The sequence below is a fragment of the Schistocerca gregaria genome, chromosome 1 (genome assembly GCF_023897955.1).
Source record: "Schistocerca gregaria isolate iqSchGreg1 chromosome 1, iqSchGreg1.2, whole genome shotgun sequence".
Classification (NCBI taxonomy): Eukaryota; Metazoa; Arthropoda; class Insecta; order Orthoptera; family Acrididae; genus Schistocerca; species Schistocerca gregaria.
In genome coordinates, this window is record NC_064920.1 from 13,492,564 (window position 1) to 13,636,742 (window position 144,179).

Below are 144,179 nucleotides of genomic sequence, written 5' to 3' on the forward strand. Positions count from 1 at the left end.
CAACACTCTGAACGGCCACAGATTACAGAATGCCTATAGATGTGCTTCGGAAACTACTACTGGTCTCCAAGGAATCGATCATATCGTAGAAAATTTGAGACATTACTCACATGGTGAAAAGCCCGTATGTTGACTGTTGTATTCAATCCCGAAGCAATTTGAGTGTTTCATCAATACTCTGAAGGTCCACAGATTACAGAATGCCTCCAGATGTGCTTCGGAAACTACTACCGGTCTCCCAGGATTCGATCAAAGCGTAGAGTGTTTGAGCCATTACTCCCATGGAGAGAAGTCCGCATGGATCCTGTTGTATTCAATCCCGAAGCAATTTCTGTTTTTCATCAATACTGTGAACGTCCACAGATTACAGGAAGCCTTCAGATGTGCATCGGAAACTTCTACTGGTCTCGCAGAAATCGATCAAAGCGTATACAGTTTGAGACATTACTCCCATGGAGGGAAGTCCGCATGGTGTCTGTTGTATTCAATCCCGATGAAATTTCTGTGTTTCATCAACACTCTGAAGGTCCACGGATTACATAATGCCTATAGATGTGCTTCGGAAACTACTACTGGTCTTCCAGGAATCGATCAAACCGTAGACAGTTTAAGACATTACTCCCATGGAGAAAAGTCCGCATGTTGCCTGTTGTATACAATCCCGATGTTATTTGAGTGTTTCATCAACCCTCTGCAGGTCCACAGATAACAGAATGCCTCCAGATGTGCTTCGGAAACTACTACTGGTCTCCCAGGAATCGATAAAGGCGTAGACAATTTGAGACACCTCCCATATAGACAACTTAGCATTGTGCCAGTTGTATTCAATCTCATGCAATTTGAGTGTTTCATCAACACTCTGAAGGTCCACAAATTACAGGAATCCTCCAGATGTGCTTCGGAAACTACTACTGGTCTCCCAGGAATCGATCAAAGCGTAGATAGTTTCAGACATTACTCCCATGGAGAAAAGTCCACATGGTGCCTGTTGTATTCAAACCTGATGCAATTCCTGTGTTTCATCAACACTCCGAAGGTCCACAGATCACACAATGGCTCCAGATGTGCTTTTTGAAAATACTACTGGTCTCCCAGGAATCGATCAAAGCGTAGACAGTTTGAGACATTACTCCCATGGAAAAAAGTCCGCATCGAGCCTGTTCTATTCAATCCCGGTGCAATTTCTGTGTTTGATCAACACTCTGAATGTCCACAGATTACAGAATGACTCCAGATATGCTTCGGAAACTACTACTGGCCTCCCAGGAATCGATGAAATCGTAGACAATTTGAGATATTACTCCCATGGAGAAAAGTCCAAATGGTGCCTGTTCTATTAAATCCCGATGCAATTTCTGTGTTTCATCAACACTCTGAACGTCCACAGATTACAGAATGACTCCAGATATGCTTCGGAAACTACTACTGGCCTCCCAGGATTCGATCAAATCGTAGACAATTTGAGACATTGCTCCCATGAAGAAAAGTCCAAATGGTGCCTGTTGTATTCAATACCGATGCAATTCGAGTGTTCCATCAACACTCTGAAGGTTAGCAGATTACAGAATGCCTCCAGATGTGCTTCTGAAACTACTACTGGTCTCACAGGAATCGATCAAAAGCGTAGACAATTTGAGACATCACTCCCATGGGGATAACTAAGCATGGTGCCAGTGGTATTCAATCTCGGTGCAATTTCTGTGTTTCATCAACACTCTAAACGTCCACAAATTACAGGAAGCCTTCAGATGTTCTTCGGAAACTACTACTGGTTTCCCAGGAATCGATCAAAGCGTAGATAGTTTCAGACATTACTCCCATGGAGAAAAGTCGGCATGGGGCCTGTTGTATTCAATCCCGATGTAACTTCAGTGTTTCATCAACGCTCCGAAGGTCCGCAGATTACATAATGCCTATAGATGTGCTTCGGAAACTACTACTGGTCTCCCAGGAATCGATCAAAGCTTAGTTAGTTTGAGACATTGCTCCCATGGAGGAAAGTTAACATGGTGACTGTTGTATTCAATCCCGATGCAATTTCTGTGTTTCATCAACACTCTAAATGTCCACAGATTACAGATTGCCTCCAGATGAGCTTCGGAAACTACTACTGGTCTCAAAGGAATCGATAAAAAACGTAGACACTTTGAGGCACTACTCCCATGGAGAAAAGTAAGTATGGTGAATGTTGGACTCAATCAAGACGCAATTTCTGTGTTTCATCAACACTCAAAAGGACCACAGATACCAGAATGCCTCCAGATGTGCTTCGGAAACTACTGCTGGTGTCCCAGGAATCGATCAAAGCGTAAACAGTTTGAGACGTTACTCCCATGGTGAAAAGTCCAAATGGTGCCTGTTGTATTCAATCCCGATGCAATTTATGTGTTTCATTAACACTCTGAACGTCCACAGATTACAGGAAGTCTCCAGATGGGTTCGGAAACTATTACTAGTCTCCCAGGAATCGTTCAAAGCGTAGACACTTTGAGACATTATACCCATGGAGAAAAGTCCAAATGATGCTTGTTGTATTAAATCCCGACGCAATTTCTGTGTTTCATCAACACTCTAAAGGTCCAGAGATTACAGAACGCCTCCAGATATGCTTCGGAATCTACTACTGGTCTTCTAGGAATCGAGCAAAAACGTAGACAGTTTGGGAACTTACTCCCATGGAAAAAACTAAGCATGGTGAAAGTTGTGTTCGTATCGATGCAATTTCTGTGTTTCATCAACACTCTGAACGTGCACAGATTACAGTAAGCCTCCAGATGTGCTTCGGATACTACTACTGGTCTCACAGGAATCGATCGAAGCGTTGACTGCTTGAGACATTACTCCCATGAAGAAAAGTCGGCATGGTGCCTGTTGTATTCAATCCTGATGCAATTTCTGTGTTTCATCAAAACTCTGAAGGTCCACAGATCACACAATGGCTCCAGATGTGCTTCTTGAAACTACTACTTGATTCCCAGGAATCGATCAAAGCGTGAACAGTTAGAGACATTACTCCCATGGAGAAAAGTCCGCATGGTGCCTGTTGTATTCAATCCCGATGCAATTTCTGTGTTCCATCAACACTTCGAAAGTATACAGATTACAAAATGGCTATAGATGTGCTTCGCAAATTACTACATGTTTCCCAGGAATCGATCTAACCGTAGAGAGTTTGAGACATTACTCCCATGGAGAAAAGTCCACATGGTGACTGTTGTATTAAATCCCGATGCAATTTCTGTGTTTCATCAACACTCTGTACGTCCACAGATTACAGAATGCCTCCAGATGTGCTTGGAAAACTACTACTGGTCTCCCAGGAATCGATCAAAGCGTAGAAACTTTGAGACATTACTCCCATGCAGAAAAGTCCATGGTGACTGTTGTATTCAATCCCGATGCAATTTATGTGTTTTATTAACACTCTGAACGTCCACAGATTACAGGAAGTCTCCAGATGTGCCTCGGAAACTACTACTGGTCTCCCAGGAATCGATCAAACCGTATAAAGTTTGAGAAATTACTCTCATGGAGAAAAGTCCGCATGATGCCTGTTGCATTCAAACTCGATGCAATTTCTGTGTTTCAACAACACTCTGAACGTCCACGGATTACAGGAAGCCTCCAGATGTGCTTCGGAAACTACTACAGGTCTCCCAGGAATCGATCAAAGCAGAGACAGTTTGAGACATTATTCCCTAGGAGAAAAGTCGAAATGATGCCTGTTGTATTCAATCCCGATGCAATTTCTGTGTTTCATCAACACCCTAATGGTCCACAGACTACAAAATGCCTCCAGATGTGCTTCGGAATCTACTACTAGTCTCCTAGGAATCGCGCAAAAAAGTAGGCAGTTTGAGACATTATTCCCTAGGAGAAAAGTCCAAATGATACCTGTTGTATTCAATCCCGATGCAATTTCTGTGTTTCATCAACACTCTGAACGTCCACAGATTACACAATGGCTCCAGATGCGCACTTTGAAACTACTACTGGTCTCCCGGTATCGATCAAAGTGTAGACAGTCTGAGACATTACTCAGATGGGGAAAAGTACTCATGGTGCCTGTTGCATTCAAACTCGATGCAATTTCTGTGTTTCATCAACACTCTAATGGTCCACAGACTACACAATGCCTCCAGATGTGCTTCGGAATCTACTACTAGTCTCCTAGGAATCGCGCAAAAAAGTAGCCAGTTTGAGACATTATTCCCTAAGAGAAAAGTCCAAATCATACCTGTTGTATTCAATCCCGATGCAATTTCTGTGTTTCATCAACTCTCTGAACGTCCACAGAATACAGAATGCCTCTAGATGTGCTTCGGAAACTACTACTGGTCTACCCAGGAATCGGCCAAAAACATATACAGTTTGAGACATTACTCCCATGGAGAAAAGTCCGCATGGTGAATGTTGAATTCAATCAAGATGCAATTTCTGTATTTCATCAACACTCGAAAGGACCACAAATTACAGAATGAATCCAGATGAGCTTCCTAAACTACTACTGGTCTTCCAAGAATCGATCAAAGACGTAGAAAGTTTGAGAAATTATTCCCACGGAGAAAAGTCTGCATCGTGCCGGTTGTATCCAATCCGGATGCAATTTCTGTGTTTCATCAACTCTCTGAAAGTCCACAGATTACCTAATGCCTTTAGATGTGCTTCGGAAACTACTACTAGTCTCCTAGGAATCGCGCAAAAACGTAGACAGTTTGAGACATTATTGCATAGGAGAAAAGTCCAAATGATGCCTGTTGTATTCAATCCCGATGCAATTTCTGTGTGTCATCAACACTCTAAAGGTCCACAGATAACAGAATGCCTCCAGATGTGCCTCGGAATCTACTACTACTCTCCTAGGAATCGCGCAAAGACGTAGACAGTTTGAGACATTACTCCCATGGAGAAAAGTCCACATGGTGACTGTTGTATTAAATCCCGATGCAATTTCTGTGTTTCATCAACACTCTGTACCTCCACAGATTACAGAATGCCTCTAGATGTGCTTCGAAAACTACTATTGGTCTCCCAGGAATCGATCAAAGCGTAGAAACTTTGAGACATTACTCCCATGCAGAAAAGTCCATGGTGACTGTTGTATTCAATCCCGATGCAATTTATGTGTTTTATTAACACTCTGAACGTCCACAGATTACAGGAAGTCTCCAGATGTGCCTCGGAAACTACTACTGGTCTCCCAGGAATCGATCAAACCGTAGAAAGTTTGAGAAATTACTCTCATGGAGAAAAGTCCGCATGATGCCTGTTGCATTCAAACTCGATGCAATTTCTGTGTTTCAACAACACTCTGAACGTCCACGGATTACAGGAAGCCTCCAGATGTGCTTCGGAAACTACTACAGGTCTCCCAGGAATCGATCAAAGCAGAGACAGTTTGAGACATTATTCCCTAGGAGAAAAGTCGAAATGATGCCTGTTGTATTCAATCCCGATGCAATTTCTGTGTTTCATCAACACCCTAATGGTCCACAGACTGCAAAATGCCTCCAGATGTGCTTCGGAATCTACTACTAGTCTCCTAGGAATCGCGCAAAAAAGTAGGCAGTTTGAGACATTATTCCCTAGGAGAAAAGTCCAAATGATACCTGTTGTATTCAATCCCGATGCAATTTCTGTGTTTCATCAACACTCTGAACGTCCACAGATTACACAATGGCTCCAGATGCGCATTTTGAAACTACTACTGGTCTCCCGGTATCGATCAAAGTGTAGACAGTCTGAGACATTACTCAGATGGGGAAAAGTACTCATGGTGCCTGTTGCATTCAAACTCGATGCAATTTCTGTGTTTCATCAACACTCTAATGGTCCACAGACTACACAATGCCTCCAGATGTGCTTCGGAATCTACTACTAGTCTCCTAGGAATCGCGCAAAAAAGTAGCCAGTTTGAGACATTATTCCCTAAGAGAAAAGTCCAAATCATACCTGTTGTATTCAATCCCGATGCAATTTCTGTGTTTCATCAACTCTCTGAACGTCCACAGAATACAGAATGCCTCTAGATGTGCTTCGGAAACTACTACTGGTCTACCCAGGAATCGGCCAAAAACATATACAGTTTGAGACATTACTCCCATGGAGAAAAGTCCGCATGGTGAATGTTGAATTCAATCAAGATGCAATTTCTGTATTTCATCAACACTCGAAAGGACCACAAATTACAGAATGAATCCAGATGAGCTTCCTAAACTACTACTGGTCTTCCAAGAATCGATCAAAGACGTAGAAAGTTTGAGAAATTATTCCCACGGAGAAAAGTCTGCATCGTGCCGGTTGTATCCAATCCCGATGCAATTTCTGTGTTTCATCAACTCTCTGAAAGTCCACAGATTACCTAATGCCTTTAGATGTGCTTCGGAAACTACTACTAGTCTCCTAGGAATCGCGCAAAAACATAGACAGTTTGAGACATTATTGCATAGGAGAAAAGTCCAAATGATGCCTGTTGTATTCAATCCCGATGCAATTTCTGTGTGTCATCAACACTCTAAAGGTCCACAGATAACAGAATGCCTCCAGATGTGCCTCGGAATCTACTACTACTCTCCTAGGAATCGCGCAAATACGTAGACACTTTGAGACATTACTCCCATGGAGAAAAGTCCACATGGTGACTGTTGTATTAAATCCCGATGCAATTTCTGTGTTTCATCAACACTCTGTACCTCCACAGATTACAGAATGCCTCTAGATGTGCTTCGAAAACTACTATTGGTCTCCCAGGAATCGATCAAAGCGTAGAAACTTTGAGACATTACTCCCATGCAGAAAAGTCCATGGTGACTGTTGTATTCAATCCCGATGCAATTTATGTGTTTTATTAACACTCTGAACGTCCACAGATTACAGGAAGTCTCCAGATGTGCCTCGGAAACTACTACTGGTCTCCCAGGAATCGATCAAACCGTAGAAAGTTTGAGAAATTACTCCCATGGAGAAAAGTCCGCATGATGCCTGTTGCATTCAAACTCGATGCAATTTCTGTGTTTCAACAACACTCTGAACGTCCACGGATTACAGGAAGCCTCCAGATGTGCTTCGGAAACTACTACAGGTCTCCCAGGAATCGATCAAAGCATAGACAGTTTGAGACATTATTCCCTAGGAGAAAAGTCGAAATGATGCCTGTTGTATTCAATCCCGATGCAATTTCTGTGTTTCATCAACACTCTAATGGTCCACAGACTACAAAATGCCTCCAGATGTGCTTCGGAATCTACTACTAGTCTCCTAGGAATCGCGCAAAAAAGTAGGCAGTTTGAGACATTATTCCCTAGGAGAAAAGTCCAAATGATACCTGTTGTATTCAAGCCCGATGCAATTTCTGTGTTTCATCAACACTCTGAACGTCCACAGATTACACAATGGCTCCAGATGCGCATTTTGAAACTACTACTGGTCTCCCGGTATCGATCAAAGTGTAGACAGTCTGAGACATTACTCAGATGGGGAAAAGTACTCATGGTGCCTGTTGTATTCAATCCCGATGCAATTTCTGTGTTTCATCAACACTCTAATGGTCCACAGACTACAAAATGCCTCCAGATGTGCTTCGGAATCTACTACTAGTCTCCTAGGAATCGCGAAAAAAAGTAGGCAGTTTGAGACATTATTCCCTAGGAGAAAAGTCCAAATGATACCTGTTGTATTCAATCCCGATGCAATTTCTGTGTTTCATCAACTCTCTGAACGTCCACAGAATACAGAATGCCTCTAGATGTGCTTCGGAAACTACTACTGGTCTACCCAGGAATCGGCCAAAAACATATACAGTTTGAGACATTACTCCCATGGAGAAAAGTCCGCATGGTGAATGTTGAATTCAATCAAGATGCAATTTCTGTATTTCATCAACACTCGAAAGGACCACAAATTACAGAATGAATCCAGATGAGCTTCCTAAACTACTACTGGTCTTCCAAGAATCGATCAAAGACGTAGAAAGTTTGAGAAATTACTCCCACGGAGAAAAGTCTGCATCGTTCCGGTTGTATCCAATCCCGATGCAATTTCTGTGTTTCATCAACTCTCTGAAAGTCCACAGATTACCTAATGCCTTTAGATGTGCTTCGGAAACTACTACTAGTCTCCTAGGAATCGCGCAAAAACGTAGACAGTTTGAGACATTATTGCATAGGAGAAAAGTCCAAATGATGCCTGTTGTATTCAATCCCGATGCAATTTCTGTGTGTCATCAACACTCCAAAGGTCCACAGATAACAGAATGCCTCCAGATGTGCCTCGGAATCTACTACTACTCTCCTAGGAATCGCGCAAAGACGTAGACAGTTTGAGACATTACTCCCATGGAGAAAAGTCCACATGGTGACTGTTGTATTAAATCCCGATGCAATTTCTGTGTTTCATCAACACTCTGTACCTCCACAGATTACAGAATGCCTCTAGATGTGCTTCGAAAACTACTATTGGTCTCCCAGGAATCGATCAAAGCGTAGAAACTTTGAGACATTACTCCCATGCAGAAAAGTCCATGGTGATTGTTGTATTCAATCCCGATGCAATTTATGTGTTTTATTAACACTCTGAACGTCCACAGATTACAGGAAGTCTCCAGATGTGCCTCGGAAACTACTACTGGTCTCCCAGGAATCGATCAAACCGTAGAAAGTTTGAGAAATTACTCCCATGGAGAAAAGTCCGCATGATGCCTGTTGCATTCAAACTCGATGCACTTTCTGTGTTTCAACAACACTCTGAACGTCCACGGATTACAGGAAGCCTCCAGATGTGCTTCGGAAACTACTACAGGTCTCCCAGGAATCGATCAAAGCATAGACAGTTTGAGACATTATTCCCTAGGAGAAAAGTCGAAATGATGCCTGTTGTATTCAATCCCGATGCAATTTCTGTGTTTCATCAACACTCTAATGGTCCACAGACTACAAAATGCCTCCAGATGTGCTTCGGAATCTACTACTAGTCTCCTAGGAATCGCGCAAAAAAGTAGGCAGTTTGAGACATTATTCCCTAGGAGAAAAGTCCAAATGATACCTGTTGTATTCAATCCCGATGCAATTTCTGTGTTTCATCAACACTCTGAACGTCCACAGATTACGCAATGGCTCCAGATGCGCATTTTGAAACTACTACTGGTCTCCCGGTATCGATCAAAGTGTAGACAGTCTGAGACATTACTCAGATGGGGAAAAGTACTCATGGTGCCTCTTGTATTCAATCCCGATGCAATTTCTGTGTTTCATCAACACTCTAATGGTCCACAGACTACAAAATGTTTCCAGATGTGCTTCGGAATCTACTACTAGTCTCCTAGGAATCGCGCAAAAAAGTAGGCAGTTTGAGACATTATTCCCTAGGAGAAAAGTCCAAATGATACCTGTTGTATTCAATCCTGATGCAATTTCTGTGTTTCATCAACTCTCTGAAAGTCCACAGATTACAGAATGCCTCTAGATGTGCTTCGGAAACTACTACTGGTCTACCCAGGAATCGGCCAAATACATATACAGTTTGAGACATTACTCCCATGGAGAAAAGTCCGCATGGTGAATGTTGAATTCAATCAAGATGCAATTTCTGTATTTCATCAACACTCGAAAGGTCCACAAATTACACAATGAATCCAGATGTGCTTCCTAAACTACTACTGGTCTGTGCCTGTTGTATTTAATTCCGATGCAATTTCTGTGTTTCATCAACACTCTGAAGTTCCAAAGATTTCAGAATGAATATAGATGTGCTTCGGAAACTACTATTGGTCTCCCAGGAACCGATCAAAAACGTAGACAATTTGAGACATTACTCCCATCGAGAAAAGTAAACATGGTGCCAGTTGTATTCAATCTCGGTGCAATTTCTGTGTTGCATCAACTCTCTGAACGTCCACAGATTACAGAATGCCTCCAGATGTGCTCCGGAAACTACTACTGGTGTCCCAGGAGTCGATCAAGACGTAGACAGTTTGAGACATTACTCCCATAAAGAAAAGTCCACATGGTGACTGTTGTATTCAATCCCGATGCAATTTCTGTGTTTCATTAACACTCTGAAGGTCCACAGATTATACAATGCACCCGATTGTCCATCGGAAAATACTTTTGGTCTAACAGGAATCGATAAAAAAATAGACAGTTTGAGACATAACTCCCATGGAGAAAAGTCCGAATGGTGCCTGTTGTATTCAATCCCGATGCAATTTCTGCGTTTCATCAGCACTCTGAAAGTCCACAGATTACAGAATGCCTCCATATTTGCTTTGGGAACTACTACTGGTCTCCCAGAAATCGATCAAAAGCGTAGACAGTTTGAGACATCACTCCCAAGGAGAAAATTCTGCGTTGTGTATGTTGTATTGTATCGCGATGCAATTTTTGTGTTTCATCAACACTCGTAAAGACCACAGATTACAGGAAGCCTGCGTATGTGCTTTAGAAACTAGTACTGTTCTCCCAGGAATCGATCAAAGCATAGACAGTTTCAAATAATACTCCCATGGAGAAAAGTCCGCATGGTGCCTGTTCTATTCAATCCCGATGCAATTTCTGTGTTTTATCAACACTCTGAATTTCCACAGATTACAGAATCCCTATATATGTGCTTCGGAAACTACTACTAGTCTCCCAGAAATCGATCAAAGCGTAGAAAGTTTGAGACATTTCTCCCATGGAGAAAAGTCCGCATGGTGCCTGTTGTATTCAATCCCGATGCAATTTCTGTGTTTCATCAACGCTCTGTAGGTCCACAGATTACAGAATGCCTATATATGTGCTTCGGAAACTACTACTAGTCTCCCAGGAATCGATCCAATCGTAGAAAGTTTGAGACATAACTCCCATGGAGAAAAGTCCGCCTGGTGCCTGTTGTATTCAATCCCGATGCAATTTCTGTGTTTCATAAACACTCTGAACGTCCACAGCTTACAGAATGACTCCATATTTGCTTTGGAAACAACTACTGGTCTCCCAGAAATCGATCAAAAGCGTAGACAGTTTGAGACATCACTCCCAAGAAAAAAATTCTGCATTGTGCCTGTTGTATTGTATCAAGATGCAATTTCTGTGTTTCATCAACACTCTGTCAGTCCACAGATTACAGAATGCCTCCGTATGTGCTTTAGAAACGAGTACTGTTCTCCCAGGAATCGATCAAAGCATAGACAGTTTAAGATATTACTCCTATGGAGTAAAGTCAACATGGTGCCTGTTCTATTCAATCCCGATGCAATTTCTGTGTTTCATGAACACTCTGAAGGTCCACAGAGAACAGAATGCCTGTATATGTGCTTCGGAAAGTACTACTGGTCTCCCAGGAATTATTCGAAGTGTGAACAATTTGAGACATTACTCCCACGGAGGTAAGTCGGCATGGTGCCTGTTGCAATCAATCCCGATGCAATTTCTGTGTTTCATCAACACTCTGAAGATCCACAGATTACAGAATGACTCCAGATATGCTTCGGAAAATTCTACTGGTCTCCCAGGAATCGATCAAAGCGTACAAAAGTTTGAGACATTACTCCCATGGAGAAACGTCCAAATGGTGTGATGTTGTACCCAATCCCGAAGCAATTTCTGTGTTTCATCAACACTCTGAAGGTCCACAGATTACAGAATGCTTCCATATTTGCTTTGGAAACTACTACTGGTCTCCCAGGAATCGATCAAAGTGTGAATAATTTGAGATATTACTCCCACGGAGATAAGTCGGCATGGTGCCTGTTGCAATCAATCCCGATGCAATTACTGTGTTTCATCAACACTCTGATGGTCCACAGATTACAGAATGTCTATATATCTGCTTCGGAAACTACTACTGGTCTCCCAGTAATCGACCAAAGCGTACAAATGTTTGAGACATTACTCCCATGGAGAAAAGTCCAAATGGTGTCTGTTGTACCCAATCCCGATGCAATTTCTGTGTTTCATCAACACTCTGAAGGTCCACAGATTACAGAATGCCTATATATGTGCTTCGGAAACTACTACTGATCTCTCAGGAATCGATCAAATCGTAGAAAAAATTTGAGACATTACTCCCATGGAGAAAAGGCTTCCTGTTGCCTGTTGTATTCAATCCCGATGCAATTTCTATGTTTCATCAACACTCTGAACGTCCACAGCTTGCAGAATGCCTCCATATTTGCTTTGGAAACTACTAATGGTCAGCCAGAAATCGATCAAAAGCGTAGACAGTTTGAGACATCACTAGCAATAAGAAAATTCGGCATTGTGCCTGTTGTATTGTATCCCGATGCAATTTCTGTGTTTCATCAACACTCTGAAAGCCTACACATTACAGGAAGCCTGCGAATGTGCTTTAGAAACTACTACTGTTCTCCCGGAATCGATCAAAGTGTAGACAGTATGAGACATTACTCACATGGGGAAAAGTACTCATGGTGCCTGTCGTATTCAATCCCGACGCAATTTCTGAGTTTCAACAACACTATGAACGTCCACATATTACAGAATGCCTATAGATGTGCTTTGGAAACTACTACTGGTCTCCCAGGAATCGGTCAAAGCGTAGAAAATTTGAGCCATTACTCCCACGGAGAAAAATCTGCATCGTGCCTGTTGTATCCAATCCCGATGCAATTTCTGTGTTTCATCAACTCTCTGAAAGTCCACAGATTACAGAATGCCTCTAGATGTGCTTCGGAAACTACTACTGGTCTACCCTGGAATCGGCCAAAAACGTATACAGTTTGAGACATTACAGCCGTGGATAAAAGTACGCATGGTGAATGTTGTATTCAATCAAGATGCAATTTATGTATTTCATCAACCCTCGAAAGGTCCACAAATTACAGAATGAATCCAGATGAGCTTCGGAAACTACTACTGGTCTCCCAGGAATCGATCAAAAACGTAGAAAGTTTGAGAAATTACTACCACGGAGAAAAGTACGCATAGTGCCTGTTGTATTCACTCTCGATGCAATTTCTGTGTTTCATCAACGCTCTGAAGGTCCACAGATTACCTAATGCCTTTAGATGTGCTTCGGAAACTGCAACTAGTCTCCTAGGAATCGCGCCAAAACGTAGACAGTTTGAGACATTATTGCCTAGGAGAAAAGTCCAAATGATGCCTGTTGTATTCAATCCCGATGCAATTTCTGTGTTTCATCAACTCTCTGAAAGTCCACAGATTTAAGAATGCCTCCAGATGTGATTCAGAAACTAATACTGGTATCCTAGGAATCGATCAAGGCGTAAACAGTTTGATACATTACTCCCAATGAGAAAAGTCCGCATAGTGAATGTTGTATTCAATCAAGATGCAATTTCTGTATTTCATCAACACTCGAAAGGTCCACAAATTACAGAATGCCTCCAGATGAGCTTCGGAAACTACTACTGGTCTCCAAGAGATGGATCAAAGCGTAGATGGTTTGAGACATGACTCTCATTGAGAAAAGTCCGCATGGTGCCTGTTGTATTAAATCCCGATGCAAATTGAGTGTTTCATCAACACTCTGAAGGTCCACAGATTACAGAATGCCTCCAGATGTGCTTCGGAAACTACTCACGGTCTCGCAGGAATCGAGCAAAGTCGTAGACAGTTTGAGACATTACTCCCATGGAGAAATGGTGCCAGTTGCATTCATATCGATGCAATTTGTGTGTTTCATCAACACTCTGAACGTCCACAGATTACAGGAAACCTCCAGATGTGCTTCGGAAACAACAACTGGTTTCCCAGGAATCGATCAAAACTTAGACAGTTTGAGACATTACTCCATGGATAAAAGTCCGCATGGTGCCTGTTGTATCCAATCCCGACGCAATTTCTGCGTTTCATCAACACTCTTAAGTCCACAGATTACAGGAAGCCTGCGTATGTGCTTTAGAAACTACTACTGTTCTCCCAGGAATCGATCAAAGCATAGGCAGTTTCAAATAATACTCCCATGGAGAAAAGTCCGCATGGTGCCTGTTGTATTCAATCCCGAAGCAATTTCTGTGTTTCTTCAACGCTCTGAACGTCCACAGCTTAAAGAATGTCTCCAGATGTGCTTCGGAAACTACTACTGGTCTCCCAGGAGTCGATCAAAGCGTTGGCACTTTGAGACATTACTCCCACGGAGGTAATTCGGCATGGTGCCTGTTGCATTCAATCAGGATGCAATTTCTGTGTTTCATCAACACTCTGAAGGTCCACAGATTACAGAATGCTTCCATATTTGCTTTGGAAACTACTACTGGTCTCCCAGGAATCGATCAAAGTGTGAACAATTTGAGACATTACTCCCACGGATATAAGTCGGCATGGTGCCTGTTGCAATCAATCCCGATGCAATTTCTGTGTTTCATCAGCACTCTGAAGGTCGACAGATTACAGAATGACTCCAGTTGTGCTTCGGAATCTTCTACTGGTCTCCCAGGAATCGATCAAAGAATACAAAAGATTGAGAGATTACACCCATGGAGAAAAGTCCAAATGGTGTCTGTTGTTTTCAATCCCGATGCAATTTCTGTGTTTCATCAACACTCTGAACGTCCACAGCTTCAGAATGCCTGCAGATGTGCTTCGGAAACTACTACTGGTCTCCCAGGAATCGATCAAAGCGTAGAAAGTTTGAGACATTTCTCCCATGGAGAAAAGTCCGCATGGTGCTTGTTGTTTTCAATCCCCATGCAATTTCTGTGTTTCATCAACGCTCTGAACGTCCACAGCTTACAGAATGTCTCCAGATGTGCTTCGGAAACTACTACTGGTCTCCCAGGAATCGATCAAAGTGTGAACAATTTGAGACATTACTCCCACGGAGATAAGTCGGCATGCCTGTTGCAATCAATCCCGATGCAATTTCTGTGTTTCATCAGCATTCTGAAGGTCCACAGATTACAGAATGACTCCAGTTGTGCTTCGGAAACTCATACTGGTCTCCCAGGAATCAATCAAAGCGTACATATGTCTGAGACCTTACTCCCATGGAGAAAACTCCAAATGGTGTCTGTTGTATCCAATCCCGATGCAATTTCTGTGTTTCATCAACACTCTGAGGGTCCACAGATTACAGAATGCCTATATATGTGCTTCGGAAACTACTACTGGTCTCCATGAAATCGATCAAATCGTAGAAACTTTGAGACATTACTCCCATGGAGAAAAGTCCGCCTGGTGCCTGTTGTATTCAATCCCGATGCAATTTCTGTGTTTCATCAACACGCTGAACGTCCACAGCTTACAGAATGCCTCCGTATGTGCTTTAGAAACGACTACTGTTCTCCCAGGAATCGATCAAAGCATAGACAGTTTCAGATATTACTCCTATGGAGTAAAGTCAACATGGTGCCTGTTCTATTCAATCCCGATGCAATTTCTGTGTTTCATCAACACTCTGAAGGTCCACAGAGAACAGAATGCCTATATATGTGCTTTGGAAAGTACTACTGGTCTCCCAGGAATTGATCAAAGTGTGAACGATTTGAGACCTTACTCCCACGGAGGTAAGTCGGCATGGTGCCTGTTGCAATCAATCCCGATGCAATTTCTGTGTTTCATCAACACTCTGAAGGTCCACAGATTACAGAATGACTCCAGATGTGCTTCGGAAACTTCTACTGGTCTCCCAGGAATCGATCAAAGCGTACAAAATTTGAGACATTACTCCCATGGAGAAAAGTCCAAATGGTGTCTGTTGTACCCAATCCCGATGCAATTTCTGTGTTTGATCAACACTCTCAAGGTCCACAGATTACAGAATGCCTATATATGTGCTTCGGAAACTACTACTGGTCTCCCAGGATTCGATCAAATCGTAGAAAAAATTTGAGACATTACTCCCATGGAGAAAAGTCCTCCTGGTGCCTGTTGTATTCAATCCCGTTGCAATTTCTAAGTTTCATCAACACTCTGAACGTCCACAGCTTACAGAATGCGTCCATATTTGCTTTGGAAACTACAACTGGTCGGCCAGAAATCGATCAAAAGCGTAGACAGTTTGAGACATCACTAGCAAGGAGAAAATTCTGCATTGTGCCTGTTGTATTGTATCCCGATGCAATTTCTGTGTTTCATCAACACTCTGAAACCCTACACATTACAGGAAGCCTGCGTATGTGCTTTAGAAACTACTACTGTTCTCCCAGGAATCGATCAAAGCATAGACAAAAGGTGCCTGTTCTATTCAATCCATATGCCATTTCTGTGTTTCATCAACTCTCTGAATATCCACAGATTACAGAATGCCTATATATGTGCTTCGGAAACTACTACTAGTCTCCCAGGAATCGATCAAACCGTAGAAAGTTTGAGACATTTCTCCCATGGAGAAAAGTCGGCATGGTGCTTGTTGTTTTCAATCCCGATGCAATTTCTGTGTTTCATCAACGCTCTGAACGTCCACAGCTTACAGAATGTCTCCAGATGTGCTTCGGAAACTTCTACTGGTCTCCCAGGAGTCGATCAAAGCCTTGGCACTTTGAGACATTACTCCCACGGAGGTAATTCGGCATGGTGCCTGTTGCATTCAATCAGGATGCAATTTCTGTGTTTCATCAACACTCTGAACGTCCACAGATTACAGAATGCTTCCATATTTGCTTTATAAACTACTACTGGTCTCCCAGAAATCGATCAAAAGCGTAGACAGTTTGAGACATCACACCCAAGGAAAAAATTCTACATTGTGCCTGTTGTATTGTATCAAGATGCAATTTCTGTGTTTCATCAACACTCTGAAGGACCACAGATTACAGAATGCCTCCGTATGTGCTTTAGAAACGACTAATGTTCTCCCAGGAATCGATCAAAGCATAGAAAGTTTCAGATATCTCTCCCATGGAGTAAAGTCAACATGGTTCCTGTTCTATTCAATCCCGATCCAATTTCTGTATTTCATCAACACTCTGAAGGTCCACAGAGAACAGAATGCCTATATATGTGCTTTGGAAACTACTACTGTTCTCCCAGGAATCGATCAAAGCATAGACAGTTTCAGACATTACTCCCATGGAGAAAAGTCCGCATGGTGCCTCTCCTATTCAATCCCGATCCAATTTCTCTGTTTCATCACCACTTTGAAGGTCCACAGATAACAGAATACCTCCAGACGTGCTTCGGAAACTTCTACTGGTCTCCCAGGAATCGATCAAAGCGTAGATAGTTTGAGATATTACTCCCATGGAGAAAAGTCCAAATGGTGCATGTTGTATCCAATCCCGATGCAATTTCTGTGTTTCATCAACACTCTGAAAGTCCACAGATTACAGAATGCATCCAGATGTGCTTCGGAAACTACTACTGGTCTCCCAGGAATCAACCAAAACGTAGACAGTTTGAGACAACTCTCCCATGGAGAAAAGTCCGCCTGGCGCCTGTTGTTTTCAATCCCGATGCAATTTCTGTGTTTCATCAACACTCTGAACGTCCACAGCTTCAGAATGCCTGCAGATGTGCTTCGGAAACTACTACTGGTCTCCCGGGAATCGATCAAAGCGTAGAAAGTTTGAGACATTTCTCCCATGGAGAAAAGTCCGCATGGTGCTTGTTGTTTTCAATCCCCATGCAATTTCTGTGTTTCATCAACGCTCTGAACGTCCACAGCTTACAGAATGTCTCCAGATGTGCTTCGGAAACTACTACTGGTCTCCCAGGAATCGATCAAAGTGTGAACTATTTGAGACATTACTCCCACGGAGATAAGTCGGCATGCCTGTTGCAATCAATCCCGATGCAATTTCTGTGTTTCATCAGCACTCTGAAGGTCCACAGATTACAGAATGACTCCAGTTGTGCTTCGGAAACTCATACTGGTCTCCCAGGAATCAATCAAAGCGTACAAATGTCTGAGACCTTACTCCCATGGAGAAAACTCCAAATGGTGTCTGTTGTATCCAATCCCGATACAATTTCTGTGTTTCATCAACACTCTGAGGGTCCACAGATTACAGAATGCCTATATATGTGCTTCGGAAACTACTACTGGTCTCCATGAAATCGATCAAATCGTAGAAACTTTGAGACATTACTCCCATGGAGAAAAGTCCGCCTGGTGCCTGTTGTATTCAATCCCGATGCAATTTCTGTGTTTCATCAACACGCTGAACGTCCACAGCTTACAGAATGCCTCCGTATGTGCTTTAGAAACGACTACTGTTCTCCCAGGAATCGATCAAAGCATAGACAGTTTCAGATATTACTCCTATGGAGTAAAGTCAACATGGTGCCTGTTCTATTCAATCCCGATGCAATTTCTGTGTTTCATCAACACTCTGAAGGTCCACAGAGAACAGAATGCCTATATATGTGCTTTGGAAAGTACTACTGGTCTCCCAGGAATTGATCAAAGTGTGAACAATTTGAGACATTACTCCCACGGAGGTAAGTCGGCATGGTGCCTGTTGCAATCAATCCCGATGCAATTTCTGTGTTTCATCAACACTCTGAAGGTCCACAGATTACAGAATGACTCCAGATGTGCTTCGGAAACTTCTACTGGTCTCCCAGGAATCGATCAAAGCGTACAAAATTTGAGACATTACTCCCATGGAGAAAAGTCCAAATGGTGTCTGTTGTACCCAATCCCGATGCAATTTCTGTGTTTGATCAACACTCTCAAGGTCCACAGATTACAGAATGCCTATATATGTGCTTCGGAAACTACTACTGGTCTCCCAGGTATCGATCCAATCGTAGAAAAACTTTGAGACATTACTCGCATGGAGAAAAGTCTGCCTGGTGCATGTTGTATTCAATCCTGATGCAATTTCTATGTTTCATCAACACGCTGAACGTCCACAGCTTACAGAATGCCTCCATATTTGCTTTGGAAACTACTACTGGTCGCCCAGAAATCGATCAAAATCGTAGACAGTTTGAGACATAACTAGCAAGGAGAAAATTCTGCATTGTGCCTGTTGTATTGTATCCCGATGCAATTTCTGTGCTTCATCAACACTCTGAAAGCCTACACATTACAGGAAGCCTGCGTATGTACTTTAGAAACTACTACTGTTCTCCCAGGAGTCGATCAAAGCATAGACAGTTTCAGACATTACTCCCATTTAGAAAAGACGGCATGGTGCCTCTCCTATTCAATCCCGATACAATTTCTCTGTTTCATCACCACTTTGAAGGTCCACAGATAACAGAATACCTCCAGATGTGCTTCGGAAACTTCTACTGGTCTCCCATGAATCGATCAAAGCGTAGAGAGTTTGAGATATTACTCCCATGGAGAAAAGTCCAAATGGTGCATGTTGTATCCAATCCCGATGCAATTTCTGTGTTTCATCAACACTCTGAAGGTCCACAGATTACAGAATGCATCCAGATGTGCTTCGGAAACTACTACTGGTCTCCCAGGAATCAACCAAAACGTAGACAGTTTGAGACAACTCTCCCATGGAGAAAAGTCCGCCTGGCGCCTGTTGTTTTCAATCTCGATGCAATTTCTGTGTTTCATCAACACTCTGAACGTCCACAGCTTCAGAATGCCTGCAGATGTGCTTCGGAAACTTCTACTGGTCTCCCAGGAATCGATCAATGAGTTAAAAGTTTGAGACATTACTCCTACGGAGAAAAGGCGGCATGGTGCCTGTTGTATTCAATCCCGAAGCAATTTCTGTGTTTCATCAACACTCTGAAGGTCCACAGCTTCAGAAGGCTTGCAGATGTCCTTCGGAAACTAATACTGGTCTCCCAGTAATCGTTCGAAGTGTGAACAATTTGAGACATTACTCCCATGGAGAAAAGTCCAAATGGTGTCTGTTGTATCCAATGCCGATGCAATTTCTGTGTTTCATCAACACTCTGAGGGTCCACAGATTACAGAATGCCTATATATGTGCTTCGGAAACTACTACTGGTCTCCATGGAATCGATCCAATCGTGTTTCTGTGTTTCATCAACACTCTGAAGGTCCACAGATTACAGAATGACTCCAGATGTGCTTCGGAAACTTCTACTGGTCTCCCAGGAATCGACCAAAACGTACAAAAGTTTGAGACATTACTCCCATGGAGAAAAGTCCAAATGGTGTGATGTTGTACGCAATCCCGATGCAATATCTGTGTTTCATCAACTCTTTGAAGGTCCACAGATCACAGAATGCCTATATATGTGCTTCGGAAACTACTACTAGTCTCCCAGGAATCGATCAAAGCGTAGAAAGTTTGAGACATTTCTCCCATGGAGAAAAGTCCGCATGGTGCTTGTTGTTTTCAATCCCGATGCAATTTCTGTGTTCCATCAACACTCTGAACGTCCACAGCTTACAGAATGTCTCCAGATGTGCTTCGGAAACTACTACTGGTCTCCCAGGAGTCGATCAAAGTGTTGGCACTTTGAGACATTACTCCCACGGAGGTAATTCGGCATGGTGCCTGTTGCATTCAATCAGGATGCAATTTCTGTGTTTCATCAACACTCTGAAGGTCCACAGATTACAGAATGCTTCCATATTTGCTATGGAAACTACGACTGGTCTCCCAGAAATCGATCAAAAGCGTTGACAGTTTGAGACATCACTCCCAAAGAAAAAATTCTACATTATGCCTGTTGTATTGTATCAAGATGCAATTTCTGTGTTTTATCAACACTCTGAAGGACCACAGATTACAGAATGCCTCCGTATGTGCTTTAGAAACGACTACTGTTCTCCCACGAATCGATCAAAGCATAGACACTTTCAGATATTACTCCCATGGAGTAAAGTCAACATGGTGCCTGTTCTGTTCAATCCCGATGCAATTTCTGTGTTTCATCAAAACTCTGAAGGTCCACAGGGAACATAATGCCTATATATGTGCTTTGGAAGCTACTACCGTTCTCCCACGAATCGATCAAATCATAGACAGTTTCAGACATTACTCCCATGGAGAGAAGTCCGCACGGTGCCTCTCCTATTCAATCCCGATGCAATTTCTCTGTTTCATCAACTTTTTGAAGGTCCACAGATTACAGAATACCTCCAAATGTGCTTCGGAAACTTCTACTGGTCTCCCAGGAATCGATCAAAGCGTAGATAGCTTGAGATATTACTCCCATGGAGAAAAGTCCAAATGGTGCATGTTGTATCGAATCCCGATGCAATTTCTATGTTTTATCAACACCCTGAAGGTCCACAGATTACAGAATGCATCCAGATGTGCTTCGGAAACTACTACTGGTCTCCCAGGAATCAACCAAAACGTAGACAGTTTGAGACAACTCTCCCATGGAGAAAAGTCCGCCTGGCGCCTGTTGTTTTCAATCCCGATGCAATTTCTGTGTTTCATCAACACTCTGAATGTCCACAGCTTCAGAATGCCTGCAGATGTGCTTCGGAAACTACTACTGGTCTCCCAGGAATCGATCAAAGCGTAGAAAGTTTGAGACATTTCTCCCATGGAGAAAGGTCCGCATGGTGCTTGTTGTTTTCAATCCCGATGCAATTTCTGTGTTTCATCAACGCTCTGAACGTCCACAGCTTACAGAATGTCTCCAGATGTGCTTCGGAAACTACTACTGGTCTCCCAGGAATCGATCAAAGTGTGAACAATTTGAGACATTACTCCCACGGAGATAAGTCGGCATGCCTGTTGCAATTAATCCCGATGCAATATCTGTGTTTCATCAGCACTCTGAAGGTCCACAGATTACAGAATGACTCCAGTTGTGCTTCGGAAACTCATACTGGTCTCCCAGTAATCAATCAAAGCGTACAAATGTCTGAGACATTACTCCCATGGAGAAAACTCCAAATGGTGTCTGTTGTATCCAATCCCGATGCAATTTCTGTGTTTCATCAACACCCTGAAGGTCCACAGATTACAGAATGCATCCAGATGTGCTTCGGAAACTACTACTGGTCTCCCAGGAGTCAACCAAAACGTAGACAGTTTGAGACAACTCTCCCATGGAGAAAAGTCCGCCTGGCGCCTGTTGTTTTCAATCCCAATGCAATTTCTGTGTTTCATCAACGCTCTGAACGTCCACAGCTTACAGAATGTCTCCAGATGTGCTTCGGAAACTACTACTGGTCTCCCAGGAATCGATCAAAGTGTGAACAATTTGAGACATTACTCCCACGGAGATAAGTCGGCATGCCTGTTGCAATCAATCCCGATGCAATTTCTGTGTTTCATCAGCACTCTGAAGGTCCACAGATTACAGAATGACTCCAGTTGTGCTTCGGAAACTCATACTGGTCTCCCAGGAATCAATCAAAGCGTACAAATGTCTGAGACATTACTCCCATGGAGAAAACTCCAAATGGTGTCTGTTGTATCCAATCCCGATGCAATTTCTGTGTTTCATCAACACTCTGAGGGTCCACAGATTACAGAATGCCTATATATGTGCTTTGGAAACTACTACTGGTCTCCATGAAATCGATCAAATCGTAGAAACTTTGAGACATTACTCCCATGGAGAAAAGTCCGCCTGGTGCCTGTTGTATTCAATCCCGATTCAATTTCTGTGTTTCATCAACACGCTGAACGTCCACAGCTTACAGAATGCCTCCGTATGTGCTTTAGAAACGACTACTGTTCTCCCAGGAATCGATCAAAGCATAGACAGTTTCAGACATTACTCCCATGGAGAAAAGTCCAAATGGTGCCTGTTGTATTCAATCCCGATGCAATTTCTATGTTTCACCAACACTCTGAACGTCCACAGCTTAGGGAATGCCTCCATATTTGCTTTGGAAACTACTACTGGTCGGCCAGAAATCGATCAAACCGTAGACAGTTTGAGACATCACTAGTAAGGTGAAAATTCTGCATTGTGCCTGTTGTATTGTATCCCGATGCAATTTCTGTGTTTCACCAACACTCTGAAAGCCTACAGATTACAGGAAGCCTGCGGATGTGCTTTAGAAACTACTACTGTTCAACCCAGGAATCAATCAAAGCATAGACAAAAGTTGCCTGTTCTATTCAATCCCGATGCAATTTCTGTGTTTCATCAACTCTCTGAATTTCCACAGATTACAGAATGCCTATATATGTGCTTCGGAAACTACTATTAGTCTCCCAGGAATCGATCAAAGCGTAGAAAGGTTGAGACATTTCTCCCACGGAGAAAAGTCCGCATGGTGCCTGTTGTTTTCAATCCCGATGCAATTTCTGTGTTTCACCAACACTCTGAAAGCCTACAGATTACAGGAATTCTGCGTATGTGCTTTAGAAACTACTACTGTTCTCCCAGGAATCGATCAAAGCATACACAGTTTCAGATATTACTCCCATGGAGTAAAGTCAACATGGTGCCTGTTCTATTCATTCCCGATGCAATTTCTGTTTCATCAACACTCTGAAGGTCCACAGAGAACAGAATGCCTATATATGACCTTTGGAAACTACTACTGTTCTGCCAGGAGTCGATCAAAGCATAGACAGTTTCAGACATTACTCCCATGGAGAAAAGTCCGCATGGTGCCTCTCCTATTCAATCCCGAAGCAATTTCTCTGTTTCATCAACACTTTGAAGGTCCACAGATTACAAAATACCTCCAGATGTGCTTCGGAAACTTCTACTGCTCTCCCAGGAATCGATCAAAGCGGAGATAATTTCAGATATTACTCCCATGGAGAAAAGTCCAAATGGTGCATGTTGTATCCAATCCCGATGCAATATCTGTGTTTCATCAACACTCTGAAAGTCCTCAGATTACAGAATGCCTCCAGATGTGCTTCGGAAACTACTACTGCTCTCCCAGGAATCGATCAATGCGTTAAAAGTTTGAGACATTACTCCTACGGAGAAAAGGCGGCATGGTGCCTGTTGTATTCAATCCCGATGCAATTTCTGTGTTTCATCAACACTCTGAACGTCCACAGCTTACAGAATGCCTCCATATTTGCTTTGGAAACTACTACTGGTCTCCCAGAAATCGATCAAAAGCGTTGACAGTTTGAGACATCACTCCCAAGGAAAAAATTCTGCATTGTGCCTGTTGTATTGTATCGAGATGCAATTTCTGTGTTTCTTCAACACTCTGAAAGTCCACAGATTACAGAATGCCTCCGTATGTTTTTTAGAAACGAGTACTGTTCTCCCAGGAATCGATCAAAGCATAGACAGTTTCAGATATTACTCCTATGGAGTAAAGTCTACATAATGCCTGTTCTATTCAATCCCGATGCAATTTCTGTGTTTCATCAACACTCTGAAGGTCCACTGAGAACAGAATGCCTATATATGTGCTTCGGAAAGTACTACTGGTCTCCCAGGTATCGATCCAATCGTAGAAAAAATTTGAGACATTACTCCCATGGAGAAAAGTCTGCCTGGTGCCTGTTGTATTCAATCCCGATGGAATTTCTGTGTTTCATCAACACGCTGAACGTCCACAGCTTACAGAATGCCTCCATATTTGCTTTGTAAACTACTACTGGACGCCCAGAAATCGATCAAAAGCGTAGACAGTTTGAGACATCACTAGCAAGGAGAAAATTCTGCATTGTGCCTGTTGTATTGTAACCCGATGCAATTTCTGTGTTTCATCAACACTCTGAAAGTCTACAGATTACAGGAAGCCTGCGTATGTGCTTTAGAGACTACTACTGTTCTCCCAGGAATCGATCAAAGCATAGACACTTTCAGATAATACTCCCATGGAGAAAAGTCCGCATGGTGCCTGTTCTATTCAATCCCGATGCAATTTCTGTATTTCATCAACACTCTGAATTTCCACAGATTACAGAATGCCTATATATGTGCTTCGGAAACTACTACTAGTCTCCCAGGAATCGATCAAAGCGTAGAAAGTTTGAGACATTTCTCCCATAGAGAAAAGTCCGCATAGTGCCTGTTGTTTTCAATCCCGATGCAATTTCTGTGTTTCATCAACGCTCTGAACGTCCACAGCTTACAGAATGTCTCCAGATGTGCTTCGGAAACTACTACTGGTCTCCCAGGAGTCGATCAAAGCGTTGGCACTTTGAGACATTACTCCCACGGAGGTAATTCGGCATGGTGCGTGTTGCATACAATCAGGATGCAATTTCTGTGTTTCATCAACACTCTGAACGTCCACAGATTACAGAATGCTTCCATATTTGCTTTGGAAACTACTACTGGTCTCCCAGAAATCGGTCAAAAGCGTAGACAGATTGAGACATCACTCCCAAGGCAAAAATTCTACATTGTGCCTGTTGTATTGTATCAAGATGCAATTTCTGTGTTTCATCAACACTCTGAAAGTCCACAGATTACAGGAAGCCTCCGTATTAGCTTTAGACACGACTAATGTTCTCCCAGGAATCGATCAAGGCATGGAAAGTTTCAGATATTACTCCCATGGAGTAAAGTCCGCCTGGTGCCTGTTGTATTCAATCCCGATGCAATTTCTGTGTTTCATCAACACTCTGAAGGACCACAGATTATAGAATGCCTCCGTATGTTCTTTAGAAACGACTACTGATCTCCCAGGAATCGATCAAAGCATAGACAGTTTCAGATATTACTCCCACGGAGTAAAGTCAACATGGTGCCTGTTCTATTCAACCCCGATGCAATTTCTGTGTTTCATCAACACTCTGAAGGTCCACAGAGAACAGAATGCCTATATATGTGCTTTGGAAACTACTACTGGTCTCCCAGGAATCGATCAAAGTGTGAACAATTTGAGACATTACCCCACGGAGATAAGTCGGCATGGTGCCTGTTGCAATCAATCCCGATGCAATATCTGTGTTTCAACAACACTCTGAAGGTCCAGAGATTACAGAATGCATCCAGATGTGCTTCGGAAACTACTACTGGTCTCCCAGGAATCGATCAATGCGTTAAAAGTTTGAGACATTACTCCTACGGAGAAAAGGCGGCATGGTGCCTGTTGTATTCAATCCCGATGCAATTTCTGTGTTTCATCAACACTCTGAACGTCCACAGCTTCAGAATGCCTGCAGATGTGCTTCGGAAACTAATACTGGTCTCCCAGGAATCGATCAAAACCGTAGACAGTTTGAGACATCACTAGCAAGGAGAAAATTCTGCATTGTGCCTGTTGTATTGTATCCCGATGCAATTTTTGTGTTTCATCAACACTCTGAAGGTCTACAGATTACAGGAAGCCTGCGTATGTGCTTTAGAAACTACTACTGTTCTCCCAGGAATCGATCAAAGCATAGGCAGTATCAGATAATACTCCCATGGAGAAAAGTCCGCATGGTGCCTGTTCTATTCATTCCCGATGCAATTTCTGTGTTTCATCAACACTCTGAAAGTCCACAGATTACAGGAAGCCTCCGTATTTGCTTTAGACACGACTAATGTTCTCCCAGGAATCGATCACGGCATGGACAGTTTCAGATATTGCTCCCATGGAGTAAAGTCCGCCTGGTGCCTGTTCTATTCAATTCCGATGCATTTTCTGTGTTTCATCAACACTCTGAAGGACCGCAGATTATAGAATGCCTCCGTATGTGCTTTAGAAACTACTACTGTTCTCCCAGGAATCGATCAAAGCATAGACAGTTTCAGATATTACTCAAATGGAGTAAAGGCAACATGGGGCCTGTTCTATTCAATCCCGATGCAATTTCTGTGTTTCATCAACACTCTGAACGTCCACAGATTACAGAATGCTTCCATATTTGCTTTGGAAACTACTAATGGTCTCTCAGGAGTCGATCAAACCCTTGGCACTTTGAGACAATACTCCCACGGAGGTAATTCGCCATGGTGCGTGTTGCATTCAATCAGGATGCAATTTCTGTGTTTCATCAACACTCTGAAGGTCCACAGATTACAGAAAGCTTCCATTTTTGCTTTGGAAACTACTACTGGTCTCCCAGAAATCGATCAAAAGCGTTGACAGTTTGAGACATCACTCCCAAGGAAAAAATTCTACATTGTGCCTGTTGTATTGTATCAAGATGCAATTTCTGTGTTTCATCAACACTCTGAAGGACCACAGATAACAGAATGCCTCCGTATGTGCTTTAGAAACGACTACTGTTCTCCCACGAATCGATCAAAGCATAGACACTTTCAGATATTACTCCCATGGAGTAAAGTCAACATGGTGCCTGTTCTATTCAATCCAACCAATCTCTGTGTTTTATCAAAACTCTGAAGGTCCACAGAGAACAGAATGCCTATATATGTGCTTTGGAAACTACTACCGTTCTCCCAGGAATCGATCAAAGCATAGACAGTTTCAGACATTACTCCCATGGAGAAAAGTCCGCATGGTGCCTCTCCTATTCAATCCCGATGCAATTTCTCTGATTCATCAACACTTTGAAGGTCCACAGACTACAGAATACCTCCAGATGTGCTTCGGAAACTACTACTGGTCTCCCAGGAATCGATCAATTCGTTAAAGGTTTGAGACATTACTCCTACGGAGAAAAGGCGGCATGGTGCCTGTTGTATTCAATCCCGATGCAATTTCGGTGTTTCATCAACACTCTGAACGTCCACAGCTTCAGAATGCCTGCAGATGTGCTTCGGAAACTAATACTGGTCTCCGAGGAATCGATCAAAGTGTGAACAATTTGAGACATTACTCCCACGGAGATAAGTCGGCATGCCTGTTGCAATCAATCCCGATGCAATTTCTGTGTTTCATCAGCACTCTGAAGGTCCACAGATTACAGAATGACTCCAGTTGTGCTTCGGAAACTTCTACTGGTCTCCCAGGAATCGATCAAAGCGTACAAAAGTCTGAGACATTACTCCCATGGCGAAAAGTCCAAATGGTGTCTGTTGTATCCAATCATGATGCACTTTCTGTGTTTCATCAACACTCTGAAGGTCCACAGATTACAGAATGCCTATATATGTGCTTCGGAGACTACTACTGGTCTCCATGAAATCGATCCAATCGTAGAAAGTTTGAGACATTACTCCCATGGAGAAAAGTCCGCCTGGTGCCTGTTGTATTCAATCCCGATGCAATTTCTGTGTTTCATCAACACGCTGAACGTCCACAGCTTACACAATGCCTAGGTATGTGCTTTAGAAACGACTATTTTTCTCCCAGGAATCGATCAAAGCATAGACAGTTTCAGATATTACTCCTATGGAGTAAAGTCAACATGGTGCCTGTTCTATTCAATCCCGATGCAATTTCTGTGTTTCATCAGCACTCTGAAGGTCCACAGATTACAGAATGACTCCAGTTGTGCTTCGGAAACTTCTACTGGTCTCCCAGGAATCGATCAAAGCGTACAAATGTCTGAGACATTACTCCCATGGAGAAAAGTCGAAATGTTGTCTGTTGTACCCAATCCCGATGCAATTTCTGTGTTTCATCAACACTCTCAAGGCCCACAGATTACAGAATGCCTATATATGTGCTTCGGAAACTACTACTGGTCTCCCAGGTATCGATCCAATCGTAGAAAAAATTTGAGACATTACTCCCATGGAGAAAAGTCTGCCTGGTGCCTGTTGTATTCAATCCCGATGGAATTTCTGTGTTTCATCAACACGCTGAACGTCCACAGCTTACAGAATGCCTCCATATTTGCTTTGTAAACTACTACTGGACGCCCAGAAATCGATCAAAAGCGTAGACAGTTTGAGACATCACTAGCAAGGAGAAAATTCTGCATTGTGCCTGTTGTATTGTATCCCGATGCAATTTCTGCGTTTCATCAACACTCTGAAAATCTAAAGATTACAGGAAGCCTGCGTATGTGCTTTAGAAACTACTACTGTTCTCCCAGGAATCGATCAAAGCATAGACAGTTTCAGATAATTCTCCCATGGAGAAAAGTCCGCATGGTGCCTGTTCTATTCAATCCCGATGCAATTTCTGTGTTTCATCAACACTCTGAATTTCCACAGATTACAGGATGCCTATATATGTGCTTCGGAAACTACTACTAGTCTCCCAGGAATCGATCAAAGCGTAGAAAGTTTGAGACATTTCTCCCATAGAGAAAAGTCCGCATAGTGCCTGTTGTTTTCAATCCCGATGCAATTTCTGTGTTTCATCAACGCTCTGAACGTCCACTGCTTACAGAATGTCTCCAGATGTGCTTCGGAAACTACTACTGGTCTCCCAGGAGTCGATCAAAGCGTTGGCACTTTGAGACATTACTCCCACGGAGGTAATTCGGCATGGTGCGTGTTGCATACAATCAGGATGCAATTTCTGTGTTTCATCAACACTCTGAACGTCCACAGATTACAGAATGCTTCCATATTTGCTTTGGAAACTACTACTGGTCTCCCAGAAATCGGTCAAAAGCGTAGACAGTTTGAGACATCACTCCCAAGGAAAAAATTCTACATTGTGCCTGTTGTATTGTATCAAGATGCAATTTCTGTGTTTCATCAACACTCTGAAGGACCACAGATTACAGAATGCCTCCGTATGTGCTTTAGAAACGACTACTGTTCTCCCACGAATCGATCAAAGCATAGACACTTTCAGATATTACTCCCATGGAGTAAAGTCAACATGGTGCCTGTTCTATTCAATCCCGATGCAATCTCTGTGTTTCATCAAAACTCTGAAGGTCCACAGAGAACAGAATGCCTATATATGTGCTTTGGAAACTACTACCGTTCTCCCAGGAATCGATCAAAGCATAGACAGATTCAGACATTACTCCCATGGAGAAAAGTCCGCATGGTGCCTCTCCTATTCAATCCCGATGCAATTTCTCTGTTTCATCAACACTTTGAAGGTCCACAGATTACAGAATACCTCCAGATGTGCTTCGGAAACTTCTACTGGTCTCCCAGGAATCGATCAAAGCGTAGATAGTTTGAGATATTACTCCTATGGAGAAAAGTCCAAATGGTGCATGTTGTATCCAATCCCGATGCAATTTCTGTGTTTCATCAACACTCTGAAGGTCCACAGATTACAGAATGCATCCAGATGTGCTTCGGAAACTACTACTGGTCTCCCAGGAATCAACCAAAACGTAGACAGTTTGAGACATCACTCCCAAGGAAAAAATTCTTCACTGTGCCTGTTGTATTGTATCAAGATGCAATTTCTGTGTTTCATCAACACTCTGAAAGTCCACAGATTACAGGAAGCCTCCGTATTAGCTTTAGACAAGACTAATGTTCTCCCAGGAATCGATCAAGGCATGGACAGTTTCAGATATTACTCCCATGGAGTAAAGTCCGCCTGGTGCCTGTTGTATTCAATCCCGATGCAATTTCTGTGTTTCATCAACACTCTGAAGGACCACAGATTATAGAATGCCTCCGTATGTGCTTTAGAAACGGCTACTGTTCTCCCAGGAATCGATCAAAGCATAGACAGTTTCAGATATTACTCCCATGGAGTAAAGTCAACATGGTGCCTGTTCTATTCAATCCCGATGCAATTTCTGTGTTTCATCAACACTCTGAAGGTCCACAGAGAACAGAATACCTATATATGTGCTTTGGAAACTACAACTGGTCTCCCAGGAATCGATCAAAGTGTGAACAATTTGAGACATTACTCCCACGGAGATAAGTCGGCATGCTGCCTGTTGCAATCAATCCCGATGCAATTTCTGTGTTTCATCAACACTCTGAAGGTCCACAGATTACAGAATGCCTATATATGTGCTTCGGAAACTACTACTGGTCTCCCAGGAATCGATCCAATCGTAGGAAGTTTGAGACATTACTCCCATGGAGAAAAGTCCGCCTGGTGCCTGTTGTATTCACTCCCGATGCAATTTCTATGTTTCATCAACACTCTGAACGTCCACAGCTTACAGAATGCCTCCATATTTGCTTTGGAAACTACTACTGGTCGGCCAGAAATCGATCAAAAGCGTAGACAGTTTGAGACATCACTAGTAAGGAGAAAATTCTGCATTGTGCCTGTTTTATTATATCCCGATGCAATTTCTGTGTTTCATCAACACTCTGAAAGCCTACAGATTACAGGAAGCCAGCGTATGTGCTTTAGAAACTACTACTGTTCTCCCAGGAATCAATCAAAGCATAGACAAAAGTTGCCTGTTCTATTCAATCCCGATGCAATTTTTGTGTTTCATCAACTCTCTGAATTTCCACAGATTACAGTGCCTACATATGTGCTTCGGAAACTACTATTAGTCTCCCAGGAATCGATCAAAGCGTAGAAAGTTTGAGACATTTCTCCCATGGAGAAAAGTCCGCATGGTGCTTGTTGTTTTCAATCCCGATGCAATTTCTGTGTTTCATCAACGCTCTGAACGTCCGCAGCTTACAGAATGTCTCCAGATGTGCTTCGGAAACTACTACTGGTCTCCCAGGAATCAACCGAAACGTAGACAGTTTGAGACAACCCTCCCATGGAGAAAGGTCCGCCTGGTGCGTGTTGTATTCAATCCCGATGCAATTTCTGTGTTTCATGAACATTCAGAAGGTCCACAGCTTACAGAATGCCTCCAGATGTGCTTCGGAAACTACTACAGGTCTCCCAGGAATCGATCAATTCGTTAATAGTTTGAGACATTACTCCTACGGAGAAAAGGCGGCATGGTGCCTGTTGTATTCAATCCCGATACAATTTCTGTGTTTCATCAACACTCTGAACGTCCACAGCTTCAGAATGCCTGCAGATGTGCTTCGGAAACTAATACTGGTGTCCCAGGAATCGATCAAAGTGTGAACAATTTGAGACATTACTCCCACGGAGATAAGTCGGCATGCCTGTTGCAATCAATCCCAATGCAATTTCTGTGTTTCATCAGCACTCTGAAGGTCCACAGATTACAGAATGACTCCAGTTGTGCTTCGGAAACTTCTACTGGTCTCCCAGGAATCGATCAAAGCGTACAAAAGTCTGAGACATTACTCCCATGGAGAAAAGTCCAAATGGTGTCTGTTGTATCCAATCCCGATGCAATTTCTGTGTTTCATCAACACTCTGAAGGTCCACAGATTACAGAATGCCTATATATGTGCTTCGGAGACTACTACTGGTCTCCATGAAATCGATCCAATCGTAGAAAGTTTGAGACATTACTCCCATGGAGAAAAGTCCGCCTGGTGCCTGTTGTATTCAATCCCGATGCAATTTCTGTGTTTCATCAACACGCTGAACGTCCACAGCTTACACAATGCCTAGGTATGTGCTTTAGAAACGACTACTTTTCTCCCAGGAATCGATCAAAGCATAGACAGTTTCAGATATTACTCCTATGGAGTAAAGTCAACATGGTGCCTGTTCTATTCAATCCCGATGCAATTTCTGTGTTTCATCAACACTCTGAAGGTCCACAGAGAACAGAATGCCTATATATGTGCTTCGGAAAGTACTACTGGTCTCCCAGGAATTGATCAAAGTGTGAACAATTTGAGACATTACTCCCACGGAGGTAAGTCGGCATGGTGCCTGTTGCAATCAATCCCGATGCAATTTCAGTGTTTCATCAACACTCTGAAGGTCCACAGATTACAGAATGACTCCAGATGTGCTTCGGAAACTTCTACTGGTCTCCCAGGAATCGATCAAAGCGTACAAAATTAGAGGCATTACTCCCATGGAGAAAAGTCGAAATAGTGTCTGTTGTACCCAATCCCGATGCAATTTCAGTATTTCATCAACACTCTCAAGGCCCACAGATTACAGAATGCCTATATATGTGCTTCGGAAACTACTACTGGTCTCCCAGGTATCGATCCAATCGTAGAAAAAATTTGAGACATTACTCCCATGGAGAAAAGTCTGCCTGGTGCCTGTTGTATTCAATCCCGATGGAATTTCTGTGTTTCATCAACACGCTGAACGTCCACAGCTTACAGAATGCCTCCATATTTGCTTTGTAAACTACTACTGGACGCCCAGAAATCGATCAAAGACGTAGACAGTTTGAGACATCACTAGCAAGGAGAAAATTCTGCATTGTGCCTGTTGTATTGTATCCCGATGCAATTTCTGTGTTTCATCAACACTCTGAAAGTCTACAGATTACAGGAAGCCTGCGTATGTGCTTTAGAAACTACTACTGTTCTCCCAGGAATCGATCAAAGCATAGACAGTTTCAGATAATACTCCCATGGAGAAAAGTCCGCATGGTGCCTGTTCTATTCAATCCCGATGCAATTTCTGTGTTTCATCAACACTCTGAATTTCCACAGATTACAGAATGCCTATATATGTGCTTCGGAAACTACTACTAGTCTCCCAGGAATCGATCAAAGCGTAGAAAGTTTGAGACATTTCTCCCATAGAGAAAAGTCCGCATAGTGCCTGTTGTTTTCAATCCCGATGCAATTTCTGTGTTTCATCAACGCTCTGAACCTCCACAGCTTACAGAATGTCTCCAGATGTGCTTCGGAAACTTTTACTGCTCTCCCAGGAATCGATCAAAGCGTAGATAGTTTGAGATATTACTCCCATGGAGAAAAGTCCAAATGGTGCATGTTGTATCCAATCCCGATGCAATTTCTGTGTTTCAACAACACTCTGAAGGTCCACAGATTACAGAATGCATCCAGATGTGGTTCGGAAACTACTACTGGTCGCCCAGGAATCAACCAAAACGTAGACAGTTTGAGACAACCCTCCCATGGAGAAAGGTCCGCCTGGTGCGTGTTGTATTCAATCCCGATGCAATTTCTGTGTTTCATGAACATTCAGAAGGTCCACAGCTTACAGAATGCCTCCAGATGTGCTTCGGAAACTACTACTGGTCTCCCAGGAATCGATCAATTCGTTAATAGTTTGAGACATTACTCCTACGGAGAAAAGGCGGCATGGTGCCTGTTGTATTCAATCCCGATACAATTTCTGTGTTTCATCAACACTCTGAACGTCCACAGCTTCAGAATGCCTGCAGATGTGCTTCGGAAACTAATACTGGTGTCCCAGGAATCGATCAAAGTGTGAACAATTTGAGACATTACTCCCACGGAGATAAGTCGGCATGCCTGTTGCAATCAATCCCAATGCAATTTCTGTGTTTCATCAGCACTCTGAAGGTCCACAGATTACAGAATGACTCCAGTTGTGCTTCGGAAACTTCTACTGGTCTCCCAGGAATCGATCAAAGCGTACAAAAGTCTGAGACATTACTCCCATGGAGAAAAGTCCAAATGGTGTCTGTTGTATCCAATCCCGATGCAATTTCTGTGTTTCATCAACACTCTGAAGGTCCACAGATTACAGAATGCCTATATATGTGCTTCGGAGACTACTACTGGTCTCCATGAAATCGATCCAATCGTAGAAAGTTTGAGACATTACTCCCATGGAGAAAAGTCCGCCTGGTGCCTGTTGTATTCAATCCCGATGCAATTTCTGTGTTTCATCAACACGCTGAACGTCCACAGCTTACACAATGCCTAGGTATGTGCTTTAGAAACGACTACTTTTCTCCCAGGAATCGATCAAAGCATAGACAGTTTCAGATATTACTCCTATGGAGTAAAGTCAACATGGTGCCTGTTCTATTCAATCCCGATGCAATTTCTGTGTTTCATCAACACTCTGAAGGTCCACAGAGAACAGAATGCCTATATATGTGCTTCGGAAAGTACTACTGGTCTCCCAGGAATTGATCAAAGTGTGAACAATTTGAGACATTACTCCCACGGAGGTAAGTCGGCATGGTGCCTGTTGCAATCAATCCCGATGCAATTTCAGTGTTTCATCAACACTCTGAAGGTCCACAGATTACAGAATGACTCCAGATGTGCTTCGGAAACTTCTACTGGTCTCCCAGGAATCGATCAAAGCGTACAAAATTAGAGGCATTACTCCCATGGAGAAAAGTCGAAATAGTGTCTGTTGTACCCAATCCCGATGCAATTTCAGTATTTCATCAACACTCTCAAGGCCCACAGATTACAGAATGCCTATATATGTGCTTCGGAAACTACTACTGGTCTCCCAGGTATCGATCCAATCGTAGAAAAAATTTGAGACATTACTCCCATGGAGAAAAGTCTGCCTGGTGCCTGTTGTATTCAATCCCGATGGAATTTCTGTGTTTCATCAACACGCTGAACGTCCACAGCTTACAGAATGCCTCCATATTTGCTTTGTAAACTACTACTGGACGCCCAGAAATCGATCAAAGACGTAGACAGTTTGAGACATCACTAGCAAGGAGAAAATTCTGCATTGTGCCTGTTGTATTGTATCCCGATGCAATTTCTGTGTTTCATCAACACTCTGAAAGTCTACAGATTACAGGAAGCCTGCGTATGTGCTTTAGAAACTACTACTGTTCTCCCAGGAATCGATCAAAGCATAGACAGTTTCAGATAATACTCCCATGGAGAAAAGTCCGCATGGTGCCTGTTCTATTCAATCCCGATGCAATTTCTGTGTTTCATCAACACTCTGAATTTCCACAGATTACAGAATGCCTATATATGTGCTTCGGAAACTACTACTAGTCTCCCAGGAATCGATCAAAGCGTAGAAAGTTTGAGACATTTCTCCCATAGAGAAAAGTCCGCATAGTGCCTGTTGTTTTCAATCCCGATGCAATTTCTGTGTTTCATCAACGCTCTGAACCTCCACAGCTTACAGAATGTCTCCAGATGTGCTTCGGAAACTTTTACTGCTCTCCCAGGAATCGATCAAAGCGTAGATAGTTTGAGATATTACTCCCATGGAGAAAAGTCCAAATGGTGCATGTTGTATCCAATCCCGATGCAATTTCTGTGTTTCAACAACACTCTGAAGGTCCACAGATTACAGAATGCATCCAGATGTGGTTCGGAAACTACTACTGGTCGCCCAGGAATCAACCAAAACGTAGACAGTTTGAGACAACCCTCCCATGGAGAAAATTCCGCCTGGTGCCTGTTGTATTCAATCCCGATGCAATTTCTGTGTTTCATGAACATTCAGAAGGTCCACAGCTTACAGTATGCCTCCAGATGTGCTTCGGAAACTACTACTGCTCTCCCAGGAATCGATCAATGCGTTAAAAGTTTGAGACATTACTCCTACGGAGAAAAGGCGGCATGGTGCCTGTTGTATTCAATCCCGATGCAATTTCTGTGTTTCATCAACACTCTGAAGGTCCACAGCTTTCAGATTGCCTCCATATTTGCTTTGGAACCTACTACTGGTCGCCCAGAAGTCGATCAAAAGCGTAGACAGTTTGAGACATCACTCCCAAGGAAAAAATTCTACATTGTGCCTGTTGTATTGTCTGAAGATGAAATTTCTGTGTTTCATCATCACACTGAAAGTCCACAGATTACAGGAAGCCTCCGTATGTGCTTTAGACACGACTAATGTTCTCCCAGGAATCGATCAAGTCATGGACAGTTTCAGATATTACTCCCATGGAGTAAAGTCCGCCTGGTGCCTGTTCTATTCAATCCCGATGCAATGTCTGTGTTTCATCAACACTCTGAACGGCCACAGATTATAGAATGCCTCCGTATGTGCTTTAGAAACTACTACTGTTCTCCCAGGAATCGATCAAAGCATAGACAGTTTCAGATATTACTCCCATGGAGTAAAGTCAACATGAGGCCTGTTCTATTCAATCCCGATGCAATTTCTGTGTTTCATCAACACTCTAAAGGTCCACAGAGAACAGAATGCCTATATATGTGCTTTGGAAACTACTACTGGTCTCCCAGGAATCGATCAAAGTGTGAACGATTTGAGACATTACTCCCACGGAGATAAGTCGGCATGGTGCCTGTTGCAATCAATCCCGATGCAATTTCTGAATTTCATCAACACTCTGAAGGTCCACAGATTACAGAATACCTCCAGATGTGCTTCGGAAACTTCTACTGGTCTCCCAGGAATCGATCAAAGCGTAGATAGTTTGAGATATTACTCCCATGGAGAAAAGTCCAAATGGTGGATGTTGTATACAATCCCGATGCAATTTCTGTGTTTCATCAACACTCTGAAGGTCCACAGATTACAGAATGCATCCAGATGTGCTTCGGAAACTACTACTGGTCTCCCAGGAATCGATCAATGCGTAAATAGTTTGAGACATTACTCCTACGGAGAAAAGTCCGCATAGTGCCTGTTGTTTTCAATCCCGATGCAATTTCTGTGTTTCATCAGCACTCTGAAGGTCCACAGATTACAGAATGACTCCAGTTGTGCTTCGGAAACTTCTACTGGTCTCCATGAAATCGATCCAATCGTAGAAAGTTTGAGACATTACTCCCATGGAGAAAAGTCCACCTGGTGCCTGTTGTATTCAATCCCGATGCAATTTCTGTGTTTCATCAACACGCTGAACGTCCACAGCTTACAGAATGCCTCCGTATGTGCTTTAGAAACGAGAACTGTTCTCCCAGGGATCGATCAAAGCATAGACAGTTTCAGATATTACTCCTATGGAGTAAAGTCAACATGGTGCCTGTTCTGTTCAATCCCGATGCAATTTCTGTGTTTCATCAACACGCTGAAGGTCCACAGAGAACAGAAATCCTATATATGTGCTTCGGAAAGTACTACTGGTCTCCAGAGGATTGATCAAAGTGTGAACAATTTGAGACATTACTCCCACGGAGGTAAGTCAACATGGTGCCTGTTGCAATCAATCCCGATGCAATTTCTGTGTTTCATCAGCACTCTGAAGGTCCACAGATTACAGAATGACTCCAGTTGTGCTTCGGAAACTTCTACTGGTCTCCCAGGAATCGATAAAATCGTAGAAAAAATTTGAGACATTACTCCCATGGAGAAAAGTCGGCCTGGTGCCTGTTGTATTCAATCCCGATGCAATTTCTATGTTTCATCAACACGCTGAACGTGCACATCTTACAGAATGCCTCCATATTTGCTTTGGAACCTACTACTGGTCGCCCAGAAATCGATCAAAAGCGTAGACAGTTTGAGACATCACTAGCAAGGAGAAAATTCTGCATTGTGCCTGTTGTATTCAATCCCGATGCAATGTCTATGTTTCATCAACACGCTGAAAGTCCACAGCTTACAGAATGCCTCCATATTTGCTTTGGAACCTGCTACTGGTCGCCCAGGAATCGATCAAAGCGTAGAAAGTTTGAGACATTTCTCCCATGGAGAAAGGTCCGCATAGTGCCTGTTGTTTTCAATCCCGATGCAATTTCTGTGTTTCATCAACACTCTGAAGGTCCACAGGGAACAGAATGCCTATATATGTGCTTTGAAAACTACTACAGTTCTCCCAGGAATCGATCAAAGCATAGACAGTTTCAGACATTACTCCCATGGAGAAAAGTCCGCATGGAGCCTCTCCTATTCAATCCCGATGCAATTTCTCTGTTTCATCAACACTTTGAAGGTCCACAGATTACAGAATACCTCCAGGTGTGCTTCGGAAACTTCTACTGGTCTCCCAGGAATCGATCAAAGCGTAGATAGTTTGAGATATTACTCCCATGGAGAAAAGTCCAAATGGTGCATGTTGTATCCAATCCCGATGCAATTTCTGTGTTTCATCAACACTCTGAAGGTCCACAGATTACAGAATGCATCCAGATGTGCTTCGGAAACTACTACTGGTCTCCCAGGAATCAACCAAAACGTAGACAGTTTGAGACAACCCTCCCATGGAGATAAGTCCGCCTGGTGCCTATTGTATTCAATCCCGATGCAATTTCTGTGTTTCATGAACATTCAGAACGTCCACAGCTTACAGAATGCCTCCAGATGTGCTTCGGAAACTACTACTGGTCTCCTAGGAATCGATCAATGCGTTAAAAGTTTGAGACATTACTCCTACGGAGAAAAGGCGGCATGGTGCCTCTTGTATTTAATCCCGATGCAATTTTTGTGTTTCATCAACACTCCGAACGTCCACAGCTTCAGAATGCCTGCAGATGTGCTTCGGAAACTAATACTGGTCTCCCAGGAATCGATCAAAGTGTGAACAATTTGAGACATTACTCCCACGGAGATAAGTCGGCATCCCTGTTCTATTCAATCCCGATGCAATTTCTGTGTTTCATCAGCACTCTTGAAGGTCCACAGATTACAGAATGACTCCAGTTGTGCTTTGGAAACTTCTACTGGTCTCCCAGGAATCGATCAAAGCGTACAAAAGTCTGAGACATTACTCCCATGGAGAAAAGTCCAAATGGTGTCTGTTGTATATACTCCCGATGAAATTTCTGTGTTTCATCAACACTCTGAGGGTCCACAGATTACAGAATGCCTATATATGTGTTTCGGAAACTACTTTTCGTCCCCATGGAATCGATCCAATCGTAGGAAGTTTGAGACATTACTCCCATGGAGAAAAGTCCGCCTGGTGCCTGTTGTATTCAATCCCGATGCAATTTCTGTGTTTCATCAACACTCTGAACGTCCACAGCTTACAGAATGCCTCCATATTTGCTTTGGAAACTACTACTGGTCTCCCAGAAATCGATCAAAAGCGTAGACAGTTTTAGACATCACTCCCAAGGAAAAAATTCTGCATTGTGCCTGTTGTATTGTATCAAGATGCAATTTCTGTGTTTCATCAACACTCTGAGAGTCCACAGATTACAGAATGCCTCCGTATGTGCTTTAGAAACGACTACTGTTCTCCCAGGAATCGATCAAAGCATAGACAGTCTCAGATATTACTCCCATGGAGTAAAGTCAACATGGTGCCTGTTCTATTCAATCCCTATGCAATTTCTGTGTTTCATCAACACTCTGAAAGCCCTCAGATTACAGGAAGACTCCGTATGTGCTTTAGAAAAACTACTGTTCTCCCAGGAATCGGTCAAAGCATAGACAGTTTCAGACATTACTCCCATGGTGAAAAGGCAGCATGGTGCCTCTCCTATTCAATCCCGATGCAATTTCTGTGTTTCATCAACACTCTGAAGGTCAACAGATTACAGAATCCCTCCAGATGTGCTTCGAAAACTTCTACTGGTCTCCCAGGAATCGATCAAAGCGTAGATAGTTTGAGATATTACTCCCATGGAGAAAAGTCCAAATGGTGCATGTTGTATCCAATCCCGATGCAATTTCTGTGTTTCATCAACACTCTGATGGCCCACAGATTACAGAATGCCTCCAGATTTGCTTTGGAAACTACTACTGGTCTCCCAGGAATGGATCAAATCGTAGAAAGTTTGAGCCATTTCTCCCATGGAGGAAAGTCCGCATGGTGCCTGTTGTATTCAATCCCGATGCAATTTCTGTTTTTCATAAACACTCTAAATGTCAACAGATTAGTGAATACCTCCAGATGTGATTCGGAAACTTCTACTGGTCTCCCAGGAATCGATCAAAACGTAGACACTTTGAGACATTACTCCCACGGGGAAAAGGCGGCATGGTGCCTGTTGTATTCTATCCCTTTGCAATTTCTGAGTTTCATCAACACTCTGAAGGTCCACAGATTACAGAATGCCTCCAAATGTGTTTCGGAAACTACTACTGGTCTCCCAGGAATCGATGAAAGCGTAGACATTTTGAAACATTACTCCCATGGAGAAAAGTCCGCATGGTGCCTGTTGTATTCAATCCCGATGCAATTTCTGTGTTTCATCAACACTCTGAACGTCCACAGATTACAGGAAGCAGCCAGATGTGCTTCGGATACTGCTACTGGTTTCTCAGGAATCGATCTAAGCATAGACAGTTTGAAACATTACTCGCATGGAGAAAAGTCCACATGGCGCCTTTTGTATTCAATCCGGATGCAATTTCTGTGTTTCATCAACACTCTTAAGGTCCGCAGAATACAGAATGCCTCAAGATATGCTTCGGAAACTACTACTGGTCTCCCAGGAATCGATCAAAGCGTAGACATTTTGAAACATTACTCCCATTTAGAAAAGTCCGCATGGTGCCTGTTGTAAGCTATCCCGATGCAATTTCTGTGTTTCATCAACACTCTGAAGGTCCACAGATAACAGAATGCTTCCAGATGTCCTTCGGCAACTACTACTGGTCTCCCAGGAATCGATCAAAGCGTAGACAGTTTGAGACATTACTCAAATGGAGAAAAGTCGGCATGGTGCCTGTTGTATTCAATCTGGACGCTATTTATGTGTTTCATCAACACTCTGAACGTCCGCAGATTAAAGAATGCCTCCAGATGTCCTTCGGAAACTACTACTGGTCTCCCACGAATCGATAAAAGCGTAGAGAGTTTGCGACATTACTCCCATTGAGAAAAGTCTGCATGGTGCCTGTTGTATTCAATCGGGATGCATTTTCTGTGTTTCATCATCACTCTCATCGTCCACAGATTACAGAATGTATCTAGATGTGCTCCGGAAAGTACTACTGGTCTCCCACGAATAGATCAAAGCGCAGACAGTTTGAGACCTTACTCCCATTGAGAAAAGTCTACATGGTGCCTGTTGTATTCAATCCCGATGCATTTTCTGTGTTTCATCAACAGTCTGAAAGTCCACAGGTAACAGGAAGCATCGAGATGTGCTTCGGATACTGCTACTGGTTTCTCAGGAATCGATCAAAGCGTAGACAGTTTGAAACATTACTTCTATGGAGAAATGTCCGAAGGTGCCTGTTGTATTCAATACCGATGCAATTTCTGTGTTTCATCAACTCTCTGAAAGTCCACAGATAACGGGAAGCCTCCAGATGTGCTTCAAAAACTACTACTGGTCTCCCAGGAATCGATCAAAGCGTAAGCAGTTGGAGACAGTTCTCCCATGTAGAAAAGTCAACTTGGTGCCTGTTGTATTCAATCTGGATGCAATTTATGTGTTTCATCAACACTCTGAACGTCCGCAGATTACAGAATGCCTCCCGATGTGCTTCGGAAAGTACTACTGGTCTCTCATGAATCGATAAAAGCGTAGACAGTTTGAGACGTTACTCAAAGGGAGAAAAGTCCGCATGGTGCCCACTGTATTTAACCCCGATGCAATTTCTGTGATTCATCAACACTCAGAACGTCTACAGATTACAGAATGTATCCAGATGTGTTTTCAGAAACTACTACTGGTCTCCCATGAATCGATCGAATCGTAGACAGTTAGAGACATTACTCCCATGGAGAAATGTCAACATGGTGCCTGTTGTATTCAATGTGGATGCAATTTATGTGATTCATCAACACTCTGAACGTCCGCAGATTAAGGATGTGCTTCGGAAACTACTACTGGTCTCCCACGAAGCGATAAAAGCGTAGACAGTTTGCGACATTCTACCATTGAGGAAAGTCTGCATGGTGCGTATTGTATTCAATCTCGATGCATTTTCTGTGTTTCATCAACACTCTCATCGTCCACAGATTACAGAATGTATCCAGACGTGATTCGAAAACTTCTACTGGTCTCCCATGAATCGATCAAAGCGCAGACAGTTTGAGACATTACTCCCATTGAGAAAAGTCTGCATGGTGCCTGTTGTATTCAATCCCGATGCATTTTCTGTGTTTCATCAACACTCTGAAAGTCCACAGATAACAGGAAGCATTCAGATGTGTTTCGGATACTGCTACTGGTTTCCCAGGAATTGATCAAAGCGTAGACAGTTTGAAACATTACTCCCATGGAGAAAATTCCGCTGGTGAGTGTTGTATTCAATCCTGATGTAATTTCTGTATTTCATCAACACTCTGAACGTCCACAAATTACAGAATGCCTCCAATTGTGCTTCTGAAACTACTACTGGTCTCCCAGGAATCGACCAAACCGTAAACAGTTTGAGACATTACTCCCATGGAGAAAAGTCCGCATGGTGCCTGTTGAATTCAATACCGATGCAATTTTTTGTTTCATCAACACCCTGAATGTTCACATATTACAGATTGCGTCCACATGTGCTTCGTATGTTAATACTGGTCTCCCATGACTCGATCAAAGCGCAGACAGTTTGAGACATTAATCCCATTGAGAAAAGTCTGCATGGTGCCTGTTGTATTCAATCCCGATGCAATTTCTGTCTTTTATTAACACTCTGAACGTCCACAGATTACAGGAAGCATCCAGATGTGTTTCGGATACTGCTACTGGTTTCTCAGGAATCGATCAAAGCGTAGACAGTTTGAAACATTACTCCCATGGCGAAAAGTCCACATGGTGCCTGTTGTATAAAATCCCGATGCAATTTCTTTGTTTTATCAACACTCTGAAAGTCCACAGATTACAGGAAGCCTCCAGATGTGATTCGGAAACTACTACTAGTCTCCCAGGAATCGATCAAAGCGTAGGCAGTTTGAGACAGTTCTCCCATGTAGAAAAGTCTACATGGTGCCTGTTGTATTCAATCTGGATGCAATTTATGTGTTTCATCAACACTCTGGACGTCCGCAGATTACAGAATGCCTCCCGATGTGCTTCGGAAAGTACTACTGGTCTCTCATGAATCGATAAAAGCGTAGACAGTTTGAGACATTACTCAAAGGGAGAAAAGTCCGCATGGTGACCACTGTATTGAACCCCGATGCAATTTCTGTGATTCATCAACACTCTGAACGTCCACAGGTTACAGAATGTATCCAGATGTGTTTTCAGAAACTACTACTGGTCTCTCATGAATCGATCGAAGCGTAGACAGTTAGAGACATTACTCCCATGGAGAAATGTCAACATGGTGCCTGTTGTATTCAGTGTGGATGCAATTTATGTGATTCATCAACACTTTGAACGTCCGCAGATTAAAGAATGCCTCCAGATGTGCTTCAGAAACTACTACTGGTCTCCCACGAAGCGATAAAAGCGTAGACTGTTTGTGACATTACTCCCATTGAGGAAAGTCTGCATGGTGCGTATTGTATTCAATCTCGATGCATTTTCTGTGTTTCATCAACACTCTCATCGTCCACAGATTACAGAATGTATCCAGACGTGATTCGAAAACTTCTACTGGTCTCCCATGAATCGATCAAAGCGCATACAGTTTGAGACATTACTCCCATTGAGAAAAGTCTGCATGGTGCCTGTTGTATTCAATCCCGATGCATTTTCTGTGTTTCATCAACACTCTGAAAGTCCACAGATAACAGGAAGCATTCAGATGTGCTTCGGATACTGCTACTGGTTTCCCAGGAATCGATCAAAGCGTAGACAGTTTGAAACATTACTCCCATGGAGAAAATTCCGCTGGTGAGTGTTGTATTCAATCCTGATGTAATTTCTGTATTTCATCAACACTCTGAACGTCCACAAATTACAGAATGCCTCCAATTGTGCTTCTGAAACTACTACTGGTCTCCCAGGAATCGACCAAACCGTAAACAGTTTGAGACATTACTCCCATGGAGAAAAGTCCGCATGGTGCCTGTTGAATTCAATACCGATGCTATTTTTTGTTTCATCAACACTCTGAAGGTTCACATATTACAGAATGCGTCCAGATGTGCTTCGGAAACTAATACTGGTCTCCCATGACTCGATCAAAGCGCAGACAGTTTGAGACATTAATCCCATTGAGAAAAGTCTGCATGGTGCCTGTTGTATTCAATCACGATGCAATTTCTGTGTTTTATTAACACACTGAACTTCCACAGATTACAGGAAGCATCCAGATGTGTTTCGGATACTGCTACTGGTTTCTCAGGAATCGATCAAAGCGTAGACAGTATGAAACATTACTCCCATGGCGAAAAGTCCACATGGTGCCTGTTGTATTAAATCCCGATGCAATTTCTATGTTTTATCAACACTCTGAATGTCCACAGATTACAGGAAGCCTCCAGATGTGATTCGGAAACTACTACTGGTCTCCCAGGAATCGATCAAGTTGTAGACAGTTTGAGACATTAATCCCAAGGAGAAAAGTCCGCATGGTTCTTTTTGTATTCAATCCCGATGCAATTTCTGTGATTCATCAACACTCTTAAGGTCCACAGGTTACAGAATGCCTCAAGATGTGCTTCGGAAACTACTACTGGTCTCCCAGGCATTGATCAAAAAGGTAAACAATTAGAGGCATTACTCCCAAGGAGAAAAGCAAGCATGGTGACAGTTGTATTCAATTCCGTTGCAATTTCTGGGTTTCATCAACACTCTGACTGTCCACAGACTACAGAATGCCTCCAGATGTGCTTCGGAAACTACTACTGGTCTACCACGAATCGATCAAAGCGTAGACAATTTGAGACATTACTCCCATGGAGAAAAGTCCGCATAGTGCCTTTGTATTCAATCCCGATGCAATTTCCGTGTTTCATCAACACTCTTAAGGCCCGCAGAATACAGAATGCCTCAAGATGTACTTCGGAAACTACTACTGGTTTCCAAGGAATCGATAAAAGCATAGACAGTTTGAGACATAACTCCCTTGGATAAAAGTCGGTATGGTGACTGTTGTATTCAATCCCGATGCAATTTCTGTGTTTCATCAACATTGTGAACGTCCACAGATAACAGAATGCCTTCAGATGTGCTTTGAAAACCACTACTGATCTCCCAGGAAACGATCAAAGCGTAGACTGTTTGAGATATTACTGCCATTTAGAAAAGCCCGCATGGTGCCTGTTGTATTCAATCCCTATGCAATTTCTGTTTTTCATCAACATACACAAGGTCCGCAGATAACAGAATGCTTCCAGATGTGCTTCGAAAACTACTACTGGTCTCTCAGGAATCGATCAAAACGTAGACAGTTTGAGACATTACTCCCATGGAGAAAAGTCCACAGGGTGCCTGTTGTATTCGATCCCGATGCAATTTTTATGTTTCATTAACACTCTGAAAGTCCACAGATTACAGAATGCCTCCATATGTGCTTCGGAAACTACTACTGGTCTCCCAGGAATCGACCAAACCGTAGACAGTTTGAGACATCACTCATATGGAGAAACGTCCGCATGGTGCCTGTAGTATTCAATCCCGTTGCAATTTCTGTGACTTATCAACACTCTGAACGTCCACAGATTACAGAATGCCCAAAGATGTGCTTCGGAAACTACTACTGGTCTCCCATGAATCGATCAAAGCGTAGACAGTTTGAGACATTTCTCCCATGTAGAAAAGTCAACATGGTGCCTGTTGTATTCAATCCCGATGCAATTTCTGTGTTTTATCAGCACTCTCAACGTCCACAGATTACAGGAAGCATCCAGATGAGCTTCGGATACTGCTACTTGTTTCCCAGGAATCGATCAAAGCGTAGACAGTTTGAAACATTACTCCAATGGAGAAAAGTCCACTTGGTGCCTGTTGTATTCAATCCCGATGCAATTTCTGTGTTTTATCAGCACTCTGAACGTCCACAGATTACAGGAAGCATCCAGATGAGCTTCGGATACTGCTACTGGTTTCCCAGGAATCGATCAAAGCGTAGACAGTTTGAAACATTACTCCACTGGAGAAAAGTCCACTTGGTGAGTGTTGTATTCAATCCCGATGTAATTTCTGTATTTCATCAACACTCTGAACGTCCACAGATTACAGAATGCCTCCAGATGTGCTTCTGAAACTACTACTGGTCTCCCAGGAATCGACCAAACCGTAGACAGTTTGAGACATCACTCATATGGAGAAACGTCCGCATGGTGCCTGTAGTATTCAATCCCGTTGCAATTTCTGTGACTTATCAACACTCTGAACGTCCACAGATTACAGAATGCCCAAAGATGTGCTTCGGAAACTACTACTGGTCTCCCATGAATCGATCAAAGCGTAGACAGTTTGAGACATTTCTCCCATGTAGAAAAGTCAACATGGTGCCTGTTGTATTCAATCTGGATGCAATTTGTGTTTCATCAACACTCTGAACGTCCGCAGATTACAGAATGCCTCCAGATGTGCTTCGGAAAGTACTACTGGTCTCTCACGAATCGATAAAAGCGTAGACAGTTTGAGACGTTACTCAAAGGGAGAAAAGTCCGCATGGTGCCCACTGTATTCAACCCCGATGCTATTTCTGTGATTCATCAACACTCTGAACGTCCACAGATTACAGAATGTATCCAGAGGTGTTTCGGAAACTACTACTGGTCTCCCATGAATCGATCAAATCGTAGACAGTTAGAGGCATTACTCCCATGGAGAAACGTCAACATGGTGATTGTTGTATTCAATGTGGATGCAATTTATGTGATTCATCAACACTCTGAACGTCCGCAGATTAAAGAATGCCTCCAGATGTGCTTCGGAAACTACTACTGGTCTCCCACGAAGCGACAAAAGCGTAGACAGTTTGCGACATTGCTCCCATTGAGGAAAGTCTGCATGGTGCCTGTTGTATTCAATCTCGATGCATTTTCTGTGTTTCATCAACACTCTGAAAGTCCACAGATAACAGGAAGCATCCAGATGTGCTTCGGATACTGCTACTGGTTTCCCAGGAATCGATCAATGCGTAGACAGTTTGAGACATTACTCCCATGGAGAAAAGTCCGCTGGTGAGTGTTGTATTCAATCTGGATGTCATTTCTGTATTTCATCAACACCCTGAACGTCCACAGATTACAGAATGCCTCCAATTGTGATTCTGATACTACTACTGTTCTCCCAGGAATCGACCAAACCGTAGACAGTTTGAGACATTACTCCCATTGAGAAAACTCGGCATGGTGCCTGTTGTATTCAATCCCGATGCAATTTCTGTGTTTCATCAACGCTATGAACGTCCACAGATAACAGAATGCCTTCAGATGTGCTTGGGAAACTACTAGTGGTCTCCCTGGAAACGATCAAAGCGTATACTGCTTGAGACATTACTCCCATGAAGACAAGTCCGCATGGTGCATGTTGTATTCAATCCCGATGCAATTTTGTGTTTTGTCAACACTCTGAACGTCCACTGATTACAGGAAGCCTCCAGATGTGCTTCGGAAACTACTATTGGTCTCCCACGAATCGATCAAAGAATAGACAGTTTGAGACATTACTCGCATGGAGAAAATTCCGCATAGTGCCTGTTGTATTTAATCCCGATGCAATTTCTGTGTTTCATCAATTCGCTGAACGTCCACAGATTACAGGAAGAATCCAGATGTGCTTCGGATACTGCTACTGGTTTCCCAGGAATCGATCAATGCGTAGACAGTTTGAGACATTACTCCCATGGAGAAAAGTCCGCTGGTGAGTGTTGTATTCAATCTGGATGTCATTTCTGTATTTCATCAACACCCTGAACGTCCACAGATTACAGAATGCCTCCAATTGTGCTTCTGATACTACTACTGTTCTCCCAGGAATCGACCAAACCGTAGACAGTTTGAGACATTACTCCCATTGAGAAAACTCGGCATGGTGCCTGTTGTATTCAATCCCGATGCAATTTCTGTGTTTCATCAACACTCTGAACGTCCACAGATTACAGAATGCCTCCAGATGTGCTTCCTAAATTATTACTGGTCTGAAAAGAAGCGATCAAAGTGTGGTCAGTTTCAGACATTACTCCCATGGAGAAAAGTCCGCATAGTGCCAGTTGTATTCTATCCCGTTGCAATTTCTGTGTTTCATCAACACGCTGAACGTCCACAGATACAGGAAGCCTCCAGATGTGCTTCGGAAATTACTATGGTTTCCCAGGAATCGATCAAAGCGTAGACAGTTTGAGACATTACTCCCATTTAGAAAAGTCCGCATGGTGCCTGTTATATTAAATCCCGATGCAATTTCTGTATTTCATCAACACTCTGAAAGTCCACAGACAACAGAATGCTTCCAGATGTGCTTCGGAAACTACTACTGGTCTCCCAGGTTTCGATAAAAGCGTAGACAGTTTAAGATATTACTCCCATGGAGAAAAGTCCGCATGGTGAGTGTTGTATTGAATTCCGATGTAATTTCTGTGTTTCATCAACACTCTGAACGTCCACAGATTACAGAATGCCTCCACATGTGCTTCTGTAACTACTACTGGTCTCCCAGGAATCGACCAAACCGTAGACAGTTTGAGACATTACTCCCATGGAGAAAAGTCCGCATGCTGCCTGTAGTATTCAATCCCGTTGCAATTTCTATGATTCATCCACACTCTGAACGTCCACAGATTACAGAATGAATCCAGATGTGCTTCGGAAGCTACTACTGGCCTCCCAGGAATCGATCAAAGCGTACACAGTTTGAGGCATTACTGCCATTTATAAAAGTCCGCATGGTGCATGTTGTATTCAATCCCGATGCAATTTCTGTTTTTCATCAAATCACTCAAGGTCCACAGATTACAGAATGCCTCCAGATGTGCTTCGGAATCTACTACTGGTCTCCCACGAATCGATAAAAGCGTAGACAGTTTAAGACATTACTCCCATGGAGAAAAGTCCGCAAGGTGAGTGTTGTATTCAATTCCGATGTAATTTCTGTGTTTCATCAACACTCTCATCGTACACAGATTACAGAATGTATCCAGATGTGCTTCTGAAACTACTACTGGTCTCCCAGGAATCGACCAAACCGTAGACAGTTTGAGACATTACTCCCATGGAGAAAAGTCCACATGGTGCCTGTGGTATTCAATCCCGTTGCAATTTCTGTGATTCATCAACACTCTGAACGTCCACAGATTACAGAATGCCCCCAGATGTGCTTCGGAATCTACTACTAGTCTCCCAGCAATCGATCAAAGCGTAGACAATTTGAGACATTACTCCCATGGAGAAAAGTCCGCATGGTGCCTTTTGTATTCAATCCCGATGAAATTTCTGTGTTGCATCAACACTCTTAAGGACCGCAGAATACAGAATGTCTCCAGATGTGCTTCGGAAACTGCTACTGGTCTCCCAGGAATCGATCAAAGCGTAGACATTTTGAAACATTACTCCCATGGAGAAAAGTCCGCATGGTGCCTGTTGTACTCAATCCCGATGCAATTTCTGTGTTTCATCAACACTCTGAACGTCCACAGATTACAGGAAGAATCCAGATGTTCTTCGGATACTGTTACTGGTTTCCCAGGAATCGATCAAAGCGTAGACAGTTTGAAACATTACCCCAATGGAGAAAAGTCCGCTCGGTGAGTGTTGTTCAATCCCGATGTAATTTCTGTATTTCATCAACACTCTGAACGTCCACAGATTACAGAATGCCTCCAGACGTGCTTCTGAAACTAGTACTGGTCTCCCAGGAATCGACCAAACCGTAGACAGTTTGAGACATCACTCCCTTGGAGAAAAGTCAGCATGGTGCCTGTAGTATTCAATCCCGTTGCAATTTCTGTGATTCATCAACACTCTGAACGTCCACAGATTACAGAATGCCCCCACATGTGGTTATGAAACTACTACTGGTCTCCCATGAATCGATCAAAGCGCAGACAGTTTGAGACCTTACTCCCATTGAGAAAAGTCTGCATGGTCCCTGTTGTATTCAATCCCGATGCATTTTCTGTGTTTCATCAACACTCTGAAAGTCCACAGATAACAGGAAGCATCCAGATGTGCTTCGGATACTACTAGTGGTTTCTCAGGAATCGATCAAAACGTAGACAGTTTGAGACATTTCTCCCATGGAGAAAAGTCAACATGGTGACAGTTGTATTCAATCTGGATGCAATTTATGTGTTTCATCAACACTTTGAACGTCCGCAGATTTAAGAATGCCTCCAGATGTGCTTCGGAAACTACTACTGGTCTCCCACGAAGCGATAAAAGCGTAGACAGTTTGCGACATTACTCCCATTGAGAAAAGTCTGCATGGTGCCCATTGTATTCAATCTCGATGCATTTTCTGTGTTTCATCAACACTCTCATGGTCCACAGATTACAGAACGTATCCAGATGTGCTTCGAAAACTACTACTGGTCACCCATGAATCGATCAAAGCGCAGACAATTTGAGACATTACTCCCATTGAGAAAAGTCTGCATGGTGCCTGTTGTATTCAATCCCGATGCATTTTCTGTGTTTCATTAACACTCTGAAAGTCCACAGATAACAGGAAGCATCCAGATGTGCTTCGGATACTGCTACTGGTTTCCCAGGAATCGATCAAAGCGTAGACAGTTTGAAACATTACTCCCATGGAGAAAAGTCCGCTTGGTGAGTGTAGTATTCGATCCCGATGTAATTTCTGTATTTCATCAACACTCTGAACGTCCACAGATTACAGAATGTCTCCAGATGTGCTTCTGAAACTAGTACTGGTCTCCCAGGAATTGACCAAACCGTAGACAGTTTGAGAGACCACTCCCATGGAGAAAAGTCCGCATGGTGGCTGTAGTATTCAATCCCGTTGCAATTTCTGTGATTCATCAACACCCTGAACGTCCACATATTACAGAATGCCCCCAGATGTGCTTCGGAAACTACTACTGGTCTACCATGAATCGATCAAAGCGTAGACAATTTGAGGCATTACTCCCATGGAGAAAAGCACGCATGGTGCTTTTTGTATTCGATCAAGATGCAATTTCTGTCTTTCATCAACACTCTTAAGGTCCGCAGAATACAGAATGCCTCCATATGTGCTTCGGAAACTACTACTGGTCTCCCAGGAATCGACCAAACCGTAGACAGTTTGAGACATCACTCATATGGAGAAACGTCCGCATGGTGCCTGTAGTATTCAATCCCGTTGCAATTTCTGTGACTTATCAACACTCTGAACGTCCACAGATTACAGAATGCCCAAAGATGTGCTTCGGAAACTACTACTGGTCTCCCATGAATCGATCAAAGCGTAGACAGTTTGAGACATTTCTCCCATGTAGAAAAGTCAACATGGTGCCTGTTGTATTCAATCCCGATGCAATTTCTGTGTTTTATCAGCACTCTCAACGTCCACAGATTACAGGAAGCATCCAGATGAGCTTCGGATACTGCTACTTGTTTCCCAGGAATCGATCAAAGCGTAGACAGTTTGAAACATTACTCCAATGGAGAAAAGTCCACTTGGTGCCTGTTGTATTCAATCCCGATGCAATTTCTGTGTTTTATCAGCACTCTGAACGTCCACAGATTACAGGAAGCATCCAGATGAGCTTCGGATACTGCTACTGGTTTCCCAGGAATCGATCAAAGCGTAGACAGTTTGAAACATTACTCCACTGGAGAAAAGTCCACTTGGTGAGTGTTGTATTCAATCCCGATGTAATTTCTGTATTTCATCAACACTCTGAACGTCCACAGATTACAGAATGCCTCCAGATGTGCTTCTGAAACTACTACTGGTCTCCCAGGAATCGACCAAACCGTAGACAGTTTGAGACATCACTCATATGGAGAAACGTCCGCATGGTGCCTGTAGTATTCAATCCCGTTGCAATTTCTGTGACTTATCAACACTCTGAACGTCCACAGATTACAGAATGCCCAAAGATGTGCTTCGGAAACTACTACTGGTCTCCCATGAATCGATCAAAGCGTAGACAGTTTGAGACATTTCTCCCATGTAGAAAAGTCAACATGGTGCCTGTTGTATTCAATCTGGATGCAATTTGTGTTTCATCAACACTCTGAACGTCCGCAGATTACAGAATGCCTCCAGATGTGCTTCGGAAAGTACTACTGGTCTCTCACGAATCGATAAAAGCGTAGACAGTTTGAGACGTTACTCAAAGGGAGAAAAGTCCGCATGGTGCCCACTGTATTCAACCCCGATGCTATTTCTGTGATTCATCAACACTCTGAACGTCCACAGATTACAGAATGTATCCAGAGGTGTTTCGGAAACTACTACTGGTCTCCCATGAATCGATCAAATCGTAGACAGTTAGAGGCATTACTCCCATGGAGAAACGTCAACATGGTGATTGTTGTATTCAATGTGGATGCAATTTATGTGATTCATCAACACTCTGAACGTCCGCAGATTAAAGAATGCCTCCAGATGTGCTTCGGAAACTACTACTGGTCTCCCACGAAGCGACAAAAGCGTAGACAGTTTGCGACATTACTCCCATTGAGGAAAGTCTGCATGGTGCCTGTTGTATTCAATCTCGATGCATTTTCTGTGTTTCATCAACACTCTGAAAGTCCACAGATAACAGGAAGCATCCAGATGTGCTTCGGATACTGCTACTGGTTTCCCAGGAATCGATCAATGCGTAGACAGTTTGAGACATTACTCCCATGGAGAAAAGTCCGCTGGTGAGTGTTGTATTCAATCTGGATGTCATTTCTGTATTTCATCAACACCCTGAACGTCCACAGATTACAGAATGCCTCCAATTGTGATTCTGATACTACTACTGTTCTCCCAGGAATCGACCAAACCGTAGACAGTTTGAGACATTACTCCCATTGAGAAAACTCGGCATGGTGCCTGTTGTATTCAATCCCGATGCAATTTCTGTGTTTCATCAACGCTATGAACGTCCACAGATAACAGAATGCCTTCAGATGTGCTTGGGAAACTACTAGTGGTCTCCCTGGAAACGATCAAAGCGTATACTGCTTGAGACATTACTCCCATGAAGACAAGTCCGCATGGTGCATGTTGTATTCAATCCCGATGCAATTTTGTGTTTTGTCAACACTCTGAACGTCCACTGATTACAGGAAGCCTCCAGATGTGCTTCGGAAACTACTATTGGTCTCCCACGAATCGATCAAAGAATAGACAGTTTGAGACATTACTCGCATGGAGAAAATTCCGCATAGTGCCTGTTGTATTTAATCCCGATGCAATTTCTGTGTTTCATCAATTCGCTGAACGTCCACAGATTACAGGAAGAATCCAGATGTGCTTCGGATACTGCTACTGGTTTCCCAGGAATCGATCAATGCGTAGACAGTTTGAGACATTACTCCCATGGAGAAAAGTCCGCTGGTGAGTGTTGTATTCAATCTGGATGTCATTTCTGTATTTCATCAACACCCTGAACGTCCACAGATTACAGAATGCCTCCAATTGTGCTTCTGATACTACTACTGTTCTCCCAGGAATCGACCAAACCGTAGACAGTTTGAGACATTACTCCCATTGAGAAAACTCGGCATGGTGCCTGTTGTATTCAATCCCGATGCAATTTCTGTGTTTCATCAACACTCTGAACGTCCACAGATTACAGAATGCCTCCAGATGTGCTTCCTAAATTATTACTGGTCTGAAAAGAAGCGATCAAAGTGTGGTCAGTTTCAGACATTACTCCCATGGAGAAAAGTCCGCATAGTGCCAGTTGTATTCTATCCCGTTGCAATTTCTGTGTTTCATCAACACGCTGAACGTCCACAGATACAGGAAGCCTCCAGATGTGCTTCGGAAATTACTATGGTTTCCCAGGAATCGATCAAAGCGTAGACAGTTTGAGACATTACTCCCATTTAGAAAAGTCCGCATGGTGCCTGTTATATTAAATCCCGATGCAATTTCTGTATTTCATCAACACTCTGAAAGTCCACAGACAACAGAATGCTTCCAGATGTGCTTCGGAAACTACTACTGGTCTCCCAGGTTTCGATAAAAGCGTAGACAGTTTAAGATATTACTCCCATGGAGAAAAGTCCGCATGGTGAGTGTTGTATTGAATTCCGATGTAATTTCTGTGTTTCATCAACACTCTGAACGTCCACAGATTACAGAATGCCTCCACATGTGCTTCTGTAACTACTACTGGTCTCCCAGGAATCGACCAAACCGTAGACAGTTTGAGACATTACTCCCATGGAGAAAAGTCCGCATGCTGCCTGTAGTATTCAATCCCGTTGCAATTTCTATGATTCATCCACACTCTGAACGTCCACAGATTACAGAATGAATCCAGATGTGCTTCGGAAGCTACTACTGGCCTCCCAGGAATCGATCAAAGCGTACACAGTTTGAGGCATTACTGCCATTTATAAAAGTCCGCATGGTGCATGTTGTATTCAATCCCGATGCAATTTCTGTTTTTCATCAAATCACTCAAGGTCCACAGATTACAGAATGCCTCCAGATGTGCTTCGGAATCTACTACTGGTCTCCCACGAATCGATAAAAGCGTAGACAGTTTAAGACATTACTCCCATGGAGAAAAGTCCGCAAGGTGAGTGTTGTATTCAATTCCGATGTAATTTCTGTGTTTCATCAACACTCTCATCGTACACAGATTACAGAATGTATCCAGATGTGCTTCTGAAACTACTACTGGTCTCCCAGGAATCGACCAAACCGTAGACAGTTTGAGACATTACTCCCATGGAGAAAAGTCCACATGGTGCCTGTGGTATTCAATCCCGTTGCAATTTCTGTGATTCATCAACACTCTGAACGTCCACAGATTACAGAATGCCCCCAGATGTGCTTCGGAATCTACTACTAGTCTCCCAGCAATCGATCAAAGCGTAGACAATTTGAGACATTACTCCCATGGAGAAAAGTCCGCATGGTGCCTTTTGTATTCAATCCCGATGAAATTTCTGTGTTGCATCAACACTCTTAAGGACCGCAGAATACAGAATGTCTCCAGATGTGCTTCGGAAACTGCTACTGGTCTCCCAGGAATCGATCAAAGCGTAGACATTTTGAAACATTACTCCCATGGAGAAAAGTCCGCATGGTGCCTGTTGTACTCAATCCCGATGCAATTTCTGTGTTTCATCAACACTCTGAACGTCCACAGATTACAGGAAGAATCCAGATGTTCTTCGGATACTGTTACTGGTTTCCCAGGAATCGATCAAAGCGTAGACAGTTTGAAACATTACCCCAATGGAGAAAAGTCCGCTCGGTGAGTGTTGTTCAATCCCGATGTAATTTCTGTATTTCATCAACACTCTGAACGTCCACAGATTACAGAATGCCTCCAGACGTGCTTCTGAAACTAGTACTGGTCTCCCAGGAATCGACCAAACCGTAGACAGTTTGAGACATCACTCCCTTGGAGAAAAGTCAGCATGGTGCCTGTAGTATTCAATCCCGTTGCAATTTCTGTGATTCATCAACACTCTGAACGTCCACAGATTACAGAATGCCCCCACATGTGGTTATGAAACTACTACTGGTCTCCCATGAATCGATCAAAGCGCAGACAGTTTGAGACCTTACTCCCATTGAGAAAAGTCTGCATGGTCCCTGTTGTATTCAATCCCGATGCATTTTCTGTGTTTCATCAACACTCTGAAAGTCCACAGATAACAGGAAGCATCCAGATGTGCTTCGGATACTACTAGTGGTTTCTCAGGAATCGATCAAAACGTAGACAGTTTGAGACATTTCTCCCATGGAGAAAAGTCAACATGGTGACAGTTGTATTCAATCTGGATGCAATTTATGTGTTTCATCAACACTTTGAACGTCCGCAGATTTAAGAATGCCTCCAGATGTGCTTCGGAAACTACTACTGGTCTCCCACGAAGCGATAAAAGCGTAGACAGTTTGCGACATTACTCCCATTGAGAAAAGTCTGCATGGTGCCCATTGTATTCAATCTCGATGCATTTTCTGTGTTTCATCAACACTCTCATGGTCCACAGATTACAGAACGTATCCAGATGTGCTTCGAAAACTACTACTGGTCACCCATGAATCGATCAAAGCGCAGACAATTTGAGACATTACTCCCATTGAGAAAAGTCTGCATGGTGCCTGTTGTATTCAATCCCGATGCATTTTCTGTGTTTCATTAACACTCTGAAAGTCCACAGATAACAGGAAGCATCCAGATGTGCTTCGGATACTGCTACTGGTTTCCCAGGAATCGATCAAAGCGTAGACAGTTTGAAACATTACTCCCATGGAGAAAAGTCCGCTTGGTGAGTGTAGTATTCGATCCCGATGTAATTTCTGTATTTCATCAACACTCTGAACGTCCACAGATTACAGAATGTCTCCAGATGTGCTTCTGAAACTAGTACTGGTCTCCCAGGAATTGACCAAACCGTAGACAGTTTGAGAGACCACTCCCATGGAGAAAAGTCCGCATGGTGGCTGTAGTATTCAATCCCGTTGCAATTTCTGTGATTCATCAACACCCTGAACGTCCACATATTACAGAATGCCCCCAGATGTGCTTCGGAAACTACTACTGGTCTACCATGAATCGATCAAAGCGTAGACAATTTGAGGCATTACTCCCATGGAGAAAAGCACGCATGGTGCTTTTTGTATTCGATCAAGATGCAATTTCTGTCTTTCATCAACACTCTTAAGGTCCGCAGAATACAGAATGCCTCAAGATGTGCTTCGGAAACTACTACTGTTCTCCCAGGAATCGATCAAAGCGTAGACATTTTGAAACATTACTCCCGTGGAGAAAAGTCTGCATGGTGCTTTTTGTATTCAATCCCGATGCAATTTCTGTGTTTCATCATCACTCTTAAGATCCACATACTACAGAATGCGTCAACATGTGCTTCTGAAAATACAACTACTCTCCCACGAATCGATCAAAAACGTAGACAATTAGAGACATTACTCCCATGGAGAAAAGTAAGCATGGTGACCGTTGTATTCAATCTCGATGCATTTTCTGTGTTTCATCAACACTCTGAGCGTAAAAAGATTGGAGAATGCATTTAGATGTGCTTCGGAAAGTACTACTGGTCTCCCAGGAACCGATCAAAGCGTAGACAATTTGAAACATTTCTCCCATGGAGAAAAGTCCGCATGGTGCCTGTTGTAATCAATCCCGATGCAATTTCTGTGATTCATCAACACTCTGAACGTCCACAGATTACAGAATGCCCCCAGATTTGCTTCGGAAGCTACTACTGGTCTCCCAGGAATCGATCAAAGCGTAGGCAATCCGAGACATTACTCCCATGGAGAAAACTCCGCATTGTGAATGTTGTATTCAATCCCGATGCAATTTCTGTGTTTCGTCAACACTCTTAAGGTCCACAGAACACAGAATGCCTCACGATGTACTTCGGAAACTACTACTGGTCTCCCAGGAATCGATCAAAGCGTAGGCAATCTGAGACATTTCTCCCATGGAGAAAAGTCCGCATGGTGCCTGTTGTAATCAATCCCGATTCTATATCTGTGTTTCATCAACACTCCGAACGTCCACAGATTACAGGAAGCCTCCAGATGTGCTTTGGAAACTACTATTGGTCTCCACCGAATCGATCAAAGCCTAGGCAGTTTGAGAATTTACTCCCATGTTGAGAAGTCCGCATGGTGCCTGTTGTATTTAATCCCGATGCAACTTCTGTGTTTCATCAACACGCTGAACGTACACAGATTACAGGAAGCCTCCAAATTTGCTTCGGAATCTACTATTGGTCTCCCACGAATCGATCAAAGCCTAGACAGTTTGAGACATTACTCTCAATGGGAAAAGTCCGCATGGTGCCAGTTGTATTTAATCCCGTTGCAATTTCTGTGTTTCATCAACACTCTGAACGTCCACAGATTACAGAATGCCTCCAGTTGTGCTTCTGAAACTACTACTGGTCTTCCAGGAATCGATGAAACCGTAGACTGTTTGAGACATTACTCCCACGGAGAAAAGTCCGCATGCTGCCTGTTGTATTCAATGCCGATGCAATTTCTGTGTTTCATCAACACTCTGAACGTCTACAGATTACAGGACCCCTCCAGATGTGCTTCGAAAACTACTACAGGTCTCCCAGGAATCGATAAAAGCGTAGAATGTTTAAGACATTACTCCCATGGAGAAAAGTCCATATGGTGAGTGTTGTATTCAATTCCGATGTAATTTCTGTGTTTCATCAACACTCTGAACGTCCACAGATTACTGAATGCCTCCACATGTGCTTCTGTAACTACTACTGGTCTCCCAGGAATCGACCAAACCGTAGACAGCTTTAGACATTACTCCCGTGGAGAAAAGTCCGCATGGAGCCTGTAGAATTCAATCCCGTTGCAATTTCTGTGATTCATCCACCCTCTGAACGTCAACCGATTAGAGATTGCTTCCAGATGTGCTTCGGAAGCTACTACTGGCCTCCCAGTAATCGATCAAAGCGTACAGAGTTTGAGGCATTACTCCCATTTAGAAAAGACCGCATGATGCCTGTTGTATTCAATCCCGATACAATTTCTGTTATTCATAAACACTCTGAACGTCCACAGATAACAGAATGCCTTCAGATGTGCTTCGGAAGCTACTACTGGCCTCCCAGTAATCGATCAAAGCGTACACAGTTTGAGGCATTACTCCCATTTAGAAAAGTCCGCATGGTGCCTGTTGTATTCAATACCGATGCAATTTCTGTTTTTCATCAACTCACTCAAGTTCCACAGATTACAGAATGCCTCCAGATGTGCTTCGGAAACTAGTACTGGTCTCCAAGGAAAAGATCGAAGCGTATACAATATGAGACATTACTCCCATGGAGAAAAGAACGCATGGTGCCCGTTGTATTCAATCCCAATGAAATTTCTGTGTTTCATCAACACTCTGACTCTCCACAGACTACAGAATGCCTTCAGATGTGCTTCGAAAACTACTACTGGTCTCCCACGAATCGATAAAAGCGTAGACAGTTTGAGACATTACTCCCATGGAGAGAAGTAGGCATGGTGCCTGTTGTATTCAATCACGATGCAATCTCTGTGTTTCATCAACACTCTGAAAGACCACAGATTACTGAATTCCTTCATATGTGCTTCGAAAACTACACTGGTGTCCGAGAAATCATTCAAATCGTAGACAGTTTGAGACATTACCCCCATGGAGAAAGTCCGAATGATGCCTGTTGTATTCAATCCCGATGCAATTTCTGTGTTTCATCAACATTCAGACTGTCCACAGATTAAAGAATGCCTCCAGATGTGCTTCGGAAACTACTACTGGTCTCCAAGGAAAAGATCAAAGCGTATACAATATGAGACATTACTCCCATGGAGGAAAGAACGCATGGGCCCTGTTGTATTCAATCGCGATGCAAATTCTGTGTTTCATCAACACTCTGAAGGTCCACTGATTACAGAATGCCTTCAGATGTGCTTCGTAAACTACTACTGGTCTCCGAGGAATCGATCAAAGCCTAGACAGTTTGAGACGTTACTCGCGTGGAGAAAAATCCGCATGGTGCCTGTTGTATTTAATCCCGATGCAATTTCTGTGTTTCATCAACACGCTGAACGTCCACAGATTACAGGAAGGCTCCAGATGTGCTGCGGAAACTACTACTGGTTTCCCAGGAATCGATCAAAGCGTAGAGAGTTTGAGAAATTACTCCCATGGAGAAAAGTCGGCATGGGGACTGTTGTATTCAATCCCGATGCAATTTCTGTGTTTCATCAACACTCTGAACGTCTACAGATTACAGGAAGCCTCCAGATGTGCTTCGAAAACTACTACTTTTTTCCCAGGCATTGATCAAAGCGTAGATAGTTTGAGACATTACTCCCATGGTGAAAAATCAGCATGGTGCCTGTTGTATTCAATCTCGATGCAATTTCTGTGTTTCAGCAACACTCTGAAAGTCCACAGATAACAGGAAGCATCCAGATGTGCTTCGGATACTGCTACTGGTTTCTCAGGAATCGATCAAAGCGTAGACAGTTTGAAACATTACTCCCATGGAGAAAAGTCCGCATGGTGCCTGTTGTATTAAATCCCGATGCAATTTCCGTGTTTCATCAACACTCTGAACGTCCACAGATTACAGAATGCCTCCAGATGTGCTTCCTAAATTACTACTGGTCTGAAAAGAATCGATCAAAGTGTGGACAGTTTTAGACTTTACTCCCCATGGAGAAAAGTCCGCATAGTGCCAGTTGTATTCTGTCCCGATGCAATTTCTGTGTTTCATGAACACGCTGAACGTCCACAGATACAGGAAGCCTCCAGATGTGCTTCGGAAACTATTACTGGTGTCCCAGGACTCGATCAAAGCGTAGACAGTTTGAGACATTACTCCCATTTGAGAAAAGTCCGCATGGAGCCTGTTGTATTCGATCCCGATGCAATTTTTATGTTTCATTAACACTCTGAACGTCCATAGATTACAGAATGCCTCCAGATGTGCTTCGGAAACTACTACTGGTCTACCAGGAATCGATGAAAGCGTAGACTGTTTGAAACATTACTCCCATGGAGAAAAGTCCGCATGGTGCCTGTTGTATTCAATCCCGATGCATTTTCTGTGTTTCATCAACATTCAGACTGTCCACATATTACAGAATGCCTCCAGATGTGCTTCGGAAATTACTACTGGTCTCCCAGGAAACGATCAAATAGCTTAGACAGTTTGAGACATTACTGCCATGGAGAAAAGTCCGCATGGTGCCTATTGTTTTCAATCCGGTTGCAATTTCCGTGTTTCATCAACACTCTGAACATCCACAGATGACAGGAATTCTACAGATGTGATTTGGAAAAAACTACTGGTGTCCCAGGATCAATCAAAGCGTAGACAGTTTGAGACATAACTCCCATGGAGAGAAGTCCGCATGGTGCCCGTTGTATTCAATCCCGTTGGAATTTCTGTGTTTCATCAACACTCTGAACGTCCACAGATTACAGAATATCTAAAGATGTGCTTATGAATCTATTACTGGTCTCCGAACAATCGATCAAAGCGTAGACAATTTGAGACATTACTCCCATTTGAGAAAAGTCCGCATGGTGCCAGTTGTATTCAATCCCGATGCAATTTCTGTGCTTAATGAACACTCTGAACGTCCACAGACTTCAGAGTGCCTCCAGTTGTGCTTCGGAAAATACTACTGGTCTCCCAGGAATCGATCAAAGGGTAGAAAATTTGAGACATTACTCCCATGGAGAAAAGCCCGCATGGTGCCTGTTGTATTCAATCCCTATGCAATTACTGTGTTTCATCAACACTCTGAGCGTCTACAGGTTACAGAATGCCTCCAGATGTGCTTCGGAAACTACTATTGGTCTCCCATGAATCGATCAAAGTGTAGGCAGTTAGAGACATTACTCCCAAAGATAGAAGTCCGCATGGGGCGTGTTGTATTCAATCCCGATGCAATTTCTGTGTTTTATCAACACTCTCAAAGTACACAGATTACAGAATGCATCCGGATGTGCTTCGGAAACTACTACTGGTTTCACAGGAAATGATCAAAGCGTACACAGTTTGAGACATTACTCCCTTGAGAGAAGTCCGCATGGTGCCTGTTGTATTAAATACCGATGCAATTTCTGTGTTTCATCAACACTCTGAACGTCCACAGGTTACAGAATGCCTCCAGATGTGATTCGGAAACTACTACTGGTCTCCGAGGAATCGGTGAAAGCGTAAATAGTTTGAGACATTACTCCCATGGAGAAAAGTCCGCATGGTGCCTGTTGTATTCAATCCCGATGCAATTGCTCTGTTTCATCAACACTCTCAAAGTCCATAGATTACATAATGCATCCAGATGTGCTTCGGAAACTACTACCGGTCTCCCAGAAATTGATCAAAGCTTAGACAGATTGAGACATTACTGACATGGAGAAAACTCCGCATGGTGACTGTTGTATTCAAACCCGATACAATTTCTGTGTTTCATCAACACTCTGAACGTCCACAGATTACAGAATGCCTCCAGATATGCTTCGGAAACTATTATTGGTCTCCGAAGAATCGATCAAAGAGTAGATAGTTTGAGACATTACTCCCATGGAGAAAAGTCCGCTTGGAGCCTGTTGTATTCAATCCCGATGCAATATCTGTGATTCATCAACACTCCGAATGTCCACAGATTACAGGAAGCCTCCAGATGTGTTTTGGAAACTACTACTCGTCTCCCAGGAATCGATCAAAGGGTAGAAAATTTGAGACATTACTCCCATGGAGAAAAGCCCGCATGGTGCCTGTTGTATTCAATCCCTATGCAATTACTGTGTTTCATCAACACTCTGAACGTCTACAGGTTACAGAATGCCTCCAGATGTGCTTCGGAAACTACTATTGGTCTCCCATGAATCGATCAAAGCGTAGGCAGTTAGAGACATTACTCCCACGGAGACAAGTCCGCATGGTGCCTGTTGTATTCAATCCCGATGCAATTACTGTGCTTATTGAACACTCTGAACGTCCACAGTCTTCAGAATGCCTCCAGTTGTGCTTCGCAAAATACTACTGGTCTCCCAGGAATCGATCAAAGGGTAGACAGTTTGAGACTTTACTCCCATGGAGAGACGTGTGCATGGTGCCTGTCGTATTCAATCCCGATGCAATTACTGTGCTTAATGAACACTCTGAACGTCCACAGTCTTCAGAATGCCTCCAGTTGTGCTTCGGAAAATAATACTGGTCTCCCAGGAATCGATCAAAGGGTAGAGAATTAGAGACATTACTCCCATGGAGAAAAGTCCGCAAGGTGCCTGTTGAATTCAATCCGGATGCAATTTCCGTGTTTCATCAACACTCTTAAGGTCCACAGATTACAGAATGCCTCAAGATGTGCTTCGGAAACTACTACTGGTCTCTCAGGAATCGATCAAAGCGTAGAAAACTTGAGGCAATACTCCCATGGAGAAAAGTCCGCATGGTCCCTGTTGTATTCAATAGCGATGCAAAATCTGTGTTTCATCAACACTCTGAAGGTCCACACATTACAGAATGCCTCCAGATGTGCTGCGTAAACTACCAGTGGTCTCCGAGGATTCGATCAAAGCGTAGACAATTTGAGACATTACTCCCATAGAGAAAAGTCCGCATGGCGCCTATTGTATTCAATCCCGATACAATGTCTGTGTTTCATCAACACTCTCAACGTCCACAGATTACAGAATGCATCCGGATGTGCTTCGGAAACTACTACTGGTTTCCCAGAACACGATCCAAGAGTACACAGTTTGAGACATTACTCCCTTGAGAGAAGTCGGCATGGTGCCTGTTGTATTAAATACCGATGACATTTCTGTGTTTCATCAACACTCTGAACGTCCACAGATTACAGAATGAGTCCAGATGTGCTTCGCAAACTACAACTGGTCTCCGAGGAATCGATCAAAGCGTAGACAGTTTGAGACATTACTAGCATGGAGAAAAGTCCGCATGGCGCATGTTGTATTCAATTACGATGCAATTTCTGTGTTTCATCAACACTCTGAACGTCCACAGATTACAGAATGCCTCCAGATGTGATTCGGAAACTACTACTGGTCTCCCAGCAAGCGATCAAAGCGTAGACAGGTTGAGACTTTACTCCCATGGAGAAAGATCTGCATGGTGCTTGTTGTATTCAATCCCGATTTAATTTCTGAGTTTCATCAGCACTCTGAACGTCCACGGAATACAGAATGCCTCTAGATGAGCTTCGGAAACTATCACTGGTCTCCCAGGAATCGATAAAAGCGTAGAAAATTTGAGACATTAATCCCATGGAGAAAAGTTCGCTTGGCGCCTGTTGTATTCAATCCCAATGCAATTTCTGTGTTTCATCAAAACCCTGAACGTCCACAGATTACAGTATGCCACAGATGTGCTTCGGAAACTACTACTGGTCCCCCAGGAACCGATCAAAGCGTAAACAGTTTAAGACATTATTCCCGTGCAGAAAAGACAGCATGGTGCTTGTTGTATTCAATCCCGATGCAATTTCTGTGTTTTATCAACACTCTAAAGGTCCATAGATTACAGAATGTCTCCAGATATGCTTCGGAAACTACTACGTGTCTCCTAGAAATCGATAAAAGCGTAGATAGTTTGAGACATTACTCATAGGGAAAAAAGTCCGCATTTTGCCTGTTGTATTCAATCCCGATGCAATTTCTATGTTTCATCAACACTCTAAACGTCCACAGATTTCAGAAAGCATCCTGATGTGCTTCGGAAACTATTACTGGTTTCCAAGGAATCGATCAAAGCGAACACAGTTTGAGACATTACTCAGTTAAGAGAAGTCCGCATGGTGAGTGTTCTATTCAATCCCGATGCAATTTCTGTGTTTCATCTACACTCTGAAGATCCACAAATTACAGAATGCCTACAGATGTGCTTCGGAAACTACTACTAGTCTCCCAGGAATCGATCAACGCGTAGAAGGTTTGAGACATTAGTCCGATGGAGAAAAGTCCGGATGGTGCCTGTTGTATTCAATCCCGATCCAATTTCTGTGTTTCATCAACACTCTGAAGATCCACACATTACAGAATGAATCCAGATCTGCTTCGGAAACTACTACGTGTCTCCTAGGAATCAATCAAAAACGTAGACCGTTTGAGACATCACTCCCACGGAGAAAAGTAAGCATGGTGTCTGTTATATTCAATCTCGATGCAATTTCTGTGTTTCATCAACACTCAGGACATTAACAGATTACAGGAAGGTTCCAGATGTGCTTCGGAAACTGCAACTGGTCTCCCATGATTCCACCAAAGCGTAGACAGTTTGAAACATTACTCCCACGGAGAAAGGTCCGCATGGTGCCTGTTGTATTCAATCACGATGCAATTTCTGTGTTTCATCAACACTCTAAGGGTAAACAGATTACAGAATCTTTATAGATGTGCTTCGGAAACTACTACTGGTCTCCCAGGAATCGATCAAAAACGTAGAAAATTGAGACATTACTCTCATGGAGATAAAATCCCCATGGTTCGTGTTGTATTGAATCCCGATGCAATTTCTGTGTTTCCTCAACACTCTGAAGGTCCACAGATTACAGAATGCCTAAAGATGTGCTTCGGGAACAACTACTAGTCTCCCAGGAATCGTTCAAAGCGTAGACAGTTTGAGACTTCTCTCCCATGGAGAAAAGTCCGCGTGGTAAATGTTGTATTCAATCCCGATGCAATTTCTGTGTTTCAGGAACACCCTGAACGTCCACAGATTACAGAATTCCTCCGGATGTGCTTCGAAAACTACTATTGGTCTCCCAGTAATCGATCAAATCGTAGACAGTTTGAGACATTACTCCCATGGAAAGAATCCCTCATGGTGCCTGTTGTATTCAATCCCGATGCAATTTCTGTGTTTCATCAACACTCTGAAGGTAAACAGATTACAGAATGCAAGTAGATGGGCTTTGGTAACTACTACTGTTCTCCCAGGAATAGATAACAATCGTAGAAAATTTGAGAAATACTCCCATTGAGAGAAGTCCCCATTGTGCTTGTTGTATTCAATCCCGATGGAATTTCTGTGTTTCATCAACACTCTGAACGTACACAGATTACAGGAGGTCTCCAGATGTGCTTCGGAAACAACTACTGGTTTCCCAGGAATAGATCAAAGCGCAGAAAGTTTGAGACATTACTCCCATGGAGAGAAGTCTGCATGGTGCCTGTTGTATTCAATCCCGATGGAATTTCTGTGTTTCATCGACAGTCTGAACGTCCACAGGTTACAGAATGGCTCCATATGTGCATCGGAAACTTCTACTGGTCTCCGAGGAAGCGATCAAAGCGTAGACAGTTTGAGACATTACTCCCATGGAGAAAAGTCCGCTTGGTGCTTGTTGTATTCAATCCCGATGCAATTTCTGTGTTCTATCAACACTCTAAAGGTCCACAGATTACAGAATGTCTAAAGATGTGCTTCGGAAACTACTATTGGTCCCCCAGGAATCGATCAAAGCGTAGGCAGTTTGAGACATTACTCCCAAGGAGAAAAGTCCGCATGGTGCATGTTGTTTTCAATCCGGAAGCAATTTCTGTGCTCCTTCAACACTCTGAACGTAAACAGATTACAGAATGCCTCCAGATGTGCTTCGGAAACTATTGCTGGTCTCCCAGGAATTCATCAAAGCGAAAACAGTTTGAGACATTACTCCCTTAAGAGAAGTTCGCATGCTGAGTGTTGGATTCAATCCCGATGCAATTTCTGTGTTTCATCAACACTCTCAACGTCCACAGATTACAGAATGGATCCGGATGTGCTTCGGAAACCACTACTGGTTTCCAGGAACATGATCAAAGCGTACACACTTTGAGACATTACTCCCTTGAGAGAAGTCCGCATGGTACCTGTTGTATTAAATACCGATGCAATTTCTGTGTTTCATCAACTCTCTTAACGTCCACGGATTACAGAATGTGTCCAGATGTGCTTGGAAAACTACAACTGGTCTCCGAGGAATCGATCAAAGCGTAGACAGTATGAGACATTACTAGCATGGAGAAAAGTCCGCATGGCACATGTTGTATTCAATCCCGATGCAATTTCTGTGTTTCATCAACACTCTGAAGGTAAACAGATTACAGAATGCAAGTAGATGGGCTTTGGTAACTACTACTGTTCTCCCAGGAATAGATAACAATCGTAGAAAATTTGAGAAATACTCCCATTGAGAGAAGTCCCCATTGTGCTTGTTGTATTCAATCCCGATGGAATTTCTGTGTTTCATCAACACTCTGAACGTACACAGATTACAGGAGGTCTCCAGATGTGCTTCGGAAACAACTACTGGTTTCCCAGGAATAGATCAAAGCGCAGAAAGTTTGAGACATTACTCCCATGGAGAGAAGTCTGCATGGTGCCTGTTGTATTCAATCCCGATGGAATTTCTGTGTTTCATCGACAGTCTGAACGTCCACAGGTTACAGAATGGCTCCATATGTGCATCGGAAACTTCTACTGGTCTCCGAGGAAGCGATCAAAGCGTAGACAGTTTGAGACATTACTCCCATGGAGAAAAGTCCGCTTGGTGCTTGTTGTATTCAATCCCGATGCAATTTCTGTGTTCTATCAACACTCTAAAGGTCCACAGATTACAGAATGTCTAAAGATGTGCTTCGGAAACTACTATTGGTCCCCCAGGAATCGATCAAAGCGTAGGCAGTTTGAGACATTACTCCCAAGGAGAAAAGTCCGCATGGTGCATGTTGTTTTCAATCCGGAAGCAATTTCTGTGCTCCTTCAACACTCTGAACGTAAACAGATTACAGAATGCCTCCAGATGTGCTTCGGAAACTATTGCTGGTCTCCCAGGAATTCATCAAAGCGAAAACAGTTTGAGACATTACTCCCTTAAGAGAAGTTCGCATGCTGAGTGTTGGATTCAATCCCGATGCAATTTCTGTGTTTCATCAACACTCTCAACGTCCACAGATTACAGAATGGATCCGGATGTGCTTCGGAAACCACTACTGGTTTCCAGGAACATGATCAAAGCGTACACACTTTGAGACATTACTCCCTTGAGAGAAGTCCGCATGGTACCTGTTGTATTAAATACCGATGCAATTTCTGTGTTTCATCAACTCTCTTAACGTCCACGGATTACAGAATGTGTCCAGATGTGCTTGGAAAACTACAACTGGTCTCCGAGGAATCGATCAAAGCGTAGACAGTATGAGACATTACTAGCATGGAGAAAAGTCCGCATGGCACATGTTGTATTCAATCCCGATGCAATTTCTGTGTTTCATCAACACTCTGAACGTCCACAGATTACAGAATGCTTCCAGATATGATTCGGAAACTACTACTGGTATCCCAGCAATCGATCAAAGCGTAGACAAGTTGAGACTTTACTCCCATGGAGATACATCTGCATGGTGCTTGTTGTATTCAATCCCGATTTAATTTCTGAGTTTCATCAGCACTCTGAACGTCCACGGAATGCATAATGCCTCCAGATGTGCTTCCGAAACTACAACTGGTCTCCCAGGAATCGATAAAAGCGTAGAAAACTTGAGACATTAATCCCCTGGACAAAAGTCCGCTTGGCACCTGTTGTATTCAATCCCGATGCAATTTCTGTGTTTCATCAAAACCCTGAACGTCCACAGATTACAGTATGCCACAGATGTGCTTCGGAAACTACTACTGGTCTCCCAGGAACCGATCAAAGCGTAAACAATTTAAGACATTATTCCCGTGCAGAAAAGACAGCATGGTGCCTGTTGTATTCAATCCGGATGCAATTTCCGTGTTTGATCAACACTCTAAACCTCCACAGATTTTAGAATGCCTCCACTTGTACTTCGGAAACTACTACTGGTCTCCGAGGAAACGATCAAAGCGTAGACAGTTTGAGACATTACTCCCATGGAGAGAAGTCCGCATGGTGCCTGTTGTATTCAATCCCGATGGAGTTTCTGTGTTTGATCAACAGTCTGAAGGTCCACAGATTACAGAATGCCTCCAGATGTGCTTCGGAAACTACTACGGGTCTCATAGGTATCGATCAAAAACGTAGACAGTTTGAGACATTACTCCCATGAAGAGAAGTCTGCATGGTGCCTGTTGTATTCAATCCCGATAGAATTTCTGTGTTTCATCGACAGTCTGAACGTCCACAGGTTACAGAATGGCTCCAGATGTGCATCGGAAACTACTACTGGTCTCCGAGGAAGCGATCAAAGCGTAGACAGTTTGAGACATTACTCCCATGGAGAAAAGTCCGCTTGGTGCTTGTTGTATTCAATCCCGATGCAATTTCTGTGTTTCATCAACACTCTCAACGTCCACAGATTACAGAATGCATCCGGATGTGCTTCGGAATTTACTACTGGCTTCCCAGAACATGATCAAAGCGTACACACTTTGAGACATTACTCCCATGAGAGAAGTCCGCATGGTGTCTGTTGTATTACATACCGATGCAATTTCTGTGTTTCATCAACTCTCTTAACGTCCACAGATTACAGAATGTGTCCAGATGTGCTTCGGAAACTACAACTGGTCTCCGAGGAATCGATCAAAGCGTAGACAGTTTGAGACATTACTAGCATGGAGAAAAGTCCGCATGGCGCATGTTGTATTCAATCCCGATGCAATTTCTGTGTTTCATCAACACTCTGAACGTCCACAGATTACAGAATGCTTCCAGATGTGATTCGGAATCTACTACTGGCCTCCCAGCAATCGATCAAAGCGTAGACTGGTTGAGACTTTACTCCCATGGAGAAACATCTGCATGGTGTCCGTTGTATTCAAACCCGATTTAATATCTGAGTTTCATCAGCACTCTGAACGTCCACGGATTATAGAATGCTTCCAGATGTACTTCGGAAACTACCAGGAATCGATCCAAGTGTAGAAAATTCGAGACATTACTCCCATGGAGAAAAGTCTGCATGGCGACTGTTGCACTCAATCCCGATGCAATTTCTGTGTTTCATCAAAACGCTGAACGTCCACAGATTACAGTATGCCAGCAGATGTGCTTCGGAAACTACTACTGGTCTCCTAGGAACTTATTAAAGCGTAAACAGTTTAAGACATTACTCCCTTGCAGAAAAGACAGCATGGTGTCTGTTGTATTCAATCCTGATGCAATTTCCGTCTTTCATCAACACTCTAAACCTCCACAGATATTAGAATGCCTCCAGATGTACTTCGGAAACTACTACTGGTCTACCAGGAATCGATCAAAGCGTAGACAGTTTGAGACATTACTCCCATGGAGAAAAGTCTGCTTGGTGCCTGTTGTATTCAACCCCATGCAATTTCTGTGTTTTATAAACACTCTAAAGGAACACAGATTACAGAATGTCTCCAGATGTGCTTCGGAAACTACTACTGGTCTCCGAGGTATCGATCAAAGCGTAGACAGTTTGAGACATTACTCGCATAAAGAAAAGTTCGCATGGCGCATGTTGTATTAAATCCCGATGCAATTTCTGTGTTTCATCAACACCCTGAACATCCACAAATTACAGAATGCCACCAGATGTGCTTCGGAAACTACTACTTGTCTCCCAGGAACCGATCAAAGCGTAAACAGTTGAAGAAATTACTCCCATGCAGAAAAGTCTGCATGGTGCCTGTTGTATTCAATCCGGATTAAATTTATGTGTTTAATCAACACTCTGAACGTCCGCAGATTACAGAATGCCTCCAGATGTGCTTCGGAAACTTCTACTGGTCTCCGAGGAATCGATCAAAGCGTAGACAGTTTAAGACATTACTCCCACGGAGAAAAGTCCGCATGGTGAGTGTTGTTTTCAGTTCCGATGTAATTTCTGTGTTTCATCAACACTCTGAATGTCCACAGATTACAGAATGCCTCCACATGTGCTTCTGTAACTACTACTGGTCTCACAGGGATCGACCAAACCGTAGACAGTTTGAGTCATTACTCCCGTGGAGAAAAGCCCGCATGGTGAGTGTTGTATTCAGTACCGGTGCAATTTCTATGTTTCATCAACACTCTGAACATCCCCAGATTACAGGAGGTCTCCAGATGTGCTAAGGAAACAACCACTGGTTTCCCAGGAATCGATCAAAACGTAGACAGTTTGAGACATTACTCCCATGGAGAAAAGTCCGCATGGCGCATGTTGTATTCAATCCCGATGCAATTTCTGTGTTTCATCAACACTCTGAACGTCCGCAGATTACAGAATGCCACCAGATGTGCTTCGGAAACTACTACGGGTCTCCCAGGAACCGATCAAAGCGTAAACAGTTGAACACATTACTCCCATGGTGAAAAGTCTGCACGGTGAATGTTGTATTCAATACCGGTGCATTTTCTAGGTTTCATCAACACTCTGAACGTCCACAGATTTAAGAATGCCTCGAGATGTGCTTCGGAAGCTACTACTGGTCTCCAGGAATCGATCAAAGCGTAGACAGTTTGAGACATTACTCCCACTTAGAAATGTCCGTATGGTACCTGTTGTATTCAATCCCGATCCAATTTCTGTGTTTCATCAACACTCTGAACATCCACAGATTACAGGAAGTCTCTAGATGTGCTTCGGAAACAACTACTGGTTCCCCAGGAATGGATCAAAGCGTAGACAGTTCTAGACATTACTCCCATGGAGGGAAGTCTGCATGGTGCCTGTTGTATTCAATCCCGATGTAATTTCTGTGATTCATCAACAGTCTGAAGGTCCACAGATTACAGAATGCCTCCAGATGAGCTTCGGAAACTGCTTCTGGTATCCCAGGAAACGATGAAAGCGTAGACAGTTTGAGACGTTACTCCCATGGTGAGAAGTCCGCATGGTGCCTGTTGTATTCAATCCCGATGGAATTTCTGTGTTTCATCAACACTCTCAACGTCTACAGACTACAGAATGCCACCAGATGTGCTTCGGAAACTACTACAGGTTTCCCAGGAAACGATCAAAGCGTACACAGTTTGAGACATCACTCCCATTGAGAAAAGTCGGCATGGTGACTGTTTTATTAAACCCCGATGCAATTTCTGTGTTTCATCAACACTCTGAACGTCCTACAGATTACAGAATGCCTCCAGATGTGCTTCGGAAACGACTACTGGTCTCCGAGGAATCGATCAAAGCGTAGACAGTTTGAGACATTACTCCCATAAAGAAAAGACCGCATGGCGCATGTTGTATTCAATCCCGATGCAATTTCTGTGTTTCATCAACACCCTGAACGTCCACAGATTACAGAATGCCACCAGATGTGCTTCGGAAACTACTACTGGTCTCCCTGGAATCGATCAAAGCGTCAACAGCTGAAGACATTACTCCTATGGTGAAAAGTCTGAATGGTGCCTGTTGTATTCAATACCGGTGCAATTTCTATGTTTCATCAGCACTCTGAACGTCCACAGATTTTAGAATGCCTCCAGATGAGCTTCGGAAGCTAATATTGGTCTCCCAGGAGTCGATCAAAGCGTAGACAGTTTGAGACATTACTCCCATGGAGTAAAGTCCGCATGGTACCTGTTGTATTCAATCCCGATCCAATATCTGTGTTTCACCAACACTCTGAACATTAACAGATTACAGGAGGTCTCCAGATGTGCTTCGGAAACAACTACTGGTTTCCCAGGAATCGATCAAAGCGTAGGCAGTTTGAGACATTACTCCCATGGAGAGAAGTCTGCATGGTGCCAGTTGTATTCAATTTCGATGAAATTTCTGTGTTTCATCAACAGTCTGAAGGTCCACAGATTACAGAAAGCCTCCACATGTGCTTCGGCAACTACTACTGGTCACCAGGGGATCGATAAAAGGGTAGACAGTTTGAGACATTACTCCCATCGAGAAAAGTCCCCATGGTGCCTGTTGTATTCAATCCCGATGCAATTTCTGTGTTTCATCAACACTCTCAACGTCCACAGATTACAAAATGCCTCCAGATGTGCTTCGGAAACTACTACTGGTCTCCGAGGAATCGATCAAAGCGTAAACAATTTGAGACATTACTCCCATAAAGAAAAGTCCGCATGGCGCATGTTGTATTCAATCCCGATGCAATTTCTGTGTTTCATCAACACCCTGAACGTCCACAGATTACAGAATGCCATCACATGTGCTTGGAAAACTACTACTGGTCTCCCAGGAACCGATCAAAGCGTAAACAGTTGAAGAAATTACACCCATGCAGAAAAGTCTGCATGGTGCCTGTTGCTTTCAGTACCGGTGCAATTTTTATGTTTCATCAACACTCTGAACATCCACAGATTACAGGAGGTCTCCAGATGTGCTAAGGAAACAACTACTGGTTTCCCAGGAATCGAACAAAGCGTAGACAGTTTGAGACTTTACTCCCATGGAGAAAAGTCCGCATATTACTTGTTGTATTCTATCCCAATCCAATTTCTGTGTTTCATAAACACTCTGAACATCCACAGATTACAGGAGGTCTGCAGATGTGATTCGGATATAACTACTGGTTTCCAAGGAATCGATCAAAACGTAGACAGTTTGATACATTACTCCCATGGAGAGAAGTCCACATGGAGCCTGTTGTATTCAATCCCGATGGAATTTCTGTGTTTCATCAACACCCTGAACGTCCACAGATTACAGAAAGCCTCCAGATGAGCTTCGGAAACTACTGCTGGTATCTCAGGAATCGATCAAAGCGTTGACAGTTTGAGACATAACTTCCATGGAGAAACGTGTACATAGTGCCTGTTGTATTAAATCCCGATGCAATTTCTGTGTTTCATTCTCACTATGAACGTCCACAGATTACAGAATGCCTCCACATGTGCTTCGGCAACTACTACTGGTTACCAGGGGTCGATAAATGCGTAGACAGTTTGAGACATTCCTCCCATCGTGAAAAGTCCGCATTGTGCCTGTTGTATTCCATCCCGATGCAACTTCTGTGTTTCATCAACACTCTGAACATCCATAGATTACAGGAGGTCTCCAGATGTGCTTCGGAAACAACTACTGGTTTCCCAGGAATCGATCAAAACGTACACAGTTTGAGACATTACTCCCATGGAGAGAAGTCCGCATGGTGCCTGTTGTATTCAATCCCGATGGAATTTCAGTGTTCATCAACAGTCTGAAGGTCCACAGATTACAGAATGCCTCCAGATGTGCTTCAGAAACTACTACGGGTCTCATAGGAATCGATCAAAAACGTAGATAGTTTGAGACATTACTCCCATGGAGAAAAGTAAGCATGGTGCATGTTGTATTAAATCCCGATGCAATTTCTGTGTTTCATCAACACTCTCAACATCCACAGATTACGGGACGTCTCCAGATGTGCTTCTAAAACTACTACTAGTTTCCCAGGAAACGATCAAAGCGTACACAGTTTGAGACATTACTCCCTTGAGAGAAGTCCCCATGGTGCCTGTTGTATTAAATCCCGATGCAATTTCTGTGTTTTATCAACACTCTGAACATCCACAGATTACACAATGCCTCCATATGGGCTTCGGAAACTACTACTGGTCTCTGAGGAATCGATCAAAGCGTGGACAATTTGAGACATTACTCCCATAAAGAAAAGTCCGCATGGCGCATGTTGTATTCAATCCCGATGCAATTTCTGTGTTTCATCAACACCCTGAACGTCCACAGATTACAGAATGCCACCACATGTGCTTCGGAAACTACTACTGGTCTCCCACGAATCGATCACATCCTAGACAATTTTAAACAATACTCCCATGGATAAAAGTGCGCATGGTACCTGTTGTATTCAATCCTGATACAATTTCTGTGTTTCATCAACACTCTGAACATCCACAGATTACAGGAGGTCTCCAGATGTGCTTCAGAAACAACTACTGGTTTCCCAGGAATCGATCAAATCGTAGACAGTTTGAGACATTACTCGAATGGAGAAAAGTCTGCATGGTGCCTGTTGTATTCATTACCGGTACAATTTATATGTTGCATCAACACTATGAACGTCCACAGATTGTGGAATGCCTCCAGATGTGCTTCGGAAGCTACTACTGGTCTCCCAGGAATCGATCAGTGCCTAGACAGTTTGAGACATTACTCCCATGGAGAAAAGTCCACATGGTACCTGTTGTATTAAATCCCGATCCAATTTCTGTGTTTCATCAACAGTCTGAACATCCACAGATAACAGGAGGTCACCAGATGTGCTTCGGAAACAATTACTGGTTTCCCAGGAATCGATCAAAGCGTAGACAGTTTGAGACATTACTCCCATGGAGAGAAGTCGTTTTGGTGCCTGTTGTATTCAATCGCGATGGAATTTCTGTGTTTCATCAACAGTCTGAAGGTCCACAAATTACAGAATGCCTCCGGACGTGCTTCGGAAATTGCTACGGGTCTCCCAGGAATCGATCAAAGACGTAGACAGTTTGAGACATTACTCCCGTCCGCATGGTGCCTGTTGTATTCTATCTTGATGCAATTTCCGTATTTCATCAACACTCTGAAGGTCCACAGATTACAGAATGCCTCCAGATGAGATTCGGAAACTACTGCTGGTCTCCCAGGAATCGATCAAAAACGTAGACAGTTTGAGACATTACTCCCATGGAGAAAAGTCCGCATGGTGACTCTTGTATTCAATCCCGATGCAATTTCTGTGTTTGATCAACACTCTGAAATTCCACAGGTTACAGAGTGCCTCCAGATGTGCTTCGGAAATAACTACTGGTCTCCGAGGAATAGATCAAAGCGTAGACAGTTTGAAACATTACTCCAATGGAGCAAAGTCCGCATGGTATCTGTTGTATTCAATCCCGAATGAATTTCTGTTTTTCATCCTTACTCTGAACGTCCACAGACTACAGAATGCCTCCACATGTGCTTCGGAAACTACTACTGGTCTCGCAGGAGTCGATAAAATCGTAGACAGTTTGAGACATAACTCAGATGGAGAAAAGTAAGCATGGTGCCTGTTGTATTCAATCCTGATGCAATTTCTGTGTTTTATCAACCCTCTGAACGTCCACAGATTAGAGAATGCCTCCAGATGTGCTTCGGAAACTACTACTGGTCTCCCAGGAGTCGATAAAAGCGTAGACGGTTTGAGACATCTCTCCCATGGAGAGAAGTCCGCATGGTGCCTGTTGGATTGAATGCCGATGCAATTTCTGTGCGTCTTCAACACTCTGAACGTCCACAGTTTACAGAATGAGTCCAGATGTGCTTCGGAAACTACTACTGGCCTCCCAGGAATCGATAAAAACGTAGACAGTTTAAGACATTACTCCGATGGAGAAAAGTCGGCATGGTGCCTGTTGTATTCACTCCCGATGGAATTTCTGTGTTTTATCAACACTCTAAAGGTCCACAGATTACACAATGTCTACAGATGTTCTTCGGAAACTACTGTTGGTCTCCCATGAATCGATCAAAGCGTAGGCAGTTTGAGAATTACTCCCATGGAGAAATGTCCGCATGGTGCCTGTTGTATTCAATCCCTGTGCAATTTCTGTGTTTCATTATCATTCTAAACGCCCACAGATTACAGAATGCCTCCAGATGTGCTTCGGAAACTACTACGGGTCTCCCAGGAAACGATCAAAGACGTAGAGAGTTTGAGACATTACTTCCATGGAGAAAAGTAAGCATGGTGCCTGTTGTATTCAATCTCGATGCAATTTCTGCGTTTCATCAACACTCTGAACGTCCACAGATTACAGAATGCCTACAGATATGCTTCGGAAACTATTACTGGTCTCCGAAGAAACGACCAACGCGTAGACAGTTTGAGACATTACTCCCATGGAGAAAAGTCCGCATAGTGCCTGTTGTATACAATCCGGATGCAATTTCTGTGTTTCATCAACAGTCTGAAGGTCCACATATACAGAACGCCGCCAGATGTGCTTCGGAAACTACTAGTGGTCTCCCAGGAATCTATCAAAAGGTAGAAAATTTGAGACATTACTCCCATGGAGAAAAGACCGCATGGTGCATGTTGTATTCTATCCCTATGCAATTTCTGTGTTACACCAACACTCTGAACGTCCACAGGTTACAGAATGCCTCCAGATGTGCTTCGGAAACTACTACTGGTCTAAGAGGAATCGATCAAAGCGTAGAAAATTTGAGACATTACTCGAATGGAGAAAAGTCCGCATGGTGCCTGTTGTATTCAATCCCGATGGAATTTGTGTGTCTCATCAACACTCTAAATGTCCACAGATTACAGAATGTCTCCAGATGTGATTCGGAAACAACTATTGGTCTCCCACGAGTCGATCAAAGCGTAGGCAGTTTGAGACATTACTCCCATGGAGAAAATTCCGCATTGTGCCTATTGTATTCAATCCCGATGCAATTTCTGTGTTTCATCCTCACTCTGAACGTCCACAGATTACAGAATGACTCCAGATGTGCTTCGGAAACTACTATTGGTCTCCCAGGAATCGATAAAAGCGTAGACAGTTTGAGACATTACTCATATGGAGAAAAGTCCGCATGGTGCCTGTTGTATTCAATCCCGATGCAATTTCTGTGTTACATGAACACTATCAACGTCCTCAGATTACAGAATGCATCCGGATGTGCTTTGGAAACTACTACTGGTTTCGAAGGAAACGATCAAACCGTACAAAGTTTGAGACATTACTCCCATGGAGAAAAGTCCCCAAGGCGCATGTTGTATTCAATCCCGATGCAATTTCTTCGCTTCATCAACACACTGAACGTCCACAGATTACAGAATCCGTCCAGATGTGCTTCGGAAACAACTACTGGTCTCCGAGGAATCCATCAAAGCGTAGACAGTTTGAAACATTACTCACATGGAGAAAAGTCCGCATGGTGACTGTTGTATTCAATCCCGATGCAGTTTCTGAATTTCATCAACACGCTGAACGTCCACAGATTACTGAGTGCCTCCAGATGTGCTTCGGAAACTACCACTGGTCTCCCAGGAATCGATCAAATCCTAGAAAATTTGAGACATTACTCCCATGGAGAATAGTCCGCATGGTGCCTGTTGTATTCAATCCCGATGCAATTTCTATATTTTCTCAACACCCGGAACGTCCACAGATTACAGAATGCCACGAGATGTGATTCGGTAACTCATACTGGTCTCCCAGGAACCGATCAAAGCGTAAACAGTTTAAGACATTACTCCCGTATAGAAAAGTCCGCATGGTGCCTGTTGTATTCAATACCGATGCAATTTCTACGTTCCATCAACACTCTGAACGTCCACAGATATTAGAATCCTCCAGATGTGCTTCGGAAACTACTTCTGGCCTCCCAGGAATCGATCAAAGCGTAGACAGTTCGAGACATTACTCCCATGGAGAAAAGTCGGCATGGTACCTTTTGCATTCAATCCCAATGGAATATCTGTGTTTCATCAACTGTCTGAAGGTCCACAGATTACAGAATGCCTCCAGATGTGCTTCGGAAACTACTACGGGTCTCCCAGGGTCGATCAAAAACGTAGTGAGTTTGAGACATTACTTCCATGGAGAAAAGTAAGCATGGTGCCTGTTGTATTCAATCTCGATGCAATTTCTGTGTTTCATCAACACTCTGAACGTCCACAGATTACAGAATGCCTGCAGATATGCTTCGGAAACTATTACTGGTCTCCGAAGAATCGATCAAAGCGTAGACAGTTTGAGACATTACTCGAATGGAAAAAAGTCCGCATGGTGCCTGTTGTATTCAATCCCGTTGGAATTTCTGTGTCTCATCAACACTCTAAATGTCCACAGATTACTGAATGTCTCCAGATGTGCTTCGGAAACTACTATTGGTCTCCCATGAATCGATCAAAGCGTAGGCAGTTTGAGACATTACTCCCATGGAGAAAACTCCGCATTGCGCCTATTGTATTCAATCCCGATGCAATTTCTGTGTTTCATCCTCACTGTGAACGTCCACAGATTACAGAATGCCTCCACATGTGCTTCGGAAAATACTACTGGTCACCAGGGGATCGATAAAAGCGTAGGCAGTATGAGACATTACTCCCTTGAGAGAAGTCCGCATGGTGAATGTTGTATTCAATCCCGATGCAGTTTCTGAGTTTCATCAACACTCTGAACGTCCACAGATTACAGAACGCATCCGGATGTGATTCGGAAACTGCTACTGGTTTCCCAGGAAACGATCAAACCGTACACAGTTTGAGACATTACTCCCTTGAGAGAAGTCCGCATGGTGCCTGTTGTATTCAATCCCGATGCAGTTTCTTAGTTTCATCAACACTCTGAACGTCCACAGATTACAGAATGCCACTAGATGTGCTTCGGAAACTTATACTGGTCTCCGAGGAATCGATCAAAGCCTAGAAAATTTAGACATTACTCGAAGGAGAAAAGTCCGCATGGTGCCTGTTGTATTCAATCCCGATGATATTTCTGTGTCTCGTCAACACTCTAAATGTCCACTTATTACAGAATGTCTCCAGATGTGCCTCGGAAACTACTATTGGTCTCCCATGAATCGATCAAAGCGTGGGCAGTTTGAGACATTACTCCCATGGAGAAAATTCCGCATTCTGCCTGTTGTATTCAATCCCGATGCATTTTCTATGTTTCATTCTCACTCTGAACGTCCACAGATTACAGAATGCCTCCAGATGTGCTTCGGAAACTACTACTGGTCTCCCAGGAATCGATAAAAGCGTAGACAGTTTGAGACATTACTCCTATGGAGAAAAGTCCGCATGGTGCCTTTCGTATTCAATCCCGATGCAATTTCTGTGTTTCATGAACACTATCAACGTCCACAGATTACAGAATGCCTCCAGATGTGCTTCGGAAACTACTACGGGTCTCCCAAGAATCGATCAAAAACGTAGACAGTTTGAGACATTACTTCCATGGAGAAAAGTAAGCATGGTGCCTGTTGTATTCAATCCTGATGCAATTTCTGAGTTTTATCAACCCTCTGAAAGTCCACAAATTAGAGAATGCATCCAGATGTGCTTCGGAAACTAGTACTTGTCTCCCAGGAATCTATCAAATGGTAGAAAATTTGAGACATTTCTCCCATGGAGAAAAGTCCGCATGGTGCCTGTGAATTCAATCCCGAAGCAATTTCTTCGTTTCATCAACACTCTGAACGTCCACAGATTACAGAATCCCTCCAGATGTGCTTCGGAAACTACTATTGGTCTCCCATGAATCGATCAAAGCGTAGGCAGGTTGAGACATTACTCCCATGGAGAGAATTCCGCATGGTGCCTGTTGTATTCAATCCCGAAGCAATTTCTGTGTTTCAATGACACTCTGAACTGCCACAGATTACAGGAAGTCTCCAGATGTGCTTCGAAAACAACTACTGGTTTCCTATGAGTCGCTCAAAGCGTATACAGATTGTGACATTACTCCCATGGAGAAACGTTTTCATGATGCCTGATGTATTCAATCCCGATGTAGTTTCTGGGTTTCATCAACACGCTGAACGTCCACAGATTACAGAGTGCCTCCAGATGTGCTTCGGAAACTACTACTGCTCTACGACGAATCGATCAAAGCGTAGAAAATTTGAGACGTTGCTCACATGGAGAAAAGTCCGCATGGTGCCTGTTGTAATCAATCCCGATGCAATTTCTGTGTTTTATCAACACCCTGAACGTCCACAGATTACAGAATGCCTCCAGATATGCTTCGGAAACTATTACTGGACTCCGAAGAATCGATCAATGTGTAGACAGTTTGAGACACTACTCCCATGGATAAACGTCTGCATGTTGCTTGTTGTATTTAATCCCAATGCAATTTCTGAGTTTCATCAGCACTTTGAACGTCCACACACTACAGAATGCCTCCAGATGTGCCTCGGAAACTACCACTGGTCTCCCAGGAATCGATCAAAGCGTAGAAAATTTGAGACATTACACCCATGGAGAAAACTCCGCATGGTGCCTGTTGTATCAATCCGGATGCAATTTCCGTGTTTAGTCAACACTCGGAAAGTCCACAGATTACAGAATGCCTCCAGATGTGCTTCGGAAACTACTGCCGTTATCGCAGGAATCGGTCAAAGCGCAGACAGTTTGATACTTTACTCAAATGGAGAAACGTGTGCATGGTGCCCCGTGTATTTAATCCCGATGCAATTTCTGTGCTTTATCAACAGTCTAAAGGTCTACAAATTACAGAATGTCTAGAGATGTGATTCGGAAACTATTATTGGCCTCCTATGAATCGATCAAAGCGTGGGCAGTTTGAGGCATTTCTCCCATGGAGAAAAGTCTGCATGGCACCTGTTGTATTAAAACCCGATGCAATTTCTGTATTTCATCATTACTCTGTACGTCCACAGATTACAGAATACCTCCAGATGTGCTTCGGAAACTAGTACTGGTCTTCCAGCAATCGATCAGAGCGTAGACAGATTATGACATCACTCCTATGGAGAAACGTTTGCATGGTGCCTGTCGTATTCAATCCCGATGCAGTTTCTGAGTTTCTTCCACACGCTGAACGTCCACAATTTACAGAGTGCCTCCAGACGTGCTTCAGAAACTACCACTGGTCGCCCAGCAATCGATCAAAGCGTAGAAAATTTCAGACATTACTCACATGGAGAAAAGTCCGCATGGTGCCTGATGTATTCAATCCCGATGCATCTTCTGTGTTTTATCAACAGCCTGAACGTCCAGAGATTACAGAATGCCAACAGATGTGCTTCGAAAACTACTACTGGTCTCCCAGATCTGATCAAAGCGTAAACAGTTTAAACATTTCTCCCGTGGAGAATAGACTGCGTGGCGCCTTTTATTCAATACCGATGAAATTTCTACGTTTCATCAACATTCTGAACGTCCGCAGATTTTAGAATCCTCCAGATGTGCTTCGGAAACTTCTACTGGTCTCCCCGGAATCGATCAAAGCGTACACAGTTTGAGACATTACTCCCATGGAGAGAAGTCCGCATGGTGCCAGTTGTATTCAATCCCGATGCAATTTCTGTATTTCATCTACACTCTGAACGTCCACAGATTACAGAATACCTCCAGATGTGCTTCGGAAACTACTACTGGTTTCCCAGGATTCGATCAAAGCGTAGACAGTTTGAGACATTACTCCCATGGAGAAAAGTCCGCATGGTGCCTATTGTATTCAATCTCGATGCAATTTCTGTGTTTCATCAACACTCAGAACATTAACAGATTACAGGACGCCTCCAGATGTGCTTCGGAAACTGCTACTGGTCTCCCAGGAAATGATCAAAGCGTAGACAGTTTGAGACATGGAGAAAAGTACGCATGGTGACTGTTATATTCAATCCCGATGCAAGTTCTGTGTTTATCAACACTCTGAACGTCCACAGGTTACAGAATGCCACCAGATGTGCTTCGGAAACTACTACTGGTGTCCCAGGAGTCGATAAAAGCGTAGACAGTTTGAGACATTACTCCCATGGAGAGAAGTCCACATGGTGCCTGTTGTATTCAATCCCGATGCAATTTCTGTGTTTCATCCTCACTCTGAACGTCCACAGATTACAGAATGCCTCCAGATATGCTTCGGAAACTATTACTGGTCTCCGAAGAATCGATCAAACCGTAGACAGTTTGAGATATTACTCCCATCGAGAAAAGTAAGCATGGCGCCTGTTGTATTCAATCCGGATGCAATTTCCGTGTTTTATCAACACTCTGAAGGTCCACAGATTACAGAATGCCTCCAGATGTGCGTCGGAAACTACTACTGGTCTCCGAGGAATCGATCAAAGCGTAGACAGTTTGAGACATTACTCCCATGGAGAGAAGTCCGCATGGTGCCTGTTGTATTCAATCCCGATGCAATATCTGTATTTCAACAACACTCTGAAAGTCCACAGATTACAGAATACCTCCAGATGTGCATTGGAAACTACTACTGGTTTCCCAGGAATCGATCAAAGCGTTGACTGTTTGAGACATTACTCCCAAGGAGAAAAGTCTGCATGGTGCCTGTTGTATTCAGTCCCCATGGAATTACTATGTTTCATCAACACTCTGAACGTCCTCAGATTTTAGAATGCCTTCAGATGTGCTCCGGAAACAACTACTGGTTTCCCAGGAATCGATCAAAGCGTAGACAGTTTGAGACATTACTCCCATGGAGAAAAGTCCGCATGGTGCGTATTGTATTCAATCTCAATGCTATTTCTGTGTTTCATCAACACTCAGAACATTAACAGCTTACAGGGAGCCTCCAGATGTGCTTCGTAAACTACTACTGGTCGCTGAGGAATATATCAAAAAGTAGACAGTTTGAGACATTACCCCCATGGAGAAAAGTACGCATGGTACCTGTTGTATTCAATCCCGATGCAATTTCTGTGTTTCATCAACACTCTGAACATCCAAAGATTACAGAAAATCTCCAGATGTGCTTTGGAAACAACTACTGGTTTCCCAGGAATTGATCAAAGCGTAGACAGTTTGAGACATTACTCCCATGGAGAAAAGTCCGCATGGTGCCTATTGTATTCAGTCTCAATGCACTTTCTGTGTTTCATCAACACTCAGAACATTAACAGATTACAGGAAGCCTCCAGATGTGCTTCGGAAACTGCTTCTGGTCTCCCAGGAATCTATCAAAGCGTACACAGTTTGAGACATTACTCCCGTGGAGAGAAGTCCGCATGGTGACTGTTGTATTCAATCCCAATGCAAATTCTGTGTTTCATCAACACTCTGAACGTCCACAAGTTACAGAATGCCACCAGATGTGCTTCGGAAACTAGTACTGGTCTACGAGGATTCGATCAAAGCGTACACAGTTTGGGACATTACCCCCATGGAGAAAAGTCCACATGGTGCCTGTTGTATTCAATCCCGATGCAATTTCTGTGTTTTATCAACACTCTAAAGGTCCACAGACTACAGAAGGTCTCCAGATGCGCTTCGAAACTACTATTTGTCTCGAATGAATCGATCAAAGCCTAGACACTTTGAGACATTACTCCTATGGAGAAAAGTCCGCATGGTGCCTGTTGTATACAATCCCGATGCAATTTCTGTCCTTCATCATCACTCTCAACGTCCACAGATTACACAATGCATCCGGATATACTACGGAAACTACTATTGGTTTCCCAGGAAACGATCTAAGCCTACACATTACTCCCTTGAGAGAAGTCCATATGGTGCCTGTTCTATTAAATCCCGATGCAATTTCTGTGTTTCATCAACACTCTGAACGTCCACAGATTACAGAATACCTCCAGATGTGTTCGGAAACTACTACTGGTCTCCCAGGAATCGATCAAAGCGTTGACAGATTGTGACATCACTCCCATGGAGAAACGTTTGCATGGTGCCTGTTGTATTCAATTCCGATGCAATTTCTGAGTTTCATCAACACGCTGAACGTCCACAGATTACAGAGTGCCTCCAGATGTGCTTCGGAAACTACCACTGATCTCCCAGGAATCGATCAAAGCGTAGAAAATTTGAGACATTACTCCCATGGAGAAAAGTCGGCATGGTTCCTGTTGTATTCAATCTCAATGCAATTTCTGTGTTTCATCAACACTCAGAACATTAACAGATTACAGGAAGCCTCCAGATGTGCTTCGGAAACTGCTTCTTGTCTCCCGGGAATCGATCAAAGCGTACACAAATTGAGACATTACTCCCGAGTAGTGAAGTCCGCATGGTGACTGTTGTATTCAATCCCGATGCAAATTCTGTGTTTCATCAACACTCTGAACGTCGACAAGTCACTGAATGCTTCCATATGTACTTCGGAAACTACTACTGGTCTCCGAGGAATCGATCAAAGCGTAGACAGTTTGAGACATGGAGAAAGGTCCGCATGGTGACTGTTGTATTCAATCCCGATGCAAGTTCTGTGATTCATCAACACTCTGAACGTCCACAGGTTACAGAATGCCACCAGATGTGCTTCGGAAACTAGTACTGGTCTCCGAGGAAGCGATCAAAGCGTAGACAGTTTGAGACATTACCCCCATGGAGAAAAGTCCGCATGGTGCCTGTTGTATTCAATCCCGATGTAATTTCTGTGTTTCATCCTCACTCTGAACGTCCACAGACTACAGAATGTCTCCAGATGTGCTTCGAAACTACTATTGGTCTCGAATGAATCGATCAAAGCCTAGACAGTTTGAGACATTACTCCCATGGAGAAAAGTCCGCATGGTGCCTGTTGTATTCAATCCCGATGCAATTTCTGTGTTTCATCAACACTCTCAACGTCCACAGATTACAGAATGCATCCGGATGTTCTTCGGAAACTACTATTGGTTTCCAAGGAATCGATCAAAACGTACACAGTTTGTGACATTACCCCCTTGACAGAAGTCCGCATGGTGCCTATTGTATTAAATCTCGATGCAATTTCTGTGTTTCATCAACACTCTGACCGTCCACAGATTACAGAATGCCTCCAGGTGTGCTTCGGAAACTACTACTGGTCTCCCAGGAATCGATCAAATCGTAGAAATTTGAGACATTACTCCCATGGAGAAAACTTCGCATGGTGCCTGTTGTATTTAATCCCGATACAATTTCTGTGTTTCATCAACACTCTGAACGTCCAAAGATTACAGAATGCATCCAGATATGTTTCGGAAACTATTACTGGTCTCCGAAGAATCGATCAAAGCGTAGACAGTTTGAGACATTACTCCCATGGAGAAAAGTAAGCATGGTGTTTGTTGTATTCAATCCGGATGCAATTTCCGTGTTTTATCAACACTCTGAAGGTCCACAGATTACAGAATGCCTCCAGATGTGCGTTGTAAACTACTACTGGTCTCCGAGGAATCGATCAAAACGTAAATAGTTTGAGTGCCTGTTGTATTCAATCCGGATGCAATTTCCGTGTTTTATCAACACTCTGAAGGTCCACAGATTACAGAATGCCTCCAGATGTGCGTTGGAAACTACTACTGGTCTCCGAGGAATCGATCAAAGCGTAGATAGTTTGAGACATTACTCCCATGGAGAGAAGTCCGCATGGTGCCTGTTGTATTCAATCCCGATGCAATATCTCTATTTCATCAACACTCTGAACGTCCACAGATTACAGAATACCTCCAGATGTGCTACGGAAACTTCTACTGGTTTCCCAGGAATCGTTCAAAGCGTAGACTGTTTGAGACATTACTCCCACGGAGAAAAGTCCGCATGGTGCCTGTTGTATTCAATCCCGATGCAATTACTATGTTTCATCAACACTCTGAACGTCCTCAGATTTTAGAATGCCTCCAGATGTGCTTCGGAAACTACTATTGGTCTCCCAGGAATCGATCAAAGCGTAGACAGTTTGAGACATTACTCCTATGGAGAAAAGGGCGCATCTTTACTGTTGTATTCAATCCCGATGCAATTTCTGTGTCTCATCAACACTCTGAACATCCACAAATTACAGGAAGCCTCCAGATGTGCTTCGGAATCAACTACTGGTTTCCCAGGAATCGAACAAAGCGTAGACAGTTTGAGACATTACTCTCATGGAGAAAAGCCCGCATGGTGCCTATTGTATTCCATCTCAATGCAATTTCTGGGTTTCATCAACACTCAGAACATTAAAAGATTAAAGGAAGCCTCCAGATGTGCTTCGGAAACTACTACTGGTCTAACAGGAATCGATCAAAGCGTAGACAGTTTGAGTCATTACTCCCATGGAGAAAAGTCCGCATGGTGCCTGTTGTATTCAATCCCGACGCAATTTCTGTGTTACATCAACACTCTGAACTACCACAGATTACATAATGCCTTTAGATGTGCTTCGGAAACTACTACTTGTCTCCGAGGAATCGATCAAAACGTAGATAGTTTGAGTGCCTGTTGTATTCAATCCGGATGCAATTTCCGTGTTTTATCAACACTCTGAAGGTCCACAGATTACAGAATGCCTCCAGATGTGCGTTGGAAACTACTACTGGTCTCCGAGGAATCGATCAAAGCGTAGATAGTTTGAGACATTACTCCCATGGAGAGAAGTCCGCATGGTGCCTGTTGTATTCAATCCCGATGCAATATCTGTATTTCATCAACACTCTGAACGTCCACAGATTACAGAATACCTCCAGATGTGCTACGGAAACTTCTACTGGTTTCCCAGGAATCGTTCAAAGCGTAGACTGTTTGAGACATTACTCCCACGGAGAAAAGTCCGCATGGTGCCTGTTGTATTCAATCCCGATGCAATTACTATGTTTCATCAACACTCTGAACGTCCTCAGATTTTAGAATGCCTCCAGATGTGCTTCGGAAACTACCATTGGTCTCCCAGGAATCGATCAAAGCGTAGACAGTTTGAGACATTACTCCTATGGAGAAAAGGGCGCATCTTTACTGTTGTATTCAATCCCGATGCAATTTCTGTGTCTCATCAACACTCTGAACATCCACAAATTACAGGAAGCCTCCAGATGTGCTTCGGAATCAACTACTGGTTTCCCAGGAATCGATCAAAGCGTAAACAGTTTGAGACATGGAGAAAGGTCTGCATGACGACTGTTGTATACAATCCCGATGGAATTTCTGTGTTTCATCAACACTCTCAACGTCCACAGATCACAGAATGCATCCGGATGTGCTTCGGAAACTACTACTGGTTTCCTAGGAATCGATGAAAACGTACACAGTTTGAGACATTACTCCCTTGCGAGAAGTCCGCATGGTGCCTATTGTATTCAATCTCGATGCAATTTCTGTGTTTCATCAACACTCAGAACATTAAAAGATTACAGGAAGCCTCCAGATGTGCTTCGGAAACTGCTTCTGGTCTCCCAGGAATCTATCAAAGCGTACACAGTTTGAGACGTTACTCCCATGGAGAGAAGTCCGCATGGTGACTGTTGTATTCAATCCCAATGCTAATTCTGTGTTTCATCAACACTCTGAACGTCCACAAGTTACAGAATGCTTCCAGATGTGCTTCGGAAACTACTACTGGTCGCCGAAGAATCGATCAAAGCGTATACAGTTTGAGACATGGAGAAAGGTCCGCATGGTGACTGTTGTATTCAATCCCGATGCACGTTGTGTGTCATCAACACTCTGAACGTCCACAGGCTACAGAATACCACCAGATGTGCTTGGGAAACTAGTACTGGTCTACGAGGAATCGATCAAAGCGTACACAGTTTGAGACATTACCCCCATGGAGAAAAGTCCGCATGGTGCCTGTTGTATACAATCTCGATGCAATTTCTGTCCTTCATCATCACTCTCAACGTCCACAGATTACACAATGCATCCGGATATACTACGGAAACTACTATTGGTTTCCCAGGAAACGATCTAAGCGTACACAGTTTGTGACATTACTCCCTTGAGAGAAGTCCATATGGTGCCTGTTGTATTAAATCCCGATGCAATTTCTGTGTTTCATCAACACTCTGAACGTCCACAGATTACAGAATACCTCCAGATGTGTTCGGAAACTACTACTGGTCTCCCAGGAATCGATCAAAGCGTTGACAGATTGTGACATCACTCCCATGGAGAAACGTTTGCATGGTACTTGTTGTATTCAATCCCGATGCAATTTCTGTGTTTCATCAACACTCTGAACATCCACAGATTACAGGAAATCTCCAGATGTCCTTCGGAAACAACTACTGGTTTCCCAGGAATCGATCAAAGCGTAGACAGTTTGAGACATTACTCCCATGGTGAAAAGTCCGCATGGTTCCTATTGTATTCAATCTCAATGCAATTTCTGTGTTTCATCAACACTCAGAACATTAACAGATTACAGGAAGCCTCCAGATGTGCTTCGGAAACTGCTTCTTGTCTCCCGGGAATCGATCAAAGCGTACACAAATTGAGACATTACTCCCGAGTAGTGAAGTCCGCATGGTGACTGTTGTATTCAATCCCGACGCAAATTCTGTGTTTCATCAACACTCTGAACGTCGACAAGTGTACAGAATGTTTTCAGATGTACTTCGGAAACTACTACTGGTCTCCGAGGAATCGATCAAAGCGTAGACAGTTTGAGACATGGAGAAAGGTCCGCATGGTGACTGTTGTATTCAATCCCGATGCAAGTTCTGTGTTTCATCAACACTCTGAACGTCCACAGGTTACAGAATGCCACCAGATGTGCTTCGGAAACTAGTACTGGTCTCCGAGGAATCGATCAAAGCATAGACAGTTTGAGACATTACCCCCATGGAGAAAAGTCCGCATTGTGCCTGTTGTATTCAATCCCGATGCAATTTCTGTGTTTCATCCTCACTCTGAACGTCCACAGACTACAGAATGTCTCCAGATGTGCTTCGAAACTACTATTGGTCTCGAATAAATCGATCAAAGCCTAGACAGTTTGAGACATTACTCCCATGGAGAAAAGTCCGCATGGTGCCTGTTGTATTCAATCCGATGCAATTTCTGTTCTTCAGCAACACTCTCAACGTCCACAGATTACAGAATGCATCCGGATGTGCTTCGGAAACTGCTACTGGTTACCTAGGAATCGATCAAAACGTACACAGTTTGAGAAATTACTCCCTTGAGAGAAGTCTGCATGGTGCCTGTTGTATTAAATCTCGATGCAATTTCTGTGTTTCATCAACACTCTGAACGTCCACAGATTACGGAATGCCTCCAGATGTGCTTCGGAAACCACCACTGGTCTCCCGGGAATCGATCAAATCGTAGAAAATTTGAGACATTACTCCCATGGAGAAAACTTCGCATGGTGCCTGATGTATTCGAACCCGATACAATTTCTGTGTTTCATCAACACTCTGAACGTCCACAGATTACAGAATACCTCCAGATATGCTTCGGAAACTATTACTGATCTCCGAAGAATCGATCAAAGACAGTTTGAGACATTACTCCCATGGAGAAAAGTCCGCATGGTGCCTATTGTATTCAATCCCGATGCAATTTCTGTGTTTTATCAACACATTAAGGTGCACAGAATACAGAATGTCGCCAGATGTGTTTCGAAACTACCATTGGTCTCGAATGAATCGATCAAAGAGTAGACAGTTTGAGACATTGCAACCATGGTGCCTTTTGTATTCAATCCCGATGCAATTTCTGTCCTTCATCAACACTCTCAACGTCCACAGATTACGCAATGCATCCGGCTGTGCTTCGGAAACTACTATTGGTTTCCCAGGAAACGATCTAAGCATACAGAGTTTGTGACATTACTCCCTTGAGAGAAGTCCATAATGTGCCTGTTGTATTAAATCCCGATGCAATTTCTGTGTTGCATCAACACTCTGAACGTCCACAGATTACGGAATGCCACCAGATGTGCTTCGGAAACTGCTACTGGTCTCCCAGGAAATGATCAAAGCGTAGACTGTTTGAGACATGGATAAAGGTTCGCATGGTGACTGTTGTATTCAATCGCGATGCAATTTCGGTGTTTCATCAACACTCTGAACATCCACAGATTACAGGAACTCTCCAGATGTGCTTCGGAAACAATTACTGGTTTCCCAATAATCGATCAAAGCGTAGACAGTTTGAGACATTACTCCCATCTAGAAAAGTCCGCATGGCGCCTATTGTATTCAATCTCGATGCAATTTCTGTGTTTCATCAACACTCAGAACATTAACAGATTACAGGAAGCCTCCAGATGTGCTTCGGAAACTGTTACTGGTCTCCCAGGAATCGATCAAAGCGTAGACTGTTTGAGACATTGAGAAAGGTCCGCATGGTGACTGTTGTATTCAATCCCGATGCAAGTTCTATGTTTATCAACACTCTGAACGTCCACAGGTTACAGAATGCCACCAGATGTGCTTCGGGAACTGCTACTGGTCTCCCATGAGTTGATAAGAGCGTAGACAGTTTGACACATTACTCCCATGGAGAAAAGTCCGCATGGTGCCTGTTGTATTCAATCCCGATGCAATTTCTGTGTTTCATCAACACTCTCAACGTCCACAGATTACAGAATGCATCCGGATGTGCTTCGGAAACTACTATTGGTTTCCAAGGAATCGATCAAAGCGTAGACTGTTTGAGACATTACTCTCACGGAGGAAAGTCCGCATGGTGCCTGTTGTATTCAATCCCGATGCAATTACTATGTTTCATCAACACTCTGAACGTCCTCAGATTTTAGAATGCCTCCAGATGTGCTTCGGAAACTACTATTGGTCTCCTAGGAATCGATCAAAGCGTAGACAGTTTGAGACATTACTCCCATGGAGAAAAGGGCGCATGGTAACTGTTGTATTCAATCCCGATGCAATTTCTGTGTCTCATCAACACCCTGAACATCCACAAATTACAGGAAGTCTCCAGATGTGCTTCGAAATCAACTACTGGTTTCCCAGGAATCGAACAAAGCGTAGACAGTTTGAGACATTACTCCCATGGAGAAAAGTCCGCATGGTGCCTATTGTATTCAATCTCGATGCAATTTCTGTGTTTCATCAACACTCAGAACATTAAAAGATTACAGGAAGCCTCCAAATGTGCTTAGGAAACTGCTACTGGTCTCCCAGGAATCGATCAAAGCGTAAATAGTTTGAGACATGGAGAAAGGACTGCATGATGTCTGTTGTATACAATCCCGATGGAATTTCTGTGTTTCATCAACACTCTCAACGTAAACAGATTACAGAATGCATCCGGATGTGCTTCGGAAACTACTACTGGTTTCCTAGGGATCGATGAAAACGTACACAGTTTGAGACATTACTCCCTTGCGAGAAGTCCGCATGGTGCCTGTTGTATTAAATCTCGATGCAATTTCTGTGTTTCATCAACACTCAGAACACTAACAGATTACAGGAAGCCTCCAGATGTGCTTCGGAAACGGTTACTGGTCTCCCAGGAATCGATCAAAGCGTAGACTGTTTGAGACATGGAGAAAGGTCCGCATGGTGACTGTTGTATTCAATCCCGATGCAAGTTCTGTGTTTATCAACACTCTGAACGTCCACAGGTTACAGAATGCCACCAGATGTGCTTCGGGAACTGCTACTGGTCTCCCATGAGTTGATAAGAGCGTAGACAGTTTGACACATTACTCCCATGGAGAAAAGTCCGCATGGTGCCTGTTGTATTCAATCCCGATGCAATTTCTGTGTTTCATCAACACTCTCAACGTCCACAGATTACAGAATGCATCCGGATGTGCTTCGGAAACTACTATTGGTTTCCAAGGAATCGATCAAAACGTACACAGTTTGAGACATTACCCCCTTGACAGAAGTCCGCATGGTGCCTATTGTATTAAATCTCGATGCAATTTCTGTGTTTCATCAACACTCTGACCGTCCACAGATTACAGAATGCCTCCAGATGTGCTTCGGAAACTACTACTGGTCTCCCAGGAATCGATCAAATCGTAGAAATTTGAGACATTACCCCCATGGAGAAAACTTCGCATGGTGCCTGTTGTATTTAATACCGATACAATTTCTGTGTTTCATAAACACTCTGAACGTCCACAGATTACAGAATGCATCAGGATATGTTTCGGAAACTATTACTGGTCTCCGAAGAATCGATCAGAGCGTAGACAGTTTGAGACATTACTCCCATGGAGAAAAGTAAGCATGGTGCCTGTTGTATTCAATCCGGATGCAATTTCCGTGTTTTATCAACACTCTGAAGGTCCACAGATTACAGAATGCCTCCAGATGTGCGTTGGAAACTACTACTGGTCTCCGAGGAATCGATCAAAACGTAGATAGTTTGAGTGCCTGTTGTATTCAATCCGGATGCAATTTCCGTGTTTTATCAACACTCTGAAGGTCCACAGATTACTGAATGCCTCCAGATGTGCGTTGGAAACTACTACTGGTCTCCGAGGAATCGATCAAAGCGTAGATAGTTTGAGACATTACTCCCATGGAGAGAAGTCCACATGGTGCCTGTTGTATTCAATCCCGATGCAATATCTGTATTTCATCAACACTCTGAACGTCCACAGATTACAGAATACCTCCAGATGTGCTTCGGAAACTTCTACTGGTTTCCCAGGAATCGTTCAAAGCGTAGACTGTTTGAGACATTACTCTCACGGAGGAAAGTCCGCATGGTGCCTGTTGTATTCAATCCCGATGCAATTACTATGTTTCATCAACACTCTGAACGTCCTCAGATTTTAGAATGCCTCCAGATGTGCTTCGGAAACTACTATTGGTCTCCTAGGAATCGATCAAAGCGTAGACAGTTTGAGACATTACTCCCATGGAGAAAAGGGCGCATGGTAACTGTTGTATTCAATCCCGATGCAATTTCTGTGTCTCATCAACACCCTGAACATCCACAAATTACAGGAAGTCTCCAGATGTGCTTCGAAATCAACTACTGGTTTCCCAGGAATCGAACAAAGCGTAGACAGTTTGAGACATTACTCCCATGGAGAAAAGTCCGCATGGTGCCTATTGTATTCAATCTCGATGCAATTTCTGTGTTTCATCAACACTCAGAACATTAAAAGATTACAGGAAGCCTCCAAATGTGCTTAGGAAACTGCTACTGGTCTCCCAGGAATCGATCAAAGCGTAAATAGTTTGAGACATGGAGAAAGGACTGCATGATGTCTGTTGTATACAATCCCGATGGAATTTCTGTGTTTCATCAACACTCTCAACGTAAACAGATTACAGAATGCATCCGGATGTGCTTCGGAAACTACTACTGGTTTCCTAGGGATCGATGAAAACGTACACAGTTTGAGACATTACTCCCTTGCGAGAAGTCCGCATGGTGCCTGTTGTATTAAATCTCGATGCAATTTCTGTGTTTCATCAACACTCAGAACACTAACAGATTACAGGAAGCCTCCAGATGTGCTTCGGAAACGGTTACTGGTCTCCCAGGAATCGATCAAAGCGTAGACTGTTTGAGACATGGAGAAAGGTCCGCATGGTGACTGTTGTATTCAATCCCGATGCAAGTTCTGTGTTTATCAACACTCTGAACGTCCACAGGTTACAGAATGCCACCAGATGTGCTTCGGGAACTGCTACTGGTCTCCGAGGAGTGGATAAGAGCGTAGACAGTTTGACAAATTACTCAAATGGAGAAAAGTCCGCATGGTGCCTGTTGTATTCAACCCGATGCAATTTGTGTGTTTCATCAACACTCTCAACGTCCACAGATTACAGAATACCTCCAGATGTGCTTCGGAAACTACTATTGGTCTCCCAGGAATCGATCAAAGCGTAGACAGTTTGAGACATTACTCCCATGGAGAAAAGTGCGCATGGTAACTGTTGTATTCAATCCCGACGCAATTTCTGTGTCTCATCAACACTCTGAACATCCACAAATTACAGGAAGTCTCCAGATGTGCTTCGAAATCAACTACTAGTTTCCCAGGAATCGAACAAAGCGTAGACAGTTTGAGACATTACTCCCATGGAGAAAAGTCCGCATGGTGCCTATTGTATTCAATCTCGATGCAATTATCTGTGTTTCATCAACACTCAGAACATTAAAAGATTACAGGAAGCCTCCAAATGTGCTTAGGAAACTGCTACTGGTCTCCCAGGAATCGATCAAAGCGTAAACAGTTTGAGACATGGAGAAAGGACTGCATGATGTCTGTTGTATACAATCCCGATGGAATTTCTGTGTTTCATCAACACTCTCAACGTAAACAGATTACAGAATGCATCCGGATGTGCTTCGGAAACTACTACTGGTTTCCTAGGAATTGATGAAAACGTACACAGTTTGAGACATTACTCCCTTGAGAGAAGTCCGCATGGTGCCTGTTGTATTAAATCTCGATGCAATTTCTGTGTTTCATCAACACTCTGAACGACCACAGATTACAGAATACCTCCAGATATGCTTCGGAAACTATTACTGATCTCCGAAGAACCGATCAAAGCGTAAACAGTTCAAGGCATTTCTCCCGTGGAGAAACGACCGCGTGGTGCCTGTTGTATTCAATACCGATGCAATTTCTACGTTTCATCAGCATTCTGAACGTCCACAGATTTTAGAATCCTCCAGATGTGCTTCGGAAACTTCTACTGATCTCCCAGGAATCGATGAAAGCGTACACAGTTTGAGAATTTACTGTCGTGGAGGGAAGTCCGCATGGTGCCTGTTGTATTCAATCACGATGCAATATCTGTATTTGATCAACACTCTTAACGTCCACAGATTACAGAACACCTCCAGATGTGCTTTGGAAACTACTACAGGTTTCCCAGGAATCGATCAAAGCGTAGACAGATTGAGACATTACTCCCATGGAGAAAAGTCCGCATGGTGCCTATTGTATTCAATCTCGATGCAATTCCTGTGTTTCATCAACACTCAGAACATTAACAGATTACAGGAAGCCTCCAGATGTGCTTCGGAAACTACTACTGGTCTCCCAGGAATCGATCAAATCGTAGAAATTTGAGACATTACTCCCATGGAGAAAACTTCGCATGGTGCCTGTTGTATTTAATCCCGATAAAATTTCTGTGTTTCAACAACACTCTGAACTTCCACAGATTACAGAATGCATCCAGATATGTTTCGGAAACTATTACTGGTCTCAGAAGAATCGATCAAAGCGTAGACAGTTTGAGACATTACTCCCATGGAGAAAAGTAAGCATGGTGCCTTTTGTATTCAATCCGGATTCTATTTCCGTGTTTTATCAACACTCTGAAGGTCCACAGATTACAGAATGCCTCCAGATGTGCGTTGGAAACTACTACTGGTCTCCGTGGAATCGATCAAAGCGTAGGTAGTTTGAGTGCCTGTTGTATTCAATCCGGATGCAATTTCCGTGTTTTATCAACACTCTGAAGGTCCACAGATTACAGAACGCCTCCAGATGTGCGTTGGAAACTACTACTGGTCTCCGAGGAATCGATCAAGGCGTAGATAGTTTGAGACATTACTCCCATGGAGAGAAGTCCGCATGGTGCCTGTTGTATTCAATCCCGATGCAATATCTGTATTTCATCAACACTCTGAACGTCCACAGATTACAGAATTCCTCCAGATGTGCTTCGGAAACTTCTACTGGTTTCCCAGGAATCGTTCAAAGCGTAGACTGTTTGAGACATTACTCCCACGGAGAAAAGTCCGCATGGTGCCTGTTGTATTCAATCCCGATGCAATTACTATGCTTCATCAACACTCTGAAAGTCCTCAGATTTTAGAATGCCTCCAGATGTGCTTCGGAAACTACTATTGGTCTCCCAGGAATCGTTCAAAGCGTAGACAGTTTGAGACATTACTCCCATGGAGAAAAGTGCGCATGGTAACTGTTGTATTCAATCCCGATGCAATTTCTGTGTCTCATCAACTCTCTGAACATCCACAAATTACAGGAAGTCTCCAGATGTGCTTCGGAATCAACTACTGGTTTCCCAGGAATCGAACAAAGCGTGGACAGTTTGAGACATTACTCCCATGGAGAGAAGTCCGCATGGTGCGTATTGTATTCAATCTCAATGCAACTTCTGTGTTTCATCAACACTCAGAACATTAACAGATTACAGGAAGCCTCCAGATGTGCTTCGGAAACTGTTACTGGTCTCCCAGGAATCGATCAAAGCGTAGACTGTTTGAGACATGGAGAAAGGACCGCATGGTGACTGTTGTATTCAATCCCGATGCAAGTTCGGTGTTTATCAACACTCTGAACGTCCACAGGTTACAGAATACCACCAGATGTGCTTCGGAAACAATTACTGGTTTCCCAATAATCGATCGAAGCGCAGACAGTTTAAGACATTACTCCCATGGAGAAAAGTCCGCATGGCGCCTATTGTATTCAATCTCGATGCAATTTCGGTGTTTCATCAACACTCAGAACACTAACAGATAACAGGAAGCCTCCAGATGTGCTTCGGAAACTGTTACTGGTCTCCCAGGAATCGATCAAAGCGTACACAGTTTGAGACATGGAGAAAGGTCCGCATGGTGACTGTTGTGTTCAATCCCGATGCAAGTTCGGTGTTTATCAACACTCTGAACGTCCACAGGTTACAGAATGCCACCAGATGTGTTTCGGAAACTACTACAGGTCTCCAAGGAATCGGTCAAATCGTAGAAAATTTGAGTCATTTCACCCATGGAGAAAACTTAGCATGGTGCCTGTTGTATTCAATCCCGATACAATTTCTGTGTTTCATCAACACTCTGAACGTCCACAGTTTATAGAATGCCTCCAGATATGCTTCGGAAACTATTACTGGTCTCCGAAGAAGCGATCAAAGCGTAGACAGTTTGAGACATTACTCCCATGGAGAAAAGTAAGCATGGTGCCTGTTGTATTCAATCCCGATGCAATTACTATGTTTCATCAACACCCTGAACGTCCTCAGATTTTAGAATGCCTCCAGATGTGCCTCGGAAACTACTATTGGTCTCCCAGGAATCGATCAAAGCGTAGACAGTTTGAGACATTACTCTCATGTAGAAAAGTCCGCATCGTACTTGTTGTATTCAATCCCGATGCAATTTCTGTGTTTCATCAACACTCTGAACATCCACAGATTACAGGAATCCTCCATATGTGCTTAGGAAACTGCTACTGGTCTCCAATTAATCCGATCAAAGCGTAGACAGTTTGAGACATGGAGAAAGGTCCGCATGGTGACTTTTGTATTCAATCGCGATGCAATTTCTGTGTTTCATCAACACTCTGAATATCCACAAATTACAGGAAGCCTCCAGATGTGGTTTGGAAACAACTACTGGTTTCCCAGGAATCGATCAAAGCGTAGACAGTTTGAGACATTACTCCCATGGAGAACAGTCCGCATGGTGCGTATTGTATTCAATCTCAATGCAACTTCTGTGTTTCATCAACACTCAGAACATTAACAGATTACAGGAAGCCTTCAGATGTGCTTCGGAAACTACTACTGGTCTCCGAGGAATCGATCAAAGCGTAGACCATTTGATACATTGCGAAATGTCCGCATGGTGACTGTTGTATTCAATCCCGATGCAAGTTCTGTGTTTCATCAACACTTTGAACGTCCACAGATTACAGAATGCCACCAGATGTGCTTCGGAAACTACTACTGGTCTCCGAGGAATATATCAAAGAGTAGACAGTTTGAGACATTACCCCTATGGAGAAAAGTCCGCATGGTGCCTGTTGTATTCAATCCCGATGCAATTTCTGTTTTTCATCCTCACTCTGAACGTCCACAGATTACAGAGTGCCTCCAGATGTGCTTCGGAAACTACCACTGATCTCCCAGGAATCGATCAAAGCGTAGAAAATTTGAGACATTACTCCCATGGAGAAAAGTCCGCATGGTGCCTGTTGTATTCAATCCAAGAGCAATTTCTGTGGTTCATCAACTCTCTGAAGGTCCACAGATTTTAGAATGCCTCCAGATGTGCTTAGGAAACTACAATTGGTCTCCCAGGAATCGATCAAAGCGTAGACAGTTTGAGACATTACTTCCATGGAGTAAAGTCCGCATGGTACCTGTTGTATTCAATCCCGATGTAATTTCTGTGTTTCATCCTCACTCTGAACGTCCACAGATTACAGAGTGCCTCCGGATGTGCTTCGGAAACTACCACTGATCTCCCAGGAATCGATCAAAGCGTAGAAACTTTGAGACATTACTCCCATGGAGAAAAGTCCGCATGGTGCCTGTTGTATTCAATCCAAGAGCAATTTCTGTGGTTCATCAACTCTCTGAAGGTCCACAGATTTTAGAATGCCTCCAGATGTGCTTAGGAAACTACAATTGGTCTCCCAGGAATCGATTAAAGCGAAGACAGTTTGAGACATTACTTCCATGGAGTAAAGTCCGCATGGTACCTGTTGTATTTAATCCCGATGTAATTTCTGTGTTTCATCCTCACTCTGAACGTCCACAGATTACAGAATGCCTCCACATGTGCTTCGGAAATTTACTACTGGTCTCCCAGGAGTGGATAAGAGCGTAGACAGTTTGACACATTACTCCCATGGAGAAAAGTCCACATGGTGCCTGTTGTATTCAATCCCGATGCAATTTCTGTCTTTCATCAACACTCTCAACGTCCACAGATTACAGAATGCATCCGGATGTTCTTCGGAAACTACTACTGGTTTCCCAGGAATCGATCAAAGCGTAGACAGTTTGAGACATTACTTCCATAGAGAAAAGTCCGCATGGTGCATATTGTATTCAATCTCGATGCAATTTCTGTGTTTCATCTACACTCAGAACATTAACAGATTACACAATGCATCCGGATGTGCTTTGGAAACTGCCACTGGTCTCCCAGGAATCGATCTAAGCGTAGACAGTTTGAGACATGGAGAAAGGTCCGCATGGTGACTGTTGTATTCAATCCCAATGCAATTTCTGTGTTTCATCAACACTCTGCACGTCCACAGGTTACAGAATTCCTGAAGATGTGCTTCGGAAACTACTACTGGTCTCCGAGGATTCGATCAAAGCGTAGACAGTTTGAGACTTTACCCCAAAAGAGAAAAGACCGCATGGTGAATGTTGTATTCAATCTCGATGCAATTACTATGTTTCATCCTCACTCTGAACGTCCACAGATTACAGAATGCCTCCACATGTGCTTCGGAAACTACTACTTGTCTCCCAGGAGTCGATAAAAGCGTAGACAGTTTGAGACATTACTCCTATTGAGAAAAGTCCGCATGGTGCCCGTTGTATTCAATCCCGATGCAATTTCTGTGTTTCATCAACACTTTGAACGTCCACAGATAGCAGAATGCCTCCAGATGTGCTTCGTAAACTACTACTGGTCTCCGTGGAATCGATCAAAGCGTAGACAGTTTGAGACATTACTCCCATGATAAAAGTCCGCATGGTGCCTTTTGTATTTAATCCCGATTCAATTTCTGTGTTTCTTCAACACTTTGAACGTCCACAGATAACAGAATGCCTACAGATGTGCTTCGGAAACCACTACTGGTCTCTTTGGAATCGATCAAATCGTAGACAGTTTGAGACATTACTCCCATGAAGAAAAGTCCGCATGGCGCATGGTGTATTCAATCCCGATGCAATTTCTGTGTTTCATCAACACACTGAACGTCCACAAATTACAGAATACCTCCAGATGTGCTTCGGAAGCTACTACTGGTCTCCCAGGAATCGATCAATGCGTAGACAGATTGTGACATTAGTCCCATGGAAAACGTTTGCATGGTGCCTGTTGTATTCAATCCCAATGCAATTTCTGAGTTTCATCAACACGCTGAACGTCCACAGATTACAGACTGCCTCCAGATGTGCTTCGGAAACTACCACTGATCTCCCAGGAATCGATCAAAGCGTAGAAACTTTGAGACATTACTCCCATGAAGAAAAGTCCTCATGGTGACTGTTGTATTCAATCCCGATGCAATTTCTGTGTTTCATCAACACCCTGAACGTCCACAGATTACAGAATGCCTCCAGATGTGTTCGGAAACTACTACTGGTTTCCGAGGAACCGATCAAAGCGTACGCAGTTTGGGACATTACTCCATTGAGAGAAGTCCGCATGGTGCCTCTTGTATTCAATACCGATGCAATTTCTGTGTTTCATCAACACGCTGAATATCCACAGATTACAGGAAATCTCCAGATGTGCTTCGGAAACAACTACTGGTTTCCCAGGAATCGATCAAAGCGTAGACAGTTTGAGACATTACTCCCATGGAGAAAAGTCCGCATGGTGCCTAATGTATTCAATCTCGATGCAATTACTGTGTTTCATCCGCAATCTGAACGTCCACAGATAACAGAATGTCTCCAGATGTGCTTCGATACTACTATTGGCCTCCCCTGAATCGATCAAAGCGTAGACAGTTTGAGACATTACTCCCATGGAGAAAAGTCCGCATGGTGCCTAATGTATTCAATCTCGATGCAATTACTGTGTTTCATCCTCAATCTGAACGTCCACAGATAACAGAATGCCTCCGGATGTGCTTCGGAAACTACCACTGGTCTCACGTGGAATCGATCGAATCGTAGACAGTTTGAGACATTTCTCCCTTGAAGAAAAGTCCGCATGGCGCATGTTGTATTCAATCCCGATTCAATTTCTGTGTTTCGTCAACACTCTGAACGTCCACAGATTACAGAATACCTTCAGATGTGCTACGGAAACTACTACTGGTCTCTCAGGAATCGATCAAAGCGTAGACAGATTGTGACATTATTCCCATGGAGAAACGTCTGCATGGTGCCTGTTGTATTCAATCCCGATGCAATTTCTGTGTTTCATCCTCACTCTGAATGTCCACAGATTACAGAATGCCTCCACATGTGGTTCTGAAACTACTACTGGTCTCCAGGGAATAGATAAAAGCGTAGACAGTTTGAGACATTACTCCAATCGAGAAAAGTCCGCATGGTGTCTGTTGTATTGAATCCGGATGCAATTTCTGTGTTTCATCCTCACTCTGAACGTCCACAGATTACAGAAGGCGTCCACATAAGCTTCGGAAACTACCACTGGTCACCAGGGAATCGATAAAAGCGTAGACAGTTTGAGACATTTCTCCCTTGAAGAAAAGTACGCATGGCCCATGTTGTATTCAATCCCGATTCAATTTCTGTGTTTCATCAACACTCAGAACATTAACAGATTTCAGGAAGCCACCAGATGTGCTTCGGAAACTGCTACTGGTCTCCCAGGAATCGATCAAATCGTAGATAGTTTGAAACATTGAGAAACGTCCGCGTGGTGACTGTTGTATTCAATCCCGATGCAATTTCTGGGTTTCATCAACACTCTGACTGTCAACTGGTTACAGAATGCCTCCAGATGTGCTTCGGAAACTACTATTGGTTTCCCAGGAAACGATCAAATGGTACACAGTTTGAGACATTACTCCCTTGAGAGAAGTCCGCATGGTGCCTGTTGTATTCAATCCCGATGCAATTTCTGTGTTTCATCAACACTCTGAACGTCCACAGATTACAGAGTGAATGCAGATGTGGTTCGGAAAGTACCACTGACCTCCCAGGAATCGATCAAAGCGTTGAAAATGTGAGACATTACTCCCATGGAGAAAAGTCCTCATGGTGCCTGTTGTATTCAATCCCGATGCAATTTCTGTGTCTCATCAACACAGTGAACGTCCACAGATTACAGAATGCAACCAGATGTGCTTCAGAAACTACTACTGGTCTCCCAGGAATCGATAAAAGCGTAGACAGTTTGAGACATTACTCCCATGGAGAAAAGTCCGCATTGAGATTGTTGTATTCAATCCCGATGCAAATTCTGTGTTTCATCAACACTCTCAACTTCCACAGATTACAGAATGCCTATAGATGTGCTTCGGAAACTACTACTTGTCTCCCAGGAATCGATCAAATCGTAGAAAATGTGAGACGTTACTCCCATGGAGAAAACTCCGATTGGTGACTGTTGTATTCAATCACAATGCAATTTCTGTGTGTCATCAACACTCTGAAGGACCACAAATTACAGAATGCCTCCAGATGTCGTTCGGAAACTACTATTGGTTTCCCAGGAAACGATCAAATCGTACACAGTTTGAGACATTACTCCCTTGAGAGAAGTCCGCATGGTGCCTGTTGTATTCAATCCCGATGCAATTTCAGTGTTTCATCAACACTCTGAACGTCCACAGATAGCAGAATGCCTCCAGATGTGCTTCGGAAACTACTACTGGTCTCCGTGGAATCGATCAAAGCGTAGACAGTTTGAGACATTACTCCCATGATAAAAGTCCGCATGGTGCCTTTTGTATTTAATCCCGATTCAATTTCTGTGTTTCTTCAACACTTTGAACGTCCACAGATAACAGAATGCCTACAGATGTGCTTCGGAAACCGCTACTGGTCTCTGTGGAATCGATCAAATCGTAGACAGTTTGAGACATTACTCCCATGAAGAAAAGTCCGCATGGAGCATGGTGTATTAAATCCCGATGCAATTTCTGTGTTTCATCAACACTCTGAACGTCCACAGATTACAGAATACCTCCAGATGTGCTTCGGAAGCTACTACTGGTCTCCCAGGAATCGATCAATTTGTAGACAGATTGTGACATTACTCCCATGGAAAACGTTTGTATGGTGCCTGTTGTATTCAATCCCAATGCAATTTCTGAGTTTCATCAACACGCTGAAGGTCCACAGATTACAGAGTGCCTTCAGATGTGCTTCGGAAACTACCACTGATCTCCCAGGAATCGATCAAAGCGTAGAAACTTTGAGACATTACTCCCATGAAGAAAAGTCCTCATGGTGCCTGTTGTATTCAATCCCGATGCAATTTCTGTGTTTCATCAACACCCTGAACGTCCACAGATTACAGAATGCCTCCAGATGTGTTCGGAAACTACTACAGGTTTCCCAGGAACCGATCAAAGCGTACGCAGTTTGAGACATTACTCCATTGAGAGAAGTCCGCATGGTGCCTCTTGTATTCAATACCGATGCAATTTCTGTGTTTCATCAACACGCTGAACATCCACAGATTACAGGAAATCTCCAGATGTGCTTCGGAAACAACTACTGGTTTCCCAGGAATCGATCAAAGCGTAGACAGTTTGAGACATTACTCCCATGGAGAAAAGTCCGCATGGTGCCTAATGTGTTCAATCTCGATGCAATTACTGTGTTTCATCCTCAATCTGAACGTCCACAGATAACAGAATGTCTCCAGATGTGCTTCGATACTACTATTGGCCTCCCCTGAATCGATCAAAGCGTAGACAGTTTGAGACATTACTCCCATCGAGAAAAGTCCGCATGGTGCCTAATGTATTCAATCTCGATGCAATTACTGTGTTTCATCCTCAATCTGAACGTCCACAGATAACAGAATGCCTCCGGATGTGCTTCGGAAACTACCACTGGTCTCACGTGGAATCGATCAAATCGTAGACAGTTTGAGACATTTCTCCCTTGAAGAAAAGTCCGCATGGCGCATGGTGTATTCAATCCCGATGCAATTTCTGTGTTTCATCAACACTCTGAACGTCCACAGATTACAGAATACCTTCAGATGTGCTACGGAAACTACTACTGGTCTCTCAGGAATCGATCAAAGCGTAGACAGATTGTGACATTATTCCCATGGAGAAACGTCTGCATGGTGCCTGTTGTATTCAATCCCGATGCAATTTCTGTGTTTCATCCTCACTCTGAATATCCACAGATTGCAGAATGGCTCCACATGTGGTTCTGAAACTACTACTGGTCTCCAGGGTATAGATAAAAGCGTAGACAGTTTAAGACACTACTCCAATCGAGAAAAGTCCGCATGGTGCCTGTCGTATTGAATCCGGATGCAATTTCTGTGTTTCATCCTCACTCTGAACGTCCACAGATTACAGAAGGCGTCCACATATGCTTCGGAAACTACTACTGGTCACCAGGGAATCGATAAAAGCGTAGACAGTTTGAGACATTACTCCAATCGAGAAAAGTCCGCATGGTACCTGTTGTATTCAATCCCGATGCAATTTCTGTGTTTCATCAACACTCAGAACATTAACAGATTTCAGGAAGCCACCAGATGTGCTTCGGAAACTGCTACTGCTCTCCCAGGAATCGATCAAAGCGTAGATAGTTTGAGACATTGAGAAACGTCTGCATGGTGCCTATTTGATTCAATCCCGATGCAATTTCTGTGTTTCATAAACACTTTGAAGGTCCAAAGATTACAGAGTGTCTCCAGATCTGCTTCAGAAAATACTACTGGTCCCCAGGAATCGATGACAGCGTAGACAGACTGCTACATTACTCCCATGGAGAAACATTTGCACCGTGACTGTTGTATTCAATTCCGATGCAATTTCTGAGTTTCATCAACACGCTGAACGTCCACAGATTACAGAGTGAATGCAGATGTGGTTCGGAAACTACCACTGACCTCCCAGGTAACGATCAAAGCGTTGAAAATGTGAGACATTACTCCCATGGAGAAAAGTCCTCATGGTGCCTGTTGTATTCAATCCCGATGCAATTTCTGTGTCTCATCAACACAGTGAACGTCCACAGATTACAGAATGCAACCAGATGTGCTTCAGAAACTACTACTGGTCTCCCAGGTATCGATAAAAGCGTAGACAGTTTGAGACATTACTCCCATGGAGAAAAGTCCGCATTGAGATTGTTGTATTCAATCCCGATGCAAATTCTGTGTTTCATCAACACTCTCAACTTCCACAGATTACAGAATGCATCCGGATGTGCATCGGAAACTACTATTGGTTTCCCAGGAAACGATCAAATCGTACACAGTTTGAGACATTACTCCCTTGAGAGAAGTCCGCATGGTGCCTGTTGTATTCAATCCCGATGCAATTTCAGTGTTTCTTCAACACTCTGAACGTCCACAGATTACAGAATGCTTCCACATGTGCTTCGGAAACTACTACTGGTCTCCCAGGAGTCGATAAAAGCATAGACAATTTGAGACACTACTCCATGGAGAAAACTCCGCATGGTGCCTGTTGTATTAAATCCCGATGCAATTTCTGTGCTTTATCAACAGACTGAACGCCCACAGTTTACAGAATGCCTTCAGAATTGCCTTGGAAACTACTATTGGACTCCCGTCAATCGATAAAAGCGTAGACAGTTGGAGACATTACTACCATGGAGAAAAGTCCTCATGGTGCCTGTTGTATTCAATCCCGATGCAATTTCTGTGTGTTTATCAACACTCTGAACGTCCACAGATTCCAGAATGCCACCAGATGTGCTTCGGAAACTACTACTGGTCTCCCAGGAACCGATCAAAGAGTAGACAGTTTGAGACATTACTCCCATGGAGAAAAGTCCGCATGGTGCCTGTTGCATTCTATCCCGATGCAATTTCTCTGTTTCATTAACATTCTCAACGTCCACAGATTACAGAATGCATCCGTATGCGCTTCGGAAAATACTACTGGTTTCCCAGGAATCGATCAAAACGTACACAGTTTGAGACATAACTCCCTTGAGAGAAGTCTGCATGGCGCCTGTTGTATTAAATCTAGATACAATTTCAGTGTTTCATCAACACTCTGAACGTCCACATGTTACAGAATGCCTCCAGATGTCCTTCGGAAACTACTACTGGTCTCCGAGGAATCGATCAAAGCGTAGACAGTTTGAGACATGGAGAAAGGTCCGCATGGTGACTGTTGTATTCAATCTCGATGCAATTTCTGTGTTTCATCAACACTCAGAATATTAACAGATTACAGGAAGCCTCCAGATGTGCTTCGGAAACAGCAACTGGTCTCCCAGGAATCGATCAAAGCGTAGACAGTTTGAGACATGGAAAAATGTCCGCATGGTGACTGTTGTATTCAATCCCGATGCAATTTCTGTGTTTCATCAACACCCTGAACGTCCACAGATTACAGAATGCCTCCAGATGTGTTCGGAAACTACTACAGGTTTCCCAGGAACCGATCAAAGCGTACGCAGTTTGAGACATTACTCCATTGAGAGAAGTCCGCATGGTGCCTCTTGTATTCAATACCGATGCAATTTCTGTGTTTCATCAACACGCTGAACATCCACAGATTACAGGAAATCTCCAGGTGTGCTTCGGAAACAACTACTGGTTTCCCAGGAATCGATCAAAGCGTAGACAGTTTGAGACATTACTCCCATGGAGAAAAGTCCGCATGGTGCCTAATGTGTTCAATCTCGATGCAATTACTGTGTTTCATCCTCAATCTGAACGTCCACAGATAACAGAATGTCTCCAGATGTGCTTCGATACTACTATTGGCCTCCCCTGAATCGATCAAAGCGTAGACAGTTTGAGACATTACTCCCATCGAGAAAAGTCCGCATGGTGCCTAATGTATTCAATCTCGATGCAATTACTGTGTTTCATCCTCAATCTGAACGTCCACAGATAACAGAATGCCTCCGGATGTGCTTCGGAAACTACCACTGGTCTCACGTGGAATCGATCAAATCGTAGACAGTTTGAGACATTTCTCCCTTGAAGAAAAGTCCGCATGGCGCATGGTGTATTCAATCCCGATGCAATTTCTGTGTTTCATCAACACTCTGAACGTCCACAGATTACAGAATACCTTCAGATGTGCTACGGAAACTACTACTGGTCTCTCAGGAATCGATCAAAGCGTAGACAGATTGTGACTTTATTCCCATGGAGAAACGTCTGCATGGTGCCTGTTGTATTCAATCCCGATGCAATTTCTGTGTTTCATCAACACTCAGAACATTAACAGATTTCAGGAAGCCACCAGATGTGCTTCGGAAACTGCTACTGCTCTCCCAGGAATCGATCAAAGCGTAGATAGTTTGAGACATTGAGAAACGTCTGCATGGTGCCTATTTGATTCAATCCCGTTGCAATTTCTGTGTTTCATAAACACTCTGAAGGTCCAAAGATTACAGAGTGTCTCCAGATCTGCTTCAGAAAATACTACTGGTCCCCAGGAATCGATGACAGCGTAGACAGACTGCTACATTACTCCCATGGAGAAACATTTGCACCGTGACTGTTGTATTCAATTCCGATGCAATTTCTGAGTTTCATCAACACGCTGAACGTCCACAGATTACAGAGTGAATGCAGATGTGGTTCGGAAACTACCACTGACCTCCCAGGTAACGATCAAAGCGTTGAAAATGTGAGACATTACTCCCATGGAGAAAAGTCCTCATGGTGCCTGTTGTATTCAATCCCGATGCAATTTCTGTGTCTCATCAACACAGTGAACGTCCACAGATTACAGAATGCAACCAGATGTGCTTCAGAAACTACTACTGGTCTCCCAGGTATCGATAAAAGCGTAGACAGTTTGAGACATTACTCCCATGGAGAAAAGTCCGCATTGAGATTGTTGTATTCAATCCCGATGCAAATTCTGTGTTTCATCAACACTCTCAACTTCCACAGATTACAGAATGCATCCGGATGTGCATCGGAAACTACTATTGGTTTCCCAGGAAACGATCAAATCGTACACAGTTTGAGACATTACTCCCTTGAGAGAAGTCCGCATGGTGCCTGTTGTATTCAATCCCGATGCAATTTCAGTGTTTCTTCAACACTCTGAACGTCCACAGATTACAGAATGCTTCCACATGTGCTTCGGAAACTACTACTGGTCTCCCAGGAGTCGATAAAAGCATAGACAATTTGAGACACTACTCCATGGAGAAAACTCCGCATGGTGCCTGTTGTATTAAATCCCGATGCAATTTCTGTGCTTTATCAACAGACTGAACGCCCACAGTTTACAGAATGCCTTCAGAATTGCCTTGGAAACTACTATTGGACTCCCGTCAATCGATAAAAGCGTAGACAGTTTGAGACATTACTACCATGGAGAAAAGTCCTCATGGTGCCTGTTGTATTCAATCCCGATGCAATTTCTGTGTGTTTATCAACACTCTGAACGTCCACAGATTCCAGAATGCCACCAGATGTGCTTCGGAAACTACTACTGGTCTCCCAGGAACCGATCAAAGAGTAGACAGTTTGAGACATTACTCCCATGGAGAAAAGTCCGCATGGTGCCTGTTGCATTCTATCCCGATGCAATTTCTCTGTTTCATTAACATTCTCAACGTCCACAGATTACAGAATGCATCCGTATGCGCTTCGGAAAATACTACTGGTTTCCCAGGAATCGATCAAAACGTACACAGTTTGAGACATAACTCCCTTGAGAGAAGTCTGCATGGCGCCTGTTGTATTAAATCTAGATACAATTTCAGTGTTTCATCAACACTCTGAACGTCCACAGGTTACAGAATGCCTCCAGATGTCCTTCGGAAACTACTACTGGTCTCCGAGGAATCGATCAAAGCGTAGACAGTTTGAGACATGGAGAAAGGTCCGCATGGTGACTGTTGTATTCAATCTCGATGCAATTTCTGTGTTTCATCAACACTCAGAATATTAACAGATTACAGGAAGCCTCCAGATGTGCTTCGGAAACAGCAACTGGTCTCCCAGGAATCGATCAAAGCGTAGACAGTTTGAGACATGGAAAAATGTCCGCATGGTGACTGTTGTATTCAATCCCGATGCAATTTCTGAGCTTCATCAACACGCTGAACGTCCACAGATTACAGAGTGCCTCCAGATGTGCTTCAGAAACTACCACTGATCTCCCAGGAATCGATCAAAGCGTAGAAAAATTGTGAGATTACTCCCATGGAGAAAAGTCCGCAAGGAGCCTGTTGTATCAATCCCGATGCAATTTCTGTGTTTCATCAACACTCTGAACATCCACAGATTACAGGAAATCTCCAGATGTGCTTCGGAAACAACTACTGGGTTCCCAGGAATCGATCAAAGGGTAGACAGTTTGAGACATGGAAAAATGTCCGCATGGTGACTGTTGTATTCAATCCCGATGCAAATTCTGTGTTTCATCAACACTCTGAACGTTCACAGGTTACTGAATGCTTCCATATGTGCTTCGAAAACTACTACTGGTCTCCGAGGAATCGATCAAAGCGTAGACAGTTTGAGACTTTACCCCCATGGAGAAAAGTCCGCATGGTGCCTGTTGTATTCAATTTCGATGCAATTACTGTGTTTCATCCTCACTCTGAACGTCCACAGATTACAGAATGCCACCACATGTGCTTCGGAAGCTACTACTGGTCTCCCAGGAGTCGATAAAAGCGTAGACAGTTTGAGACATTACTCCCATGGAGAAAAGTCCACATGGTGCCTGTTGTATTCAATCCCGATTCAATTTCTGTGTTTCATCAACACTCTCAACGTCCGCAGATTACATAATGTCTCCAGATGTGCTTCGGAAACTACTACTGGTCTCTAAGGAATCGATCAAAGCGTAGACAGTTTGAGACATTACTCCCATGGGAAAAGTCCGCATGGTGCCTGTTGTATACAATCCCGATGCAATTTCTGTGATTCATCAACTCTCTCAACGTCCACAGATTACAGAATGCATCCCGATGTGCTTCGGAAACTACTACTGGTTTCCCAGGAAACGATCAAAGCGTACACAGTTTGAGACATTACTCTCTTAAGAGAAGTTCGTATGTCGCCTGTTGTATTAAACGCCGATGCAATTTCTGTGTTTCATCAAGACTTTGAATGTCCACAGATTACAGAATGCCTCCAGATATGCTTCGCAAACTACTACTGGTCTCCGTGGAATCTATCAAATCGTAGACAGTTTGAGACATTACTCCCATGAAGAAAAGTCCGCATGGCGCATGTTGTATTCAATCCCGATGCAATTTCTGTGTTTCATCAACACTCTGAACGTCCACAGATTACAGAATACCTCCAGATGTGCTTCGGAAACTACTACTGGTTTCCCAGGAATCGATCAAAGCGTAGACAGATTGTGACATTTCTCCCATGGAGAAACGTTTGCATAGTGCCTGTTGTATTCAATCCCTATGCAATTTCTGAGTTTCATCAACACCCTGAACTTCCACAGATTACAGAATGCCACCAGATGTGCTTCGGAAACTACTACTGGTCTCCGAGGAACCGATCAAAGCGTAAACAGTTTAAGACATTACTCACGTGCAGAAAAGTCCGCATGGTGCCTGCTGTATTCAATACCGATGCAATTTCTATGTTTCTCAAACACTCTGAACGTCCACAGATTTTAGAATGCCTCCAGATGTGCTTCGGAAACTACTATTGGTCTCCCTTGAATCGATCTAAGCGTAGACAGTTTGAGGCATTACTCCCATGGAGAAAAGTCCGCATGGTACCTGTTGTGTTCAATCCCGATGCAATTTCTGTGTTTCATCAGCACTCAGAGCATTAACAGATTTCAGGAAGCCACCAGATGTGCTTGGGAAACAGCTACTGGTCTCTCAGGAATCGATCAAAGCGTAGACAGTTTGAGACATGGAGAAAGGTCCGCATGGTGACTGTTGTATTCATTCCCGATGCAATTTCTGTGTTTCATCAACATTCTGAACTTCCACAGGTTACAGAATGCCTCCAGATGTGCTTTGGAAACCACTACTGGTCTCCAAGGAATCGATCAAAGCGTAGACAGTTTGTGACAAGGAGAAAGGTCCGCATGGTAACTGTTGTATTCAATCCCGATGCAATTTCTGTGTTTCATTAACACTCTGAACGTCCACAGGTTACAGAATGCCTCCAGATGTCCTTCGGAAGCTACTACTGGTCTCCGAGGAATCGATCAAAGCGTAGACAGTTTGAGACATGGAGAAAGGTCCGCATGGTGACTGTTGTATTCAATCCCGATGCAATTTCTCTGTTTCATCCTCAATCTGAACTTCCACAGGTTACAGAATGCCTACAGATGTGCTCGGAAACAACTACTGGTCTCCCAGGAATCGAATAAAGAGTAGACAGATTGTGACATCACTCCCATGGAGAAACGTTTGCATGGTGCCTGTTGTATTCAATCCCGATGCAATTTCTGAGCTTCATCAACACGCTGAACGTCCACAAATTACAGAGTGCCTCCAGATGTGCTTCAGAAACTACCACTGATCTCCCAGGAATCGATCAAAGCGTATAAAAATTGTGAGATTACTCCCATGGAGAAAAGTCCGCAAGGAGCCTGTTGTATCAATCCCGATGAAATTTCTGTGTTTCATCAACACTCTGACCGTCCACAGATTACAGAATGCCTCCAGATGTGCTTCGGAAACTACTACTGGTTTCCCAGGAATCGATCAAAACGTACACAATTTGAGACATTACTCCCTTGAGAGAAGTCCGCGTGGTACCTGTTGTATTAAATCTCGATGCAATTTCTGTGTTCATCAACACTCTGAACGTCCACAGCTTACAGAATGCCTCCAGATATGCTTTGGAAACTATTACTGGTCTCCGAAGAATCGATCAAAGCGTAGACAGTTTGAGACATTACTTCCATGGAGAAAAGTCCGCATAGTGCCTGTTGAATTAAATCTCGATGCAATTTCTGTATTTGTTCAACACTCTGACCGTCCACAGATTACAGAATGCCTCCAGATGTGCTTCGGAAGCTACTACTGGTCTCCCAGGAATCGATCAAATCGTAGAAAATTTGAGACATTATTCCCATGGAGAAAACTTCGCATGGTGCCTGTTGTATTCAATCCCGATACAATTTCTGTGTTTCATCAACACTCTGAACGTCCACAAATTACAGAATGCCTCCAGATATGCTTCGGAAACTATTACTGGTCTCCGAAGAATCAATCAAAGCGTAGACAGTTTGAGACATTACTCCCATGGAGAAAAGTAAGCATGGTGCCTGTTGTATTCAATCCGGATGCAATTTCCGTGTTTTATCAACACTCTGAAGGTCCCCAGATTACAGAATGCCTCCACATGTTCGTTGGAAACTATTACTGGTCTCCGAGGAATCGATCAAATCGTAGATAGTTTGAGACATTACTCCCATGGAAAGAAGTCCGCATGGTGCCTGTTGTATTCAATCCCGATGCAATATCTGTATTTCATCAACACTCTGAACGTCCACAGATTACAGAATACCTCCAGATGTGCTTCGGAAACTACTACTGGTTTCCCAGGAATCGATCAAAGCGTAGACTGTTTGAGACATTACTCCCTTGAGAGAAGTCCGCATGGTGCCTCTTGTATTCAATACCGATGCAATTTCTATGTTTCATCAACACTCTGAACGTCCACAGATTACAGGAAATCTCCAGATGTGCTTCGGAAACAACTACTGGTTTCCCAGGAATCGATCAAAGCGTAGACAGTTTGAGACATTACTCCCATGGAGAAAAGTCCGCATGGTTCCTATTGTATTCAATCTCAATGCAATTTCTGTGTTTCATCAACACTCAGAACATTAACAGATTACAGGAAGCCTCCAGATGTGCTTCGAAAACTGCTTCTGGTCTCCGAGGAATCGACCAAAGCGTAGACAGTTTGAGACATTACTTCCATGGAGTAAAGTCCGCATGGTACCTGTTGTATTCAATCCCGATGTAATTTCTGTGTTTCATCCTCACTCTGAACGTCCACAGATTACAGAATGCCTCCACATGTGCTTCGGAAATTTACTACTGGTCTCCCAGGAGAGGATAAGAGCGTAGACAGTTTGACACATTACTCCCATGGAGAAAAGTCCACATGGTGCCTGTTGTATTCAATCCCGATGCAATTTCTGTCTTTCATCAACACTCTAAACGTCCACAGATTACAGAATGCATCCGGATGTTCTTCGGAAACTACTACTGGTTTCCCAGGAATCGATCTAAGCGTAGACAGTTTGAGACATGGAGAAAGGTCTGCATGGTGACTGTTGTATTCAATCCCAATGCAATTTCTGTGTTTCATCAACACTCTGCACGTCCACAGGTTACAGAATTCCTGCAGATGTGCTTCGGAAACTACTACTGGTCTCCGAGGAATCGATCAAAGCGTAGACAGTTTGAGACTTTACCCCAAAAGAGAAAAGACCGCATGGTGAATGTTGTATTCAATCTCGATGCAATTACTATGTTTCATCCTCACTCTGAACGTCCACAGATTACAGAATGCCTCCACATGTGCTTCGGAAACTACTACTTGTCTCCCAGGAGTCGATAAAAGCGTAGACAGTTTAAGACATTACTCCTATTGAGAAAAGTCCGCATGGTGCCCGTTGTATTCAATCCCGATGCAATTTCTGTGTTTCATCAACACTTTGAACGTCCACAGATAGCAGAATGCCTCCAGATGTGCTTCGTAAACTACTACTGGTCTCCGTGGAATCGATCAAAGCGTAGACAGTTTGAGACATTACTCCCATGATAAAAGTCCGCATGGTGCCTTTTGTATTTAATCCCGATTCAATTTCTGTGTTTCTTCAACACTTTGAACGTCCACAGATAACAGAATGCCTACAGATGTGCTTCGGAAACCACTACTGGTCTCTTTGGAATCGATCAAATCGTAGACAGTTTGAGACATTACTCCCATGAAGAAAAGTCCGCATCGCGCATGGTGTATTCAATCCCGATGCAATTTCTGTGTTTCATCAACACTCTGAACGTCCACAGATTACAGAATACCTCCAGATGTGCTTCGGAAGCTACTACTGGTCTCCCAGGAATCGATCAATGCGTAGACAGATTGTGACATTACTCCCATGGAAAACGTTTGCATGGTGCCTGTTGTATTCAATCCCGATGCAATTTCTGTGTTTCACCAACATTCTGAACTTCCACAGGTTACAGAGTGCCTCCAGATGTGCTTTGGAAACCACTACTGGTCTCCAAGGAATCGATCAAAGCGTAGACAGTTTGTGACAAGGAGAAAGGTCCGCATGGTGACTGTTGTATTCAATCCCGATGCAATTTCTGCGTTTCATTAACACTCTGAACGTCCGCAGGTTACAGAATGCCTCCAGATGTCCTTCGGAAACTACTACTGGTCTCCGAGGAATCGATCAAAGCGTAGACAGTTTGAGACATTACTCCCAAGGAGAAAAGCCTGTATGGTGCATGTTGTATTCAAACCCGATGCAATTTCTGAGATTCATCAACACTCTGAACGTTCACAGATTACAGAATGCCTCCAGACGTGCTTCGGAAACTACCACTGGTCTCCTAGGAATCGATCAAAACGTAGAAAATTTGAGACATTACTCCCATGGAGAAAACTCCGCATGGTGCCTGTTGTGTTCAATCCCGATACAATTTCTATGTTTCATCAACACTCTGAACGTCCACAGATTACAGAATGCCTCCACATATGCTTCGAAAACTATTACTGGTCTCCGAAGAATCGATCAATGCGTAGACAGTTTGAGACATTACTCCCATGGAGAAACGTCTGCATGGTAGCTGTTGTATTCAATCCCGATGCAGTTTCTGAGTTTCATCAACTCTCTGAACCTCCGCAGATTACAGAATGCCTCCAGATGTGCTTCGGAAACTACCACTGGTTTCCCAGGAATCGATCAAAGCGTAGAAAATTTGAGACATTACTGACATGGAGAAAAGTCTGCATGGAGCCTGTTGTAATCAATCCCGATGCAATTTCTGTGTTTCATCAACACCCTGAACGTCCACAAATTACAGAATTCCACCAGACGTGCTTCGAAACTACTACTGGTCTCCCAGGAATCGAACAAAGCGTAAACACTTTAAGATATTATTCCCGTGAGGAAACGACCGCATGGTGCCTGTTGTATTCAATCTCGATGCAATTTCTACGTTTCATCAACACTCTGAACGTCCACAGATTTTAGAATGCCTCCAGATGTGCTTCGGATACTACAACTGGTCACCGAGGAATCGATAAAAGCGTAGACAGTTTGAACCATTAATCCCATGAAGAAATGTCCGCATGGTGCCTGTTGTATTCAACCCCGATGCAAATTCTGTGTTTCATCAACACTCTGAACGTCCACAGATTACAGAATGCCTATAGATGTGCTTCGGAAACTACCACTGGTCTCCCAGGAATCGATCAAAGCGTAGACAGTTTGAGACATTACTCCCATGGAGTTAAGTACGCATGGTGCCTGTTGTGTTCAATCCCGATGCAATTTCTGTGTTTCATCAACACTCAGAACGTCCACAGATTACTGCAATCTTCCAGATGTGCTTCGGAAACTACTACTGTCTCCCAGGAATCGATCAAAGCGTGAAGTTTGTGACATTAGTTCCATGGAGAAAAGTCCTCATTGTGCCTGTTGTATTCAATCACAATGCAATTTCTATGTTTCATCAATACTCTCAAGGTCTACAGATTACAGAATGCCTCCAGATGTGCTTCGGAAACTACTACTGGTCTCCGAGGAATCGATCAAAGCGTAGACAGTTGGAGACATTACTCCCATGGAGAAAAGTCCGCATGGTGCATGTTGTATTCAATCCTAATGCAACTTCTGTGCTTCTTGAACACTCTGAAAGTCCACAGATTCCAGAATGCATCCAAATGTGCTTCGGAAACTAGTGCTCGTCTCCCGGGAATTCATCAAAGCGTAGTCAGTTTGAGACATTACTCCCATAGAGAAAAATCCGCATGGTGCCTGTTGTATTCAATCCCGCTCTAATTTCTATGTTTCATCAACACTCTGAACGTCCACAGAGTACAGAATGCCTCCAGATGTGATTCGGAAACTACTACTGGTCTCCTAGGAATCGATCAAAGCGTAGAAAATTTCAGACATTACTCCCATGGAGAAAAGTCTGCATGGTAACTGTTGTATTCAATCCAGATTCAATTTCTGTGTTTCATCAACACCCGGAACGTCCACAGATTATAGAATATCACAAGATGTGCTTCGGAAGCTACTACTGTTCCCCAGGAACCGATCAAAGACTAAACAGTTTAAGACATTACTACCGTGGAGAAAAGTCCGCAAGTTGTCTGTTGTATTCAATCACGATTCATTTTCTGTGTTTCATTAACACCCTGAACGTCCACAGATTACAGAATGCCTACAGATGTACTTCGGAAACTACTACTGGTCTCCCAGCAATCGATCAAAGCGTAGTCAGATTGAGACATTACTCCCATGGAGAAAAGTCTGCATGGTGGCTGTTGTATTCAATCCCGATGCAATTTCTATCTTTCATCAACACTCTGAACGTCCACAGATTTTAGAATGCCACCAGATGTCCTTCGGAAACTACTACTGGTCTCCCAGGAATCGATTAAAGTGTAGACACTTTGAGACATTACTCCCATGGAGAAAAGTCCGCATGGTACATGTTGTATACAATCCCGATGCAATTTCTGTGTTTCATCAACACTCTGAACACCCACAGATTACAGGAAGTCTCCAGATGTGCTTCGGAAACAACTACTGGTTTCCCAGGAATCGATCAAAGCGTACACACTTTGAGACGATACTCCCGTGGAGAAATGTCCGCATATTTCCTCTTGTATTCAATCCCGATGGAATTTCGAAGTTTCATCAACAGTCTGAACGTCCACAGATTACAGAATGTCTCCAGATGTGCTTCGGAAACTACTGAGTGTCTCCCAGGAATCGATCAAAAACGAAGACAGTTTGAGACAATACTCCCATGGAGAAAAGTAAGCATGGTGTCTGTTGTATACAATCTCGATGCTATTTCTGTGTTTCATCAACACTCAGAACATTAACAGATTAGAGGAAGCCTCCAGATGTGATTCGGAAACCGCTACTGGTCTCCCAGGATTCGATCAAAGCGTAGACAGTCTCCAGACATTACTCCCACGGAGAAAGGTCCGCATGGTGCCTGTTGCATTCAATCCCGATGCAATTTCTGTGTTTCATCAACACTCTGAAGGTCCACAGATTACAGAATGCCTGCAGATGTGCTTCGGAAACTACTGAGTGTCTCCCAGGAATCGATCAAAAACGAAGACAGTTTGAGACAATACTCACATGGAGAAAAGTAAGCATGGTGTCTGCTGTACTCTATCTCGATGCAATTTCTGTGTTTCATAAACACTCAGAACATTAACAGATTACAGGAAGCCTCCAGAAGTGATTCGGAAACTACTACTGTTCTCCCAGGATTCAATCAAAGCTTAGACAGTTTGAGACATTACTCCCATGGAAAAACGTCCGCATGGTGCCTGTTGTATTGAATCCCGATGCAATATCTGTGTTCCATCAACACTCTGAAGGTAAACAGATTACAGGATGCCTATTGATGTGCTTCGGTAACTACTACTGTACTCACAGGAAAAGATAAAAAACGTAGAAAATTTGAGACGTTACTCTCATGGAGAAAAGTCCGCATGGTTCCTCATGTATTCAATCCCGATCGAATTTTTGAGTTTCATCAACACTCTGAAGGTCCACAGATTACCGAATGCCTAAAGATGTGCGTCGGAAACTACTACTGATCTCCCAGGAATCGATCAAAGCGTAGACAGTTTGAGACATTACTCCCATGGAGAGAAGTCCGCATGGTGCCTGTTGTATTCAATCCCGATGCAATTTCTCTGTTTCATCCTCACTCTGAACGTCCACAGATTACAGAATGCCTCCACATGTGCTTCGGAAACTACTACTGGTCTCCCAGGAGTCGATCAAAACGTACACAGTTTGAGACGTTACTCTCTTGAGAAAAGTCAGCATGGTGCCTGTTGTATTAAATCCCGATGCAATTTCTGTGCTTTTTCAACACACTGAACGTCCACAGTTTACAGAATGCCTCCAGATGTGCTTTGGAAACTACTATTGGTCTCCCATCAATCGATCAAAGCGTAGACAGTTTGACACATTACTCCCATGGAGAAAAGTCCGCATGGTGCCTGTTGTAGTAAATCCCGATACAATTTCTGTGTTTCATCCTCACTCTGAACGTCCACAGACTACAGAATGCCTCCCCATGTGCTTCGGAAAGCACTACTGGTCTCCCAGGTATCGATAAAAGTGTAGAGAGTTTGAGACATTACTCCTATGGAGGAGAGTCCGCATGGTGATTGTTGTATTCAATCCCGATGCCATTACTTTGTTTCATCAACACTCTTGACGTCCACAGATTACAGAATGCATCCGGATGTGCTTCGGAAACTACTATTGGTTTCCCAGGAAGCGATCAAAGCGTACACAGGTTGAGACATTACTCCATTGAGAGAAGTCCGCATGGTGAATGTTGTATTCAATCCCGATGCGATTTCTGTGTTTCATCAACACTCTGAACGTCCACCGATTATAGAATGCCTCCTGATGTACTTTGGAAACTACTAATGGTCTCCCAGGATTCGACCAAACTGTAGACAGTTTGCGACATTACTCCCATGGAGAAAATTCCGCATGGTGGCAGTTGTATTTAATCACGATACAATTTCTATGTTTCATCAACACTCTGAACGTCCACAGATTACAGAATACCTCCAGATATGCTTCGAAATCTATTACTGGTCTCCGATGAATCGATCAATGCGTAGACAGATTGAGACATGGAGAAAGGCCCGCATGGTGACTGTTGTATTCAGTCCCGATGCAATTTGTGTGTTTCATCCTTACTCTGAACGTCCACAGATTACAGAATGCGTCCACATGTGCTTCGGAAACTACTACTGGTCTCGCAGGAGTCGATAAAAGCGTAGACAGTTTGAGACATTACTCCCATGGAGAAAAGTCCGCATGGTGCCTGTTGTATTAAATCCCGATCCAATTTCTGTGCTTTATCAACACACTGAAAGCCCACAGTTTACAGAATGCCTCCAGATGTGCTTTGGAAACTACTATTGGTCTCCCGTCAATCGATAAAGGCGTAGACAGTTTAAGACATTACTCCCATGAAGAAAAGTCCGCATGGTGCCTGTTGTATTCAATCCCGATGCAATATCTCTGTTTAATCAACGTGCACAGATTACAGAATGCTTCCGGGTGTGCTTCGTAAAATACTACTGGTTTCCCAGGAATCGATCAAAACGTACACAGTTTGAGACATAACTCCCTTGAGAGAAGTCCGCATGGTGCCTGTTGTATTAAATCTCGATACAATTTCTGTGTTTCATCAACACACTGAACGTCAACAGCTTACAGAATGCCTACAGATGTGCTTCGGAAACTACTACTGGTCTCCGAGGAATCGATCAAAGCGTAGACAGTTTGAGACATTACTCCCAAGGAGAAAAGTCTGTATGGTGCATGTTGTATTCAATCCCGATGCAATTTCTGAGATTCATCAACACTCTGAACGTTCACAGATTACAGAATGCCTACAGACGTGCTTCGGAAACTACCACTGGTCTCCTAGGAATCGATCAAAACGTAGAAAATTTGAGACATTACTCCCATGGAGAAAACTCCGCATGGTGCCTGTTGTATTCAATCCCGATACAATTTCTATGTTTCATCAACATTCTGAACGTCCACAGATTACAGAATGCCTCCAGATATGCTTCGAAAACTATTACTGGTCTCTGAGGAATCGATCAAATCGTAGACAGTTGGAGACATTACTCCCATGGAGAAAAGTCCGCATGGTGCATGTTGTATTCAATCCTAATGCAACTTCTGTGCTTCTTCAACACTCTTAAAGTCCACAGATTCCAGAATGCATCCAAATGTGCTTCGGAAACTAGTGCTCGTCTCCCAGGAATTCATCAAAGCGTAGTCAGTTTGAGACATTACTCCCATAAAGAAAAATCCGCATGGTGCCTGTTGTATTCAATCCCGCTGCAATTTCTATGTTTCATCAACACTCTGAACGTCCACAGAGTAAAGAATGCCTCCAGATGTGATTCGGAAACTACTACTGGTCTCCTAGGAATCGATCAAAATCGTAGAAAATTTCAGACATTACTCCCATGGAGAAAAGTCTGCATGGTAACTGTTGTATTCAATCCAGATTCAATTTCTGTGTTTCATCAACACCCGGAATGTCCACAGATTATAGAATATCACAAGATGTGCTCCGGAAGCTACTACTGTTCCCCAGGAACCGATCAAAGACTAAACAGTTTAAGACATTACTACCGTGGATAAAAATCCGCATGTTGCCTGTTATATTCAATCACGATTCATTTTCTGTGTTTCATTAACACCCTGAACGTCCACAGATTACAGAATGCCACCAGATGTCCTTCGGAAACTACTACTGGTCTCCCAGGAATCGATTAAAGCGTAGACACTTTGAGACATTACTCCAATGGAGAAAAGTCCGCATGGTACATGTTGTATACAATCCCGATGCAATTTCTGTGTTTCATCAACACTCTGAACACCCACAGATTACAGGAAGTCTCCAGATGTGCTTCGGAAACAACTACTGGTTTCCCAGGAATCGAACAAAGCGTACATACTTTGAGACCCTACTCCCGTGGAGAAATGTCCGCATATTTCCTCTTGTATTCAATCCCGATGGAATTTCGAAGTTTCATCAACAGTCTGAACGTCCACAGATTACAGAATGTCTCCAGATGTGCTTCGGAAACTACTGAGTGTCTCCCAGGAATCGATCAAAAACGAAGACAGTTTGAGACAATACTCCCATGGAGAAAAGTAAGCATGGTGTCTGTTGTATACAATCTCGATGCTATTTCTGTGTTTCATCAACACTCAGAACATTAACAGATTAGAGGAAGCCTCCAGATGTGATTCGGAAACCGCTACTGGTCTCCCAGGATTCGATCAAAGCGTAGACAGTCTCCAGACATTACTCCCACGGAGAAAGGTCCACATGGTGCCTGTTGCATTCAATCCCGATGCATTTTCTGTGTTTCATCAACACTCTGAAGGTCCACAGATTACAGAATGCCTACAGATGTGCTTCGGAAACTCCTGAGTGTCTCCCAGGAATCGATCAAAAACGAAGACAGTTTGAGACAATACTCACATGGAGAAAAGTAAGCATGGTGTCTGCTGTACTCAATCTCGATGCAATTTCTGTGTTTCATAAACACTCAGAACATTAACAGATTACAGGAAGCCTCCAGATGTGATTCGGAAACTACTACTGGTCTCCCAGGATTCAATCAAAGCTTAGACAGTTTGAGACATTACTCCCATGGAAAAACGTCCGCATGGTTCCTGTTGTATTCAATCCCGATGCAATTTCTGTGTTACATCAACACTCTGAACGTCCACAGATTACAGAATGTCTTTAGAAGTGCTCGGGAAACAACTACTAGTCTCCCAGGAATCGATCAAACCGTAGACAGTTAGAGACATTACTCCCATGGAAAGAAGCCCGCATGGTGCCTGTTGTATTGAATCCCGATGCAATATCTGTGTTTCATCAACACTCTGAAGGTAAACAGATTACAGGATGCCTATTGATGTGCTTCGGTAACTACTACTGTACTCACAGGAAAAGATAAAAAACGTAGAAAATTTGAGACATTACTCTCATGGAGAAAAGTCCGCATGGTTCCTCTTGTATTCAATCCTGATCGAATTTTTGCGTTTCATCAACACTCTGAAGGTCCACAGATTACCGAATGCCTAAAGATGTGCGTCGGAAACTACTACTGATCTCCCAGGAATCGATCAAAGCTTAGACAGTTTGAGACATTACTCCCATGGAGAGAAGTCCGCATTGTGCCTGTTGTATTCAATCCTGATGGAATTTTTGCGTTTCATCAACACTCTGAACGTCCACAGATTACAGAATGCCTATAGATGTGCTTCGGAAACTACTACTTGTCTCCCAGGTATCGATCAAATCGTAGAAAATGTGAGACGTTACTCCCATGGAGAAAACTCCGATTGGTGACTGTTGTATTCAATCACAATGCAAATTCTGTGTGTCATCAACACTCTGAAGGACCACAAATTACAGAATGTCTTTAGATGTGCTTTGGATACAACTACTAGTCTCCCAGGAATCGATCAAACCGTAGACAGTTTGAGACATTACTCCCATGGAAAGAAGCCCGCATGGTGCCTGTTGTATTCAATCCCTATGCAATATCTGTGTTTCATCAACACTCTGAAGGTAAATAGATTACAGAATGCCTATTGGTGTGCTTCGGTAACGACTACTGTTCTCCCAGGAAAAGATAAAAAACGTAGAAAATTTGAGACATTACTCTTATGGAGAGAAGTCCGCATGGTTCCTGTGGTATTCAATCCCGATGCAATTTCTGTGTTTCATCAACACTCTGAACGTCCACAGATTACAGAATACCTCCAGACGTGCTTCGGAATCTACTACTGGTGTCCCAGGAATCGATCAAAGCGTAAACAGTTTGTAACGTTACTCCCTTGGAGATAGGTCCACATGGTGCCTGTTGTATACAATCCCGATACAGTTTCTGTGTTTCATCAAAACTCTGATCGTCCACAGATTACAGAATTATTGCGGATGTGCTTCAGAAACAACTACTGATCTCACAGGAATCGATCAAAGCGTAGATAGTTTTGTACATTACTCCCATGGAGAAAAGTCCGCCTGGTGCCTGTTGTATTCAATCCCGATGCAATTTCTGTGTTTCATCATCACTCTGAAGGACCACAGATTACAGGAAGCCTCCAGATGTGATCCGGAAACTACTACTGGTCTCCCAGGAATCGATCAAAGCGTAGACAGTTTGAGACATTACTCCCGTGGAAAGAAGCCCGCATGGTGCCTGTTGTATTCAATCCCGAAGCAATATATGTGTTTCATCAACACTCTGAAGGTAAACAGATTACAGGATAATCACCTTGGTATTGAAGCTCTTTTTTTCCGTGTTTGCTTTAACAATATGTATGTTTTTGGATAGGGTCCGCCTCTAGCAAAACACAGTTTTGTTTTTTAACCCAGACGAGTTTCACTGCAGTTGCAGCATCCTCAGTGGTCTTTTATTTTCCATCTGTTAAAGATAAAGAACGTTCTTTGTTTTTTTTGTATACATGCAGCTATTAGTTTTAAAAAAATATAATTATAGATATTTTAAAAAACACATAAATTATGAAAATCCAACAATTTTACCACATGGTGTGGTTTTTCTGACGTCTTGTGTTTCTACAATGACCGACAGTTTGTCATCTGCAACCACGTATACCTAAAGTAGATAAATTGTTTAAGCCAAAATTACGATTGGAAGAACTATGTTATTATTGTGCCTGAAATTATTTAATTCTATGTGTGTGTGTGTGTGTGTGTGTAAGTGTCTATTTACATGGTGTTTCACTTACTCTTTTTTCGTCTTCATCACTGTCAAACACTGATAATTGAGTTGCCACTGCCACTGTAGCTGTCACTCACTGTTTCATTGTTTATCAGCTATAAAAACAAAACATGGCTGGCAGTGGAACAGCTGGAGGTGTAAAAACAAGATGGCTGACAGTGGAACAGTTGAAGGTGTTCCTGGCGGCTGTTTTGAACCTTTCAGAGGTGACTGAGATATTTTTACTTTTTTTTTAGTGTGTGTTTGTGTGTGTGTGTGTGTGTGTGTGTGTGTGTGTGTGTGTGTGTGTGTGTGTGTGTGTGTGTGTGTGTGTGTGTGTATGTATGTATGTAAAAGGGGGAGACAGAGAGAGAAAGACAGGGAGAGAGAAAGGGAGGGAGAGAGAGATTTTAGGTTTCAGGATCTTTTTTTTTTCTGGTGGGTGGGGGAGGGGGGTTAAGATCTCTATAGGTTGGTTTTGTCTGTTAATTCTTTGAGGGCAGAGTACAGAGTGCTATTGCAGAGAGCTGTGTATTCATTTATTATTTGTTTGCCTTCGACTATGGCTTTTTGTATCTGGTAATTTTCTTCGATTATCAGTTTTTGTGAGGGGCTGTTGCTGCATTTGAGAATTTTCAAATCCGTGTTGATGTTTGTTGGGCTATGTTTGTTGTCCATGAGGTGTTCAGCAAATGTGGAATGACAGCTGTTACTTTTTAATGCTCTTTTGTGTTCTGTATATCTGGTATTAAAGTTTCTGGTTGTCTGTCCTATATAAACTGCTTTGCAATCCTGGCATGTTAATTGGTAAATACCAGATGTGTTGTGTTTGTCTGTGCTTGTGTTGGTTGTCCTTAGTTTTTTCTGTGTTGAGTTGTCTGTCCTGTAGGCTATTTTTATCCCTTGTTTTTTGAGTATGTTGCCTATTCTGTGTACTGTTTTGTTGTTATAGGTGAGAGTGAACCATCTGTTTGTCATTGTGGGTGTTTCCTTTTGATGTGTGTTTGTAGGTTGAGGCTTTTGTTTTTGACTTTGTATGTTGGGTGTACTTTTTAGTTTTGCTTTAATTTTGTGGTTTAGTTTATCTATAGTGTTTGTGTCATATCCATTCTCCACTGCTATTTGTCTGATTGTCTGCAATTCATTCTTGTAGTTGTTATCAGTGAGTGGGGTTTTGTTATGTCTGTGTAGCATATATTGGAAGCGGGCTAGTTTGTGTGTAATCGGATGATTAGAGTCTTTGTGAATGGTTGTGCTAGTGGTGGTCGCTTTCCTGAATATGGAGAATTGGTGTTGGTTGTTGTGTCTGTATATTGTGAGGTCAAGGAAGTTTAGCCTTTTGTCATGTTCTGTTTCTATGGTGAATTTTATTTTTGGGTGTACTTTGTTTATATCACTGTGGAGTTGTTGGATGCGACTTGGTGTTTCATCTATAAGGCATATGATGTCATCTACATAACGGTACCAATATATTATCTGGTATTGTTTGGGTCTAACTATTGTTTCGAATATTTTATTTTCAATGTGATTGAGAAAGATGTTGGCTAGGACTCCACTGACTGGTGACCCCATTGGAAGCCCATCTTCTTGTGAGTAAAACTGATTGTCAAAGGAAAAGTAGTTTTGTTGTGTGATAAGTTTTAGGATGCTAGCTATTTCTTTTATGTGGGGTTCGGGAATTTTGGCTTGTTCTTCTAATTGTTGTCTGATGATGTTGATGGTTTCAGTGGTGGGGATGTTGGTGTACATGGATGTGATGTCAAATGATGTGAGTGTGGCTGTTGTGGGTATGTTAATGTCTTTGATTTGCTGTACCAGCTCTTCGGTGTTGCGTATGCTTCTGTTATTTGTGTATATGTAATGTTTCTGTATGTATGTGTGAATTTCTCTGGCTAAGTGGTATATGGGTGCACTTCTGAAATTGACTACAGGGCGTATAGGAATGCCATCCTTGTGGAGCTTTAGTAGGCTGTTCAGTGTGGGTTCTTGGGGGTTCTTTTGTTTCAACCATTTTGCTTTCTGATTTGTGAATATGTGTGAGATATTTTTTAGGAGTGTTATTGTGCTTTTCTGGTATCTTTGTGTTGGGTCACTGGTTAGCTTTGTTATGTTGTTGTCTTCCAGGAATTTTAAGGTTTTTTGCTTGTATTCATCCTGTTTTATTATTATCATGGTGCTGCCCTTGTCTGATCTTGTGATGAGTGCCTCATTGTTTTTAAGTTTGTCCTTTATTTTTCCAGAGGTTTTTTCTTCTTCAGTTTTTGTTCCTGTCAATATGTTGTTTTTGTTTTCTTTTATTATGTATCTTATTTCTTCTGTGATTAATTCTCTTGTCAGACCTGCATTGAAGTTTTGATTATTGTTTCTTTCTTGTTGTTTTATGATGTACTCACTTTCTGTGATAAGATTCTCCACTGTCTTGTGTGTGATGTGTGTGTTGACATTGTATTTTGGGCCTTTTTCTAGAAAACTTATTTCATGGTTGGTTAGTGGTATGTCAGTAAGGTTTACCAGACGTTTGTGGAATGTGTGGTTTGCTTGCTTTCTATTTTTATGTGCATAAGCTTTGTTTTGTTTTAAAAGAGTGTTTAGTTTTTGTTGTTGTTTATTCCATTTTGATTTTATTTGTGTTTCTGTGTTTTGTTTGACTGTATTCATGGTATCGTTGAATATTTCAGAGACTTTAATGTGATTTCCTAGTTCCAGGTGAATTTTGAATAGTTCAACATTGAGTTCTTGCTTTTTTGTATGTAGGTTTCTAATTTCTTGCTTCTGCCACTCAATTTCAGCTTTATGTTTGGCATGACGAGCTGCAGGTGACATACTGTTTACATTTACATGTATATAGTTAGGTATTACATTATATGAAAGACAAAGTCTATTGAATTTTATATTTAAAATAGTTTGATGTAACTTTGCTGTAGTGTTCCGGAATTTGTTGTAGAGCTTGCCCGGAAATGCCTGGCAAGGCGTCGAAAAGATCATCTTGGTATTGAAGCTCTTTCTTTCTGTGTTTCCTTTAACAATATATATGTTTTTGGATAGGGTCCGCCTTTACCAAAACACAGTTTTGTTTTTTAACCCAGACATGTTTCACTGCAGTTGCAGCATCCTCAGTGGGCTTTTATTTTCCATCTGTTAAAGATAAAGAACGTTCTTTGTTGTTTTGTATACATGTAGCTATTAGTTTTTAAAAAATGTAATTATAGATATTTGAAGAAACACATAAATTATGAAAATCCATACCTTTTTACCACATGCTGTGGTTTTTCTGACGTCTTGTGTTTCTACAATGACCGACAGATTGTCATCTGCAACCACTTATACCTTAAAGTAGATAAATTGTTTAAGCCAAAATTACGATTTGAAGAACTATGTTATCATTATGCCTGAAATTATTTAATTCTATGTGTGTGTGTGTGTGTGTGTGTGAGTGTCTATTTACATGGTGTTTCACTTACTCTTTTTTCGTCTTCATCACTGTCAAACACTGATAATTGAGTTGCCACTGCCACTGTCACTGTCACTCACTGTTTCACTGTTTATCAGCTATAAAAACAAAACATGGCTGGCAGTGGAACAGCCCTCAAAGAAATGGCAGCACCATGATAATAATAAAACAGGATGAATACAAGCAAAAAACCTTAAAATTCCTGGAAGACAACAACATAACAAAGCTAACCAGTGACCCAACACAAAGATACCAGAAAAACACAATAACACTCCTAAAAAATATCTCACACATATTCACAAATCAGAAAGCAAAATGGTTGAAACAAAAGAACCCCCAAGCACCCACACTGAACAGCCTACTAAAGCTCCACAAGGATGGCATTCCTATATGCCCTGTAGTCAATTTCAGAAGTGCACCCACATACCACTTAGCCAGAGAAATTCACACATACATACAGAAACATTACATATACACAAATAACAGAAGCATACGCAACACCGAAGAGCTGGTACAGCAAATCAAAGACATCAACATACCCACAACAGCCACACTCACATCATTTGACATCACATCCATGTACACCAATATCCCCACCACTGAAACCATCAACATCATCAGACAACAATTAGAAGAACAAGCCAAAATTCCCGAACCCCACATAAAAGAAATAGCTAGCATCCTAAAACTTATCACACAACAAAACTACTTTTCCTTTGACAATCAGTTTTACTCACAAGAAGATGGGCTTCCAATGGGGTCACCAGTCAGTGGAGTCCTAGCCAACATCTTTCTCAATCACATTGAAAATAAAATATTCGAAACAATAGTTAGACCCAAACAATACCAGATAATATATTGGTACCGTTATGTAGATGACATCATATGCCTTATAGATGAAACACCAAGTCGCATCCAACAACTCCACAGTGATATAAACAAAGTACACCCAAAAATAAAATTCACCATAGAAACAGAACATGACAAAAGGCTAAACTTCCTTGACCTCACAATATACAGACACAACAACCAACACCAATTCTCCATATTCAGGAAAGCGACCACCACTAGCACAACCATTCACAAAGACTCTAATCATCCGATTACACACAAACTAGCCCGCTTCCAATATATGCTACACAGACATAACAAAACCCCACTCACTGATAACAACTACAAGAATGAATTGCAGACAATCAGACAAATAGCAGTGGAGAATGGATATGACACAAACACTATAGATAAACTAAACCACAAAATTAAAGCAAAACTAAAAAGGACACCCAACATACAAAGTCAAAAACAAAAGCCTCAACCTACAAACACACATCAAAAGGAAACACCCACAATGACAAACAGATGGTTCACTCTCACCTATAACAACAAAACAGTACACAGAATAGGCAACATACTCAAAAAACAAGGGATAAAAATAGCCTACAGGACAGACAACTCAACACAGAAAAAACTAAGGACAACCAACACAAGCACAGACAAACACAACACATCTGGTATTTACCAATTAACATGCCAGGATTGCAAAGCAGTTTATATAGGACAGACAACCAGAAACTTTAATACCAGATATACAGAACACAAAAGAGCATTAAAAAGTAACAGCTGTCATTCCACATTTGCTGAACACCTCATGGACAACAAACATAGCCCAACAAACATCAACACGGATTTGAAAATTCTCAAATGCAGCAACAGCCCCTCACAAAAACTGATAATCGAAGAAAATTACCAGATACAAAAAGCCATAGTAGAAGGCAAACAAATAATAAATGAATACACAGCTCTCTGCAATAGCACTCTGTACTCTGCCCTCAAAGAATTAACAGACAAAACCAACCTATAGAGATCTTAACCCCCCTCCCCCACCCACCAGAAAAAAAAAAGATCCTGAAACATAAAATCTCTCTCTCCCTCCCTTTCTCTCTCCCTCTCTTTCTCTCTCTGTCTCCCCCTTTTACATACACACACACACACACACACACACACACACACACACACACAAAAACACACACTAAAAAAAAAAAGTAAAAATATCTCAGTCACCTCTGAAAGGTTCAAAACAGCCGCCAGGAACACCTTCAACTGTTCCACTGTCAGCCATCTTATTTTTACACCTCCAGCTGTTCCACTGCCAGCCATGTTTTGTTTTTATAGCTGATAAACAGTGAAACAATGAGTGACAGTGACAGTGGCAGTGGCAACTCAATTATCAGTGTTTGACAGTGATGAAGACGAAAAAAGAGTAAGTGAAACACCATGTAAATAGACACTCACACACACACACATACACATAGATTTAAATAATTTCAGGCATAATAATAACATAGATCTTCCAATCGTAATTTTGGCTTAAACAATTTACCTACTTTAAGGTATAAGTGGTTGCAGATGACAAACTGTCGGTCATTGTAGAATCACAAGACGTCAGAAAAACCACACCATGGGGTAAAAAGGTATAGATTTTCATAATTTATGTGTTTTTTCAAATATCTATAATTACATTTTTTTTTAAACTAATAGCTACATGTATACAAAACAACAAAGAACGTTCTTTATCTTTAACAGATGGAAAATAAAAGCCCACTGAGGATGCTGCAACTGCAGTGAAACATGTCTGTGTTAAAAAACAAAACTGTGTTTTGCTAATGGCGAACCCTATCCAAAAACATATAGATTACAGAATGCCTATTGATGTGCTTCGGTAACTACTACTGTTCTCCCAGGATAAGATAAAAAACGTAGAAAATTTGAGACATTACTCTCATGGAGAGAAGTCCGCATGGTTCCTGTTGTATTCAATCCCGACGCAATTTCTGTGTTTCATCAACACTCTGAACGTCCACAGATTACAGAATGTCTTTAGATGTGCTTGGGATACAACTTCTAGTCTCCCAGGAATCGATCAAACCGTAGACAGTTTGATACATTACTCCCATGGAAAGAAGCCCACATGGTGCCTGTTTTATTCAATCCCGATGCAAGATCTGTGTTTCATCAACACTCTGAAGGTAAACAGATTACAGAATGCTTATTGATGTGCTTCGGTAACTACTACTGTTCTCCCAGGAAAAGATAAAAAACGTAGAAAATTTGAGACATTACTCTCATGGAGAGAAGTCCGCATTGTGATTATTGTATGCAATCCCGATGGAATTTTTGCGTTTCATCAACACTCTGAACATCCACAGATTACAGAATGCCTAATGATGTGCTTCGAAAACTATTACATATCTCCCAGGTATCGATCAAAGCGCAGACAGTTTGAGACATTACTCCCATGGACAAAATTCCGCATGGTGCCTGTTGTATTCAATCCCGATGCAATTTCTGTGTTTCATCAACACTCTGAAGGACCACAGATTACAGAATTATTCCAGATGTGCTTCAGAAACAACTGCTGATCTCACAGGAATCGATCAAAGCGTAGACACTTTTGTACATTACTCCCATGGAGAAATTTCCGCATGGCGCCTGTTGTATTCAGTCCCGATGCAATTTCTGTGTTTCATCAACACTCTTAACGTCCACAGATTACAGAATACCTATATATGTGCTTCGGAAACTACTACTGGTCTCCCAGGAATCGATCAAACCGTGCAGTTTGAGACATTACTTCCACGGAGAAAAGTCCGCATGGTGCCTGTTGGATTTAATCCCGATGCAATTTCTGTGTATATCAACACTCTCAAGGTCCACAGATTACAGAATGCCTCCAGATGTGCTTCGGAAACTACTACTGGTCTCCGAGGAATCGATCAAAGCGTAGACAGTTTGAGACATTACTCCCATGGAGAAAAGTCCGCATGCATGTTGTATTCAATACCAATGCAACTTCTGTGCTTCTTCAACAATCTGAAAGTCCACAGATTCCAGAATGCCTCCAGATGTGCTTCGGAAACTACTACTGGTCTCCCAGGAATCAATCAAAGCCTAGAAAGTTTGAGACATTACTCCCATGGAGAAAAGTCCGCTTGGTGCCTGTTGTATTCAATCCCGATGCAATTTCTGTGTTTCAACAACACACTGAAGGACCACAGATTACAGGAATCCTCCAGATGTGCTTCTGAAACTACTACTGGTCTCCCAGGAATCGATCAAAGCGTAATCAGTTTGAGACATTACTCCCATGGAGAGAAGTCCGCATTGTGCCTGTTGTATTCAATCCCGATGGAATTTTTGTGTTTCATCAACACTCTGAACTTCCGCACATTACAGAATGCCTATAGATGTGCTTCGGGAACTACTACTTGTCTCCCTGGAATCGATCAAAGCGTAGAAAATGTGAGACATTACTCCCATGGACAAAACAACGCATGGTGCCTGTTGTATCCAATCCTGATGGAATTTCCGCGTTTCATCAACACTCTGAACGTCCACAGATTACAGAATGCCTCCAGATGTGCTTCGAAAACTATTACTTATCTCCCAGGTATCGATCAAAGCGTAGGCAGTTTGAGACATTAATCCCATGGAAAGAAGCCCGCATGGTGCCTGGTGTATTCAATCCCGATGCAATATCTGTGTTTCATCAACACTCTGAAGGTAAACAGATTAGAGAATGCTTATTGATGTGCTTCGGTAACTACTACTATTCTCCCAGGAAAAGATAAAAAACGTAGAAAATTTGAAACATTAATCTCATGGAGAGAAGTCCGCATTGTGCCTATTGTATTCAATCCCGATGGAATTTTTGCGTTTCATCAACACTCTGAACGTCCACAGATTACAGAATGCCTAAAGATTTGCTTCGTAAACTATTACTTATCTCCCATGTATCGATCAAGCGCAGACAGTTTGAGACATTACTCCCATGGACAAAACTCCGCATGGTGCCTGTTGTATTCAATCCCGATGCAATTTCTGTGTTTCATCAACACTCTGAAGGACCACAGATTACAGAATTATTCCAGATGTGCTTCGGAAACAACTGCTGATCTCACAGGAATCGATCAAAGCGTAGACATTTTTGTACATTACTCCCATGCAGAAATTTCCGCATGGCGCCTGTTGTATTCAATCCCGATGCAATTTCTGTGTTTCATCAACACTCTTAACGTCCACAGATTACAGAATGCCTCCAGATGTGCTTCGGAAACTACTACTGGTCTCCGAGGAATCGATCAAAGCTTAGACAGTTTGAGACATTACTCCCATGGAGAAAAGTCCTTATGCATGTTGTATTCAATACCAATGCAACTTCTGTGCTTCTTCAACACTCTGAAAGTCCACAGAATCCAGAATGCCTGCAGATGTGCTTCGGAAACTAGAGTCGTCTCAAAGCAATTCATCAAAGCGTAGACAGTTTGAGACATTACTCCCATAGAGAAAAATGCACATGGTGCCTGTTGTATTCAATCCCGCTGCAATTTCTAAGTTTCATCAACACTCTGAACGTCCACAGATTACAGAATGCGTATAGATGTGCTTCGGAAACTACTACTTTTCTCCCAGGAATCGATCAAAGCGTAGAAAATGTGAGACATTACTCCCATGGAGAAAACTACACATGGTGCCTGTTGTATTCAATCCCGATACAGTTTCTGTGTTTCATCAACACTCTGAACGACCAAAGATTACAGAAAGCCTCCAGTTGTGCTTCGGAAACTACTACTGGTCTCCCAGGAATCGATCAAAGCGTAGACAGTTTGAGACATTACTCCCATGGAGAAAAGTCCACATGGTACCTGTTGTATTCAATCCCGATGCAATTTCTGTGATTCAGCAACACTCTGAAGGTCCACAGATTACGGAATGCATGAAGATGTGATTCAGAAACTACTACGGGTCTCCCAGGAATCGATCAAAAACGTAGACAGTTTGAGACATTACTCCCATGGAGAAAAGTTAGCAGGTGCTAGTTGTATTCAATATCGATGCAATTTCTGTGTTTCATCAACACTCTGCAGGACCACAGATTATAGGATGCCTATAGATGTGTTTTGGAAACTACTACAGGTCTCCCAGGAATCGATCAACGGGTAGAAAATTTAAATCATTACTGTTATGGAGAAAAGTCCGCTTGGTGCCTGTTGTATTCAATGCCGATGCAATTTCTTCGTTTCATCAACAGTCTGAACGTCCACATATTACAGAATGCCTCCAGATGTGCTTCGGAAACTGCTACTGGTGTCCCAGGAATCGATCAAAGCGTAAACAGTTTGAAACATTACTCCCTTGGAGAAAGAACCGCATGGTGCCTGTTGTATACAATCCCGATACAGTTTCTGTGTTTCATCAACACTCTGATCAACCACAGATTACAGAATTATTGCGGACGTGCTTCAGAAACAACTACTGATCTCACAGGCATCGATCAAAGCGTAGATAGTTTGGACTTTACTCCCATGGAGAAAAGTCCGCTTGGTGCATGTTGTATTCAATCCCGATGCAATTTCTGTGTTTCATCAACACTCTGAACGACCACAGATTACAGAAAGCCTCCAGTTGTGCTTCGAAAACTACTACTGGTCTCCCAGGAATCGATCAAAGCGTAGAAAGTTTGAGGCTTTACTCCCATGGAGAGAAGTGCGCATGGTGACTGTTGTATTCAATCCCGATGCAATTTCTGCGTTTCATCAACACTCTGAAGGACCACAGATTACAGAAATATTCCAGATGTGCTTCGGAAACTACTACTGATCTCACAGGAATCGATCACAGCGTTAACACTTTTGTACAGTACTCCCATGGAAAATAGTCCGCATGGTGCCTGTTGTATTCAATCCCGATGCAATTTCTGTGTTTCATCAACGCTCTGAACGTCCACAGATTACAGAAAGCCTCCAGATGTGCTTCCGAAACTACTACAGGTCTCCAAGGAATCAATCAAAGCGTAGACAGTTTGAGACATTACTCCCATGGAGAAAAGTCCGCATGCAAGTTGTATTTAATACCAATGCAACTTCTGTGCTTCTTCAACACTCTGAAAGTCCACACATTCCAGAATGCCTCCTGATGTGCTTCGCAAACTACTACTGGTCTCCCAGGAATCAATCAAAGCCTAGAAAATTTGAGACATTACTCCCATGGAGAGAACTCCGCATGGTGGCTGTTGTATTTAATCCCGCTGCAATTTCTGTGTTTCATCAGCACCCTGAACGTCCGCAGATTACAGAATGCCACCAGATGTGCTTCGGAAACTACTACTGTTCCCCAGGAACCGATCAAAGAATAACAGTTTAAGACATTACTACCGTGGAGAAAAGTCCGCATGGGGCCTGTTGTATTCAATCCTGATGCAATTTCAATGTTTAAACAACACTCTGAATGCCCTCAGATTTTAGAATGCCTTCAGATGTGCTTCGAAACTACTACAGGTCTCCCAGGAATCGATCAACGGGTAGAAAATTTAAATCATTACTCTTATGGAGAAAAGTCCGCATGGTGCCTGTTGTATTCAATGCCGATGCAATTTCTTCGTTTCATCAACAGCCTGAACGTCCACATATTACAGAATGCCTCCATATGTGCTTCGGAAACTACTACTGGTGTCCCAGGAATCGATCAAAGCGTAAACAGTTTGAAACATTACTCCCTTGGAGAAAGAACCGCATGGTGCCTGTTGTATACAATCCCGATACAGTTTCTGTGTTTCATCAACACTCTGATCGTCCACAGATTGCAGAATTATTGCGGATGTGCTTCAGAAACAACTACTGATCTCACAGGAATCGATCAAAGCGTAGATAGTTTTGTACATTACTCCCATGGAGAGAAGTCCGCATGGTGACTGTTGTATTCAATCCCGATGCAATTTCTGTGTTTCATCAACACTCTGAACATCCATAGATTACAGAATGCCTACAGATGTGCTTCGAAATTACTACTTCTCTCCCATAAATCGATCAAAGCGTAGAAAATGTGAGACATTACTCCCATGGAGAAAACTCCGCATGGTGCCTGTTGTATTCAATCCCGATGGAATTTCTGCGTTTCATCAACACTCTGAACTTCCACAGATTACAGAATGTCTCCAGATGTGCTTCGAAAACTATTACTTATCTCCCAGGTATCGATCAAATCGTAGACAGTTTGAGACATTACTCCCATGGACGAAAGTCCGCATGGTGCCTGTTGTATTCAATTCCGATGCAATTTCTGTGTTTCATCAACGCTCTGAACGTACACAGATTACAGGAAGCCTCCAGATGTGCTTCGGAAACTTCTAGTGGTCGGCCAGGAATCGATCAAAGTGTAGAGAGTTTGAGACATTACTCCCATGCGGTAAAGTCCACACGGTGTCTGTTGGATTCAATCCCGATGATATTTCTGTGATTCATCAACTCTCTCAAGGTCCACAGATTACAGAATGTTTCCAGGTGTGCTGCGGAAACTAGTGCTCGTCTCCCAGGAATTCATCAAAGCGCAGACAGTTTGAGACATTACTCCAATGGACAAAACTCCGCATGGTGCATGTTGAATTCAATCCCGATGCAATTTCTGTGTTTCATCAACACTCTGAAGGACCACAGATTACATAATTATTCCAGATGTGCTTCGGAAACAACTGCTGATCTCACAGGAATCGATCAAAGCGTAGACACTTTTGTACATTACTCCCATGGAGAAATTTCCGCATGGCGCCTGTTGTATTCAATCCCGATGTAATTTCTATGTATATCAACACTCTCAAGGTCCACAGATTACAGAATGACTCCAGATGTGCTTCGGAAACTACTACTGGTCTCCGAGGAATCGATCAAGGCGTAGACAGTTTGAGACATTACTCCCATGGAGAAAAGTCCTCATGCATGTTGTATTCAATACCAGTGCAACTTCTGTGCTTCTACAACAGTCTGAAAGTCCACAGATTCCAGAATGCCTCCACATGTGCTTCGGAAACTAGTGCTCGTCTCAAAGGAATTCATCAAAGCGTAGACAGTTTGAGACATTACTCCCATAGAGAGAAATGCACATGGTGCCTGTTGTATTCAGTCCCGCTGCAATTTTTAAGTTTCATCATCACCCTGAACGTCCACAGATTACAGAATGCCTCCAGATGTGCTTCGGAAACTACTAGTGGTCTCCCAGGAATCAATCAAAGCCTAGATAGTTTGAGACATTACTTCCATGGAGAAAAGTCCGCTTGGTGCCTGTTGTATTCAATCCCGATGCAATTTCTGTGTTTCATCAACACTCTGAAGGACCACAGATTACAGGAATCCTCCAGATGTGCTTCTGAAACTACTACTGGTCTCCCAGGAATCGATCAAAGCGTAGACAGTTTGAGACATTACTCCCATGGAGAGAAGTCCGCATTGTGCCTGTTGCATTCAATAACGATGGAATTTTTGTGTTTCATCAACACTCTGAACGTCCGCAGATTACAGAATGCCTATAGATGTGCTTCGGGAACTATTACTTGTCTCCAAGGAATCGATCAAAGCGTAGAAAATGTGAGACATTACTCCCATGGACATAACAATGCATGGTGCCTGTTGTATCCAATCCTGATGGAATATCCGCGTTTCATCAACACTCTGAATGTCCACAGATTACAGAATGCCTCCAGATGTGCTTCGAAAACTATTACTTATCTCCCAGGTATCGATCAAAGCGTAGGCAGTTTGAGACATTAGTCCCATGGAAAGAAGCCCGCATGGTGCCTGTTGTATTCAATCCCGATGCAATATCTGTGTTTCATCAACACTCTGAAGGTAAACAGATTAGAGAATGCCTAATGATGTTCTTCGGTAACTACTACTGTTCTCCCAGGAAAAGATAAAAACGTAGAAAATATGATACATTACTCTCATGGAGAGAAGTCTGCATGGTTCCTGTTGTATTCAATCCCGATGCAATTTCTGTGTTTCATCAACATTCTGAACGTCCACAGATTACAGAATGCCTCCAGATGTGCTTCTGAATCTACTACTGGTCTCTCAGGAATCGATCAAAGCGTAGATAGTTTGAGACATTACTCCCATGGGGAAAAGTCCTCATGGTGCCTCTTGTATTCAATCCCGATGCAATTTCTGGGTCTCATCAACACTCTGAAGGTAAACAGATTACAGTATGCCTATTGATGTGCTTCAGAAACTACTACTGTTCTCCCAGGGAAAGATAAAAAACGTAGAAAATTTGATACATTACTCTCATGGAGAGAAGTCTGCATGGTTCCTGTTGTATTCGATACCGATGCAATGTCTGTGTTCCATCAACGCTCTGAACGTCCACAGATTACAGGAAGCTTCCAGATGTGCTTCGGAAACTACTACTGGTCTCCCAGGAATCGATCAAAGCGTAGACAGTTTGACACATTACTCCCATGGAGAGAAGTTCGCATTCTGCCTGTTGTATTCAATCCCGATGGAATTTTTGCGTTTCATCAACACTCTGAACGTCCACAGATTACAGAATGCCTAAAGATGTGCTTCGAAAACTATTACTTATCTCGCAGGTATCGATCAAAGCGCAGACAGTTTGAGACATTACTACCATGGACAAAAGTCCGCATGGTGCCTGTTGTATTCCATCCCGATGCAATTCCTGTGTTTCATCAACGCTCTGAACGTCCACAGATTACAGGAAGCCTCCAGATGTGCTTCCGAAACTACTACTGGTCTCCAAGGAATCGATCAAAGCGTAGACAGTTTGAGACATTACTCCCATAGACAAAAGAACGCATGGTGACTTTTGTATTCAATCCCGATGCAATTTCTGTGTTTCATCAACACTCTGAAGGATCACAGATTACAGAATTACTCCAGATGTGCTTCGGAAACAACTACTGGTCTCCCAGCAATCGATCAAAGCGTAGACAGTTTGAGACATTACTCCCATGGAAAAAAGTCCGCATGGTGGCTGTTGTATTCAACCCCGACGAAATTTCTGTGTTTCATCAACACTCTGAATGTCCACAGATTACAGAATGTCTTTAGATGTGCTTTGGATACAACTACTAGTCTCCCAGGAATCGATCAAACCGTAGACAGTTGGAGACATTACTCCCATGGAAAGAAGCCCGCATGGTGCCTGTTGTATTCAATCCCGATGCAATATCTGTGTTTCATCAACACTCTGTTGGTGAACAGATTACAGAATGCCTATTGATGTGCTTCGGTAACTACTACTGTTCTCCCAGGAAAAGATAAAAAACGTAGAAAATTTGAGATATTACTCTCATGGAGAGAAGTCCGCATGGTTCCTGTGATATTCAATCCTGATGTATTTCTGTGTTTCATCAACACTCTGAACGTCCACAGGTTACAGAATGCCTATAGATGAGCTTCGAAACTACCACTTGTCTCCCAGGAATCGATCAAAGCGTAGAAAATGTGAGACGGTACTCCCATGTAGTAAACTCCGCAAGGTGCCTGTTGTATTCAATAACGATGCAATTTCTGTGTTTCATCAACACTCTGAAGGACCACAGATTACAGGAATCCTCCAGATGTGCTTCTGAAACTACTACTGGTCTCCCAGGAATCGATGAAAGCGTAGACAGTTTGAGACATTACTCCCATGGAGAGAAGTCCGCATTGTGCCTATTGTTTTCAATCCCGATGGAATTTTTGTGTTTCATCAACACTCTGAACGTCCGCAGATTACAGAATGCCTATAGATGTGCTTCGGGAACTACTACTTGTCTCCCAGGAATCGATAAAAGCGTAGAAAATGTGAGACATTACTCCCATGGACAAAACAACGCATGGTGCCTGTTGTATCCAATCCTGATGGAATTTCCGCTTTTCATCAACACTCCGAACGTCCACAGATTACAGAATGCCTCCAGATGTGCTTCGAAAACTATTACTTATCTCCCAGGTATCGATCAAAGCGTAGGCAGCTTGAGACATTAATCCCATGGAAAGAAGCCCGCATGGTGCCTGTTGTATTCAATCCCGATGCAATATCTGTGTTTCATCAACACTCTGAAGGTAAACAGATTAGAGAATGCCTAATGATGTTCTTCGGTAACTACTACTGTTCTCCCAGGAAAAGATAAAAACGTAGAAAGTATGATACATTACTCTCATGGAGAGAAGTCTGCATGGTTCCTGTTGTATTCAATCCCGATGCAATTTCTGTGTTTCATCAACATTCTGAACGTCCACAGATTACAGAATGCCTCCAGATGTGCTTCTGAATCTACTACTGGTCTCTCAGGAATCGATCAAAGCGTAGATAGTTTGAGACATTACTCAGATGGGGAAAAGTCCTCATGGTGCCTCTTGTATTCAATCCCGATGCAATTTCTGGGTCTCATCAACACTCTGAAGGTAAACAGATTACAGTATGCCTATTGATGTGCTTCAGAAACTACTACTGTTCTCCCAGGGAAAGATAAAAAACGTAGAAAATTTGATACATTACTCTCATGGAGAGAAGTCTGCATGGTTCCTGTTGTATTCGATCCCGATGCAATATCTGTGTTTCATCAACGCTCTGAACGTCCACAGATTACAGGAAGCTTCCAGATGTGCTTCGGAAACTACTACTGGTCTCCCAGGAATCGATCAAAGCGTAGACAGTTTGACACATTACTCCCATGGAGAGAAGTCCGCATTGTGCCTGTTGTATTCAATCCCGATGGAATTTTTGCGTTTCATCAACACTCTGTACGTCCACAGATTACAGAATGCCTAAAGATGTGCTTCGAAAACTATTACTTATCTCGAAGTTATCGATCAAAGCGCAGACAGTTTGAGACATTACTACCATGGACAAAAGTCCGCATGGTGCCTGTTGTATTCAACCCCGACGCAATTTCTGTGTTTCATCAACACTCTGAACGTCCACAGATTACAGAATGTCTTTAGATGTGCTTTGGATACAACTACTAGTCTCCCAGGAATCCATCAAACCGTAGACAGTTGGAGACATTACTCCCATGGAAAGAAGCCCGCATGGTGCCTGTTGTATTCAATCCCGATGCAATATCTGTGTTTCATCAACACTCTGAAGGTAAACAGATTACAGAATGCCTATTGATGTGCTTCGGTAACTACTACTGTTCTCCCAGGAAAAGATAAAAAACGTAGAAAATTTGATACATTACTCTCATGGAGAGAAGTCTGCATGGTTCCTATTGTATTCATCCCGATGCAATTTCTGTGTTTCATCAACACTCTGAACGTCCACAGATTACAGAATGCCTCCAGATGTGCTTCTGAATCTACTACTGGTCTCCCAGGAATCGAACAATGCGTAGACAGTTTGAGACATTACTCCCATGGAGAGAAGTCCGCATGGTGACTGTTGTATTCAATCCCGATGCAATTTCTGCGTTTCATCAACACTCTGAACGTCCACAGATTACAGAATGCCTCCACATGTGCTTCGAAAACTATTACTTATCTCCCAGGTATCGATCAAAGCGTAGACAGTTTGAGACATTACTCCCATGGACGAAAGTCCGCATGGTGCCTGTTGTATTCAATTCCGATGCAATTTCTGTGTTTCATCAACGCTCTGAACGTACACCGATTACAGGAAGCCTCCAGATGTGCTTCGGAAACTACTACTGGTCTCCCAGGAATCGATCAAGGCGTAGACAGTTTGAGACATTACTCCCATGGACAAACGTCCGCATGGTGAATGTTGTATTCAATCCCGATGCAATTTCTGCGTTTCATCAACACTCTGATGGACCACAGATTACAGAAATATTCCAGATGTGCTTCGGAAACTACTACTGATCTCACAGGAATCGATCACAGCGTAGACACTTTTGTACAGTACTCCCATGGAAAATAGTCCGCATGGTGCCTGTTGTATTCAATCCCGATGCAATTTCTGTGTTTCATCAACGCTCTGAACGTCCACAGATTACAGAAAGCCTCCAGATGTGCTTCCGAAACTACTACAGGTCTCCAAGGAATCAATCAAAGCGTAGACAGTTTGAGACATTACTCGGATGGAGAATAGTTCGCGTGCATGTTGTATTTAATACCAATGCAACTTCTGTGCTTATTCAACACTCTGAAAGTCCACAGATTACAGAATGCCTCCAGATGTGCTTCGCAAACTACTACTGGTCTCCCAGGAATCAATCAAAGCCTAGAAAATTTGAGACATTACTCCCATGGAGAAAAGTCCGCATAGTGCCTGTTGTATTTAATCCCGAAGCAATTTCTGTGTTTCATCAACGCCCTGAACGTCGGCAGATTACAGAATGCCACCAGATGTGCTTCGGAAACTACTACTGTTCCCCAGGAATCGATCAAAGCGTAAACAGTTTGAAACATTACTCCCTTGGAGAAAGAACCGCATGGTGCCTGTTGTATACAATCCCGCTGCAATTTCTGTGTTTCATCAACACTCTGAACGACCACAGATTACAGAAACCCTTCATTTGTGGCTCGGAAACTTCTACTGCTCTGCCAGGAATCGATCAAAGCGTAGAGAGTTTGAGACATTACTCCCATGCAGTAAAGTCCACACGGTGCCTGTTGGATTCAATCCCGAAGATATTTCTGTGTTTCATCAACACTCTCAAGGTCCACAGATTACAGAATGCCTCCAGATGTGCTTCGGAAGCTACTACTGGTCTCCCAGGAATCGATCAAAGCGTAGACAATTTGAGACATTACTCCCATGGAGAAAAGTCCGGATGTTGAATGTTGTATTCAATCCCGATGATATTTCTGTGTTTCATCAACTCTCTCAAGGTCCACAGATTACAGAATGTTTCCAGGTGTGCTGCGGAAACTAGTGCTCGTCTCCCAGGAATTCATCAAAGCGTAGACAGTTTGAGACATTACTCCTATAGAGAAAAATCCGCAAGGTTCCTGTTGTATTCAATCCCGCTGCAATTTCTAAGTTTGATCAACACTCTGAACGTCAACAGATTACAGAATGCCTAAAGATGTGCTTCGGAAACTAGTGCTCGACTCCCTGGATTTCATCAATGCGTAGACAGTTTGAGACATTACTCCCATAGAGAAAAATCCGCATGGTGCGTGTTTTTTCAATCCTGATGCAATTTCTATGTTTCATCAACACTCTGAATGTCCACAGATTTTAGAATGCCTTCAGATGTGTTTCGGAAACTACTACAGGTCTCCCAGGAATCGATCAACGCGTAGAAAATTTAATCAGTACTATTATTTAGAAAAGTCCGCATGGTGCTTGTTGTATTCAATGCCGATGTAATTTCTTCGTTTCATCAACAGTCTGATCGTCCACAGATTACAGAATGCCTATAGATGTGCTTCGGAAACTACTACTGGTCTGCCAGCAATCGATCAAAGCGTAGAGAGTTTGAGACATTACTCCCATGCAGTAAAGTACGCATGGTACCTGTTGTATTCAATCCCGATGCAATATCTGTGTTTCATCACCACTCAGAACGTCCACAGATTACTGCAATCCCCCAGATTAGATTCGGAAGCTACTACTGTCTCCCAGGAATCGATCAAAGCGTGCAGTTTGAGACATTACTTCCATGGAGGAAAGTCCGCATGGTGCCTGTTGTATTCAATCACAGTTCTATTTCTGTGTTTCATCAACAGTCTGAAGGACAACAATTTAAAGAATGCCTCCAGATTTGCTTCGGAAACTACTACTGGTCTACCAGGAATCAATGAAAGCGTTGACAGTTTGAGACATTACTCCCATGGAGAGAAGTCCGAATGGTGCCTGTTGGATTCAATACTGATGATATTTCTGTGTTTCATCAACTCTCTCAAGGTCCACAGATGCCTCCAGATGTGCTTCGGAAACTACTACTGGTCTCCCAGGAATCGATCAAAACGTAGACAGTTTGAGACACTACTCCTATGGAGAAAAGTCCTCATGGTGCCTGATATATTCCGGCCAGATGCACTTTCTCTGTCGCATCAACACTCTGAAGGACCACATATTACAGAATGCCTACAGACGTGCTTCGGAAACTACCACTGGTCTCCCAGGAATCGATCAAAACGTAGACAGTTTGAGACATTACTCCCATGGAAAGAAGCCTGCATGGTGCCTGTTGTATTCCATCCCGATGCTATTTCTTCGTTTCATCAACACTCTGAAATTCCACAGATTACAGAATGCCTCCAGATGTGCTTCGGAAACTACTACTGGTCTCCCAGGAATCGATCAAAAACGTAGACAATTTAAGACATTACTCCCATGGAGAAAAGTAAGCATCGTGCAAGTTGCATTCAATGTCGATGCAATTTCTGTGTTTCACCAACACACTGAACGTCCACAGATTACAGAATGCCTCCAGATTTGCTTCGGTACCTACTAATGGTCTCCGAGGAATCGATCAAAGCGTAGACAAATTGAGACAATACTCCCATGGAGAGACGTCCGCATGGTGCCTGTTGTATTCAATCCCGACGCAATTTCTATGTTTCATCAACACTCTGAGGGAACCACAGATTACAGGAAGCCTCCAGATGTGTTTCGGAGACTACTACTGGTCTCCCAGGAAGCGATCAAAGCGTAGACAGATGAGACATTACTACCATGGAGAAAAGTCCTCATGGTGCCTGTTGTATTCAATCCCGATGCAATTTCTGTGTTTCAGCAACACTCTGAAGGTAGACAGATTACAGAATGCCTATGGATGTTTCTCGAAAACTACTGCTGGTCTCCCAGGAATCGATCAAAACGTCAAAAGTTGAAACATTACTCTCATGGAGAAAACTCCTCATGGTGCCTGTTGTATTCAATTAAGACGCACTTTCTGTGTCTCATCAACACTCTGAAGGACCACACATTACAGATTGCCTACAGATGTGCTTCGGATACTACTACTGGTCTCCCAGGAATCGACCAAAACGTAGACAGTTTGAGACATTACTCCCACGTAAAAAACTCCTCATGTTGCCTGTGGTATTCAATTCCAATGCAATTTCTGTGTCTCATCAACACTCTGAAGGACCACAGATTACAGAATGCCTACAGATGAGCCTCGGAAACAACTACTGGTCTAACAGGAATCGATCAAAGCGTAGACAGTTTGAGACATTACTCCCATGGAAAGAAGCCAACATAATGCATGTTGTATTCAATCCTGATGCAATTTCTGTGTTTCATCAACACTCTGAACGTCTACAGATTACAGAATGCCTCCAGATGTGCTTCGGAAACTACTACTTGAGTAGACAGTTTGAGACATTACTCCCATGGAGAAAAGTCCGCATGGTGCCTCTTGTATTCAATCCCGATGCAATTTCTGAGGTTCATCAACACTATGATCGTCCACAGATTACAGAATGCCTACAGATGTGCTTGGGAAACTATTACTGGTCTCCCAGGAATCGATCAAAGCGTAGACAGTTTGAGTCATTACTCCCATGGAGAGAATCCTGCATGGTGCCTTTTGTACTCAATCCCGATGCAATTTCTGTGTTTCATCAATGCTCTGAAGGTAAACACATTCCAGAATGCCTATAGATGTTTCGCAAAAACTACTACTGGTCTCCCAGGAATCGATCAAAACGTAGAAAATTTGAGACATTACTCTCATGGAGAAAAGTCCGCATGGTGCCTGTTGTATTCGATCGCGATGCAATTTCTGTGTTTCATCAACACTCGGAACTGCCACAGATTACAGAATGCCTTTAGATGTGTTTCGGAAACTACTACGGGTCTCCCAGGAATCGATCAAAACGTAGACAGTTTGAGACATTACTCCCATGGAAAAAAAACCGCATGGTGCCTGTTGTATTCAATCCCGCTGCAATTTCTGTGTTTCACCAACACTCTGAAGGTAAACAGATTACAGAAAGCCTATAGATGTGCTTCAGAAACAACTACGGGTCACCCATTAATCGATCGAACGTAGACAGTTTGAGACATTATTCCCATGGAGAAAAGTCCTCATGGTGCCTGTTGAATTCAATCCCGATGCTATTTCTTCGTTTCATCAACACTCTGAAGGTCCATAGATTACAGAATGCCTCCAGATGTGCTTAGGAAACTACTACTGGTCTGCCA